Genomic DNA, 114,334 nt, shown 5'->3' with positions numbered 1-114,334 from the left:
TTCATTCGGTGCATTGGACCATAGGGAAGCAAATTCCTATTATGGACCCTCAGGGGGTCTACTATAGGGCGAATTCAGTCAGACTATAAAATGTTAATTTCAACGAATAACGTCGTGTATTTGAGTGTTTTATGTATGTATCGTGAAGAGGAGATGCAGAACTTGGTATTAGATGTCAAGCAGCATTAATATGTTGAAAATTTCTACTCCTTATGACAAAAAGAGCAAAATTTCGCTACTAGGGGGTCCACTATTGGGCATTTTACCCTACTGCCGCTACTCGGTTAAGGATAAAGCCCCAAGACTAACTGTCAAATTTTCCGTTTCCGTCGCCGTTCCGTTGTATTGCGTTTGGGGCTTAAGTGCCTGAAAAATGAGTGATATTTTTTCACCCATTTTTTCTATAAAAAAAAGTGGTATTTTGGCCATAACTTCCGAGCCCATAGAGCTTGCTGACGTTTGATCATCTTTCTCTTGTACGCGCACATACTGGATAGGATTTGTTTTCATCGGGACGAAGCGTTTCCCGATGAAAACAAATCCTACCCCCTCCGTACGCGTGCAAGAGAAAGATGATTAACGCCAGCAAGCCTTATAGTCCGATCTGACCAATTTTCAATAGGAAACAATATCCTGCGTCGAATGCAATTTGTTGCGAGTAAATCGGTTAAGGATAAGTACATAGTACGGCCAAGACTGCTGAGTACCAGGCAGGCCAACAGGAGCTAGGATCCGGGAATAGGGTGTCCACCCAAAAATCGGAAAGTAGTGCTACTCAGGAGGAGCTACAATTCGGGAGGTCCAACCTGATGGAGGTGCGGAAGCGAGTCAACGAGCTTTATGACTTCGTGAAGGACAAGCACAATGTTCACACGAAGATCAAGCTTCTAGTGACAAGCATTAATTCCGCCATAAAAGCAGCCGAACACGAACAGATCGCGCTGAAAAAGAAAGCCGAAGCAGCTGAAAAGGTGCTGAAAGATGCGGCGGAGCATACAGCAATTGAAACGCAGCAGGCACCTAAAAGTCCCCGAACCACTCGCACGGAAAAGCGAGGAAGGGATTCGCCTGGAGAGCAGGAAGGCACGAAAAAGCAACGGAACGTGCAAGACTTTGCCAGCGTGCTGAAGGAACGTGTCAAGGATGGTGAGTGGCAGACCGTGGAAAGCCAGCGGGAGAAGAGGAAGCAGCAGAAGGAGAATGTGGAAAAGAGGAAGGAACAGAAGAAACAAGAAAAACGTCGTTCTCCTCGGGAGAGAGTTAAAGGTGATGCCCTGATCGTAGAAGCGAGCGATAAAACGTCGTACGCAGCGATCCTGCAGAAGGTGAAAGAGGACCCGGAGCTAAAAGACTTGGGTGAGAAAGTGGTGAGAACTAGGCGTACCCAGAAGGGGGAGTTGCTGTTCGAGCTGAAGAAGGATCCCACGATCAAGAGCTCGGCCTTCCGGGAGCTCATTGCCAATTCATTGGGCAGTGACGGTAACGTAAGAGCTCTAACGCAGGAAGCAGTGGTCGAGTGCAGAGACCTGGACGAGATCACGACGGAAGACGAACTGAGGGATGCACTGGTCTCACAATGCAAGCTGGGGGAAGTGCAAATGACGATTCGACTGAGGAGAGCGTACGGTGGCACACAAGTAGCAGCGATACGACTACCAGCAGAGGCTGCCAACAAAATGGTGGAGGCGGGCAAGGTGAAAGTAGGATGGTCGGTGTGCCCGTTGAGATTCGCCCCACGAGTCACCAAGCAGATGGAGATTGCGACACCGCACAGCAACTGTTGTGGCAGTCGACAACAGAAGCAATGTGTGACGTGGCAATTATTGCTGAACCGTATCGGATCCCTTCTGACAACGGCAAGGTAGAAGTGGTAGACAGCTCAAGCGAAGGTTTCGTTATCTCCAAAATCAACGGGATCTTCGTGTTTTGCTGCTACGCACCCCTAAGATGGACTTTGGAGCAGTATAACCGGATGCTGAACTCACTCACGGAGAAGCTGATCGGCCGAAAACCGGTAATCATCGGAGGCGACTTCAACGCTTGGGCAGTGGAGTGGGGAAGCAGGCTGACTAACCCCAGAGGTTACAGTTTGCTGGAGTCGTTGGCAAAGCTGGACGTCAGGCTGTGCAACGAAGGTACCGTTAGTACATTTCGCAGAGATGGCAGGGAGTCCATCATCGACGTCACGTTCTGCAGTCCGTCGCTGGTGAGGAACATGAACTGGAGAGTAAATGAGGACTATACACATAGTGATCATCAGGCGATCCGGTATTGTGTTGGAACACGAATGCATACGGTACGGCGAGAGATTAGGAATAGCGGGCGAAAATGAAAGGCGAAGGACTTCGACAAAGATCTTTTTATCGAAGCACTCCGAGCAGACAGCGGCGCTACAAATCTCGATGCAGACGAGCTGACAGAAACTCTTGCGAGGGCATGCGATGCGACGATGCCAAGGAGACTGGAGCCAAGGAAAAGCCGGCGGCTAAACTATTGGTGGAACGATACTCTTGCTAGCCTTCGTGCTGCGTGTCTCAGAGCCAGAAGACGCTTTCAGAGAGCAAGGTCTGAAACAGTCAGAGAGGAGCGTAAGATAATCTTCCGTGAAGCTAGATCGGCCTTCAAACGGGAGATTAAAGTCAGCCAATCCAACTGCTTTAAGGAGTTGTGCCGATAAGCTGACGCTGATCCTTGGGGCAACGCTTATCGTGTCGTAACAGCGAGGATCAGGGGTCCAGTGACGCCAGCGGAAATGTGTCCGAACAAGCTGAAGATCATCGTTGATGGTCTCTTCCCGCAGCATGATTCTACGATGTGGCCGCCTACACCGTACGTAGATGAAGACGGAGTAACCATTGCAGGTATGCAAGTCATCAGTGGCGAAAGGTCTGAAGATGAAGAAAGCTCCGGGTCCGGATGAAATTCCAAACGTGGCTCAAAAAACTGCGATACTGGCGGGCTTTGAGGCATCTAGGAGTGATGATCGACGACCGGTTGAATTTCAACACCCATGTGGACTATACCTGCGAAAAGGCATCTAAAATGGTCAGTGCGTTTGCAAGGATCATGCCGAACGTAGGTGGTCCTAAAAGCAGCAGTAGACGTCTTCTGGCAGCAGTAGCATCCTCGATACTGGGGTACGGAGCTCCAGCCTGGGGAGCTGCGCTCAAGACGAAACGTAACCGCAGAAAGTTGAACAGCGTGTTTCGTCTAATGGCCGTTCGAGTCGCGAGTGCGTACCGAACCATTTCCTCGGAGGCAGTTTGCGTTATCGCAGGGATGATTCCAATCTGCATAACCCTAGCAGAGGATATCGAGTGCTACCAACGAAGAGATATCAGAAATGTGAGGAAGACGGTGAGACTGGACTCTATGGGGAAGTGGCAGCAGGAGTGGGACAATGCGGATAATGGAAGGTGGACCCACCGGCTCATCCCCAATGTGTTGACGTGGGTGTATAGGGAGCATGGAGAGGTGAACTTTTACCTCACACAGTTCCTTTCCGGACATGGATGTTTCCGCCACTATCTGCATCGGTGTGGCCATGCGTCATCGCCATTCTGTCCGGCGTGTATGAACTTCAGAACACGTGGTATTCGATTGCCCAAGGTTTGCGGAAGTACGAAGAGGAATGCCTGCCCTACGGGCGGACAACATCGCAGAGCGAATGTGTCGCGATGAAGGTACGAATGCAGTAAGCAGAGTCGTGACGCAAATACTGTCAGAGCTGCAGCGTCGATGGAGAAGGGACCAGCAAATAAGCGTCGGTTTGGAGCGAAATCCAGCACAGTGAGCAGTGTTTGGTCTCGGGTCGTCGGAGCGCCAGCGAACCGGAAATCTTCTGCCAACCGGAATCGTTGGACAGACCTCGGCACTCGAATTGCCAACCTGCTGAAGAAAGAAGAAAGAAGAAGGAAGTGCTTCGGGTATGTAGGGCACCGCTCGTGCGGACGTCATCCACCACCGGAACTGTCGGACCACCTCTGCAACCCGCAACGGCGCAATGCGCGAAAGCGTCCCCTGCGATAGCCGCCGGTAGTCGGGACACCATCAGTGCGGAAGTTTCCTTCACCGGAACTGGTAGACCACCCTGGACGCCGGGGGAAGTCAGGAGGATTCGAGTGAGGAAGCTTATTGCACAACCGCCTAGGGATCGAGACAACGTAGCAGTGGATCTCAGCAAGCCAGTCGGCGAACTAGCCTAAGCTAGGGGCCGGAATTTTAGAAGAAGTGCATGAGCACAACCGCCCCCCCCCCCTCCGAAGTAGTCGCAGCATCCCGTGGTCCCGAGAGGATCGAGGCAAGGAGGATAAGGGACCCGGTTTATCCGGGAGGCACATTTTTAGCAGGTCGGGAGGAGCCCATCCCTGTTCGCCTTCGAGCAAAGTATGGATGCTCGAGGTGTCTGTCGCGCAGATTTTTGATGGCCTTTAACCCTTGTAAAAAAAAAACACACACACACTCACACACATGTGGTCTGGACACTTCCCCGGACAACCTAGTCCGGAGGATGTGTAAAGATGAAGTTGGCTGGAACGCCGTTTTATCGGCTATCGTCCAAATCGTCTCGGAGCTACACAGAAGGTGGCGCGTGGACTCGAGGAATGGCTAGTTCAGGCGCAAATAAGAGGTGTTCCAAGGGTTCGGAGTCGGCTTCATGGGTCATACCGGTGCCCTGTGGTCGAACTCGATCCTTTTATCGAACAAGTGGTCGCGTGAAGAACAACATGGTACCGTCGCTTTCGCGGCGTCGGTCAACGGGGCGGGTTCCGAGCCCGAGGACGGAAACGGATCCTCGTCAAGGCTGGGGCAGGCGTAGGCACCGCGTCGGCAAGTCCCTCTGTGTGTTGGCGAATAGACCCTGCCGCAGAGAGGTCAATTTGGGGTGCACGCGGTACATCATTCTTGATACCAGTCGTGCAGAGGGAAGCAGGCGCGAAGTCGACCCTTCCCACCTTCCGAGGACATAGGGCGTGGTAAGGCCACCTGGAAAGCCGGCAATGCGCTGGCGCTGGTGTTCTTCTAAAAAAGCGAGTCACGATGTTCGGTGCTGCAAGGACACGCAGCTAACCTCGAGGGTGCGTTGTGCACTGTTTGAAGCATTACTTTCTGGTTGTACCGAAGGGACTATGGGCTTGGCGGCAATGGAAACGGTTTAGCGGGTCGGGGATGTAGTCCTTCCTCCCTCGTTTGCTGTTGGAGGTGGTCCCTAACCCCGCACTTCCTGGACAACCCAGGATGTCTATTGAGCAGATTCCCCCTCCATTGCTTAGGAAGAAAAAAAAACAAACACACACACACACATACACACAGACATCACCTCAATTCGTCGAGCTGAGTCGATCGGTATATAACACTATGGGTCTCCGTGCCTTCTATAAAAAGTTTGTTTTTGTAGCGATCATACACTGGCGGAAATAAAATATGGAATTTCATAAGTTATGCCTTATGAAACACCAGAAGTTCATTTCATAGACGCTTCATAAGGCTACTATGAAAATCAAAATCGTTAGTATTAATTACATAGATATGCCCTATGAATTTCAATGTTTATCCTTATGAATCAAAATCATAAGGTAGTCTTATGGAGCAGCATGTGATTTCAAGTGTTCATCCACGGGAAAATATTACTGTCAATTGTCATTAATTTTCATTCCCGACTGATCATAGTTTTTTCAAATAATTTAGCTAATCAGCAAAAATAAAGGCTGTCCCACGGTTTATGACGAATTTCGGGTATCGGATACAGGTAAGAAGCTATAGTCAAGTTTGCTGATTGTTTCTTCTTATCATTAACCATAATTGTGATTCTTCCAGCAAATCCGTTCGTATACAGCAACGACCAGAGGTTAGAACACCGACGAAGTTAGAAGCCACAGATAACAAGCTGCTGAATTGTTGTTTGCCTGTCACATAATAATCCCATCTCGGATCACTAGCTACAGAACGTCAGTGAACCCGATCCCAAGTGTTGATCTGCTGCTGGTGTTTTTTGTCAGATGACCAAAACTAGATTCTTCTGGCGGCTATTTCTGGAACGGTGAGTTTAATTCTGAATTTGCTGTTAATCTGAAAGTGACTTAAAATGTATGCTTCCACATTTATCTCCAGACATCGATCCTGAAATGCAAAAGACTCCCAGCAAAAGACCATCGCACTGCAGGCGGAGAAAATCATTCAAAGATTCACTCCAAACGAGTGTATTGTATTGCCTGCAGCAACTGGTCGGCCAAAATTTGATCAACGTCGAAAATTTAACATCAGCGTCATAGTAGACACGACATCAAGCAATTCGATCAAAGAATACATATGGATTAGGACTCGTAGACTTCTGCTTGGTGAAGGAATCACGGAAAAAACCCAGAAAGTATAAAACTTAACGAGTTCTTCTGTTATGTCTCATCTTTTGCTACCATCCACCCGGAAGAAGTAAAGCAAACATATCGGCAGGCAGCGGCAAAAGAATGGTCGCTGGAGAAGTGTTGCTGGAACCAGAGTGTAGTTTGCGTTCGCTGGAAGTGGCGAATGTCATAATCAACGTTGGCTGTCTTGCCCCACTTTCCCCTAGGAAACGCCTAACGAATTTTCTTCTTTCTTGGTGATAGTGGTAAAAAAGCGTACCATGAGATATTGCTATCCTGGAGAGTGGTGTCCGACTTGTAAAAATCGTATAGCTGCTTTGTTTTCGCTCGCAAGCTCATTCGGAAAATTAGTGGGGTAAGTTATTTAGGTTTTAACTACTTATACACAAGGATGTTATCAATCATTTAGAAATTAGCGTTCGATCATTTAGTAGTTTGTTAATAACTCATTACAAAAGCTGAATTTCAAAATGTGTTGTATGGTGGACTTCTAGTTCTTTTCTACAACTCTGCCTAATGGTTCGTTGTTTGAATTCAACTAGTAACAGAGTTATAGCTATAGTTTCAGTAACTTAGACTAAATGATAACAAAATTCCAATAATTTAGTTTAAGTTACTGCAACTAGCGCTATAACTCCGTTATTAGTTGAATTCTTTTAACGAACCATTAGGCAGAGTTGTAGAAAAACCTTCGCACCAGAAGTCTACCATACAACACATTTTGAAATTGTGGAATGAGTTATTGACAAACTACTAAATGATCGAACGCAAAATACTAAAATTTAGATCATTTAATGATCGATAACATCCTTGGATATACATTTGTATTTTCAGGATTTAACTAGATATACATTTTAAATGATTGACTGTGTAGTGTGTATACAATCCGTCTAGCATATTCTAGGATGGGAAACATTCTCGGCTCCCTGGGCACACTTGCCACGCAAGATACATGGTATTCATGCAGTTGGCGGCCATAAAAACGCATTCAATTATAATGTGGAAAAGCTTATAGAGCACCAAGTTGGAAAGCTGGCTAAGTTCCAGTTGGTATGTAGTGTCATTAAAGGTGAAGAAGACTTCAGTGTGTTCAGCTATAAAAAAAAAACAAAATCAAAACACGACTCATATTCCATTCAATTCCACCATTTGATTGTAAGTTTTCCGATTCATATTTCGACATGAACAGTATGGTAAATCTAAAATTTAAGGTCAAAATTAACTACCACAATGAAATATTCAATAAAATCTTTACACTATAGATGCATTAATTTATTTTATATTGCTTTTTTCACAGAAACAGAATGGATTGAACAACATACCTGGCTTGCCTAAATTCTTTTAGCAAACCTATCTCAATCAGGCTCTTCAATCAGGTCCCGGTTCATTAAATTTGAGAGCGGAGTGGGTGGAGGTATGTTTGTCCAGCATATCCTAATGCCTGGCCAGGCGGGATATTTAAATCATCAGATCCTCAATCAATCATTAGCACCGCAGATCCTTTTCTTGTCCAATCAGATGCAGAATAACATTGAGGTGAGTATTTAATATGACTACATTTGTTGTTCACTTAGTTATGCATTTCCGAATTTTAGCGGAATAATTTATAACGAGCTGATTGTTCTTCCACATATCAAATGTCGTTGATTCCGATAAGAAAGAAACAAATTACCCACAAAAAGTAATCTTGAACAAGCATTCTGGAAACATCAACCACCTGGCAGATAACTTTCATTGTGGACTTAATGATCTAACTGTCGCGACCGGGTATCCTCGTCCCGCGGTTCATTGTCGTGAATAACACCACCAGCGATGGCTCGACGCTCCAAGATTGGAATTGATTGACGGATTGCGGAAAGCACAACTTCAGCAGCCGGACATCGGAACGATGGAAGGATGAAGCGGTGTCAACATTTGGACCGAGGACTATAATCGGATGGGACAGTCAGAAGCCGGCATAATATCTACTCCGACGATGGGTAAAGCCGTAACACCGCCCTCTATTATTCGGAGTGTCCAGCCAACGCGGGTGGTGTTATTCACGACAATGAACCGCGGGACGATGATGCCCGGTCGCGACAGTTAGATTATTAAGTTCACGACGGAAGTTATTTGCCAGGTGGTTGATATTTCCAGAATGCTTGTTCAAGATTACTTTTTGTGGGTGATTTGATTCTGCAATCCACCAATTTGTTGCTTTATTAACGGAATCATCGACATTTGTTTATTCGAAGAGCAATCAGCTCGTTTTAAATTATTCTGCGTAACTTGTAGTTCCTAAACTTCGGAAACGCATAAATACTAAGTGAACAACAAATGTAGTCATACGTAGTCATACCAAATACTCACCTCAATGTTATTCAGCATCTGATTGAACCAGAAAAGGATCTGTGGTGCTTATGATTGATTTAGGATTTGATGATTTAAATATCCCACTTGGACAGGAATTATGATCTGCTGGACCAACATACACAGCCGCAGGGTTGATGACTGGGCAGATGGAGTTCTGGGCAGCTCCAACACCATAAAAAACGCCAGCTATACCCCACCCACTCCGTTCTCGAATTGAATGAACCGGGACCTGATTGAGATAGCTTTGTAATAATTTGCTAAGAGGATTTAGGTCAGTTCATGTTGTTGTTCAATCCATTCTGGTTCTGTGTGAAAAACAATTTAGAAATAATTAAAGCATCTATAGTGTAAAGATTTTATTGAATATTTTATTGTTGTAGTTTATTCTTGAAGTATTCTTCACCATCAATGACTACATACCAACTGGAACTTGGCCAGCTTTTCATCCTAGTGTTCTGTAAGCTTTTCCACAGCTATTAAATGAAAGCTTTTTTTAAAGCCGCCAACTGCTCGAATGCCACACTCAAATTAAATGGCTGATAAATTATAAGTGCAAAAAGCACATAGACGACGAGCGCAATTCAAAATTTACATTCTAAGTGCGCCTAATAAAAATCATGTATAAATATTAATTATTATAAGAGGTTCAAATATACTATATTATGTGTAAAATGAATTTGTAGTGCACAATATAAACAAAATATTAGTCTTGTCATTATTCATTTCGAAAACCCCAAAAACGAAAATGTTTCTACTGCAACTGCATTATACGGAAACTCGAGGAGAAGGAAAACTCTTCAAATACTGCTTGAAAGAACCTGCCGAATTTCTCAGCAATTACAAGGTAAATAGTTGAAGGTGCAATATACATATTCTCTCGATTACTTCATAATCATAATTTAGCCTATATTTCAGAACCTAACTAAACATCGAACATAGGTTCGGAACTGAGAATTCGGAATACTACAAGGGACGAGATGGTTCTACGGCTGGAGCTACGCTATACGGGAGTATAACAACTGCCTAGAGGAGTATACGTAAGTTTTCAGTTACTATAATTAAACGCATAGTCAATAAGTTAATATAGTAGGGTAAAATGCCCAATAGTGGACCCCCTAGTAGCGAAATTTTGCTCTTCCTGGCATAAGGAGTGGAAATTTTCAAAATGGTAATTTTGCGTGATATTTAATATCAAGCTCTGCACCTCCTCTTCACGATACATACATAAAACACTCAAATACACGACGTTATTCGTTGAAATTAACATTTTAAAGTCTGACTGAATTCGCCCTATAGTAGACCCCCTGGGGGTCCGTAATAGGAAATTGCTTCCCTATAGTCGACACTTCATTTGATTTTCATGTCCCGTTTCGGGACGTTCTTCTTTCCTATTATGGACCCCCCAAAATATTCCTATAATGGACACTCTCGTGTTTATTTTTTATGGATTTGTAAAAAATCATCTAATTTTACTTTCCATAGCATTTCCAATGCATGTAATCAAATCATAGGACTGTAGGGTGGGTTCTCCCGATGGAATTTCATAGCAAAATGTTTACATTGTGCTGTAATAATGCAAAAATGGCTGGAGGGTCCACTATTGGTTGGGGGTCCACTATTGGGCACTTTACCCTATTACAGATAGATAACTTCTACCATTTCCGCTCAGGCTGATTTTCAAGTACACGTATACGGAAATTTCGGTTTCGACGCTGGTTCATTTAGCTCAGGAAAGTTTTGGAGAATCTGTTCATTTTTCAGACCAAAGAAAGGTCGAATGATTACTGGTAACAACGAAACTCGCTTGATGCAGCAGGAAAAAGGTTTGTATAGCATAATTAATAATGCTGCTTGCTTTGCAAATTCACTGAACAATGCATTTATTTTGCAGGACTCAAGGAGAAATGACGAATAGTCTGACAAGTAAAAAGCAGGATGCAGTATCTTCGTGGGCTTCCAAACTATTGCATGTTATGTACTCTTCTGAAACATTTATTGAGATATCTGTTATGTTAGCTATCATATATCTTATAAGCACAACTATTATCAATAAACACAAATAAACCATGAAAATAAAAACAATTTTTAATGCCTGGCTTTGATTCAAATAAGATTGATAAATATGTGCAATGATATTGAAAACCGATCAGTAAACATCAACATATATTTTAAGTGTGGAACTATTGGAAATTTCAATACTTTTGCACATACAAATTATGATGATCAAATCAGAGATAATCCATTATCGTCGCACATATTTTGTAAAAGTGAAGGTAACTGGTCAAAATATATGTGCAAAACACATATATTCAATAAGCATATTATTCTGAGATGTATCTTTTGTGGCAAGTGTGTCCAGGGAGCCGGGAATGTTTCCCATCCGAAAATATTCTAGACGGATTATGCAGACTACAGTGAATCATAAAAAAGGAATATCTAGTTAAACCCTATTAAGGGTAAATGCACAAACTTACCCCACTAGTCTTCCGAATGAGCTTGACTTTCAAGTTGGTCACAATAGAGCAAAGCAGCTACGATTTTCAGCAGTCAGACAGCACTCTCCAGGACTGGCATTCCTTCATTCATGGCATGCTTTCTTACTACTATTCCAAGAAAGCAAAACATTTGATGGGCGTTTCCTAACTCTTCGAGTTGAAACATTCGATCGATAGGATGATTGGCACCAAACTTCTTCGCATGTCCGTGACAGCAATTAATAATGTGTGCTAATGGGTAAGTCGAAGTTGTGCATCATGACTGGTTATCAAATACGTTGGAACTTGATCTTTTATCCAACTTCTCCTTTTATATTTTCGGCAATCTCAAATCGACATCATCATCCTCAGTGATCAACAACGCGTTCTTTGCCGCTTCTAGCGAACGCATAATCGACTCTTGTTCCATTAGGGCGAAATTCCAGCACTTGTGCTTCTCCAGCGACCTTTCTTTTTCCGTTGCCTTTGTCAAGTTTCGAAACATCCTCATGCTTGCTTTACTTCTCTCGGGTGGATGGCAGCGGCAGCAAAAGATGAGACATATTAGAAGAACTCGTTAAGTTTTTATACTTTCTGTATTTCTTCCGTACCTAATTCCTTCTTCACCAAGTATAATTCTTCGAGTCGAAAGCGAAGGTGCTGGTACCGATTCTACTAGTCAGCAATCTCGGCTGAATCAGTGGAAGATTCTCACTATCGACACAAATGTGGGACACGATTTTATGATTTCTGTGCATCTGGAACGAAATCCGCACATCCCACTACTTTATCGAGGCAGTTCAAGTAGTTTACAAGGAAATAAGTGAGTATCCTCGAATATATATTCCCAATATATTAATAGTAAATCCCAATCATATTTATAGCACCTGTTCTTCTTATAGTTGAGGAATTGGAGATGGATAGCCAGGTTTCTCGGCCAATACTGCCAGTAAAGATTGGCCTGCTATTGAACGTTTTTCCACTGATTTAGTTCCTGAGTTTGAACCTGGCATACTGGCAGTGAAATGTATTTTTTGTATTGTATGTATTTTGCAAAATGAGAATAAAGTTGAGAATCTACAACTCCCAGAATGAAATTATATGATTATTCACTGAAATAACTTTATTTTTACTGAGATAAATCATGTTTCAAAATAATTAAAAATATATTGACATCGTAAGAATTTCATAAATCAAGCTTATAAAATTTCATAAGGTTGCTCAATGAAATTAGTAAGGCAGACATAAAATAAACATATATGTTTATTATGAACCTGGTTCATTCAAAGTTCATGCTGGTTCATAAGGCTACCTTATGAATTCCAAACCGATTCCTTGTGGCTAATTTTCATAAGGTAAACTAATAAACTTCGGAAGGTTTTTTACATGGGTGTATAGCCTTTACCACGTATACTTAGTATACGAGAAAGGCAAAAAAACAATGGTTTTTCGTAAGAAAGTGCACATTTTTAGGACCCCCTCCCCCTTTAAGAGTTACGTAATCTTTAAACATTCCCTAATATATGCTCATTAAACATCAATAAAATGTTATTAACTCTTATTTGTGTAAATATATACTTAAAGCACATGATTGGATAAATGCGTACTCTTACCCCACCCGATGCGCACTTTTACCCCACCGGTGGGGAAAGAGTGCGTTTTTCACTTGTCTTGCAATAAGGGTTCTACCAGGGTATTGCGATTCTTTTCTAAAATTAGCATACTGGCTCACCAGTTACGCGCCGGGTCCCATGCGCCGAGTTGTGCGCCATGCAAAAAGTAAATAAACCAATGTCAAATAGATGTGAGCTTTCGGTAAGCTTTTCCACATTCGCTTGTAAGGTATTTAGCATATTGTCGTCCCTTTACGAAAAGACATTTTTAAGTAAAATTGTTCGAGGTTTAGTAGTTTTTTGCTTTTCTTTCGCCTGTGTTGCGTTCGGGATATTGTTTAAGTGGATATTAGTAGTGCAATTATGTTTAATTTGTGATGTAATATTCTACACTTAAATTGAGAAAAGTACCATAATATGACACAATACCTTAGCGGCGCACAACTAAGCGAGGCAGAGGTGAATGAGCAAAATGCTATAATATCTCGAGAATCACAATAGTGCATCTTTGGAATCAGATATTGGCAAATTTCAGCCGCTGTTTGTTGCGACATCTAGTGGTAGAAGGAAAGCTTATTACACGGAAAATTTCCATCTGTGTTATACGAGATTTCAGATGAGATGCAAGGAGTTACATACAAAGGTGCGAAAAAAGCCAAGTGCAAGCGTATTAGTAAATGGTAAAAAGTGTGAAACATAATAATCATTGTTTACACTTTTTAATCATTTACCAATACGCTTGCATTATTATTATTATTATTATTAATGACGGCTTTTTGTGAGAACTCATTTGTATTTGTACATAGTAGTGTAAAATAGTGTAGCGAAGAACGCCATTCTTGTATTGTCGTGCTTATCTTTTTCTAGAATACCACGGTGGTCTTACGCTTGCAGGCTCAACTGTGAAAATAAACGTTAAGATAGCTTTGCGTTTTCTGGGTGACGATTTGTTTCTAATAATGATATTTTCATTTCTGAGCCTACTTTCCATTTTAATGGCCAGAAATAAGAGTATAAGATCAAGATAAGATAAAAGATTTATAAATTAATTCCCTTGAACCCCCTTAAATTTATTGATATTTATCGTTTATTTTTAATAAGATTCAAAAGGATTTTGTAAAAACTAAAAACTCTAGACTATTAAAAGTTTATGTTAGTAGTATTCTACCATTTCAACATGTGTGTTATAATCAGGGACTGCAGAAATCACTTTCAACAGATAACGAACAACGATAAAAGAGAGGCAAAAACCTCTTCGAATCATAACAAGCCATGAAAACAAAATTATCGCACTTGTATACAAGTTGAAAAAAAAACTGATTCGGATAGGCGACCCCCACCGATGGGGTTTGATAAAACGCGTTGTTCTCGCTCATTTCATGTTGGGGACCATATTTTTTCGCACAGCTGTGTAAACCAAGTTGAAATGCATCATCAGAACCGGTGCCCCCCGCAATTGAGGCTTAACGAAAGAAATTTATCATGGGTTGTAGCCCCCCAAATCAGTTCATTATCGTAACAGCTACTGAAAAACGTCTCTCACGGTATGCTACCTATCGAGAGTGTATACAGACATGATAAGAGAGAGATTCTCATTCTTCTTTGGATTCAAATCCTGATTACAATTCTTTTAAACTGCACTTATCAAATTATGGTCCGCATTTGAAAAGCGGTGTGATTTTAATTTTTCGTCCCGAGAATCTTTGAATCTTACGCATTGGAAAATACATGGAAACATCTATGCGTGAAAAAGAATCACGACGCCTGACTCTAATTCCTCGGTTAAGCAATCTGAAAGCTGTCCATATGATTCATTGTAACGTTCATATATGATATATACTATAGTGTTAGGAACATATAATCAACAAGCGAAATGTAATCAGTATAGCTGACTACCAATTTACTTGCGTTTACATTTATAACCAATTGTGCTAGTGATATAACCTCACAAACCCAAAAAGGTAAGCTTTGAGGTATGATTCGAACAAACTTTTGTAACATTGTTCGCAATTATACTAAAAATTCGGGCACTTTAGGTCTCAAAATACATCAGTCAGTAGAAGTTTGGTTTTAGAACTTTGCATCAATATGTTGATATAGTTTGTACGTTGTTTACCTATAAAAAATGTGAAAATTCACAGAAAATTAGTAATTTTTTGAACTTCCGTACAATTTGTATGAAGCAAAAAAAAAATATTGAAAAACTTTGCACCCATTTTTTTCAAAACTAACTTTTTGTCACTTAGAGCATCATTACTGGGCGCGAGTATTTTGATCACCCTCGCTGCGCTGTCATTTTAGTTTAGTCTTTTTTTTTCGTATAGGTGACTATTTTGACAGTTGACACTTGATAAAATAGCAGCGCTCTTACCGCGCTACCAAATTTGGTCACCTGCCAGTTGCGCTACTGTTATTGCAGCGCGTTTAGTAGCAACCGATAAAGAGTCAAGTGATGATACTGTGCTGCCAAACGCCTAAAACTCACCACTGGTAATCATGCTCTTACACCCCTTTGCATTTGCAATTGTTTATAAAAAATCAGTCAACAAGTGAAACAAATGTTAGAAATCAACAACACAATTATAGAGATGAGTGACGTTTAACGCTCGCACACTGATGTGCAATTCGGCATGTGTAAATACATGTTTGTTTTCCTTCTGCTCATAACCTCAAAATTGATCGAGTCATCACGATGGTTGCGAAGGTGTCAAAAATTATATGGAAATATACTCATTTTTACCCAAACTTTGCTGAGTAGCACCATCTAGGAGTGTTTGTTTTCCTTTTATCGCCACTCACACATTCGGACGTGAGAATCTCAATTGGAATAATTGTGACGTCATCTATAACAGAATGTGTTGTACCTGTTTAAGTTTCATATCTTTGCTGTGCTCATGTTTCTACTGGTATAATTTTATTTGAAATGACAGTTTTAGACTGACTTTTGAGAAGGACCAATTTTTATGTGGGATCAATGAAGGACCGACTGTTTACTTCGATGACATTTATTTCCAGGATGCAGCAGTCGTAAAAAGTGTAGACATCAATATTCCGTGCACCATGTTTACGGTACTCGTCACTGAGTGGCGATATCGGCATTTTTATCTGTGTTGTTAAACCTGCTACTCTATGTTTAGAGATTTTAACAATTTTCAAAATGAGCTCATGGAAGAATGGTAGTGTATGGGAAAATCAGGTATTTTGCAAATTTATGGAAAAATGTGGTGTTTTAGAAAAAAAGTAGTGATAAGGAATGAAGTATGAGGTGAAAAGATTATCTCCTGCATTTAGTTTGCACTGATTAGTAGTTTATAGTGCACGGTTCGTGGTTGCAAATAATCCCATTTGATTGTGCCATGATTGTGAACAAACCGTGTAAAAGTGTGAGTGAAATGTCCCTGTACACACACGCTTGCAGAAAGCCTAATGAAGCTATAAATGCTTGTAAATAAAACATTCCTAAAAGTTGACTAAAAGAGAAACTTTTACGACTCAAATAAAGTTTTATTCCGATGACATGTTAAGGTATTGCTGATCAAGTGTATCTTGACCTGACAATTGATAAATAAATGCATCTTTGGGAAGATCCATAAAGTACGTTACGCTAAAATTAGAGATTTTCAACCCCCCTCCCCTTTTCGTCACACCTTTTGTAATAAATCTCCAATTTTTTTGTATGAGTCGTCACGCTGCTCGAAACCCCCCTCCCCCTAGGAGCGTGACGTACTTTACATCATTAAAACTGATTAGCAATTAGAATTTAGTATGCTGATGTTTTATTGATTATGTCAAAATTCAATGCTTGATGGTAACTTGGGTGATCTTACACTTCATATAAATAGAGATTTCATTGAATTTACTAGCCCAGGTTCTAGGTAAAACGCATACTAGTGAAGTTAGGTTGAACGTATATGTTACTATAATCCATTCCAGTTGTCAACGCCACGGTTATACTTTTTGTTATTCATTGATAGAAAAACCCAATAAAGAATTCGTCTCTTTTCAAGTGTCATGCAAGAATTATGCAACGAAAATTATACCATCATGCACTACAAAATGGAAAGAATGAAATCTGAAACAAATGAAGTGGGATTCTGAACCCCATTTTTATCCACTTTTCGACCAATGGATTTGTACTGAGATGTACTTCCGTTCCATGGTTCTACTAAAACGAATCTCAATAATACAATATTTTTTCCACTGGGTAACATAAAGGAAGAGTATATGAATCATCGACACTGATTTGATATGCAGAAGCTTGCTTCATAAGGGCCACATGATCGATTGAAAACTAAGTGCGTACTCTTGCCCCACTCTACTCTACATGTGAAAGCATGAAAATATAAAAATATATAAGCATCATAATGTGTGTATAAGTATAAAAATAGGAAAAATATAAGAATATGGAAAATATGATAATATAAAAATATTATAACATGAAGGTGTAATAACATGAAATTATATAAACATGAAAATACAAAAATATCAAATATGAAAGTTGAATATATGAAAGTGGAATGTTAAATTTAAAGAAATATATGAAAATATGATAATATTATAATATAATAATATGAAAATTTTAGGATACAAAAATAATAAAACATAAAAGTGTAAAATTAGGAAAGTATTAAAAACATTAAAATGTAAAATATGAAATTATAAAAGTATAGAAATTTAAAAAAGGTAAAAACATGAAAAATTAATATAATGAAATATGAAAAATAAGTATAAATAAATATGGAAAATAAATATATTACGACTGGACTGGAAACTAGTAATACTCATGTTTCCTTTGAAATCTCTGTCCAGATTGCTATCAGAAATCAAGGTGGGTGTAGTCCTTAATTTCAATCTGTGACAAAAATGTCAAAAGCATTAGAATTACTATTCCTGGCCACGCTTATCTGTACCGTTACTAGGGAGAGAAAGAATATGTACCACGGAGTTGGATATTGGGGAGGTATTCGTTGGATCAGGATGTGCCTGTAGCTGGCAATGTGACCATGGTAGAACTTACCCCGTAACACACCACGAAGAGGTATCTACCCAGCATTACGGGTATTTTGGTACCCAGTTTCTGGGTTGTATACCCGAATTCAGCTGCTCATTTTGGGTGATTGGTTCGTACGCAGTTAGCGCAAATTATCGGCAATTAACTTTTCCTGGCGAAAACTTACAATTAGTTGAGGTATATCGAGCTTTTAGTGTTTGTATGGCTTTATGATGACGAAAAATAGTCCGTCGATACTTTCGAAGCTATGTTATTATGAATTAGACCGAGTTTAAACAAAAACATTGACCGTCATGTTGAATGAATGGTGGGTAGGCGTATTACCTTTCTCTTCAGTCCCCTGGATTCATGTGAGAACCTTTTCAAAAAGCACTTTAGACTTGACTGATGAACTTTATAAAATATTGAGTTGAAAATTCGTCTTAATAATGCTTCAATGATTGTGTGATCTAAAACAAACCAATTTTGTTTGATGCAAGTGAAATAAAAAAGTTTACTATATTATCACTTAAATTTAAATATTAACCACAGTTGCACTGTAAAGCACTCGTCTGCCTGTTTAAAATATAATCTGACACATTAGGGTAAACAATATATTTTGGACAGGTATGAGACAATCTATCAAAAAATAACTGAAAAATATTACATATTATTGGCAATGGCTCTCCTATGAATCATTGAATGCAGAGATAAAATCGTAACATGTACAATTTTAGAATCAAAATGTTTAGTTTGGATATCCAAAATGTAGGTATATATGTTGGCTAGTTAGTCACTTGAAAATTTCAATAAAAAGTCAATGAATCACACTATTAATACATAGATCACATTCAGTTAATTATATTTATTTGTGTAACTGACATACTTTCATAATCCTATCGATATCATTGAAAACGGCATTTTCATAAGGAACTCCTAGAGTTGAGTCAAATGTATGTAATGATCATGCTTCCTATAAAATGTTATAGACTTCAGGTTTGTCCAAAATATATTATTTACGTTACTAGACCATACTACAGTCAGATTCAAAGTAGCAAATAATAACAGGCTTTAGTTTGGTAATAGTAGTCTTCGTAATTCCTCCTAGACCGTTTCAAGCCGGCCTGAGCAGCACGAACAGTGCTGCACGCCGTTTCCATAGGGGATGTTCGCTTCCTTAATATCACTCAGCAGCGATAAAATCCGCCCGGCGGTTTCCGTCGGTTTGATGTGCACCTTGACCACAGCATCATCAGTTTCCCCATTTTCGCTCGGCACCGGCGAATAGTCCACCAACTTTGCACCAGGCGTCGACGGCAGATCCACGACTGGTGGCAGGTGTCGCAACGGATCCGCGGTTAGTGTTGGGCTAGGCGATGGCCGCATAATGGATCCACCCTTTTCTATCACAAGCTGGTGCACGAGATAGTTGAGCTCTTTGAGCTTCAGTTTCATCATTTCACGATCGTGAGCCAACTGTTCCAGCTGGAGATCTCGCTCCATATCTTTCTGCTTCAATATCCGCCGCTGCTGTTGGTAGAGCGTGATGTACTCGCCGATTGTTTCGGTTTCGCTCTGCAGTTGCATAACCAAATGTTCTAGCCGTTGTTTCTCGTCGGATAGCTCTGCAACCTCAAGCATTGTTCGTTTGAACCGTTCTTGAAGCTTCTCCATGGCTTCGTGTGTGGGAATACTCACTGTGGAAACACTGTCGCTTATGAGATCTTGCTTATCGACGTGATTTTCGCTAGTGCTGTCGTGAGCTGCGTTCTGTTTATATCTACTCTGTAGACTGTTAATGACGTTAACCAGTTCGTCTTTCTCCTGCTTCAACGTTTCAATTTCTCTTTGTAGATGGTGCTCATCATTATGATGACGTTGATCGTCGTGACTATTGCATTTGTGATGACTGTGGTGATGGTCGTTAGTTTCGTCATTCCTTGTTGTTTCTTCGTGATGGTTCTGCTGGATCTGTTGCAACTGCTGTTGAGCACGCTGCAGTTCGGTCTGCAGCGTAGTGGAATCGTTTGCTCGAGACTCATAATATCGCAATCGATCGATCTCCTGATTCTGCTGCAATATCTGCTTGTTCAACTCTGTTGTTTCGTGTGCAAGCCGAATCATTTCTTCATCCTTATAGTGAAGTTTCTCACGAACAGAATTCAGCTCTGCTTCTAACACACCGTAAGTAGATTTCATTTCTTTTCCCAAGTGAAGTTCAGTTTGTAGCTTGTCCGTGAGCTCCAATTTGTCATTGCTCTGAAAAAAACATTGATTCTAGTTAAAGATGAATTTATCTTTTAAACCCATACACATACAATTTGCACAAATGCCTTCTGCATCTCTTCCAGTTGTCCCTTCAGTTCCATATTCTGGGCTACTGCTCTCGATGCGCCAACTTTTCCACTTTCTATTTCTGCCATCAATTTTGCCACATCTGGTTTATCGAGCTGTAAACGTTCCAATGCCAACTGTAGCTCAGCTATTCTCTCCTCGCTGTGAATTAGTTTTTCCTCGTACGTTTGCTTGAGATGGTCAACTGCATTATTCTGCATCTGAAATAATTCAGTTTTATTGATATTACAATGATAGCTGAAGCGCAGTAGAAGATGGATTGGAACGACATATGGACGTTTGTGACCTTAGAGGGGTTGATGCAGGATGCACTTTGTTCAATATTGCACTCGACAGGGAGAAAACGAATCGTGATTCAGTAAAGCGTTTTACACGCCTGAGCCTACCAAGGTGGTTTTGGTGATGAAGTACTGCTTGATGGGGATGTGTTTGAAGTTGTTGAAGAATTAATTTACCTTGTAACGATTGCAACAGTGACTTTTCCCAAGAAGTAAAAAAAAGTATTGCTGCAACCAATAGGGCCTTTTCGGCTTGCGTAACCAGCTTAGGTATCGCAACATGTCTTCTTCTTCTTAATGGATCTACATTCCAACTGGAATTTGCCTGCTTTTAAACTTAGTAATCTATTAGCATTTTCTCACTTATTAATTGAAAGCTTTTCTATGCCCGCCATTGCATGAGTATGTATTTTGTGTGGCAAGTATAATGGATACACTGTGCCCAGGCTGTCGAGAAAGTTTCCAACCCGAAAAAATCCTAGACCGGACCGAGAATCGAACTCGCCATCTCCGGATTGGTAATCCTACGCCTTTGCTCGCAAGGCTACTGTAGACCCTACACACTTAATTTTTTTTACCGGGATCTCAGCTAAATGATGAACTTTTACCGAGTTTCGCAAAGCCGTGCCCCAGCAAACAAGTTTTTTGCCAAGATTTCTGTCAAAGTTGCTGAAAATCAGCAAATAATTTGCCGAAAATCAGCTAACAAATGTCATTTTTGCCGGGATATCAGTTTTTATTTTGCTGGGCAGACGGCTGTACGAATTAAAAACTGAGTGCGTAGCAACATGTAGATGGGAACAAAATTGACTTTGTATAAAACCTTAATTTTCTCGGTAGACATGACGTTTAAAGAGGCTAAAGTTTTCGGAATTTGGTAAATGTCGAAAAAATGAATGACGAAAATATTCAACCGAAAACTGGATAAAGACAGCCGAGTTTGTGGAAGCCACGACTGCATGCAGTGGAATCGGCTTGGAAACGTTTATACAATAAACTGGTGAAACATCGCCCATGATTGACGTTTATGAAGCTCTGCTAATGTTGCTGCTGAGATAAAGTATCGAAATAAAACCAAATAGACGACATACCGTGTTTTCCGCTCGTTCAATTTCTATCGTGGAAATTTTGTCCCTCAAAAGTTTAACTTCCGCTTCCAGGGCAGATCGCTCTTCTTCGGTCTCGCCGTTATCGTTTTGCTGCGCCGCATATGTCTTCTGTTTCGTTAACTGCAGCTGAATCTGTTTCTCCAGCTCACTAACATGCCGCACCAAGTTGTCCTCACGCGAAGAAAGCCGATTGTTCTCCTCGGTCAGCTCCTGGATTTTGTCGGCCAAATTGGCCACTTCACGATTCAGATGAAGCACATAGTTCTGATACTGCTGATTGCTTTGGTCCCGCTCGTTACCAATTTGATTGATAATGTTCTGCAGATCTTTGATCTGTTGTGATTTGATTAGATTCTGCTGACTAAGTGATTCAATTTTAGCGTTGAAATCCTGATCATCATCCGAGGAAAGTTGCTCAACTCGCAACTTTGACAAACTCAAATCCGATCTCGTTTGTTCGAGTTCTTTCTGCACCAATTGGAATTCTTCATTGCGTATTAGTAGCTTCTGCTTTAACTCACTTAGGTCCTCTTGAAGATCCCCGTATAACTTTTTGAATTTGTTTGCCTCCTGTTGGTACTCGTTCAGCTGTGCTCCTATAGTTCGTTCCAGTTCTTCGAACCTTGACCCAGACTGCTTTACCTCATTTAGCTCTTTCTCCAACTTCTGCACCGTTGCCCTGGATGCCTTCAATCGATTTTGAAGCTCATCATTTTCTGTTGACTTCTCCTTCATCAAACTTTGATACTTGCTCACGGTCGCCGTAAGTTCCGCCTTCTCGCCGACCAACACTCCAACCGCTTGAATCTGCATCTGCAACTGCTCCTGAATAGGCCCCAACTCGCTTGTTACTTTAGTGCTATTCTCCAGCTTTAACTTTTCGATTTCATTTTGCAATTCATCAACTAGAGATTGGTTATTTCTAAGTCTTAGCCGTAGCTCGTCGTTCTCCAACTTTTGAGCATTCATTACCCTTGACAGTTCCGCCTTCTCTGACTCTAACTCCAGTATCGTATTCTGTGGCCCCAGATCTGCACTAGCATTGGCAATCAATTGGCCTATTTCTTCCGATATCCGGTTTATGCTATGAACGCTCACTTCCATGGGTGCCGCCGGTTCCGGTTGGGCTACCTGTGGTTCCATCGAAAGGAAATCCGGTACGGTGTGACCGGCGTTGTTGCTGAAGTAATTCGATACACTGTAGGACGAAGGCTGCACCGAAGAAGTACCAGCGCTAGGCAACTGAAGCGATTTCATTGGCAAATGATTTTGATTCTGGATGTCACCGTCAGTGGCTGCGGCAGGGGATGGCGGCGAGTATGGTTCACCTGTGTTGTTGTTATTAGGCACCGGGATAGGAGTTTCTCTAGCAGATTCATTTTCACTTTTACCAGGACCGTCGTGTTTTTGCTTGGATTGATATTGCTTCAGCTGAAAACAAATAAAGTGAGAAAAACTTTGTTGTACGAGAAAGGCAAAAAACGGTGTTTTTCTTGTAGTAAGGAACAAGTGGGCTGACGTGTCAGATTTGCTGTCATTGGATTTTTTGTTTCGAAACAATCAGGTGAAGATAAACGATTATATAACATATTTTATATTTAACAAACAAGACTGTAAGAATTTCTTCTAAATAAGTTTTAAAACAATGGTTAAATTAAGAAAAAACCGCACAATACGAACCTTTTTACGAGCTGCAGCAATTTTTTCTTTCTTGTCTGCCATGATTGTTTTTTTTTCAGCGTTAAATTTGACAGATTGATTGCGCATTTATTTGTGATCATCGCATAAACAAACTGAAATGATGATAGCAAGGGGTGATTCGTCGAAAAAGCTCTGATTTATGCTGCATGGCACATATACTCTCATTTTTTTTGTTGGTAAAAGCTTGGGTACCCAATTGGGTTGTTTAGGGGTATACATGTTTTTACATATTCTGAATCTGCATAAAAAACTGAGCCTAACCCCAATTTTTCAGAATTTTTGGAGCCCCGGAACTATTTTTAATTTGCATTTTAAATTTATATGGGACTAAAAATTTGTTCTTATGCTGCATGGGCCAACTGTCATTCTATGAATGTTAGTGTCATTCTATCGATAAAAATGGCTTATTGTTTGCTATACAAAAATGAAAATAAAAGGTTTACAAACAAAATAAAAATATGTTGGAGATCAGAAAAGCATGCTCTTTATGTTAAACTATAAAAAACCTCATATTTTTCTCTGCTCAACAACCCAATTGGGTTGTTTAGGGGTATATATGTTTTTACATATTCTGAATCTGCATAAAAAACTGAGCCTAACCCCAATTTTTCAGAATTTTTGGAGCCCCGGAACTATTTTTAATTTCCATTTTAAATTTATATGGGACTAAAAATTTGTTCTTATGCTGCATGGGCCAAATGTCATTCTATGAATGTTAGTGTCATTCTATCGATTAAAATGGCTTATTGTTTGCTGTATAAAAATGTAAATAAAAGGTTTACAAACAAAATAAAAATATGTCGGAGATCAGAAAAGCATGCTCTTTATATTAAACTGCAAAAAACTCGATATTTTTCTGAGCTAAACAACCCAATTAGGGTCTCGCCGACATTTCTCACCAACACGAACGCAGGTTCGTGGTTGCAAACAATCCCATTTGATTTTGCCGTGACAGCTGCTCGTGGTTGCAAACAAACCGAGTAAAAGTGTGAGTGAAACGTGCGTGTACGTACACGATCGCTGAAAGCCTAATATAAAAGGCTCTAAGAGCATCATTATCGGTCGCGAGCATTTTAATCACCCGCTCAGCGCTTTCATTTTAGTTTCGTCACTCGTTTCCATATCGGTCACTATTTTCGGCTCTCAATTTGGTTACTGTATTCCGTACCGGTGACGTTTGACAGTTGAAAGTTCATCAAATAGCAGCGCTCTTATCGCGCTACCAAATTTGGTCATCTGTCAGTCGCGCTACTGTTATAGCAACGCGTTTAGTAGCGACCGGTAAAGTGTCAAGTAATGATACTGCGCTGCCAAACGGCTCAAACTCACCACCGGTAATCTTGCTCTAAGACGATCCCCACCAGTGCGTAAATAAAGCCATAATAGCAACCTCTATCATGACGCGAACTCGCACCGGTCGTTGGTAAACGGGTTTGGGAAATGTAAACGCAACCTTCGGTGAATAGCGAGTTGGCAAATTTGGCGACCCGTTCCAACCGTTGCCAAACCATCACACGGAAATATAAAGTAACCCATAAATAAAAAATCTGCCGTCTGCTGAAAAATTGTTCGGGTACTCATCATCAAAACCATTGTGATGGAGGTCAGTTTAGTTTGGATTTCAACTGATTGGCGGCGCTAGTGCATATGAAATAACCTGATAGGTTAGATATCTCGAAATCTGGATTTTTTAGAATATTGGCGTCTTCTACAAAGTTGTTCGGGTGGTCAAAACCATCATGACGAAAACAAATTTAATTTGAAATACAACCGCTTGGCGGCGCTAGTGAATTGGAAATAACCTGATAGGTCAGGTATCTCAAAATATGTAATTTTTAGAATATTGCCGCCTTCTACAAAGTTGTTCGGGTGGTCAAAACCATTACGATCAAGGCAGGTTTAGATTAAGATTTAAACGCTTGGTGGCGCTAGTGTATAAGAAATAACCTGCTAGGTTAGATATGGGGCCGTCCAGAAACCACGTGGTCATATAGGGGGGGAGGGGGGGGGGTTTGGAAAATGACCACGATAAGCCACATGGGGGGAGGGGGGGTGTTGCTCTCGAACCACGTGGTTTTTTTAACACGACAATTTTTGGTAAATAACAATAGCGGTGTAAAAAATACAAATCATCAAAATTTAATGATTTAATCATTAAACGCAAAGCGCATCTTAGGGCCGATGCCCACGTAGCGTCTTTTCAACTCAGTGTTAAAAAGAATTTAGCATTAAGCATCGAGAAAACCCGGTAACGCAGCGTCGGTCGCAACGCCGATGCATATCTGAGTTATTTGGCCAACTTAGCTTTAGATCCTTTTTCCATAAAAAAAAAATAAACGAAAAAGCAGGTTGCGTTTCAGTCTCAATTTTCACCAAAAAAATTGGGAAAGAAAAATGAAAAAATATTTTTTTAAAATTCCGCCGCAGATGGTTTTTGGCATCACGCCGCCGACACTTTTGCATCAGCGGACTACAGCTACAATTTTGAAAACTGTTCATGTTTTTACAATAATTCAAGAAAAACCTTCAAAAGAATGTCTTGTGGATATTCAGGAAAAATCCAGTAAAAAAATTTCCTGTAAAAACTTTGACCTTACTTCATACAATCCTGATAAAGTGCTAGCATTCAGAATGTTTTTTGAACAATTTTCTCTGGAAAATTTTGCTTGTAAATTTTGCTACAAATTGGTCATAAAAAAAAACAAAATATCGCCAGTGTAAATGCCGAGAAAAATTCTATGTGAATTCTGTCTGAAAATTCAAAACAGTCTCGTGGGAAATACATATAATTTTCGGTGGAAAAAAATGTTCATATTTTCATATTTTTTTTACATTCTAATGAATTTCTTCGACAAGTTCTTCCGAATCTTCACCAGAAATTCTATTTCATTTCCAAAATAAGTTTTTCGAACATTTTGGGGAGTGCACTTCAAAATGTTTAGTCTCCAGTTAGCCTTACGACCAAAGGCATAGGATTGCCAATCCGGAGATGACGAGTTCGATTCTCGTTCCTGTCTAGGATGTTTTCGGGTGTCAAACATTGTCGACATCCTAGGTATAATGTATCTTTCGTACTTGCTACACAAGATATATAATCGTACAATTGCTGGCATTTAAAACTTTCAATTTATAACTGAGGAAATGCTAAAAGAATAAACTAAGTTGAAAAGCAGACCAACTTCCAGTTGGAATATGGAGCCATAGAAGAAGAAGAAGACTTCTAAATTTTTCAAGAAAAAATCTTCTGAATTTTCATGAGAAATTAAATAGCCAATGCCACATGAAACACTTTGATATTACCGTTGATTTTTTGTTTTTGGATTTTTGTTTTCAAATTTGGAATTTTGAAATGATATTTTTTACGCTCTTTGTGAATTCTATCACATTTTTTAAATTTTCCAAATATTTTTTTTATTCGAGGCATTATTTAGAATTGGGTTGTTTAGGGGTATATATGTTTTTACATATTCTGAATCTGCATAAAAAACTGAGCCTAACCCCAATTTTTCAGAATTTTTGGAGCCCCGGAACTATTTTTAATTTCCATTTTAAATTTATATGGGACTAAAAATTTGTTCTTATGCTGCATGGGCCAAATGTCATTCTATGAATGTTAGTGTCATTCTATCGATTAAAATGGCTTATTGTTTGCTGTATAAAAATGTAAATAAAAGGTTTACAAACAAAATAAAAATATGTCGGAGATCAGAAAAGCATGCTCTTTATATTAAACTGCAAAAAACTCGATATTTTTCTGAGCTAAACAACCCAATTTCCACGGAAGAGTCTATGGATTATCTTTAACAAATACTTTGGATTTTCAAAGAATAAATCTTTAGAATTCACAAGGTTCGTGTTTTTTTTTAATTTGCACCATAAATTCTTCCAAAATTTCATGGGAAATTCATTCTTCTTCGGAAAGTCATTTTGATTTCTTTGTAGGTTCAGCTAAACATTGCTTTAAATCTTTACCATGCAAAGAAGCACAAGAAATGATTTAAAAATTTTAAGGAATTTTCACATCAGAAAATCTTTAAAATTTTGATTTAATTTTCTAAGGAATTTCTATTGGAATTGCTTCTAAAGTACAACCTTCACAAGTACTACAAAAGTGCAATTTTTTTCGTTATTTCCACTTGTAAAAACATCGAAATATCCTCGGGAAATTCATTATTGGTGTTTTAGATGAACTTTTCATCGATTTTCTACTGGAAAATCTTAGGAATTTCCATCCGAAATATTTTGGTATATTCCAAATAATTTCTTTTGGAAATTAAAAAAACTGCTGAAAATTTCTAAGATTAAATTAAATTTGCCCAGGATTTTGAAAAAAATCTTTAGAGATTCTGTAAAAAAAGTAAGCTGGATTTTTTTCTAATTTATACCGGAAGTTCTTCGGAATTTGATGTTTATTAGAATTTTCATCGTAAATATGCATTTAAGATCCTTCTACGGATTCTTCTAGTTCTTCAAAATTTCTACCGAACCTTTTTTAGGAACTTTTCCACAGAATTTCGAAAAAAAAATCGTTGAAATACTGAAGATTTTTCCGTGGAGACTCCGAAGAATTTCTTCTAAAGGGTCTATTCTGAAGGGTTTCCCTTGCAACTCCAGAATAATTATTCTTGAAAATTAGGAAGATCTTGGAATTTAAAATTCATCCAAGCAATACATATAGGCAATTATTTAGGATTAAGAAGCCTAGTTCTTATGGTATTGAATAATTAGGCTAATTGATCGAAAAATTTAATAATGCACCTAATTAGAACATTTAGGTGCATTTTTAAATTTTTCGATCAATAATGCACAAAATTCTAGTAGTGCGTATGAAAAAGGTTATGACATAGAGAAGTTTGCATTTAAAAAATCAACATGAAATTCTAAATAAAATGCTTTTTAAATTCATAAAAGGGTCTTAGAACTAAGAAGAGTCCGGCGATATGAAAAAAGTGGCAGTGTTCCAGAAAAAAACACTCCAATTCCTAAAACAATCTAGGTAATAAATAGTGTTATAATAACGATTGAAATTGAATTCCAAAACAAATCTCAACCCTTTCAGGACGGATGGGTCATATATGCCCAGCGTTTTAGATTGTCTATTAAATCACACAAGAGAGCTAGACCACCATTTTCTTCAGTAAAATTGTTCATCTAGATATTGGTTTTACAGAAAAAAATATGGGAGCTCAAATTTGACTGACCCTGAAAACTCAGTTATCCGAAACTTTGGGAAGATTTCGATTCTAAGAGCATGCAAATGAAGTTGAAATGTTTGAATCATTCTGAACACTCAGAAAAGATGGGTCATCCTGAACGTTAAGCCAGTGATTGCTCTCAAGTTCAGCCCACGACTTCTCGGGTGATCAATCATGACATTTGTAATGTCCTCATCATCGGTATGTACCCAATCCGATGAAATAAGCAAAGGATCCTAATTTCCATTAACATGAGATCTAAGAGACAAGGTACCCAAAATTATCTTGAGTCAACATCAAGCTGCACAATGACTATGCCTTTTTTGTAGGGCCTTAGAAGCACTGGGTTCACGGACTTGGATGATTAAGTAGTTCAAACAATACGACTTCCAGGACGTTTTTCAAAACCTAAAAGTTTTGTATAACCTAAGTCGAGTCAAGTACGAAACACTGAAGACGACCTTACTGTTGAGGTCGAAATACGTATCTGTCAAGGTACAATCAAGTGGTGGAATTAAATGGGAAGGTACAAACTCGTCTTATGACAAGTAAAGACATTCCATTAAAAAGCTCAACATAATTTTTTTAACTAAAAAGTCTGTACTGCCGTCATACGCATATTTGTCCCATGTTTGCTGGGATTTCCTATGTACATGGGACAATTATGCGTAGAACGGCAGTGTAGTAGCTTGTACAAATAACAATTGGGTTGTTTAGGGGTATATATGTTTTTACATATTCTGAATCTGCATAAAAAACTGAGCCTAACCCCAATTTTTCAGAATTTTTGGAGCCCCGGAACTATTTTTAATTTCCATTTTAAATTTATATGGGACTAAAAATTTGTTCTTATGCTGCATGGGCCAAATGTCATTCTATGAATGTTAGTGTCATTCTATCGATTAAAATGGCTTATTGTTTGCTGTATAAAGGTTGGTATCGTGTTCAAAAGAAATTTCTTTTTCTATCTCAATCACATGTTAAATTCCGTTCACTGAATCGGAAAAGTAAAGAATCGCAACAAAATTCTTACAACAGTATCCACATGAAAAGAACAAAAAACAAAATTGGCATTTGTAAGGTTCCCACGCAAAGTAATGGGAGCTGTCACTTTACTTTCGGAAAAATATTCTGCTCGATTATTCCGTAAGTAAAAGTGACAATTTGCTCCATGCAGATCAGTTGTCAAAATTCCTCTTGGTAATATTGAACAAAATTCCGTAACCTCTCTACTTTTTAAGTCGATACTGGCCTTAAAAATGTAAATAAAAGGTTTACAAACAAAATAAAAATATGTCGGAGATCAGAAAAGCATGCTCTTTATATTAAACTGCAAAAAACTCGATATTTTTCTGAGCTAAACAACCCAATTGTCATATCAACCCAATGTACCTTATGGGATATTATATCATACATCATTCATAATTTGGTTAATTGGATAAATCGAATGATCCGAACTCCAAAATGATAATTGATCTATAATAAATTCATTCTTTTATGAGTCGCTTATGAAAAGACCATTGACTGAAGCATATTCGAGATATGGAATAGAAGTTCCTTGGTAAATTATTCGAAAGACATCAGAGTTACCGAGAAAATATGTTTAGTATGGCATCATTGGATTCCACGAGTCAATATCAAAATAAAATTTCAATGAAGAATTAGAAATTTTGAGAGATGAGCCAGCTCTAGATTGTTTATCAGAGAAAAAATAGAAATTTTCCATAATAGAATTGGAAATTGCCAATAAAGAAATCAGGGTATGAGTATTAAATAAATATAGAATTACTGCAAATAATGCAAAATTTCCAAAAACAGTTGAAAATTTTCCACAAAACAATAATAAATTAGCACTTGTAAAAGCAAAAATTGCAATTATGTATTTAAAAAAATCACCAATAAAGAAATTAAAAAATATAGGGATATTTTGGAAAATTTCTAAACCATTACAAATTTTTCTCGAAATTTTTATAACATATTCGCAAGTCCGCATTTTTTGGTATCCTCCTGATGCATCGAAGGTATGCGAGTTCTAGATAACCTAATACCTGATACACATTACAACATGATAACATCATAAAAATCTTCGAAATAATGAAAATTTATAATTTCCATGCTGGGTTTTAGTTTGATTTTGAATCAGTTGAAATTGTCCATCTTCAAAATTGATCGGATTAACCATATGTTTTAGTTACATAGGTTTTTTTAATTTTGTGCTTGCAACAAAAACCACGTGGTTCAAAGGGGAGGGGGTCTGCCAAATGACCACGATAGACCACATGGGGGGAGGGGGGGTTGAAAATCTTCAAAAATATGACCACGTGGTTTCTGGATGGCCCCTTTGACAGATACTACAGTAAGACGGTAAGACCATCTTCAGTGTCTCGTACTTGATTCGATTCGACTCAACTCGAGCGCTAACGAGTATTGCGGTTTCAAACTAAACTTCTGGTTTTGACTACCCTTTTAAATCTTACATAATAACCAACCTAACAGATAATTCGGATAACTTTGTAGAAGATGGCCACTTTCTTACTCTAACGGATTTAGAAATATTTAACCTAACAGGTTATTTCTCATACACTAGCGCCGATATGCGTATGAATTCCAAACAAAACTAGTCTCCATCATAAATGTTATGGCTACCCGAACAACTTTGTAGAAGACAAAATCTTTCTAAGTCTTATAGATCTCGAGATATCCACCTCACTTAATTATTGCATATAAGCTAGCGCCACCTAGCAGATGTGTGTCTAGCTAATCTGATAATCACAAAATGTATTACGCACATATTTATATTACAAAAGTTGGGGCGCGTTCTGAAAGATTTGAAAATAAATAATATTTTTTTCCTGATTTTATTTATTTCCGTGTTTGCCTCAATAGCAACCGGATATTCACCACCGGTGCGAAGCATGATTGCACTTCAACAACCTTGATAGAAACAACCGGTGCGAGAACAAGTGCATAAATAAAATATGAACGCATTTCGTTCCTATATTAGACACCCATTTGGATACACATCGGTGGGGATCGTCTACACAGAAACAAAAAATATTGTTTCTTCAAATATGTTGTACTTTACAATTGAAAAGTGCGATATTTTGTTCAAATTAAAAGTGAAATTGTATACCGCGAAAGTTAGTTTATCATTCTAAAAGTATGTTTAATCAGTTCTGTTAATTTATTTAAAAGTTCACACTTTCACTGTTAAAACTGTAAAACTGTCAAATCGCACTATAAACAAATCAGTAAAAGGCATTAGATTTGGGCACCCCAAAAAAATAAAAACATTTTTATTTAAATTAATAGATTCTCAGTTTGAAAACATTTCGAATAACATGGTGAAAAACACTTCAAAGTATTACAAAATGGGATCTAATCTTTATTGAATTATCTAAACCAATAAGAAGGCTTTAGAAATTAGCATCACGCTTCTTAAAAGTGAAATGCAATTCTAGTATGCCAAAATATCAGAATCATTTCTTACAGTGTATTCATCCGCAGTTTTTCCCGCACCCGGTCTTCTCAGAATGATATTCATCCGTCGCGAGGGGCAATCGTCCGAATACCATTAAAAACGTCGCATCCCGAACAGCTTAAGTGCTTCAGAAGAACGGATACTATATTTATTTATATCATCAGGTTAGTTCAATCGACATTTGGCTTATTTTTCAGCTTCGTGATAAATAAAAACCATTTTTTTTATTTTCACTAGGCCACTGGCTGACAAAGAACCGTTGAGGACAAGGCGGTTCACCCAAAGAGGCTTTTACTAATCGGATAGGAGCAATGGACATTCATATGACGACACTGTGGAAGCCGAGAAACAGGTTTGTTTGATTAATAACATTGAGTTTACCGCTTCGTTATTATCGTTGTTTATTTTTTACAGATCCAAAATGCCGACTAAATCATTGAACCAGATGGTTTATTGACGAAGGAGCAAACTATGTGGCCAATTATCAATGTGCATACGAACACAAGTTGGAAATGAAATAAAAATAAACATATTTTCCATGACATAAAAACTATTGATACAAACTTTGGGGTGGAGGAAAAAATTCGTGGGCAGGGGGTGACTTGGGCAGGTGACAGAGTTAAACTTCATTTCAAATTTAAAATATTAAACTTTTTTTTCTATAGTGTGTCTATTTTGATTTCATAGTTCCTCAATATTATTTTAAAAAGTTTGTACTTTTATTTTCAGAGCTGCATGTCACTTTTGAAACCTGGATATAACAAAAGTGTTTGTACTTTTATTTTGAACATACCGAACTCTCTACGAAAAAGAACCAACGCAACTTTTTATTTTAACCAACGTTTTTTTTAATTTGATAAATGATTTTTCTTTCTGTGTAAGAGCATCTATCAGCCGCGAGCATTTTATACTAATGACACACTGGTGGTATAAGTACCATGGTACAAGAATCTTGAAATGAGTACCGTACCGATTATTGTCTTTATCAAAGATAGTCTTGGAATAATTTTCTTGTCCTCTTGTACCATGGTATAAGTACTACAGGTGTGTCCTTAGTATTAGGCTGTGAACCATTCCACCGATTCGTTTAACTTTTAGTTAAAATTTGACAGTTCGATGGTTATTTCGCAGTGGTTAAAAATAACCCTGCTCCGGAGCATGGTTAGATTTGACAGTTCATCAAATAGCAGCGCTCTTATCGTGCTACCAAATTGGGTTGTTTAGGGGTATACATGTTTTTACATATTCTGAATCTGCATAAAAAACTGAGCCTAACCCCAATTTTTCAGAATTTTTGGAGCCCCGGAACTATTTTTAATTTGCATTTTAAATTTATATGGGACTAAAAATTTGTTCTTATGCTGCATGGGCCAACTGTCATTCTATGAATGTTAGTGTCATTCTATCGATAAAAATGGCTTATTGTTTGCTATACAAAAATGAAAATAAAAGCCCGCATAACTAAATACCATCTGCAGATTGGTAGATATTATTCAAATGAAATAGCCCGTGTTGTTACAATTAATGTCATTGTCCATTTATGTTGCGACATTATATTACTTGAGAATTAATATTATACTCGATTGTAAATTACCGATACTACAGGCGGTTAACACATAGCATGACGTCCCTCTATAATTTCTTGTACTCCAAATAAGAACAAAATTAATAATTAAACCTCACTAGAACATAACAGAATTATTTATGGTATGGTAATGCGTGATAGCAGAACAGCGCAACAAAAAATCATCGCTCTGCCACAAATACATCAAAAAATTGTATCTTCGAAAGGTAAAACTACGATTTGAATTGAACTTCTGCATTAAGTGTGTGTCATATGTGCAATTTCACCACCTGCCTGAGCCAGCTGCCATGCCAGGATTTTGGAGTTATAGATTTAATTATGTTTAGTTTTTTCGTGTCAGTATACTATGAATATCTGTTCGAATGGAAATTTTAAACTCTATTGGATCAAAAGAAAAAAAAAGTAAGTAAATCGAAACAGTATGAAATAGCTGGTCTAAATGGCTAATACAATTCTTACTTTGATGAATGAAAATTTTCAGGTTCTCTCGGCCGGAGATTTCATCAGATTAACCTCGGAATAATCCATGCTTTTATTCTATCGTTGGCGACAAGGTATGTTTATCTTAAGCGTTTTATGAATATTTACAATTGTATTGACCTTATGCATCCATTGCAGAAAAAAATCAACATCGGGGAAATATCGCAGTCGGCTTCCGGATTCTCCAAGATTGCTGTCCTGCCTCGCATTAAGGGCGCTCCAAACAAATGCGACGCGGCGGTCCCGTTGGTATGGACGTGTTAAAGAAACCTCACATGCAGCGATCTAGTAATAGGGTCGCGGCAATTGTCGCCCAGCAACAGCAACAGCGAAGAATAGAATTACTTTTTTTTCATGCGATGACGATGGATTACCTAATAAATCGAATGTGCTAATAAAAATATGAGTTGCAATGATATTTACTCTTGTTTCAAAATTCATTTTATTTTTCCATGACTATTCCAAAAATATGAAATATTTCAAACATCAGAGGATATGGTACGGCGTTTTTCTCTATATGGTCATACTGTATCTTATTTATATTGCTAATTGTTAGAATCTGAGAGAACGGATTGTATCACTACCATAACATATGCTGTATGCCGAAAAATATGTACCGGGAAATAGCCATTTTTGAATGGTAATTATACTTAACCGCCCATTACCCAAATAGTAGATTTGACGAATACAATATATCATGATGTTCATACCGTTTATGTTGAGGTATGTTTATTGTTTTTACATATGATAATTCGAATGGTAATGTCAATGTTATTTATCATCACAAACAATCTGAGATATGATTCAAATATGGTTTAGAATTATGCGGGAGGTTTACAAACAAAATAAAAATATGTTGGAGATCAGAAAAGCATGCTCTTTATGTTAAACTTTAAAAAACCTCATATTTTTCTCTGCTCAACAACCCAATTTGGTCACCTGTCAGTCGCGCTACCACAGAGAACAGACGTTCATCTTATGTTGCAAAGTTGTGTAAAACTTTGTACTGGTCATTTTAAAGTATGTCGTTATGCCCCCGTTGTGCGGTGCTAGCATTGACGAATACATAGACGGAGTGGTGGCCATTTTTCGGAGCACCACTTAGTACCCCTGGGGAGTGACCGATTACAATTATTACAGTCATTCGACTATTGGGAAGCCCCCCAATTAAATTTACGAAAAATTTGACAGTTCATTTGTTTACATTATTTTGCGTGAGAGTTTTATTTCCAACGTAAACGGAGTTCCAAGTTTCGTTTGAGAATTTGTCAGGGATCGTGGCAAAATTATCGGCATCCAGTGACGGCGTGCAAAAATTTCTATTCGTTTCCGCGGATTTTGTGATTAAGTGTTGTTTTTCTACGTTGTTTCTTTCCATCTGAGTCGGTCCCATCCGAATATAAAGGAAATTTCTTCTGCCTGCTGCTGCCGTGAAAGTATCAATTACACCGGGATTTCCATATCAATCGGAAGCTTGGCCATAGCCGAAGTACATAACGGAAGTGAGTGCTTGTAAGAACATTTAAGAAAAAATATTGGAAATATTGAAAGTACTTATCTCACACCAACGCAACGATTATCAAACGATGATATAATTGAAAAACAGTAACTTCATGTCAGGCAGCACGACATTTGCTCTCATTATGATCGAAATTTTTCCAATCGTATTACATGCGGCTTGGTCCGGCTCATGCTACGTTCAGTCGGTTTGCTCAACGGCTGAAAACAGGAGGTTGTCAAGCTGGAACAGGTTGGAACAATCACCCCCGGTTGATAGTATCCTGAAGATTATACCGGTTTTAAACATGCTAATTCACAAATCACTGTTTGGCCGAAATTAATTCCCCTATTATTGCATGTCAGATCCAGCGCAGTCGGCTATATTGCCACCGGTTAAGATTATCAGACACATCAGGTATGCCCGGGTTACTATCGCAACTTGACCAAATACACTAACAAAACATTCTAATTTCTTGCAGGTTGTAGAGAACCATTATGAATAATGTCATATATCACCACAGGAAATCAGATAAATAAACCAGAATAATCAAAATCTGAGAGTGACTTCCAAACGTAAAAGGTATAGGCTTGAAATATTTTTTTCGGTTGGCGGCAACCAAATGCAACACGGTTGATTCGAACCTTTGCCATTCCACCGTATTCATGTGCAAGTTATGAATGTCATCTTGCTGAAAACAAAACAAAATTTTGAAATCAAACAAAATGTGCATGAAGTTGAATACTTTAATAAAAAATAGCTTACGTAATAATAAACAGTCATGAATAACTAGTGCCAAACGTTTTTTTACATCAAATTTCGTACTTTGAAGAACCCTAAATAGAAAGGCAGATCATGTTCCCGAGCCATTGAAGAGTTATAAAGGAGTAATATTATCATCATGTTGAACTTGCCCTGTTTTTCAAATACAACGTGTTTTCTAAGCATTTCCAGAATTATTATTAACAGCTTTTTTATGCCCAGGGAGCAGAGTATGTTTTCCACCCGAAAACATCCTAGGCCGAACGGGAAATCGAACTCATCTTTGGATAGCTAATGCTATACTTGTGCTCGCATGGAAAACTAGAGAGCCAAATAAGATGATACACTGAGATATTTATTAAAAAAAATAATTAGTACACTCTACTCTTAAATTTATTACTTAACAATACGAAAATTTTATGAAGTTTCATTGAAGTTGGTTTAGTTTTAGTAGTTTGCATTTGTGTTTGAATGTAGTCCATGTGTGTAGTCCGAAAGTGAAAAGTTCGTTTCATTTTAACTTTTTAACTTCAATTTAATTTAGATTGTCTCGACTTTCCTGGGCATAAAAGTATCATCGTGCTAGCCTCATGATATACGTATGCAAAAATGGTAACATGGCTTAGAAACCTCCCAGTTAATAACTGTGGAAGTGCTTAATAAACACTAAGCTGTGAGGCGGCTCTGTCCCAGTGTGGGTATGTAATGCCAATAAGAAGAAGAAGATTAATTTAGATTTATCTTAAAATCACTTTATTTTATTTCAAACTAATATATATTTCATACATAATACGGTGTCAACTCACTTCAAAATGCAATTTTGATAGAGGAGCCGGAGATCCATAGTGTAATATAAATATCAATCGACGAATCTATTGGTCTATGATTAATTGATTGGCCTATGATTGATTGATTGACCTATGGTTAATTGATTGGTCTATGATTGATTGATAGGTCTATAATATATTGGCCTATGATCGATTGACTGGTCTATCATTGATTGATTGATTGGCCTATGATTGATTGATTGATCGGTTTATGATTGATTGATTTGCCTATGATTGCCCTATGATTGATTGATTCATGACTGATTTATTGGCCTATGACTGATTGATTGACCTATGAATGATTGGTTGGCCCATTATTGCTTGGTCTATGATTGATTGTATGGTCCATGATTGATTGATTGGCCTATGATTGATTGATTGGTCTATGATTGATTGATTGGTTTATGATTTATTGATTGGCTTATGATTAATTGATTGGGCTATGATTGATTGATTGATCTCTAATTGATTGATTGGCCTATGATTATTTGATTGGCCTATGAATGATTGATTGGTCTATGATTCATTGATTGTCCTATGATTGATTGATTGATCTATGATTGATTGATTGGTTTATGAATGATTGATTGATCTATGATTAATTCATTGGCCTATGATTGATTGCAGTGATGAACTTTATTTCACATTAAAAAATCACTTAAATAAAGAACTAAAAAATGATTCATTGCTTAATCTTCTTCTTCTTCTTCATTGGCATTAATTCCCTCACTGGGGCATTGCCGTTTCGTAGCTTAGTGTTCATTCACTTCCACAGTTATTAACTGCGAGGTTTCTAAGCCAAGTTACCATTTCTGCATTTGTATATCATGAGGCTAACACGATGATACTTTTATGCCCAGGGAAGTCGAGACAATTTCCAAACCGAAAATTGCCTAGACCGGCGACGGGAATCGAACCCAGCCACCCTCAGCATGGTACTGCTTGGTAGCCGCGCATCTTACCACACGGCTAAGGAGGGCCCCCTGCTTGATCTATGATTGATATTGATTGGCCTATGATTGATTTATTGGTCTATGATTGATTGATTGGCCTATGATTAATTGATTGGTCTATGACTTATTGATTGGCCTATGATTAATTGATTGGTTTATGACTGATTGATTGATCTATGATTGATTGGCCTATGATTAATTGATTGGTATATGATTGATTGACTGGTTTATGATTAATTGATCGCCCTATGATTGATATTGGTTGGCCTATAGTTGATTGATCCATGATTGATTGATTTTTTTTAATACTTTATTAACGAGAATTTGTATCTTAAAAATAAGTTCATCACGGGATTGATTGATTGATTTATTAATAATTTATTGGTTTATGATTGATTGTTTCGTCTATGATTGATTGTCTATAATTGATTGATTGGTCTGATTGATTATTAGGCCTATGATTGAATGATTGGTCTATGATTGAAGTCAAAGTGCACTGGCGATATATTTGTAGTAAACCGATATAAAGTTCTTGATGAGCTCCAAGGACGATCCGTGATGCCTTTCCCCTTTAGAGTTTCGATGAATGTTCGTTTCTAACATCGTGATGTGAGACAGTGGTTTCGGCATCGTTTTAGATTTTTCCTTCTGTGCCTCCGGGGGTTAAGACTTCTGCATATAGTTGTGTTGTTTTCATAAATCACTATTATTGGTGCTTTAAGAACTAGGTGAGGAATAGTTAGTAGAGTTCTGAGTGATTCTGCCATCATTCTTCCCATTCGATTCAATCCTGTTGAAGGAAATAAATGTAGGTTAACTTAGAATAATTGAATGTAGTCCAAATGTTACCTGTAAATCAGGATATCGCAGATTACCTTCACATTGGTAATATTTTTCACGCACACGTACTCTCAAAGACAGGAACCAGTGGTCAATAGAATATCGAGCTTGCGGAGGAGCCTTCGTTTCTTCTGTTCTTTGTTATGCGCATATTTTTCTTGTTGCTCAAATCTAGTAGACTATTTTTCCTAATCATTCCCTACTGCATTCAATAATAGATTCCTTCAAGCCGGATGGATGGATATTGTTTGGTCTTGGATGGATATTGATGGATATTGTTTGGACACGTGTCGAAGCTCCAGCTAGCGCTATTATACACAAACGATTCTCTGAGCTTAGGCGATGGACCCTTTTCTGACTCGTAGGTTGGAGAATGCCGAATCCATTTAGCTGGTGGTGGTTGATGTATTGGTCGTGTACGATCGTATAGACCCTGCTAGAATAGAATCGCATTAAGAAAATCAGTTAGTTCACACTTACCATTTAATTTTAAAAAGTATCATATTTAAATAATTTGTTCGTTAACATTCTGAAAAAAGCGATACATTTTTCATAAGGTTACTTTTTCAAAGCATTGCATTTTGGAGCGGATTCGTTGCCGCAAGCGAGCGGCAAGTGTGAAATGAATAGAAACTGAAGATTAGCAGCCGAAAAAAGCCAATAAATTAAGTTGTCAAGTTGCTAAGTTAGGTCAGTGCTCTTGAACAGTGTGAAGTGTTCAGAACGTTTTGAACACGAACACATGTTCTCGTATTCAGATGCATCTCTGCCTTTAGGATTGCCACTCGGAATTTCTTCGGGAATTCATTCACAAAATAACTTCATGAAATTCCTTCGACAATCTCCAGGTACCTGAGGGATTCGTTGTCAGGAGGAGAGAGTTGGACGACGGTTCAACACTTCGATTGGAAGATCTTCTTCTTCTTCTCCATGGCTCTACAGTCCATCTGGAACTTGACCTAGCTTTTAAACTTAGTATTCTATTAGCATTTACTCAGTTATTAATTGTAAGCTTTTCTATGCCCACCATTGCAAGAGTATGTATCTTGTGTGGCAAGTACAATGGATACACTATGCCCAGAAGGCAAGAAAGTTTCCAACCCGAAAACACAAGACCGGACCGAGAATCAAACTCGCCATCCCCGGATTGGCAATCCTACGCCTTTGCTCGCAAGGCTACTGGAGACCCCTCGACTGGAAGATGCTACGGTGAAACTAGAGCCTGGATACTATCTAGGCCTCTAAGTGAAACGGTTCTTTATTGAAAAATTGGAGACACGTGCTCCAGATATTCCGGAGGTGGCAGTATTGAAGTTTAATGGACCGCTATCAAGAATTAATGCTTGAACAATCCCAGTCAATCATTCAGTTAATTCTTTGTGCAATTTCACTGATTCTGGTCAATCACGGAGTAGCAACCATAGATATGTGTAGTCAGTCAAAGCTAAACTAAGCTAATGGACCGCTATCAAGAATGGCTTTACCTGGCAGATATGGGCGAACTGCGCACCCAGAGAAAACAATGGATAACCGATGAGATCTGGAGGAATATAGAGGAGCGAAGAGAAGCCAAAGCCGCGATAGAGCGAACAAAAACCAAAGAAGCCAAAGTATTAGCTCGTCAACGATACTCGGGCTTGGAGAAGAAACTGAAACGGTCATGTCGACGGGACAAGCGAGCGGGGGTGGACTCTCTGGTTGACGAAGGAGAGATAGCCGCAACAACCGGGGACATTTGTCTCCTCTACGATATCTCACGACGCTTATGCCGTAGATGAATGCAACGATGCCTGTGAAAGACGCAAATGGTCAGTTATTGACCGAGCCATCCAAAGAATGAAATAGAACCAAGCTCCAAGGGCCGATCACATATCAGTCGAGGTGCTCAATGCTGACCCCATGCCATCCGCTTAACTACTGCACCGTTTATTTCGTAATATCTGGGACACCGCAACCGGTCGACTGGAGGCAAGGTATCTTAGTGAAGGTGCCCAAAAAGGGTGGCCTGACTGTATGCACTGGCGAGGCACTATGTTGCTGTGTACCGTTCTCAAAGTTCGATGCAAAGTTATCCTAGCCCGGATTCAGGAGTAGATTGATGCGAATCTCCGGTCCATTCCGTATCGGAGGATCCTGTGTGGACCGTATTGTCACGCTTCGTATCATTCTGGAGCAGGTTAATGAATTCCAAGAGTCCTTTTACTTGATATTCATTGACTACGAAAAAGCTTTCGACCGTCTCAATCAAGATAATATGTGGGGCGCCCTGAGACGCAAGGGGGTTCCTGACAAAATCATCGGCCTTATCGAGGCTCAGTACGAGGGCTTGTCGTGCAGAGTGCTGCACAATGGGGTCTTGTCCGACCCAATCCGGGTCGTAGCTGATGTGAGGCAAGATTGTATTCTATCACCGTTACTGTTCCTCATCGTAATTGACGAGATTCTGGTAGGTGCATCTGGCCGTGATCCAAACAGCGGTCTGCTATATGGCAGCCTATAACAATGGCGCACCTAAACGACATCGGATTGGCTGATGACGTTGCACTCCTCGCTCAACGGCGCTCTGATATGCTCTGAGCGCTCTTCCTCGGCAGGTTTAGTCATCAAAACCAAATCGTTCGATGTAAACACGGCGACACCTTACAGTTTTATAGTAGCAAGGCAATCAGAGAAGAATGTTGAAAGCTTTCAATATCTTGGTAGCAAAATAGCGTAGATTATAATAAGAATAGCGTAGTTATGCGTAGAACAACAGTGCAGGTATTCATCAACACATAATTCGGGCCTGGTGGCCTCACAACTGGATCTCAAACAAAGAGCTTCATCGTCGTTGTCACCAGAGGCCGATAGCAACAGAAATTTGGGATCGGAAGTGAGACTGGGTAAGACACACTTTGCGTAGGGGCGGGAAACGAATTCTATAAACAAGCATTAAACTGGAACCCCCTGGGACATCGCAGCAGATGCAGACCCAGAGGCTCAAGTCGACCGAAATCTAGCCTGGCAACCGTTTCGGTCTGACCTACAAATCAAAATTGAAATAACTCGTGTAGGCTCATTTTTCGTCCGATTGCCATGCAATTTTCGGGAAAGAAGCGTCAACATGTCTGTTTTTTGGTACGTGACTTGATTTGACCATGGTGCCAATCCGGCCGGATTTATTGAGGGGGGGTCCTGGGTCAGGTGCAGTCAAAAACGGGTCATTTTTTTTAAAAACCATTGATAAATGAACGAAAGTTCCCAGAATGTTGATGCAAATGTGGTCAATCATCATTGACCAGCATCAGAAGTAAGTTTTGATACAATTGGATCACCAGGACATGGTTCCGGATGTTCCGGGAACCTGGTTCCCTGGGGTAGTGGACACTTTTCAAGTGGTACCCAAGTGGCACCAAACCCATCTTGCGACATATCAAACTTCATAATTTTGGAAGACAATCTCAATATATTAGTTTTTGAAAGGTTTTGGATACATTGGCCACGTCCGGAAGTGTTCCCGGCGGCATGGTTCCCCAGAAGCGGACAAATCTCGACTAGCACCGTAACCCATCTTGATCCATGATTTTGAAAGACAAGTTCAATACATGCATTTTTTAAAGATTTTTGACACATTGGCCACGTCCGGAAGTGTTCCCGGGAACCTGGCTCCCTCAGGGAAGCGATCAAATTTCGATTAGCCCTGAAACCTATCAGGCGACATATCAAACTCCATGATTTTGAAAGACAAGCTCAAAAGATGAGTTTTTGAGAGGTTTTGGACATATTGACCACATTTGTATTTGCTACGAAACTTATCTTGCGACATATAAAACTCCATGATTTTCACTATCATAAGATGAGTTTAGTACAATTCCATTTAATTCCACCACGTCGTAGTGGAATTAAATGGAACTGTACTACAGGCAAGCCTCCATGAGTCGATGTTCTATGACTCGATATCGACTCAATTGCTTCCTTGATTCATTATTATTCAATAATAAAAAAATATTGTCGGGGTTACTTTGGTCCCTTCAAACAGCTACTTGAAGGATTTTCTATTCCACATCTCGATATTTCCATGAGTCGACGGTCCCTTCAATATCGAATCAAGGAGGTTATACTGTATACTCGTCTTATGACAGTAAAAACATTCCACTAAAAAAAGTTAAATAATTTTCTTGGTTCATGATTTTGAAAAACAATTTTTTAATAATTTTTGGACACGTTGGCCACGTCCGGAAGTGTTCAGTAAAGACATTCCACTAAAAAAAGTTAAATAATTTTCTTGGTTCATGATTTTGAAAAACAATTTTTTAATAATTTTTGGACACGTTGGCCACGTCCGGAAGTGTTCAGTAAAGACATTCCACTAAAAAAAGTTAAATAATTTTCTTGGTTCATGATTTTGAAAAACAATTTTTTAATAATTTTTGGACACGTTGGCCACGTCCGGAAGTGTTCATGGGAAAGTGCACATATTTTTATTAGCTCAGAAATCTATCTTGCTACGAATCAAACTTTGATTTTGAAAGTCCAAACAAGATGAAGTTTTGAGAGCATTCAGACATATTGACCGGACTCTTTGCTGAGCTTGTCTTTCGTAATTATGTAAATTATTTTTTCGTAAAATGGGATTCGAGGCAAATATAAATTTGTCCACTATACTGATGGATCCGGGTCTCCAGTTAGCCTTGCGAGAAAAGACGTAGGATTGTCAATTCGGAGATGGCGAGTTCGATTCTTGGTCCGGCCAAGGATGTTTACGGATGGGAAGCATTATCGACTTCTTGGGCATAGTTTATCAATTGTACTTGCCACACAACATACATAATCATGCAATTGCGGGCATAGAAAAGCTTTAAACTAATAACTGTGGAAATGCTAATAGAACACTAAGTTCAAAAGCCATGCCAAGTTCCAGTTGGAATGTAGAGCCATAGAAGAAGAATAAGATAGTGAGGAACGTTTTCGAACGTGGAAATGCGTCTAAAAACTTTCAATAGCTCATCTGCTGGGTTTGTCTTTCTAAATAATGAATTCTAATGTATTGCAAAGTAGGTTTCGTGGTTAACTGATAACCTCCAATTCCTTGAGAGAACCAGGCTGCAGGGAACACTCCATATGGCCGATATGGTCAAAGTTTCAAATTAATCTAATGAGCTTGTCTTTCAAAGTCATGGTGTTCGATACGTCGAAAATTGGGTTTCGGCGCTAATTGTTATTTGCCTACCTCACTTAGCGAATCAGGTCTCCTTGACTTCCGGATTTGGATTCAGGTTCTCAGGAACGTTTTCGAACGTGGTCAATGTGTCCGAACCCCTCAAAACCTCATCTATTGAGCTTGTGATTCAAAATCATGGAGTTTGACATGTCGCGAAATGGGTTTCCGTGCTAATCGAAATTTGTACGGTCCACTGAGGGAACCAGGTTCCTGGAAACACTTACGGACGTGGCCAATGTGTCCAAAAATTCATGTATTGAGCTTATCTTTCAAAATCATGGAGTTTGACATGTCGCAATATGGGTTTCTGTGCTAATCGCAATTTGTCCGGTCTCCTGAGGGAACCAGGTTCCCGGGAGCACTTCCGGACGTGGCCAATGTGTTAAAAATCTCCCAAACCGTGCGGTAAGATGCGCGGCTTAAAAGCAAGACCATGCTGAGGGTGACTAGGTTCGATTCCCGGTGCCGGTCTAGATAATTTTCGGCTTGGAAATTGTCTCGACTTCCCTGGGCTTAAAAGTATCATCTTGCTAGCATCATAATATACGAATGCAGAAATGGTAACTTGGCTTAGAAACCTCGCGGTTAATAACTGTGGAAGTGCTTAATGAACACTAAGCTGCGAGGCAGCAATGTCCCAGTGGGGGATGTAATGCCAACGAAGAAGAAGAAGAAGCTTGTCGTTCATAACCATGGAGTTTGATATGTCGCAAGATGGGTTACGGTGCTAATCAAAATTTGTCCGCTTCTGAGGGAACCAGGCCGCCGGGAACACTTCCGGACGTGGCCAATGTATTCAAAGCCTTTAAAAAACTAATATATTGAGATTGTCTTCCAAAATTATGAAGTTTGATGTGCCGCAAGATGGGTTTCGGCGCTAATCGAAATTTGTCCACTTCCTTGAGGGAACCAGGTTCCCGGGAACACTTCCGGATGTGGACAATGTGTCCAAAACCTCTCAAAAACTCATCTATTGAACTTGTCTTTCAAAATCATGGAGTTTGATATGTCGCAAGATGGGTTTCGGTGCTAGTCGAAATTTGTCCGCTTCCCTGAGGGAACCAGGTTTCCGGGAACACTTCCGGCCGTGACCAATGTATCCAAAACCTTTCAAAAACTCATCTATTGAGATTGTCTTCCAAAATCATGAAGTTTGATATGTCGCAAGACTGGTTTTTGGGCAGCAGGGACTATGTCCAAGGGCTTGACGATCCCTCCCCAGGCCATCTGCGAGTTGTGGCGCCTGCCTAGGATGTGGTGGGGTTTGACAGTGGGCCCTGTTAAACCTCTATAAAAAGCTGCATGAATCCGCAAGTAGGCTCCGCCAAAGCGACCGTGTGCCGCTCAAAGCGCACAAGCCCAAGTCCTGGTGTTATGTGGGACGCTAAACAGCCCTGACACAACGGCCCTCCAACGAGACAGGAGGTTTGCGCAGGCCCAATAAGCCGCCTTTAAAAACAACTATTACGAACGACATAGAAGATAATACGACTCGATACAATCGGCAACGACCTAGGCGACGAATAAAGGATCACGATTGGAAGCTTGGAACATGGAACTGTAAGTCGCTAGGCTTCGCAGGTTGCGACAGGAGTTTCTACGATGAATTACATCCCCGCAACTTCGATGTCGTAGCGCTGCAGGAAATCTGCTGGACAGGACAGAAAGTGTGGAAAAGCGGGCATCGAGCGGCTACTTTCTACCAAAGCTGTGGCACCACCAACGAGCTGGGAACCGGCTTCATAGTGCTGGGAAAGATGCGCCAACGCGTGATTGGGTGGCAGCCAATCAACGCAAGGATGTGCAAGCTGAGGATAAAAGGCCGTTTCTTCAACTATAGCATCATCAACGTGCACTGCCCACACGAAGGGAGATCCGACGACGAGAAAGAAGCGTTCTATGCGCAGCTGGAGCAGACATACGATGGATGCCCACAGCGGGACGTCAAAATCGTCATCGGTGACATGAACGCTCAGGTAGGAAGGGAGGAAATGTATAGACCGGTCATCGGACCGGATAGTCTGCATACCGTATCGAACGACAACGGCCAACGATGCATAAACTTTGCAGCCTCCCGCGGAATGGTAGTCCGAAGCACTTTCTTCCCCCGCAAGAATATCCACAAGGGGCCGTCCACAAAGTACGTCACGCCTCTAGGGGGGAGGGGGGGTTCAGAGCAGCGTGACGATCCATACAAAAATTGACGTACTTTATGGATCTTCCACAAGGCCACATGGAAATCACCTAATCAAGTAACAGAAAACCAAATCGACCACGTTCTAATCGACCGCAAATTCTTCTCCGACATCACCAACGTACGCACTTATCGCAGTGCGAATATTGAATCCAACCACTACCTCGTTGCAGTATGTCTGCGCTCAAAACTCTCGACGGTGATCAACACGCGTCGGAGTCGTCCGCCGCGGCTAAACATTGGGCGGCTAAAAGACGGTAGACTAGCCCAAGACTACGCGCAGCAGCTGGAAGTGGCACTCCCAACGGAAGAGCAGCTAGGCGCAGTATCTCTTGAAGATGGCTGAAGAGATATTCGATCCGCCATTGGAAGCACCGCAACCGCTGCACTAGGCACGGTGGCTCCGGATCAGAGGAACGACTGGTATGACGGCGAATGTGAGCAGTTAGTTGAGGAGAAGAATGCAGCATGGGCGAGATTGCTGCAACACCGCACGAGGGCGAACGAGGCACGATACAAACGGGCGCGGAACAGACAAAACTCGATTTCCGGAGGAAAAAGCGCCAGCAGGAAGATCGAGACCGTGAAGAGACGGAGGAACTGTACCGCGCTAATAACGCACGAAAGTTCTATGAGAAGTTGAACCGTTCACGTAAGGGCCACGTGCCACAGCCCGATATGTGTAAGGACATAAACGGGAACCTTCTTACGAACGAGCGTAAGGTGATCCAAAGGTGGCGACAGCACTACGAAGAGCACCTGAATGGCGATATGGCAGACAACGGTGGCGGTATGGTAATGAACCTAGGAGCACGCGCGCAGGACATGCGACTTCCGGCTCCGAATCTCCAGGAAATCCAGGAGGAGATCGGCCGGCTGAAAAACAACAAAGCCCCTGGAGTTGACCAACTACCAGGAGAGCTGTTTAAACACGGTGGTGAGGCACAAAAGAGTTCGTGGGGCAGTACCAGGCGGGATTGATGGGTGAACGCTCTACCACAGACCAGGTGTTCGCCATACGTCAGGTATGGCAGAAATTCCGCGAATACAACGTGCCCACACATCATCTATTTATCGACTTCAAAGCTGCATATGATACAATCGATCGGGACCAGCTATGGCAGCTTATGCACGAAAACGGATTTCCGGATAAACTGATACGGTTGATCAAGGCGACGATGGATCGGGTGATGTGCGTAGTTCGAGTTTCAGGGGCATTCTCGAGTCCCTTCGAAACGCGTAGAGGGTTACGGCAAGGTGATGGTCTTTCGTGTCTGCTATTCAACATCGCTTTGGAAGGGGTAATACGAAGAGCAGGGATTGACACAAGTGGTACGATTTTCACGAAGTCCGTCCAGTTATTTGTTTTCGCCGACGACATTGATATCATGGCACGTAACTTTGAGAGGATAGAGGAAGCCTACATCAGACTGAAAAATAACTGAAAAGCGAAGCTAAACGGATTGGACTAGTCATCAACACGTCGAAGACGAAGTACATGATAGGAAGAGGCTCAAGAGAGGTCAATGTAAGCCACCCACCACGAGTTTCTATCGGTGGTGACGAAATCGAGGTGGTTGAAGAATTCGTGTACTTGGGCTCACTGGTGACCGCCGATAACGATACCAGCAGAGAAATTCGGAGGCGCATAGTGGCTGGAAATCGTACGTACTTTGGACTCCGTAAGACGCTCCGATCGAATAGAGTTCGTCGCCGTACCAAACTGACTATCTACAAAACGCTTATAAGACCGGTAGTTCTCTACGGACACGAGATCTGGACGATGCTCGTGGAGGACCAACGCGCACTGGGAGTTTTTGAAAGGAAAGTGTTGCGTACCATCTATGGTGGGGTGCAGATGGCGGACGGTACGTGGAGGAGGCGAATGAACCACGAGTTGCATCAGCTGTTGGGAAAACCATCCATCGTTCACACCGCAAAAATCGGAAGACTGCGGTGGGCCGGGCACGTAGCCAGAATGTCGGACAGTAATCCGGTGAAAATGGTTCTCGACAACGATCCGACGGGAACAAGAAGGCGAGGTGCACAGCGGGCAAGGTGGATCGATCAGGTGGAGGACGATTTGCGGACCCTCCGCAGACTGCGTGGTTGGCGAAGTGCAGCCATGGACCGAGCTGAATGGAGAAGACTTTTATGTGCAGCACAGGCCACTCCGGTCTTAGTCTGATAATAAATAAATAAAAAGACTGGTTTTTACACCACTTGAAAAGTGTCCACTACCCCAGGGAACCAGGTTCCCGGAACATCCGAAACCATGTCCTGGTGATCCAATTGTATCAAAACTTACTTCTGGTGCTGGTCAATGATGATTGACCACGTTTGCATCAACAATCTGGGCTCTTTTGTTCATTTATCAATGGTTTTAAAAAAACATGACCCGTTTTTGACTGCACCAGACCCAGGACCCCCCCCCAGACATGATGACGCTTCTTCCCTGAAAATTTCATGGCAATCGGACGAAAAATGAGCCCACACGGGTTATTTAAATTTTGATTTGTAGGTCAGACCGAAACGGGTTAAATCGCTCAAGATGGAAATTCAAGTCGGCCCTTTGCAACACTGGAGGTGTACAGGACCCATAAGTAAAGTAATAACTTTATAAATCCTATAGGCAAAAATGCCGCAAATACAACGTGCCCACACATAATCTATTTATCGACTTCAACGCCGCATATGATACAATCGATCGGGACCAGCTATGGCAGCTAATGCACGAAACGAATTTCCGGATAAACTGATACGGTTGGTCAAGACGACGATGGATCGGGTGATGTGCGTTTCAGGGGCATTCTCGAGTCCATTTGAAACGTGCAAAGGATTACGGCAAGGTGATGGTCTTTCGTGTCTGCTATTCGCTTTAGAGGGGGTAATACGAAGGTCAAGGATCGACACGAGTGGTACGATTTTCACGAAGTCTGTCCAGCTATTTGGTTTCGCCGACGACACGTAACTTTGAGAAGATGGAGGAAGCCTACATCAGATTGAAAAGGGAAGCTAAACGGATTGTATCGGTGGTGACGAAATCGAGGTGGTTGAAGAATTCGTGTACATGCGCTCACAGGTGACCTCCGATAACGATACCAGCAAAGAAATTCGGAGACGCATCATAGCAGGAAATCGTAACCGATCAAATAGAGTTCGCCGCCGTACCAAACTGACTATCTATAAAACGCTTATTATACCGCTAGTTCTCCAAGGACACGAGACCTGGACGATGCTCGTGGAGGACCAACGCGCACTAGGAGTTTTCGAAAGGAAAGTGCTGCGTACCATCTATGGTGGGGTGCAGATGGCGGACGGTACGTGGAGGAGGCGAATGAACCACGAGTTGCATCAGCTGTTGGGAGAACCATCCATCGTTCACACCGCGAAAATCGGAAGACTGCAGTGGGCCGGGCACGTAGCCAGAATGTCGGACAGCAATCGGGTAGAAATGGTTCTCGACAACGATCCGACGGGAACAAGAAGGCGAGGTGCACACCGAGCAAGGTGGATCGATCAAGTGGAGGACGACTTGCGGACCGAGCTGAATGGAGAAGACTTTTATGCACTGCACAGGCCACTCCGGCCTTAGTCTGAAAATAAATAAAAGGCACAAAACAGATAGGCATCATAGAACAAACTGCTATTTTCAAAGTAAGCTCTTTGTGTACATATCAACAATTGACGGGCGGCACTCCCATATATCCAAGGCAAAAGAAAGAGACAACAAAGCATGCGATGCTGCTCTGTCTTATAAATACGCGTTGTTCAGTGAAGCTTGCCTTCCACCGCGAGGATCGCTAGCGTTTGGAAATCATGGAAGGACCACATTCTACGGCAAAGCTGCCTATGTGTTATATAATAGGTCTTAAAATATCCACCACATTAAATTATCGCGCATATGCTAGCGCTGCCAAACGGATTAATTCCCAACTTTTAAGTGTGTATACTGCATTTTAGGTTAAAGGTCTGGATGTTCTGAACAAGTTTATTGAAGATTGTAAGCGTCTATTTCCTTAGCTTTGAGAGATGATAACCATAATAAATGCAAAAAGTGTAGTGAATACAACGCACGCGTGCTCGTGTTACAAAAATGGGCGGGCGTTCTGAAAAGGTTAAGTATGCCAAAAGGAATTCCCTTTTGATTCTAAAACGATGCTCTTGGGGATCCCAAAATGTTTCCCTTTGAAATACCTAGAAGACATTAAGCTGTGTTTTTGTCTTTCTCGTACAACAAAGTTGTACCGAAAGGCTATCATTTCACTCCGAGAACGAACTTTTGTTTAGAAGGCTCGTAGACCCATAGTGTTATATACCAATCGACTCAGCTCGACGAACTGAACATGTCTGTCCGTCCGATCGTGTTTCTTTTCCTCCCACTTCGGTTTCGACTTCCCATAAGAATATTCAGTCACAATGCTAGTGTTAGTCATAATGCGAAAACATAAAAGGTAACTTGATTTAAAATCCCGCAGTTATAACTGCAGGAGTCGTAATGAGCACTAAGCCGCAAGGTGGGAATTTTCAAATTGCGGGTAACCAGGGTAAGATGGTTCATGTGAATTGACCGAAAGTCTGTAATTACTTGAATTGAAAATAATTTACCAATTCACTCTTTGAACTAAACTGAATCGAGATCAATAAAAACAATCAAGTTTAAACAAAATTAAACCACGTCAAACTCGAATAACTAAACCCAACGTATTTATGAAAAATAAACGCTTTACAAATCATATTACAAGTTCAGAATAATCAGTTTGTAATAAAACCGTAAATATATCAGGAACCGGAAGACATAATAAATACGATTGAAAATCGAAGTGAGCTGAACCAACGAATCGAGTTTTCTTCCATTTCCCAGTAGTTCGAATTTATGCCATAGCCGTGCGTTTATATACGTACTATTCGGGAGGCAATTGCGACATCCGTAAATGAGAGAAATTTTAATTGTCGCGTGAGCTCATAACGATTTTCAACTGGAACCGCAATAAACTATTTCGGAAAACTACTCACCTGATGGCTTACTCTTGCGATCCAGATGTCACTGTTCCCATTTATTTTTCGCATGCTCGCCCGGTTCTCAACAGAGTTTGCGCTACCGGTCATGTACTAGTTTCTGAAGTATAAATTTCATATAAATAATATTAATCAACAGCATTACCGTACCTGCGTACCTACTATGCCGAGAGATGTCTTTGCCAAACGGTTTTGAAATAATGTTTCCGATAAATTTCGCTAGAATACGCATCGTCAACGTAGATTCCGGGCATACCATAGCCTACTAAATCAAGATATGTCAGTCGCTTTTTTCGGTTTATTTCCGGGAGTTTAGCACTGCAGCACATAACTGCAGTCTCATTCCCATAAGGCGAGGCAGGCTAACTGCTCTTGTTTTTTTTACATCGAAGAATCGGTCCAGACTGCGCCGTTGGTTTAAAAGTGAGCAATTCATTCGCGGCTCAACAGTTTATGTGAGCTTTCACCTGGATGAATAACGGGGTGCTGCTGCAACGCCAAACTGTCCGATGCAAAGCCAAAGATTCTATTTACTACAGCAGCTACTGTAACATGCTGGACATCCACTGTACACACTTAGCTCATTTTACAGTATTCGGTAAATTTTACCGAAATCTCAACCGCTGAACTGTTCGGTAAATTAATTTACAGATTTTTTGTAATTTTTTCCATTGCTCAACTGTCAAAATCACCGAAAATCAGTAAAATAATTTACCGAACAGTTCAGCGGTTGAGATTTCGGTAAAATTTTACCGAAGTCGGCGATTTATTTTAAGTGTGTAGGTTGTATGCTCCACCCGCAGCAGCCGCAGATGGTAGATGTATCGAGCCGGTCGTGGCCTTGACGAAAACTCGCTTGGAAATCCCATTTAGAAGCGATTTTAGGTTACCTATCCTTCGCACGACCCGTATCGCCTTTCAATCGGACGCGCCTCATAAATCGTGATATAACTTATTCACTATTTAACTAAATAAATATTTTACAAACTTTAATTAGTCGCAAGACGTAAGACCACAATTCAATTACTAAAGTAAACAAAGAGTTTGACACCTCGCATTGCCGATTTTTGACAGCAACAAAATGTCAGACCATCGAGAGGGGTAAGTCAACTGTCGCGAAATTAAATGTAATTCGTCACTCCCGAGGGGTATTTTTCGTAAAATAAAGAAGAAGACATGGTGCCCGAAATTACAATCAGTTTGTACCGGACATTGAGGTCTATGTATTCGTCAATGGTGCTAGTGTGCTAATAATGTTGGTGAAAATATTGCCGTATTTTACTTTTTAGCGCTAGTGGTGGCTAGTGTTCAGTCTGAATCAGTGGCGTAGCCAGAAAATTGGTCTGGGGGGGGGTTTTCTGAACATTTTTTCTCCGCAAAAAAAAAATTTCTTCCAAAAATGTTGTCTTTGGGGGGGGTTTTATACCCAAAACCACCCCCGTGGCTACGCCACTGGTCTGAATTGTCACTAGATGGCAGTATCACCTTGTTTACGCAGTGTAAACCAACGCCATCGCTAGGTGAGAATGAGCTTGTATGTCGGGCAGTCTGCGTTGGAGGCGCTGGGGAGCTTTACACACGTCTTCAACAAAATTTTATATGAGCCTCCATGTCTGTTCTCTGTGGCGCTACTGTTATAGCATAGCGCGTTTAGTAGCGACCGGTAAAGTGTCAAGTGTTGACCAGAGAAGGAAACCCTCTCACAAAGAATAACAACTAGAATTCCCTCTCTACACCACGGCAGGCTACTGACTGATACTTCTGCCAGCAGCTGCAGTTCTCTTTATTCAACAATAGGTATATACAATAATCCATAACAAATTTCCTTCCTTGTGTGCCCCTGTAACTACCATAAAAGCAGGCGAATGTACTATTCAAATTAATTCATGAAAAAAATGTTACTTAGGACCTTTTGAAAAGTTAAGCGAGAATTCATTGCTGCATGATTTCATTGAGAAACTCTGGAGGGTTCCTTTGGCGAAACACTGAAAGATTATACAGTAGACGTTCGATAACTGCAAGTCATTTAACTGCAATGCTTTTTAACTGCAATTGGGTTGTTTAGCTCAGAAAAATATCGAGTTTTTTGCAGTTTAATATAAAGAGCATGCTTTTCTGATCTCCGACATATTTTTATTTTGTTTGTAAACCTTTTATTTACATTTTTATACAGCAAACAATAAGCCATTTTAATCGATAGAATGACACTAACATTCATAGAATGACATTTGGCCCATGCAGCATAAGAACAAATTTTTAGTCCCATATAAATTTAAAATGGAAATTAAAAATAGTTCCGGGGCTCCAAAAATTCTGAAAAATTGGGGTTAGGCTCAGTTTTTTATGCAGATTCAGAATATGTAAAAACATATATACCCCTAAACAACCCAATTCGATAGTTGCAACAGTTTTGCAGTTATCGGACCGCTAAACTTCATACTGATGTCAGACTCAATGACAGATGCATTGGGATGCACATTTAGATGCACTTTTATTGCATCTGACGTCGATTGACAACCGTTTGACGTCTAGAATGCGTTGCAGTTATCGAACGGCATTCGTTAACTGCAAGAGTAAACATTTTGCAGTTATCGAACGGCTACTGTATTGGGGAAAGCTGAAGGATTCCATTGACAATCGCTGGAAAATTACATTGGGAATTCCTGGTCTCCTGGATACTGGACGACTTTATCAGCTTTACCTGAAAGATTACATTGGGATTTGTTGGAATCAATTGGAAAACGATGGGGGATTTCACTGGGAATCCATAAAGTATTCCATAGCTATGGGTTTATATAGGAAATTGCTGGATTTCATTGGGATACACCAGAGGATCACTTAAAGATTTTTTTGAGGATCTTATTTGAATTGGGTTGTTTAGCTCAGAAAAATATCGAGTTTTTTGCAGTTTAATATAAAGAGCATGCTTTTCTGATCTCCGACATATTTTTATTTTGTTTGTAAACCTTTTATTTACATTTTTATACAGCAAACAATAAGCGATTTTAATCGATAGAATGACACTAACATTCATAGAATGACATTTGGCCCATGCAGCATAAGAACAAATTTTTAGTCCCATATAAATTTAAAATGGAAATTAAAAATAGTTCCGGGGCTCCAAAAATTCTGAAAAATTGGGGTTAGGCTCAGTTTTTTATGCAGATTCAGAATATGTAAAAACATATATACCCCTAAACAACCTATTGTAATTCGCTGAAGGATTCCGTTGGGAAAGAGTATATTATATACGGAATCCCTTAGGGGCTTCCTTCGTTTATTGCTACACAAAGATACTAAACTACAAAGAGAGAGCATGCCGAAGGCTGCTAGGTCCGAAAGTATCATCGACTCATAAAGACACATACACATTCATGTTTCGTGATGGGACGCAAGACACTGTAGCAGACCCCGTGTTAATCTGGTTCGACCGGTGTTTCGTGACTCTGACCAGGTTATCCAACGGATAGCTGATGACCATGCCATTTGATCACTATTGACCGCTACTTGCTGACTAGCAAGGCAAGGAAATCCATTCGTGGCATCCTTTGCTTAGGGCGGTATCCACTTTCAGGATGGTCATAAATCGCGAAAGAGCGTTGAAATCGATTGTAGAAAAAAAAAATCGATATGAAACATTGATTAAAATTTAATCTATTTCCACCAACACTTACCATGAGCACTTTTGGTTTTGCCAGCCGCGCTGATAAGCTCCCTCATGCAAGAGCTCTAGATGTCTATAGGCACCATACGTATCACCGGATCTGCGAAAATATCACCGAATCTGCCAGAACACCGACGGATTTGAGAACGCCTCCAGAAGAGTCGAGACTTCCGGGGCTGCGCCGAGAGCAGCAGCTTGGTTTTGTTTATTTTGTTTTTTATAACAAAATCTCGCCGCACTGAAAAAAAAACATCAAGGCGAGACAAAAATTGATAAAAAAGTTTCATCCCGCCGAATCATTCTGAATCTTTTTGATTTTTTTAAAATCTTTTCAGTGATTCGAGAAATGATTAAAGTGTCTTCCCCCCTGTTCCTTAATCTATACCAAAGAGCAACTACAACTAACCGGCGCCCGCTTCTTATCCATCTTCGATCTACAGCGAAGCGTCGCACACTACCTGATATTCCAACACTCCTCCTTAGTGTGCACGCCTCGCAACTCTCCTGGCTCCTTCTAACACTGAGCCTCCCGTCCAGAGCTCCTTCTCGCCGAACAATTCCTCCTGGCCCAATCCGTTGCCCGTACAAATGGCCTCTATCCGACGTTTGCACAGCACCCTCTGTTGACCAGCTCCTGAATGTTACGACGCTCCTCCTGGACGCTGACCAGCCAGCATCCTACCGAACGTTCCAACTTCCTGATGAATGCCGTCCGCCACTACCCAAGACTTACGTGGCTGATCCATGATCCCACTGCGCCACGCGACTTATGCGGCCGATCCATGATCCCACTGCGATAACGTCGACGGCCATAACATCCCACTAAGATGGAGAACGGGAATCGTTCCTGGGCCCATAACCTGTTAACCGAAGAAGGGAACCCCCTCACAAAGAATAACAATTAGAGTTCCCTCTCTACACCACGGCAGGCTACTGACTGATACTTCTGCCAGCAGCTGCAGTTCCATAACAAATTTCCTTAACAAATTTCCTTAATCTATACCAAAGAGCAACTACAACTAACCGGCGCCCGCTTCTTATCCATCTTCGATCTACAGCGAAGCGTCGCACACTACCTGATATTCCAACATCAAGTAATGATACTGCGGTGCCAAACGGCTTAAACTCACCACCGGTAATCTTGCTCTTATGGACTAAACCACGATGACGTCACGCGTTGATTTTCAGTAAGAAGAAAACCTCATCTGAGGGCAAAGTTTACGAAAAATGAACATCAACGTGAACATCCGGTGAACTAAAAGCTCTGAATTCACTCAAATGTTCATCGGCCCGCAGCGGATGTCATTTTTTCGAGCGAAAAGAAGAAGAATCGTGGAAAAAGAAGACGGGACTTCCGAACCGAACTTTTTTCCGACGTTTTATCAGTCAAACTAATTGATGCGTTGTTTAGCGCATCTTTAGGAGAATCCAGTGCACTACTTCCGAAGTTGGGTAAGTTGCCTGTGGTCAAAGCCAAGAGCTGAAAGCCTCTTTAATAAAGAAGAAAAAAAAATAGAAGGGTTGTGTAGAAGATACGACCGCACGACGTAAACTACGTATAAAAAACCGGTGCAAAAAAATTCGAAGTGAAATACCACTAACAGGGAGTCCACTGTTGGGTATTTTACCCTATATAATGTCGTCACATTTCCATGTTTCTACTTTTTCTTGAGTTTTATCGAGGGTCAATGATGAAGGAAGCACTCCTATTCATACATCATGCATAATTCAATAATAGATAATAGCCAAAAAGTAGGCAATTATCTATGATTAAAACGCGCCATGTACCGCGGATTGATTGGTTCTGAAATTTTTACTGGGTATAGAAAAATTGAATTTTCCAATAGTTTACCGTTGATAATCAATAATTCTAATGGATTTGACAAATTGCTGGAGAGTTTTCGAACCGATTGATAAGAAATCCATCGAAAGATAAAAATGCTATTAACGTTTGAAATCTATCCTAATTTCGTGACGGTCTTGATTTTGGAAATTTTCGTTTTACACCCTGTATCCGAGTCTTCCCCTTAGACGTAGTTTACGTCAAAAAAGTTGCCTGTATCTGGAGAAAATCCAACTTCGGTATAAAAATCGTTCTAACTCTATTCCGGATAGACAATATTAGGCAAATTACCCTAATTTGCTTAAACTCTGAAACTTGCTCTGAAAGCTCTAGGATCTCTCAAAATTGAGATCCTCTCCAAAGGCACTCATTTCAAATTGGTTGTTTTGCATTTGACTTTGCAAAGCATGCCGGTTGTCCAGTTTGTTAATCTTCTTCGCTAGATTGGGGTTCGATTTTGTTGGTGAAAATTTTGTACGCTTGTAATTGTAAATTTGAATGTTTCTAAACCAGTACAGCGGAAATGGAAAATACGTCCGATAGAAGCATCGACGTGCGTCGTGAATCTAATGATGAAAAATCGCTTATTTCGGCCAATGCATCGGAAGACGATTATATCAACCCAAAACAGGATAAGTACTATCAAGACGCGAAGAACTACTGGTCTACTATTGCACCGACCGTCGACGGAATGCTGGGAGGTTTCGGAAGCATCTCTTTCACGGACATCCGTGGGTCAGATCAGTTTCTGAAGAACGTGTTCAAACTGAAGCCAGCGCCCGGTCGAGTGCAAGCTTTGGATTGTGGGGCCGGAATTGGACGGATCAGCAAAAACCTGCTGATGAGCTGGTTCGAACGGGTGGACCTTGTGGAACAGGACCCACAGTTCTGCGAAACGGCCCAAAGTGAGCTGAGTAGTACCGGAAAGCTGGGCACCGTATACAATATCGGACTGCAGGATTTCCGCCCGGAGGAGAAAAAGTACGACGTTATTTGGTCCCAGTGGGTGTTGGGCCATTTGACCGATACCGATATCGTGGAGTTTTTCTTTCGCTGCACCAAAGCGTTGAAGAAAAATGGCATGATGGTGATTAAGGAAAATTTCACCAATGCAGACAAAGTGGAGTTGGACAGGCAGGATTCGTCGGTAACGAGACCGCTGCCGATGATGAAACAACTGTTGACGAAAGGAAATTTACGAGTGGTCAAAGAACAGAGACAGAAGGACTTCCCGAAAGGTTTGTATCCGGTGTATATAATTGCTGTAAGGCCGATAATAAATAGCTGAAAGCAATCCTTTTAGCGGTAGGCAGGGCATAATGAATACGTCATTTTTTCCTCAATACAGTCAACTCTCTACATCTCGATATCTTTCCTATCTCGATGATTTTCTCGGTCCTTTCAATCTACATACATTTGGACTTTCTGCATCTCGATAACCTCCCTATCTCGATGTGTTCTGGTCATATTTATTTTAGGATTCTCCTTTCCTATAATATGTCAATAATGTGTAGGCTACTAGACCATCTTTGGACTATAACAACATTTCTTTTGTTATTTTTTCATAGCAACGCGCCTTATTCAATCAAAGTACCCATTTCTTGATCTCTCCTTATCTCGAAAGGTCCATTCAATATCGACATGTAGAGAGACAACTGTATAAGTTTTCTTCTAAGCGTAAATCACAAGTTTTTACACTGTTATACAAACTCAGTATCTCGTACTTGAAACATGATGTTTCTTTTATCAATACTTTATTTAAATTTTGATTTCTTTGCATTTAAAACATTTAAAAAAAATACTTGTAGATATGTATTAAAATCGATGTAAAATTGTCATTTTCATTGTGCCCTGCCCGTTTCCGTCTTGAAAGTTATTCACTTGAGAAAAGGAGTCCTATTTCGGATATTAACAAAAAGTAAAGTATATTCCATATAGAATCAGTTTATTCCACATTGTGCTTTATACATTTGGATGAATATATCGCGCCAAAATTTCAATGTGTCTCTGAGTACCGCCATGAGGAGGTGTTCAATATTCAGTAGGAAGCAATAGAGGAGCGATTTTCACCACAGTGAAATTGAGAGTCGTTTGCAGCAAAATGTCTACTGACTTCTAGCAATAAGCTGACATGAAGGACGAAGTTTTTGAGTGGCACTGATGCGTCCCATTGAATATTTTTCTGTTTAAAATCTTTTGATTAACGATCGTTACATTTCTTTGCTGCTTCTTCGGTACACATAAAACTGTTTTGGTTGCGGATATCACTTAGGTAATAGTAACGAATTTGACCCCTGCCATGTTGATCTGTATTATAATATGTAATTGCATCTGTTGGGCGACTATCTCCTGTATAGTTAGTTATTAGCAGTTTTCAACTTTATTTAATGGATTTGTTGCGCAGTACAACTATAGTGGAATACATAGCTCAGCAAATTCATAGTTCAGTATGTTTATTTTAGAGCGTACCAATCGTTCGATACCAACAATTTTCGCCAATCTATGGATTCCACTATCTGTATTGTGTGCAGCATCATTTACATTTTTGTTCGATAAATTGCACTTAAATTATATTATTTTTCCGCTGACCTATTTACAAAGTTGATACAGTCGAACAGGGACTTCCATTGACAAATTAACGGCAAATCTCTAGAAAAATGAAGCAAAACACACATCGTGAAAGTTTTATTGAACCAATGGTGAAGATTTATAATCGATCATAGACCCGAGAAGTAGAGGAAAGAAACAAAAAATCTACCATTTTAAATGAACTTCTTACAGGAGCGTACCGAAGTTGATAAAAGGAAGCAAACACAACCAGCGTGTGTGGCAGGTTTTGAAATTATGTATTCCTGGAAAATGTGCATCAGAACTACCGGATGACAAGCTAAAACAGCGTCTTGCGGAGTACGGGGAAGTAAATCGCGTGGTCCGGGAAAAATCCCCCACAAACTTAAGTTTGGACCATATGTTCACCGGAGTGAGAGGTGTGTATATGTGAAGAAAGAAATTCCTGAGGAAAAACCCTGGAAGTGTCGAATTGGAAGGGGAATGTATTCTACCAGGATTTGAAAAACAAATGCTTTTGGTGCCGAGCAGAAGGTCATCGGAAGGTTGCGTGTCCACAAAAGAAGAAAGGAAATCAGGGACCGTGGAAATCATACTCCGGGGTCGTTATCGGCTTCGAACCAGCATCCGGTCAAACATCAACGGAAGGAACGAAGAATGATGTCATCGGAGTGCCAGATGTAGATGATTTGGACACTGGCACAACGGAACGAACGGAAACAATCGAAATACCCGATTCGATGGTGGAACGTGAGAAGCTAGTGGAAACAATGATGTTCAAACAATGACAAGCTGTTGTTGTTGTTTGATGTCATACACTTTTGCCATGGGGGTGGTGTGTTGATTGCTGTTAATAAACGTCTGAATCCCTCTATTGATTCTGCTCCAATTAATACCCCGGCATTGAAGAAATATTCTCAAAACTGAAATCAAACTACCAAACGACTGTTTTCACAGGCCAGCAATGATTATCGTTTATACAATCGCCAATCGCCTACTTTATCGCCGCCATGTACGTCGTAGACGTCGTACTCAGCAAAACCTTCGCTCAAATCCAAAGCAATTTTGGTCGTTTGTGAACACTAAGAGAAACGAGGAAGGACTACCGGTTGAAATTGTTCTAGGAGATTGTCAAGCTAGCACGTGTTTGGATAAATGCAATCTCTTAGCTGACAAATTCAGAAGCGTTTTCTGGGACACATCTGCCTCTGAAAATCAGGTCAAAACAGCCTTGCAGAATGTTCCCAATGATGTATTCAACTTCGACGCGCTTTACAATAACTCCGGAACAAGTTAGACTAGCCATTGAGAAACTAAAATTTTCCTACGCCTCAGGACCAGATGGGATCTCTCCAAGTATATTAAAAAATGTGCTCAATCAATTCAATCTATCCCTGAAGCAAGGCATTTTCCCCGAAGAATGGAAATTTTCATACCGATTCCGGAAATTTTGTTCCCGATTCATAAAAAAGGCGACAAACGAAATGCAGAAAACTACCGTGGGATCACTTCTCTTTGCCCGTGTTCAAAAGTATTTGAGATGCTTGTCAACATCGCGCTATTTCCAGCATGTATAGCATACATATCTCTCTAACATGGCTTTCATCCGAAGAGATCTATCTTTACGAACCTTGTACCGTTCATTTCGCCATGTTTACGAAGCATGGAACATGGAGCTCAAGTCGACGTCGTAAATACCGATTTATATTCGTATCACTTCACTAACACTTCCGGTGTCCCACAAGGCAGCAACTTAAGACCTTTGCTGTTTACTTTGTTCTTGAACGACGTTGCACTTGTCCTCCCGCCACAGTTTTGTACGTTCTATGCTGATGGTGTAAAAATGTACGCCGTAGTACGCTCTGTTACTGACTGTATGCATCTCCAGAATCTAGTCAGTACCTTTGAGAACTGGTGCTCCACTAATTCTCTAACGATAAGTGCGCAAAAATGTAGCGTCATCACATACCATCGCAACAAGAATCCAAAAAACAGTGTCCAGAATCTGGGGATTACCCTCGATGCTGGTCTTACATTCAAGCAGCATTATTCGGACATCATCGCTAGAGCTAATAGACAGTTGGGATTTATGTTTAAAATTGCCGGAGAATTCCGTGATCTATTGTGTCTGAAAGCATTATATTGCGCGCTCGTTAGATCCATACTAGAATTTGGCATGATTGTGTGGTGTCCTTTTCACTCTGTTTGGATCGTAAGACTGGAATCTGTGCAACGAAAATTCGTGCGCTACGCCCTACGGTTTCTCCCATGGAATAACCCGGAAACTCTTCCTCCATATGCCGACCGGTGTCGACTGTTAGGCCTCGATACCCTCGAAAACAGGCGCGTTATGGCGCAGGCGACTTTCTCCGCCAATGTTTTGAATGGAGACATCGACAGTCCTGCAATACTGGGTCAACTCGGAATCTACGCTCCAGCACGGACTCTCCGCTCTAGGAATTTCCTTCATCTTGAGTTTCATTCCGTCAACTATGGGATATATGATCCGATCCGATCTATCTACATTCAAGAACGGAATTCAACATGAAATACTGGTTCGAGATCAAGCATATTGAATATCACTGGCCTCCTCTTTGATGTTGTTATCTAAGTAGTTTTGTATCCAGTTGTAGATTTTACCTAATTTTATAAGCTAATTTGTAACGTTTTTATGGCATGTTATTTTTGTAAAAAGCTATGGGGTTTTTGCGCCTTTACGAACTCGGCAAAATGTGGCTGGTTCTAGCAGACTTTTCCCCATCACACATTACTTCATTAAGACTACAAAAGTCAGATGAAAAAGATAAATAAATACAAATATACAAATACAAAACCCTGATTAATCCACCTAGCGGTGAAGTGTTTAGGAGATGGTAATTTCCCGGATATGTGGCAGATCCAGAAACTGGTGCTGCTGCCGAAACCAGGAAAACCGCCGGGGAATCCAGCATCGTATAGGCCCATATTTCTGCTGGAGAAGCAGATCCTGGAAAGGGTTGTCCTTAATAGGTTTACACAGTTCACGGAGGGTGAGACTGGCTTCGACTTACTTCGGATTCCGTAAAGGCAGATCGACTGTGGATGCAATCAGGACAGTCATTGAAGATGCAGAGAGGGCGTCCAAGAAGAAGAGAAGCGGCAATCGGTTCTGCGCGGTAGTGACGATTGACGTCAAAAACGCGTTCAATAGTGCCAGCTGGGAGGCCATCGCCGCGGATGCAGATAACCATCGGAGGGCACGACATCCCGTCGGTGCGGAGACATCTAGGTGTGATGATTGATGACCGGTTGAACTTCAACACCCACGTGGACTATTCCTGTGAAAAGGCGGCTAAAATGATCAGTGCGTTAGCAAGGATCATGCCGAACGTCGGCGGTCCGAAAGGCAGCAGTAGGCGTCTTCTTGCGACAGTGTCATCCTCGATACTAAGGTACGGAGTTCCAGCCTGGGGAGCTGCGCTCAAGACGAAACGTAACCGGAGGAAGCTGAATAGCGTGTTTCGTCTAATGGCCATTTAAGTCGCGAGTGTGTACCGAACTATTTCGTCGGAGGCAGTTTGCGTTATCGCAGGGATGATTCCAATCTGCATAACCCTAGCAGAGGATATCGAGTGCTACCAACGGAGGGATACCAGAAATGTGAGGAAGGCGGTGAGACTGGACTCTATGGTGAAGTGGCAGCAGGAGCAATCAGCTCATCCCCAATGTGTCGTCGTGGGTGAACAGGGAGCATGGTGAGGTGAACTTTTACCTTACACAGTTCCTGTCCGGACACGGTTGTTTCCGCCAATATTTGCACCGGTGTGACCATGCGTCATCGCCATTCTGCCCGGCGTGTATTAACGTAGAAGAGACTCCAGAGCACGAGATATTCGACTTCCCGAGATTTGCGGAGGCATGTAGAAGAATGCCTGCCGTAAGGGCGGACAACATCGCAGAGCGAATGTGTCGCGATGAAGGTACGTGGAATGCGGTAACCAGAGTCGTGACGCAAATACTGTCAGATATGCAGCGTCGATGGAGAAGGGACCAGCAAGTAAGCGTTGGTTTGGAGGGAAATCCAGCACAGTGAGCAGTGTTTGGTCTCGAGTCGTCGGGGCGCCAGCGAACCGGAAGTCTTCTGCCAACCGGAATCGTCGGACCGACCTCGACCGACTCGAACCTCAAGCCTGCTGAAGAAAAAAGAAATAAGAAGGAAGTGCTTCGGGTATGTAGGGCACCGCCCGTGCGGACGTCATCCACCATCGGAACTGTCGGACCACCTCTGCAACCCGAAGACGAAGTCGGCGCAATGCGCGAAAGCGTCCCCTGCGATAGCCGCCGGCAGTGTGGAAGTTCCTTCACCGGAACTAGTGGACCACCCTCGACGCCGGGGGAAATCAGGAGGATTCGAGTGAGGATGTTTGTGGCACGACCGCCGAGGGATCGAGACAAAGTAGCAGTGGATCTCAGCAAGCCAGTCGGAGAACTAGTCTAAGCTAGGGGCCCGAATTTTAGAAGAAGTGCATGGGCACAGCCCCCCTACAAAACGCTCATTAGACCGGTAGTCTTCTACGGACACGAACACAACGATCCGACGGGTACAAGAAGGCGCAGTCCATACGCAGCAAGCAAGGTAAACCAATCAGGTGGAAGCCGACCGTGGAACCTTGGACCGAGCTGAATGGAGAATACTTTTATGTCCTTTTATGTCCAGTGACCCGGTGAAAATGGTTCTCGACAACGATCCGACGGGCACAAGAAGGCGAGGTGCGCAGCTGGCAAGGTGGAAGATGACTTGCGGACCCTCCGTAGATTGCGTGTTTGGCGACGTGTAGCCATGGACCGAGCCGAATGGAGAAGACTCTTATATACCGCACAGGCCACTTCGGCCTTAGTCTGAATAAATGAAATGAATGAATTTTATGTCCTGCAAAGGCAACTTAGGCCTTAGTCTGATTTCAAAGTGGACTGTTTGTTGTACTATTTTAACAAAATACAGAATAATAAAACAATTTCACGCTTGACTTACATCTTATGCTTAGCTGCCTAGGAACCTTTACTGATCCATTATTTAGTTTTCTCTTAATACCACTTGAAATTGCTACAGACCTTACTGGTCGGTTTAAATTTAAACGTCCACGAACCAAGTATTCAAACAATATTTGATCATTCTATGCAAATATGTCAGCGAAAAAATATCAATCGTGGATTCGAAGCCATTCTCATTTGCACAATTTGCTATAATTTGCTGTGCTTACAACTAATTGAAGGGATCAATGAGTATGTAGAGGATAATGAGAGTGATAAACATGCCTGAACGGAACACCAACTGATAATCCTAAATAGATCTTAATGCGCTGTTTGTAATTGCTGCAATAATTATTTTCAGTCAATAAAAAACGTATGATTTCAATTACATTTTTTTTTTCAAAATATACTGGTAAGGAACACAATTGAACAAATATGTTATTATAAATAGAATGTTAAAGCATTTCAATGGTCTAGAAACTATAGTCAGAGATAACTTTCCCTAATAACAAAAAATGAACTCACTCACTAAAACTATAAAAAAAAAAACATAAAAATATAACAACCGAAACATTGCACCATATTTACAACACTATTCGAGAGATAGCTGAAATCTATCGAAAACTAGAAACGAAAATCGCGAGAACGATATAGACACCGTAACACAGATTTTACAGCACTTTCCTACTAAGCCTAACGATAATAATTATTTATTCCTTTGTTCACCCGATCGTGGAAATAGCAGAATCCTACTTATCATGATAAACTGTGAATATAATGAGCCGTAATCTTTCCAGCCGACTAGCAGTTATATCTTTTGTTTCTTTGCTATACAATTCGTGAGTGTCGTTGCCTATCAAGCCAATTTTTTCAATGCGCACGCGTGTGAAACTTTTCCTGCATTCAAGCACCTTAAAACCAATTCAGTACCTTCCGTACTGCTGCCGAAAAAAGCAATCGAAACCTAATGGAACCAAAAATCGTAACATTTCCGTCGTCTATTATTCTGCCGAGCATATTTTTGTTGTGTGCAGTTGTGCTGTGGTAATGGCCGATGATGATGACAAGAGAGAAGAGTTAACTAGGAAGAGGGGTAGTAATATCAAATGAGTACTTCAGTTTCACCTTGGCGCTGGATCTACTTTGGTATTAAGCCTCGCGCTTTCGGGAAGGTCGCAGCACTGGCGGGTGGTGCTTTCTTAGTCGTGGTTGACCCGGAATGTGCGCCAAACGTGGGTGCTGCCGACATACCGCGGTTGTAGACCGATGATCGCGCGCGACTGGCACCAATCCCAATTGCACCACCACCAGCACCACCGCCGCCAACACTACTGCTACTGCTGCTAGGGGGAATCCCGTTGGAAACGGCACCAATCGCGTTGTTCACGCTCCCGGAAGATCCTTCCGCTGCCACGTTACGACGGGTTATTCTATCCAGTCGTTGCTTCATCATGCTAGCGTAATTGGACTGATCGGTGATGTCAATGTCGTCCTCGGTTTGCATGGCTTCGGCCAAAACCGCTTGCAGTGACGCCGATACCTTTGGATTGGAATACTCGTAGGTTGTACGAAGAGGCATGTCCAGTTCGTAGCTCAAAATGTTTTCACCCTAAAAAGAGAATATATTTCTGCATTCTAAGACAGATAGATGACTACTCTGAAACCTACCTTATACCGTACAGCATCCGAATCATTGGATTTAATCATATGCAGTGCATATTCGGACATCGGACGTCTCCGGTTCACGTCGGCTACCGGTCGTGGTACCATCTGATGGTTACTCAAGATCATATTGCTGTTCAGATACCACTCTTCTGCTTCGTCATCATACTTGGCCTGCGTGTACAGCCGAGATTTGACTTCAGCCGGAACAAAGTTGTCGATTATCAACAGCAAACGCTTCAGTTCCTTGATCAGTTCGTTTTGAGTCATTTCCAGCTCACGACGATCTCGATTGTGCTCGTCTCTCGTGTCTTGCAATTCCTGCTTCAGCGCCATACATTTTGCATAGCATTTCTTCAACTTGCGTGTCTTCAGCTCCACTTCCTGCTGGAGAGAAGTGAAGGTTTCACGAATTTCCATAGTGGATTCTTCATGCAGTTCCAGCTGCTGTTGCATCTCGATTTCACGCTTCTTACGTTCAGCAATCTCTGCCATCTTTTTCTCCAACTCCATCTGTCGTTCTGTATAAGTGTCCAAAATGTTTTTTCCACCTTTAACCAACTGATTTTCTAACTCCTGTAGTTTACCAGCTAAAGAGGCGGTTAATTCTTGTTCCTTTACCAAGGCTTCCTGGGCTTTGGCATCCAGCTCGCTGAAGTCTTGTTCGTTTTCTTTTTCATCTTCTTCTTCCTCGGCTTCTGAATCAGATTTCTCATCCGACTCTTCCAAACTTTCGTCCCGCTTAATAGTCTTTTGCTTTATCTTTTTAACCTTTGGAACGGGTTTCTCACGGTGTTGACGTTCGGTTATAAGCTTTCGTAAACGCGCAATCTCCTCCTGATACTCGCGCAATTTCGTATCCTGAGGATCTTCGTTCATAACCGGTTTGTTCTCAATGGTCTTCGCTCGATGCGCATATCTCAGTGTGGTCAACGTTTCATTGTAGTTAAACTCCGAAGGACCAATATTTGCGATCATGATGGTTTTAGAATTTCCTCCCAGAGAATCTTGCAACAAGCGAGTCAGCTTTGAATCGCGATATGGAATGTGGGGTGACTTCTCCGCCAAAGCGGAAATCACATTTCCCAGAGACGACAGGGCACGATTGATCTTACTTGCCTCTTTCAATCGTTCCGCCGTCGCGCCGGTCTTCGATTGACGCTCGCTACCCGCCAAATCGATCAGGTTCAGTTTTCCAACTTTGACGAGCGTTGAACCGACTTCGCACATTTCGATCTTGATCAGGAAAATTGCATGCGATCTGGAGCTGTGCTCGTTCATGTTGGTAAAACCTACCGTGCGATTTTTGTTTCCCATGTACATCACATGGATCATGTCGTCAACGCTCTTGCAAAGCACGGAGTGCAGATTTGGGACTACGATTCCTCCTTCACGTTCGCGCAGTTCCAGGGGCGTTGTGGAGTTAGGTTTAAGCAAATCTCGCAATTCCTCCATGTAGATTTCGAGATAGGAAACCGCCACCAAGAAGTTCATGTTCTGAGATCGATTGATGTGCGCCCATATTTGCTCGAACGCACGGGGAATGATACCACGTTGTTCGGGGTCGTTCTTGATACCTTCCATTGTGTGTGTCTTGCCGGTGCCGGTTTGGCCATAGGCAAAAACGCACCCATTGAAACCTTCCAGTACGGAGTAGACAAGGGGACGGACAACCTCATCATACACCTGCTGCTGTGTAGAGCTGGAATGAAAGAAGGATGAGTATGTTGATACAACAGAGGTTCAGGAATCGGCGGAATCGCATTTTTTTTCAAAACAATTCATTACTTATTGAATTTAATAACATTTTCGGTGAATATTTGCTTTAACCTTCTGGAACTCGCTTCATCCTGAATCGCTCACGCAGTCCCGCTGCTGTAGAGACCAATGAGCAGGTTTTGCCTTTCTCGTATTTATACAAAGTATACGTAAAGGCTATATGTTCGCTCCAAAAACGAAAATTTTATAGGAGTCCCGGAGACCCATAGTGTTATATACCGATCGACTCAGCTCGACAAATTGAGGTGATGTCTGTGTGTGCGTGTGTGTGTGTATGTGTGTGCGCAAAATAATCTCACTCATTTTTCAGGCACTTATCCTTGACCGATTTGCTCGCAACAAAATGCCTTCGACGCGGAATCTTGTCCCATTGTTTCGTATTGAAAATTGGCCCAATCGGACTATGGGCTTCGGAATTATGGCCAAAATATATTTGTTTATAAGAAAAATTCTCACTCACTTTTTGGGTATTTGGTATTTGGTATTCTGAGCATTTTTTTAATTTGAGAGGGTTCGAAAAAAATCCTCTAATTTTTTTCTTCGGGTGGAGTGGGGTTGGGTGGGGGGGTTGTTTATGTCCACCCCCCCCCCCCCTCGCGTGACTACGCCACTGAGCTTGACAATGATATTTCAAATGTCAAAATGAAAACTAAAAATTTAAATATTTGATGATTTTTTATTTTAGGTTTAGAAGAATGAGGTTGACGTTATCATAATGTTTTGAAAATAAACTCCGTAGAATTTCTTTTTTTAGTACAAACATGGTTCACATTTTTTTTAGCATGGCAAATGTTGGGTAAAGCGTACCATTGGTACTTCGCGTACCTGAAGGAATAAAATAGACCCCATCTTGCGGTCCTTAGCCTCTTACCCAGCAACCCCTATCCCTACCTCCCCGTGGTGCTGGCCGGGATACGAGCAACCTTAGGGAAGATCGGGTAACCAACCCCGATGGGAACTATGGTCGGATGCTGACAGGAGGGGGAGGGGTTTGCTCCTCTCCGGAGGTGCAAATCTTACTGAGCGTCTGTTCTCCATGTCAGGATCGGCTCACAACAGCCTCTGTTCTCCATGTCAAGGGCGACTGATCATCGTCCGAGTGCCAGCGAGGGACTCTAAGTGAAACTGTGCACCATGGTCCACCGGGATTTAGGAAGAATGGTCCTCCGGAAATTTAGGGGGTTTGGTGTCAGGCCCTGCAAGCCAGCCTTTAGAATGACATAAGCAACGAACAATTAACAAGAGAGTACGGACCGGAACCATCGGCGAAGACCACTGCAGCCAGAAAGGAACCAGCGATTGGAAACTCGGTTCGTGGAACTGCAAATCTCTCAACTTCATCGGCAGCACACGCATACTCGCCGATGTGCTCAAGAAACGTGGATTCGGCATCGTAGCGCTGCAGGAGGTTTGTTGGAAGGGATCAATGGTGCTAACGTTTTGAGGTAATCATACCATCTACCAGAGCTGCGGCAGCACGAGCTGGGAACAGCTTTCATAGTGATAGGCAATATGCAAAGGCGCGTGATCGGGCCGCGATAGCTGCCCAAGCCGCGACGTCAAAATCATCACAGGAAATTTGAACACTCAGGTTGGTAAAGAGGAGGAGTTTAGACCGAGTGACGAACGAAAACTGCCTACGACTAATTGATTTCGCCGCCTCCAAGAATATGGCCATTCGCAGCACCTACTTCCAACACAGCCTCCCGTATCGGTACACCTGGAGATCACCACTTCAGACAGAATCACAAATCAACTACGTTCTGATTGATGGACGGCACTTCTCCGACATTATTGACGTCAGGACATATCGTGGCGCTAACATCGACTCTGACCACTATCTGGTGATGGTTAAACTGCGTCCAAAACTATCCGTCATCAACAATGTTCGGTACCGACGACCGCCGCGGTACGACCTAGAGCGACTGAAGCAACCTGATGTCGCCACTGCATACGCGCCGCATCTCGAGGCAGCGTTGTCGGAAGAGGGTGAGCTCGATGGGGCCCCTCTTGAGGACTGCTGGAATACAGTCAAAGCAGCCATTAACGACGCAGCGGAGCACAATGTCGGATATGTGGGACGAAGTTGATGGAACGATTTGTTCGACGCAGAGTGCAGACAGATTCTGGAGGAGAAGGACGTATCGCGGCGGTCGCGCTGCAGCAAGATACCCGGCAGAACATGGAACGTTATAGACGGAAGCGGAGACAGCAGAGAAAAGGCTTCGTGCCGCGAGCCGAAATGTGCACGGATAAGGATGGGAGCATCTTGACGGACGAACGTGTGGTGATCGAAAAGTGGAAGCAGCACTACGAGAAACATTTGAATGGCGCTGAGAGTAAGGCAGTGAAAGGGAGGTTGGCATGTTAAAGGACAATTTCACAGAACATTGTACGATGATTAAATGAACTTTTATATAGTTTTCGGCTGATTTATTAGGCGGGTGCCCCGTGGAATTTGACAACATTTATTTTTCCCCATACTAAGCTGGGCCAGTCTAATGCCCCATCTACAAGAAAAGCGACAAGCTGGAGTGTAAGAACTTTCGAGCGATTACCATCCTTAATGCCGCCTACAAAGTGATATCCCAGATCATCTTCCGACGTCTGTCACCATTAGTGAATGAGTTCGAGAAGTTATCAAGCTGGCTTCGTTGACGGCCGCTCGACAATGGACCAGATCTTTACTGTACGGCAAATCCTTCAAAAATGCCGTGAATACCAGGTCCCAACGCACCATCTGTTCGTTGATTTCAAGGCGGCATACGACAGTATAGACCGCGTAGAGCTATGAAAAATTGAGGACGAGAACAAATTCCCTGGGAAGCCTACCAGGCTGATCAAAGCAACGGTGGATGATGTTCAAAACTGTGGGAAGATTTCGGGCGAACACTCCAGTTTGTTCGAATCGCGCCGGGGACTAAGACAAGGTGATGGATTTTCATGCCTGTTGTTCAACATTGCGCTGGAAGGTGTCATGCGGAGAGCTGGGTGGAACAGCCGGGGTACGATTTTCAGCAGATCCAGTCAATTTATTTGTTTCGCGGATGACATGGACATTGTCGGCCGAACATTTGCAAAGGTGGTGAATGCGACAAAGACCAACAGACCAAAGACAAAGTACATGCTTGTGGGTGGGACCGAGCGCGGAGCACAGCGAGCGAGGTGGTCAGACCAGGTGCAAAACGACTTGGCGACCGTGGGGCGCATTCAAGGATGGAGAGATGCGGCCTCGAATCGTGTATTGTGGCGTCAAATTGTTGATTCAGTGTTATCTGTTTAGATGTAAACTAAATACATGAAAAATGAAATCGACAGCAGAGCAGTAGTGGAGGCTTTTGTCCCACTGAAGAAGGAGACGGCGAGGATAGGCTTAACCATTAACTCTACCAAGGCAAAGTACATGGTGGCAGCTAGAGATAGAGGAAGACCTAGTTTTGTTGGTGCTAAGGTAGTGCTTGATGGGGATGTGTTTGAAGTTGTTGAGGAATTTGTTTACCTTGGAACGCTTGTGACATGTGACAATTGCTGCTGCGAATAGGGCCTTTTGCGGATTACGTAACCAGCTTAGGCAACATGCAGACGGAAACGGAATTTGCTCTATACAAAACTCTGATTCTACCAGTGGTCCTTTACGGACATGAAGCATGGACGTTAAAAGAAACGGACCGGAAAGCTTTCAGGGAAAAGTGCTGCGTACAATACTCGGAGGAAAACTAGAAAATTGTGTGTGGTGCAGACGCATGAATCATGAGCTGTATCAAGTATACAAAGAAGAAAATATTGTGAATCGTATAAAATACGGCAGACTTCAGTGGGCTGGTCACTTGTTGCGAATGTTGGAAGAATAGCGAAAACAATATTCAACAGAGAACCAGATAGGGACCGGCGAACTTCGTGGAAGGCCACGAACAAGCTGACTGCACGCGGTGGAATCGGACCTGGGGACCCTGAACGTTCGGGGAAACTGGAGGAACATCGCCCAAGACCGACAATTATGGAGCTCTACAATACGCCAGGCATAGGTGTATCGACGCTGTATCCAACCAGGTATCCAGGTAGGTACCTCATTCCCTCCTCTGGCAAAACCTCATCCAAAAAATCTTGATTATTACCCAGTGCAGCAGTAGCCAGTGTGCCTCACAAGTGTGTTTTAAACCCTTTTCAAGCAGCGATCAACTCCAGGAGCTTTGTTGTTTTTTATTCGGCCGGTGGTATTCTATGCTATGTATTCCACTTTCGATTGCATTTACTTATATGTAATAGCTTATAAGGAAGACGACGGCTATGTTTTATTATTGTCAGAGGGGTTTTTGTTGACCAAATTTTATGAAATCTGACCACAATATTCTTTGATATGCAAAGAATGTTTAGGCTTATAACGTCGTTCTAGTACCTAGTCATTGAAACATTTTCAATCAAATGTCAAAATGTCTTAAATTATTAAAACATATATTCCCTTTGGTATAGGCTTTCAAATTCAAATGATGTGGTGTATCTATATATATTTTATAACATTATTAAATCAGACCATATTGAATGTTGCAGGTGAGATGCACACAAGGGAAACTGAAAAAAATACTGAAAAATACGCCATATCTTGTGCGGGTTTTGTAGTTTTTTTTTGTGGAATGTGCCGTCTCTTTGGGAATTTTCTGGCTTGAAAAAGCCTATCTCATTTCCCTCGGATGCACCGTCCGCTATGAGTGGGTTGATCTCGTTGTAGGAGTAGGTACTCTACCGAACAGGAGTAGATACCGTAGCCGAATTGGACAAGAGTACTTCACCGACAGAGCTTAAATCTGGGGATATGTCACGTGATCGCCGTGAGTTAAACTAGTCAACAACATCACAAATGTCCTATTTGAGTAGGTAATAAATAACGAAATTCTGAATTCGAAAGATAATATAGAAAGTTAAGCGAGAACCAAAATTTGTTTCTTTGTGACCATAATAACAGCTCGCTATCCCCTGACGATTGTTACAACTTGAGAACTTATGCATGAGATGATAATCTTTTGAGTGTATGCAATACATACAAGAATTGTAATAGATTTGATTCCAATTTAGATTCCCTATAATCGACAAACAAGCTGAAATCACATAAATGGTCAAAACCAGTGAAAGCAAGGTTTGACTAGGTTCGGGCAAGGCCCCATTTATTTTTGTTCCAGCAGCTTTTTCCCAGTAAAAGACTCTTCAGCCAGACAAAGCAACAGAGGACGATCCGGAATGATTAGCACTCGAGTTCATCCCAACCGATATTGTTTATGAAGCTTTCACTCACGGACATCGGATTCGCAACGAATCGGCGTATTTTCGTAAACGAAAATTTGGGTCTAGCTGCACGTGAGCTCCGTATGAAGGCTTTAGAGATGAAGAGGAAAGGAGAGTTATTCGCTGTCTACACAAGGATGGGGATCGTATACGTCAAAAAACCCGTCAACGCTCAAGAGAAACCGATCATCACGGAGAGCGATCTGGTTGTACTTCAACCTAATCCTAAAAAGTTCTTGTTTATTCCCACTCTCCCATCCTTGTTATCCTATGAATCCCCCCCTGAAAGTCAAAACGATGTTGCTGCTGCTGCTGTTGGGGATGTCATTGATAGGTGATGCTGTATGCTGTTGAACCGTCGAGCCATATTTAGTACTAGATTTGCGTTGCACCTTCAGAAAAAAATTGAAATTATGGAAATATTATTTTTAGTATATAAATTTACATTAGTGCTCTTCACATTTTTCCTTTCGATTGCTATGACTTTCAATCATCCTTATGGCTAGTGATGTAGTCAGAAGTGCCTCTACGAATTAGTGTTTGCCTGGGACCGTAATGAGAAGTGCGTTGATTAAAAACAAACTGTCGGTATGTTGTGTAAACATTCAGAGTATTTGTGCCCGTAATTTTTGCAAGTTAGACGAATTACGACAAATATCCCAATCAAGTGCTGTTGATCTCATATGTGTCACTGAAACCTGGCTGAACGAAAAAATCGATGACGCAGTACTGGAAATTGATGGATATTATGCAATTAGGCATGACAGAATGGGGAGATTAGGAGGTGGTATCTTAATCTTCATTAAAAAAGGCATACAGTGTAGTCTCTTAGAGAAATCGACTGCGACCCCAGGTGGTTCATATACAGAATACATCTTTGTTGAATTAGTTATAGGGAACGTAAAGCTATTATATGTCTACAATCCACCCGAAGTGAACTACGTCGAATCAATAGACTGTTTGATGACAAATTATGGAACACACTACAACGATATTTTTCTTGTTGGTGATTTCAACACGAATTTACTGAACCACAGCTTACCTAAGCGTGCACAACTCATTTCAACGCTCAGTATTCATAATATGTATAGTCTTGGTTCCGAGCCAACTTTTTTCCACAGAAATGGTTCGTCACAACTAGACTTATGCTTTCTAACTCCAGAGAACGTGTTCTAAAATTCAATCAAATTGATGTTCCATGCTTTTCAAATCATGACCTGATTTTCGCTTCGCTCGATATTGACATGGTTCATGTACCCAATAAATAGAATTTCGTGATTACCGTTCCATGGATGTACACGGTCTTACTCATGACTTCAATTCCTTAAACTGGTCAAACTACTATCGTTCCAATGATCCTAATGCATTGCTTAACTTTTTCAATTGCTGCCTTGTTGATTTACATGATAAATATGTTCCTGTACGATCGGTAGTATATACCAGACAATAACCATAATCTCTGGTTTAACAATACGATAGGGAAACTGATTGCAGATCGCGATTTAGCCTTATGAGAATTGTTTTGCATTTGAATTTGCACTACTTTAGAATCCAATCAATATTAATAGCTGACCTTTTCAAATTCAAAGACCATCACTTCCATTTGACGTGCACCATATTGTGATTGTAAAACTAATAAAATAAAAAAAAAATCTCCGCGGCCCAGATTTGAATAACGATCCATCGCTTGAAAGTCCTGCATCTTACCATGACTCCATCTCACACTTCGAAAATCCTTGTGCAGAAAGCAGAACAGTTGATACAAACTGTCATCTATTTTTAGAACTATCAATATTGATCATCTTTCATCTCTGAATTCAACAACGTATCACTTCCAAATTCAATGAAGACATTATTGGTGCTGATCAAAGTGCCAACCATTTCAACTCCCATAGAAAAGAACTTTGATCAATAGTGTTGATATTTTGGAATTGTCTATATTTAAGACACTTTCGAAATGTGTGACATCACTCCAAACTCAAAGGAATATCACTATCAATCATAGTGATTGTAAAGTTGGACACTCAATAGAAAGAACATTTAAATTGAGCGTGTTGATTATTTACCGCGAAGCAGTGGAAGTATTCTAAAAGCGATACTGATTTTAGATTATTCAACGTTAGGAACCTCTGCCGGTAAATCACGCCACGTTGCGCGCCAAGCTTCATACAGGTGTGTAGGAAAGCTTGGTAAGCAATTTTAAATTATAAAAGAGCCAGCGCCACGCGGCTCGGTCTCTCTTTCTTCTGTTAGTGTAGTGTCAGGTAGTTTAAATTGTTGTTCCGGTTAAGAATAGATGTAAATGTGTAAAAGTGATAATTAAGTTTTTTAAAAATTATTCCCGGATGACAACATTCCTTACTGGCGCAGCCGGTAGGATAGTGTAAAAGCTAGTTGTGTTAGGAAACAAAACAGTTTTCAGAGTGATTTGCCGTGACCAGAGATTAGATTCAGGTCATGCTTAGTAGGTAACAGTTGAAGAAAATCAACGCAGCAGCGACACCGATGAAGGGAACGACGACGAGCGATCCGCCACTCATCGCACACCTACCACATCGATGCTACCACGCATCTTAACGTAAGTTGAATTTCTTTTTAATATCTCTTACAAGTGAAAAACAATGCCAGACTCCCGTGCAATGGAAATTGAGCAGCTCAAGCAGCAGATCGCTGAGCTTACTAATTTGGTTAGAGGTAACTCGAATACATATCAAGTACCCGACCCCATAAAACAGTTATCGGAGTTCTCCGGTAACAAAAATGAATTAACTATGTGGCTCGACGAAGTCGACCAGTTGTACAACACATTTAAAGTCAAGGGACAAAACGGTGCCCTGACTCAATGAACGCCTACTATATACAGGCAATTAAGAACAAAATCAAAGGCGATGCGCGCCAAATTTTATGCGTGAATGGAAATCCCGCCACCATTCCAGACATCAAGAAAGTGCTTTTACAGCACTACGGCGATCAGCGAGATATCGCCACCAACATCAACATGTTATTCAACACTAGAAAGGGTGATAAAACTCACCAGAGGTTTTACAATGAAATAAAAGATCTTGAAAGTAGAATTAAATCCAATTTGCAACTCAACCCCCTTTCTTCAACCGAACTACTAGAAAAAATCGTTATAACAAAATACCTTGACAATATCCAAGAACCCTTAGCAAGCATCATTAGGAGTACCAATCCAAGTAATCTTGAAGAGGCTTTTCATTCGGTAACCATTAATCAAAACGCTGAAACGCGTAGACCATTTCATAAAATCAAACCCCCCACTTTCAACAGTAACGGTAATCATAGTTCAAGTAATACCAAACCAAACTCTGCTCCACTCCAGAAATTTAAACCCATCAGCAAGTTTACACAAAAACCCGCATCGTCCCACACAAACCGTAAGATTGAAATGAATTCCAATTTAGTGCAATCGGATGACGAGTCCGATGACGATGAACACGACGACGGCAACGCTGTCGGCGAAGAACATGATCCCGAACAACAGATAGACGAACTAAATTTTCAGATGGTCAGGCTAAAGAGAAAACAAACTTAGATTTCATTCCCTATTTGCGTATACCTACTACGAAAGGTTTTCTAAACATTCTTGTAGATACCGGAGCAAATAAGTCATACATCGACCCTCAACATGTAAAGTCAGCAAAAAAAGTAGAACGTCCGGCTTTAGTGACTAATAAGAACGGCAAGTTTTTGATTAAACATGTGGTAAACGCCAATCTTTTGTCAGAATCGTTTGGTGATAGTCTCCCGTATTACGTTTTTAAATTTCACACTTTCTTCGATGGCTTGATAGGCTATGAAAATTTGTCTAAAATGAACGCGATTATCGATACAAAAAAGCATCAACTTAAAGTAGGAACAAAAATTTATCAATTTTCTAAATATTTTCCCACATCCTTGAATTCTCACTAAACCAAAGAAAACTTAGTTAAAGTTTGTACCACGGCGAATGGAACCTTTTTGATCAAGAATGAGTTAAACCTCACTTGCGGCGTAGTTCTACAACCAGGACTCTACGAGGCACAGAACAATGAAGCCTTAGTCCACGTAGCATTCAATAAACCCAATATGGAATATAGCTTAATTCCTTTTCAAAATGATTATTTTATCATGGAGAACAACAATCACGTAGCCCAATCAAAATTGAAATTGAACTTTCCCTCTGAGCATCTTAATGATGAGGAGATAAAGCTTTTGGCAAAAACTCTCAAACCGTATAAGAGTGTATTCTTCCACGAAAGTGAAAAGTTAAGTTTCACTCATGATGTGAAACATAACATTCATACGACTGATGAAAAACCGATTCATCAGAAAACCTACAAGTATCCTTATCACCTTAGGGAAGAAGTATCGGCCCAAATTGATAAACTACTTGATGCAGGTATTATTAGGGAATCTTCATCCCAATGGACGTCTCCCATATGGGTAGTGCCAAAAAAGTCTGACAATTCTGGAGAAAAGAAATACCGAATCGTCGTAGACTATAGAAAATTGAATGAGAAGACACCCGCTGACAGGTATCCAATACCTGAAATAAGCGAAATTTTGGACAGACTGGGAAAAGCACAGTATTTTTCCGTTCCTGACTTGGCCAGTGGATTCCACCAAATCGAAGTGGATCCCAAAGATGTACCTAAAACCGCTTTTAATGTCGACCACGGTGAATCCGAATTCGTGCGTATGCCGTTTGGGCCCCCGCGACTTTCCAAAGATTAATGGATTCGGTTCTTAGGAAATACATTGGAGTAAGATGCTTTGTATATATGGATGATATAATCATCTTCTCCACATCTTTGCAATCGCATTTACAAGACATTGCAAAAGTGTTGCAAACTCTGAAAGAAGCAAACCTTAAAATTCAATGCGACAAGTCAGAGTTCTTAAGGAAGGAAGTTGAATTCCTTGGTCATCTTGTAACAAGAGAAGGAGTTCGACCTAATCCCCGAAAGGTAGAAGCTGTGAAGAATTGGCCTCTTCCCAGAACGCCTAAAGAATTGAAATCGTTTTAGGAACAGTTGGTTATTATAGACGGTTCATTCAACATTTTGCACATATTGCAAAACCACTTACTTCAAAATTGCGAGGCAATGCCAAATCTTTCGAAATCACACCTGATTTCGAACAAGCGTTCAACAAATTGAAAGATATTATGACCACCGACCTTCTATTATCTCACCCAGATTTCACCAAGCCATTCATCCTAACTACAGATGCCTCTAATGTGGCAATTGGAGCAGTCTTAGCTCAATCTGTTGACGGAAAGGAACGGCCTATTGCATTTCTTTCAAGAACACTGTCGAAAGCCGAAGAAAACTATTCAGCTACGGCAAAAGAACTTTTGGGTATATATTTTGCTACGAAAACTTTTCGATCATATCTATATGGAAAAGAATTCACAATATATACTGATCACGAACCTCTTACCAAAGAACTTAAACTTACAGATGCGACCGGAAGAGTCACTAGACAACGGTTGTATCTCGAACAGTTTGACTTCAAGATGGTCTATAAGAAGGGAAAACAGAACGTTGTTGCAGATGGACTCTCCAGAATTCAAAACCCGGAACTAAATCTGCAAGAACTGAAAAATGAATGCTTCGAAAATAATATAAGCTATGGACCGCACATTATCAATAAATATAAAAATCAATTGATAATCAAAATTTCCGACGATAACAGAAAAAGTCCTCATTTGAGATGTACCATATTCCCTGGTCAAACTAGACATGTTTTTTATAGAAAGGAATACACAGATGCAGATCTTCTACAAGTACTAAAAGCCTACCTAGATCCCGGAGCGGTTAATGGAATATTTGCCCCAATAGAAGTGGTAAACAGCTGCAAAAAACTGATTGAACAAAATTTAAAAAAGGTTAAAGTAGAATTCTCTAATATTAAACTGCCCGATTTAGTCTCGTTTCAGGACCAACAGGAGTTCATTAAAAAATGTCACAATTTCAACCACCGAGGATACAAGCTGACCTACGGCGAAATACAAAAATCAGTTTATTTCCCAGGCATGCTTGGAAAAGTTAAAGCCTTCATAAGCAATTGTGAAGATTGTAAATTTTCCAAGTACGAGAAAACCATTTAAAATTCCCATATCCAGAAGAATTTACGAGAAACCATTCGAAAATGTGTATATAGACGTTTATGTCAAGGACACCGAAAAATTTATCACACTCGTAGATTCTTTTTCAAAATTCGCTCAGATCTATAAAATAATTCACGAAACCGCTGATGAGCTGATAGAAACTTTGGCAGAATATTTTAAAACATTTGGACTTCCTAAAATGATCACTTGCGATCAGGCAAAAAGCTTTCATAACGCAAAATTCAAGAACTTTAGAAAAATCACAATATTTCACTTCATTTTGCCAGCTGCAGTAATAGCAATGGAATCGTGGAACGTTTCCATAACACATTGTTAGAAATGTACTTGGCAAATAGAAGAAAAGTAGAACACTTAACTTTGTATGAGGGACTTGCCCTCATCACAGCAATTTACAACGAGTCAAAACACTCGACGACGAATTTGACTCCACGACAAATAATATTTGGAAATTCGACATCTCTAAATTTAGACGAAATAAACCTAGCAAAACAGCAGACTATACAAACCGCTAGAGATCACATTAAAATTTCAGCAGACAATCATAATGCAAAGTTGCCCACTATGGATTACGATAATTTCAAAAAATTGACTAGACCAACGATATTAGTTAAAGGCAAAGCTAAACCTTCACCTGGAAGCCATCGCTATAGACTAATTGAGATAAAAACACAGACGGACAAGACCGTAACCGACGAAAAAGACATAAAAACTCACAAGAAACATACAAAGACTTAAGTCCAATTATTCAAAATTATTTACAGACTTTGTCTATGGACAACAACAGTACGGACGGACCTCCTGATACACGACCTAAACAAGAATCCTTTGGCAATCATATCTCTTGGACCAGCTCGTATCAGTAATGACTACATCAGATTAGTTCACCGGATCAACCTTAACTTAATAAGCAGAACCGTTCAGGATTTAAATGACCAAGCTCAGGATAGAATGGGTAATCAAAGTCTAATGAGTTCTTTAGTTAAAACCAAAATTGTAAAATTGAACTTAACTTTCAAGAAATTACAACCCTCTAGAGTTAGAAGATGGGAATCGTTAGGGAAATTTTGGAAATACATCTCTGGGAGTCCTGATGCAGAGGACTTGAGAATTATAAACAAAACTTCGAACTCACTTATAGATCAGAATGATAAACAGATCAATATTAATCATATTTTTGAAAATAGAATCAATAATATTTCAAATTACATATTAACTATGATGCATAGTATGGATTCATTAACTTCAAGGACTTTAACTGGTTTCGATATAGTAAATTTCTTGTTTAATATTGACGAACTCATTAAACAGCTAGAATACATAGAAGAAGCTATAGATTTGGCCAGGCGCAATATACCGAGCAGCCGAATCATCAGTTTGGCGGAGCTGGAAGCAGTACAGTACAAGCAGTTCCTAGTGCACCAGGGTCTGGAAACAACTCTTGTAGAAAACGTTCTGGATATCGCTAGCGCTTATATTATCTACAACAAAGACACTATCGTATACATCCTTAAAGTACCCCGAGTCAAGAATGCGGAATATACCTTGAACTACGTTGAATCAGTAATTTCAAACAATACCAGGATTTTCCTGACCTCCCACTATTATTTGAACGGTCCAACATTATACAGTACCAAATCCCCATGTCCTAAATACAGGGACATTCATATATGCCCCACGTCACAATTGGAGCCCGCGACTGAGTGCATCCAACAAATCATGAAAGGTGAAACAGCACAATGCCCTATGGAGAAAGTCTACAAAGGCAACATCATCAGAAAAGTGGATGACGGTAGCATTATCATCAATAACGCGGATATTCAATTAGCATCCAACTGCTCAAATCAACAACGGGAATTGAAAGGATCATTCCTTATACAGTTTTCGAGTTGTATGCTAAAACTAAACGGGGAAGAGTATAGCAACAGCAACATAGAAATTCCAGTAAAACCGTTTATACCAACAATAGGAGTAAAGGTAAATTCAACCGTCATCATAAACCGCATTCCTTTAGAGTACTTGCAGGAACTTCATCTGGAACAGCGCAAACACATCAAACATCTCAACCTGACAACGGAAAACCTCCACTGGAACATACATTTACTCGGATGGCTATCCTTCGGCGGAATATCGACAGTTTCTGTACTTCTAATAGCCATTTTTGCAGTTTATATAATCAAATCACTCATCCCACAAAGGACAACGTTGGTTATCTCTGAAGACGCGAATCCAAAAGACGAGATGAAAAGGAGCAAGTTTCCGGACATACCATTCATACCACAGGAATGAATCAAAACCATGGATCAATACGCTGAGGACAGCTTTTCTTCAAAGGGAGGAGCCGTTAGGAACCTCTGCCGGTAAATCACGCCACGTTGCGCGCCAAGCTTCATACAGGTGTGTAGGAAAGCTTGGTAAGCAATTTTAAATTATAAAAGAGCCAGCGCCACGCGGCTCGGTCTCTCTTTCTTCTGTTAGTGTAGTGTCAGGTAGTTTAAATTGTTGTTCCGGTTAAGAATAGATGTAAATGTGTAAAAGTGATAATTAAGTTTTTTAAAAATTATTCCCGGATGACAACATTCCTTACTCAAAGTCCTTCGTAATCGCGTAACTACTCAAATTCGTGAAGCAAAAACCTCGTTTTATGAATCAAAAATTAATACTCGATTACCTTCTAAAGAACTATGGAGAAGATTAAAAAAACTTTGGTGTAGGCAAGACCGCCAAAACATCAATTATACAGTTTGAAAAATGAAATTAATTAAATAACTTTACAAAAGATACCATTGAATCACGTATTATAAATATTTCCAACCGCCAGTCAGTAACAGAACCGTTTTATTTCAATCAGATTGATGATTTAGATGTCATTAGCGCATTATACCACATGAAATCTAATGCCATTGGACTGGATAAAGTACCATTAAAATTTTTGATACTCATTAGTCCACTTATTTTGAAACCTACTACACATTCATTTAACTGCATTGTTACCACCAGTGTCTTTCCAAATGAATGGAAAAAGTCTAAAGTTTTACCTCTTAAGAAGAAAAGTCATCTCAACACTCTCTAAAATTTGCGACCAAAAAGTATTCTTTTTGCTCTATCAAAAGTCTTTGAGCGCATAATAAAAAATCAAATCAGTAAGTTTAACAATCGGGAGAACTTATTGATTCTCCATCAATCTGGATATCGGCTCAAACACAGCACTAGTCTTAATTTATCAACAAGAAATATAGCGTGATTGCACCAGCCGAAATGTTTGCTGTTTTTTTCAGTTTGGAATAAACATATTTTTGTGCACCTATGCTTGTATTTTTTATGCCTTACCTCCAGTCGTACACCGCATCGTAGGTGAACATTTTCTTATTTTCCCGTGATGTTTCATTGCAGTTCAATATCTCGATAACGCCTCGGCTGGGAAAAACATCGACCACACGCTGGAAATTGCCCGCCTGTTCCTTGTTGTTGAGCGGACGACAGCGTACCACCACCTGTACGCACTCGTTTTTCGCGCCCTGTAAAAAAAAGAATAAATCAGCATTTTGCAGGCAGCGAAATAAATTCTGAACCAAATAAACATTATATCGACTGACCAAGTGAGGATTTCAAACAAAAGGTTAACTTTTCATAACTTATTTGAATCCTTCAATACGGACATAAATATAGTCGATGACACATTATTTTCAAGTGGAAAATAGATTAATATGTGATAAGTAAGAGCATTCCTGTAAACAAGCGTCCTGGGGGATTGAATATGCGGCACCAGGTATATCAAGTCTAATAAGAATTAATAGCCTCGTAGTTCGTTTAAACTAAGCTCTACACCGTAGATGTTTAGAGGAATTTTATAACGAAAAGGATCTACTAATCCATTTAAATTAGTTGAAAGGGTATAGTAAATTAATGATGTACAAATATGAGAGAAAGAAAGTATTTAAAAAATAGTTTTCAAACTAACTTGAAAAACAAAAATAATACCTAGGACAACAAAAAGGATTATGTAGCTATTATAATATAATATCATTCTGTTACTCGAGCTACACTGCGCAGCACTGCTTCGTATTACTATACTGTACAAATTGGAAAAGGGACGTACATGTTACATTACGACATACAAGTTTTTCATTTCTGTTTTAAAGATTTGGATGAAAACTATTCGGTAACAGTAATAGTTTTGGAGTATACATCACTTTGCAGGGGTTGCATTATACAACACTCATTAAATATTTACCTGAGTGGCTTTAGGTTTTGCACAGAACGAGTATAAGATTCTGTTAATTTTAGTAGTTGACGTCATTTTTTGATTTTAAACATAAAATCCATAAAATCAGATCACAGCAGTTTGTTGCCCCCCTACGATGTGCTCTACATTCCGCTAGAAGCAGCATCAAATAATTGGCAATGCCATCCGGTACGATAGCCATCGCACCTGCCATATAAACGATTCACTTTCATTATTCAGCTCCCCATACCAGATTGATGTATGGCTCGCGGTTCCAGTCGATTGAACCCCGTTTCTACACCTGATGGAAGTGAAATAAGTTTCGAAATTCGAGATAATGCACGTAGGCGCGCGGTAAAGCCTTCAAAGAAATATTGTTGTGCAATTTTCTTTCGCCGTATCAGCTAGCTATCATCTTTTTTTTCCCGTGCCCGTCATCACGATGAAAATACCTGCTTCTCTCATTTTTCCACTTGACTCTTTTGGTTCGGCTGCTGTATGCCCAGACATTGAGGAGTCTCAAGGCTGCCGAAAATCAAACTTACCGCGGCGCTCTTCTGCTTGGTGCTCCGATTCATGCTCCAATCTGGCCAGATTTACACCACTTTACACCAAAACACTGGTTTGGATGAAAATTTTCCGGAATTTTCGACAATTTTCACGGAAAACAGCACATCCTGATGACTAGACTCGCACTTTTGTTTGGATTATCGATTCAGCTGGTTTCCAACGCAAAACAACACAGCAGAATAATGACGGACAAGTGAGTGATCGTGATAGAGCCGAGCGGCAGACAGCGAGCGCACCCACCCACCCACTCACTGCTTGTTGATGGGATTTGGGTGGGATAGTGACTTTTCAGTCTCACTCCTCACTCTCCAATCGGTGAGTGCACGATGTGCTCAGGATGCTTGATCACGCTAATAATTTCTGTGTAAGTATTTATGACAATCAATGTGTCTCGAGAAATATTTTTTTCAAATGTTTGTTCAATAATGAATTGCACCCATTCAATGATAAATGTACAAACCTCTGTAATAATTATGACATAATATAATATTTTTTCAAAAAGTTTAAGATTTTTATACTGATGTACTGATGTTTAATGGATTGGCAGATAAAAGTGAGGTTAAGAAGGATCATCACTGTTTCTTGTATTTAAAATAGAAGAAAATGTTTGATAATAAAAAACCCTGCTTTGATTCTTACAATACAAGTGATAAGAGAGCGTAAATTTTGATTCCAGTTTTGAAATTTTTCGAAACCTAACCTCACTTTTAATTGCTAACAAACATTTTCTCGCTTATAATTGTGGTGTTCAAGTAGGAGGTAAAATGATAGGGGTCGTTTAAAGGTTTAAGCAGAGGTTATGTAATTAAGAGTGGCGTAGCACCAACTTGGAATTCGGAAGACAGGACTTCCGAAAGTTGTATATGTCAAACTAATTGATGCGTTGTTTAGCGCATCTTTAGGCGAATCCAGCACACTACTTCCGAAGTTGGGTAACTCAACAAACAATTAGAGCTGAATAAGCTAGTTTTTCAGTTGAACATTTTAATTGAAATAAGCATTTTCTCAGATGGCAATGTTTGTTGGGAAGTTGCCTGTACCTAGAAAAATCCAACTTCGGTATAAAAAGCGTACTAACTTTATTCCGGATAGACAATAGTATAGGAGAGACTGGGGAGACTTGATCCCTTTTCTAATTTCCGATGTATCACAGCCAAAAATAAATAAACATACGCGATTTCCACACAGCCTCTCTAAGAAATATAGCATTTAACTTCACTGATGTATGACAGTCCTTAAATTATTGTTGTTATTGATACACTTCGGGGGAAATTGATCCCTCTTCAAGAACTTGCTTTGATAAAATTAGAAAGGTGCCCTCAGATTTTTAAAATATTTTTCCTTCAAAATACGCGGAATTTTCGAATTGCTGTGCGTATGCCTGAACGATTTTTGTTATTGAATTCGACAGCACAAGCAATTTTAAAATTTGGGGAGACAGATCCTGCCAACCTTTCATCAAATCTGTCAAATCTACAAAAAATTAGAAGCCTGAGAGCAGATTTATATTTTTTTTGAATATTTTCGCCAAATTTTTGTATGGGTGACTAATGGGGGATCAAGTGTTGGACAAAGATTTCAAAGGAAACATGAGTATCACTAGTTTCCAGACCACGAAATATACCGTAGCAATTATTTTACATATTTCATTATACTTATTTTTCATATTTCATTATATTTATTTTTCATATTTTTGCATTTTATTTTTTAAATTTCCATATTTTTATAATTTCATATTTTTACATTTTAATATTTTTTTATTTATGTATTTTATACTGTCCTAATTTTACACTTTCATATTTAATATTTAATGTTTTAATATTTTTAAACTATTATATTTCATATTTTTGTATTTTCATATTTATATATTTTCATGTTATTACATGTTCATATTATAATATTATTATATTGTCATACTTTCCATATTTTTTATTTTTCCTATTTTTATACATATATCACATTATACAGTCGCGATTCGCTGGTTGGGCCACGACCTCGGCCCAACTAACGAATTCGGTTTTTTAGTTGGGTCAACTGACAGCCATTTGAACACGTGTATTTCGACTTGAACATCACAAATGATGTCCAGTGACGCCCAATCCCGTTTTCCGTGTTTACATTGAATTTTGACGTACGGTTGCTTTTTAGTTGGGCCATGGCCCAACCAGCGGAGGCCCAACGAAAAAGCGACCCAAGTATTAAAATCCCAACCAGCGAATCCCGACTGTATGATGCTTTTATATTTTCATGCTTTCACATTTTTTATATCTGTATATGTTCATATTTTGTGTTTTTAAATTTCGAATTCCATATTTAAATCCTTTGGATTTTCATATATGTGTATTTTCTTTTTTCATGCTATCATATTTCCATATTGTTATAATTTCTAATATTTAATTTTCAATTTTTTTGCCTTTCATGTGCCATATACTTTCATGTTGTTATAATTTAATTAGCATATTTATATATTTCTATATTTTCAGGTTTCCGTTTTCATATTTTTGTATTTTTATATTTTTAAGATTTAATCTTTTATACTTTCATATTTCCATGTTATATATTTTTGTGTTTTAATATTTTTATGTTATATTATTTTCAGATCTTCATATTGTCATATTTTCAAAAATTTATACTTTAACATCAATTACAAGATACAAAAATATAAGTGCATAGAAGCATAGAGGCGTGCGATTGTGGAAATATTGAAAATTTTAAAATATAAAATTCTCAATATTTTCATATTCTCATGCTTTTATGTTTTTGTGTGCTCATATTTTTGTATCTTTATTTTTTAATTTCACGTTTTCATATTTTTTATTTTTATATAGCAATTTTTATTCTTTTCTTACATTATATTGTTATGTTTCTTATTTTCATATTAAATTTTTTTCATAATTTCATGCTTTTTATTTTTATATTATAGTATTATGTACCTTCATATTTTCATGATTTAACATTTTCATAGCCCACTACAAAACATCCCAGAAATGAAAGCTTCACAACCTGCCATGTAACATTTATGCAGACGACGTCCTGGCACATAAACTGCTATCTGATAATCATAACTAAAAAATTCTATATATTTTCCAGCTTCTTCTACAAGAGATGTACATCCCGAGTTAACTTCGGCTCCTAGTTGATGTCGTATTCTACAAATATATATATAAAATTTGATATAATTTCTTATCATAATGTTATTCTTTTCACTACATATTTATATACAACTACCAAAATAAGAACTTAAAAAGAACGCGGTGCGTATGGTACGGTATGTCCACGCATCCTTCAACCCCTGTAGATTCGTGATATGTATCATATTGAAGTGAATACTTTAACACGATACATCTCTAAGAATCATCTCTGCGGCAAACACAACGCAGTGGGCCTGGCCGCTTTGAAGTTTATGTCATACCACTGGTATGCTGTGAGCCTCAATATTGACAAGAAAAATTATTGGGCGTCATCTAACTCAATGATTTTCCAGGATGCTTTCTTTGTACTGGCTGCGTTTGTGTTCGATTAGATTAGATTAGATTAGGGTGACTAATGGGGGATCAAGTGTCCCCATATTGAGGCAATAATTTCAAATCCAAATACGATAAAACTTTGATGGAATGTTGACATTTTCATCAGTACAGATCATTAAGCATATTTATGGCTTTGTGCTGTGAAAAAAAAAAACGAAAGCATTTGGGCATTGTTATGAAAAGTTGTTCAAATTGTGCGTGGCCAATAAAAAAATCTTTAGGAAGGTCAAAACATACAAACTGCCCTGCAGAATAAATAAGGTTGTCAATCCAAAAAATAACTCACCACATAAAGGTCCTTTGGCTAGAGGATCTATACTAAAAAATACGAACAAAAATACTTTAGTTCTCGATAAAACAGGGGGTGATCAAGTCTACCCGGGGATCAAGTCTCCCTACCTTCCCCTAAACATAAATCTGGCGAAATGATAAATAATAAATTTCTCAATGCGGTCTTTTATTTCTCAAGAATTGTGAATTATATTCTACACGGGCTCACTTGAGCTTGAGCTTGAGCTTGATTGACTGCTCGTAGTTGCTACTCCATTATGACCAGATCAGCTGTTCTTGCACAGGGAACCAACAGATGTTTGCTTGGGACTAGCACACATCTTCAATGTACAAGTACTGGTGATCTCATTTGTTAGGTCATACTGGCGCCTGCCACGTCAGAATGCAAGTCAATGTTGGGAAGGGGGAGGAAATGATGATGCAATCACTCGCCCACTGCAAGCCGAATATACCTCTGCACTTGCCACGAGTTCATGCGGAATTTGTTGGAGTTTCTGGGTTAGGTTGGAGAGGCAGAGGTCCGTCTTGGTTAACGAGCTGCCAATGTGATAGATAGGAGAAGGTAACTGATGGAATTTCTAGTTGGATGTAGGAAACGAGCTTTATAGATCATTTCCAATTCTAGCAGATTACTGCTAGAATACTCAAGTTGAAGGTATAGGAATAGTAATGGAAACGGTATGGAAGTCCATTTCCAGTTCTAGCGATTGCTAGAACAGGAGAAATAAAGAGAAAGATACAAAGTAGGAGAATGGAACGGACCTGGGATTGAACCCACGACCTCCTGCGTATGAGGCAGAAGCAGTAGCCATATGACTACCAAGCCCGCTTATATTCTACACGGGTTCACTCCAGAGAAGACAAACTTATTTACGTTAAAGAATCTTAGCATGCTGGCGGAATGATCGGAATGATACAACCAGCGATGGAAAACGGAAAACATCTGAAAAGCCCTCTGATGTGAGTGGTCCGGGTGGTCAAGCTTTGACATTTTATGCTGAGTACCCATCATAAAAGAGTGAGCATTCGGTAGTGAAATGTTTTTCTCGCATCATCGGGTGCGTTTAGTAATGTTTTATTAGTATTTAACTATACAGGAAGTGCAGCTTTTTACTTAGAAAATTTTCATTCAATTGAAATTTCAGAAGCTGTACTACTTTTTCTTGTAGTCTTGTAACATCTATTAGTTATCCAATCAGCATATCAATCACGGCTCGTTCATAGTCCAACTTCCTCAAGCAAAGCTATCTGGAGCTGAGAATCAAGGAAGTAAAATATCCTTTGCGTTTAACATTCGTATCGCAAGCTATTACAATTCGAGTTTCAGGGTACATTTTTTTGTAAGCAAACATTATTAAATTGATTCCGTAGAATACAAACGTTTTTTTTAATCTTTCGTTTATTTTTTTGATCTTTCGGCTATTTTACCGTAAATCGTTATGGAGCCGAAATCATGTTTTTCAATAATTTTTCATAATTTTTATTGAATTGTAAACGTTTATCTACAAAACTAATTCTTTTGTGTGATAACGTTTTTATTTAAAAAAGTACTTTTCGGATGGCGATAAAAAGCTAAGACAGATAATTGGCCGGTGTTCTGCCAAATCGCACCAAGCGCCAACAAAAAATACCCATTTTCTGCCCTAGCTTTCGCTTAGCAGATTTAATTGATTAAAAATCGTATTGGACTTCCCACTACCTCATATAACTAAGGATATCTTACAACAAATATTTTTTCTTTTAGCAAAATATTCCAAATATCGGTCCCGAATTATTCGAAATTCGAAAACTTAGTAAAATAGATTCAACTTGTTGTAGTCTTTCGAAAAGAGAGATATGAAAAGAATTCATTATCTTCAGTTACGCCCATAATCAAAGAGCTGAATATGTGCAATACTTATGCAAAAAAAAGCAAAAATTCTAGGAAGGGCTAGTTTTATCCTAGGTGGGGCTTTGTCCACCCCCAAGCCCCCCTGTAGTTACGCCAATGGCTTTAGTCGTCGCCAATAGGTCGTTGCGGATTGTATTGAGTCGTATTATCTTTTATGTCCTTCGTAATGACTGATTTTACATGCGGCTTATTGGGTCAGCGAAAACTTTCTGTCTCGCTGTTTTCTGACTGCCATCGTGTTTGATCTGTTTAGAGCGTTTAGAGCAGTGACGGGAAATGTCATTTCGATGTTATGGGACTAATTTGCTAATAACTTTTTTCACAAATCATTTGCAATTATGTTTTCCATATAAACATGTAGCCTTTAAAGGACCCGAAAACTTTTTCTAACTGGTAATTTCTCTAAATATGATATTGGCGGCGTGAGAGCCGAATTAATGTCAAATTACATTAATGTCATGACATTCCGTAACATTTTTTTTAATTTAGGCCTGTCCAATGCCACACATCTCCCCTCTACTCCAAAAAAAAAATGCTGTCACCCTTTTCTTCTGCATGAAAAAAATAACACCTACGACATATTATGTATCATTCGGTTACTCTCTCATCATGATACAAAAGCATCTTGCAGCAAACAATCATTCCAGGCACACCATTGTATTGCGAGCATCTCATTTCATAATCGAAGAGCCCACTTAAATGGTGCCACACACGCATATGGGAAACCACTCTCAAGGAACTCCCGTGCAGTGGGCTTCTCAACTCGCAATTGTACTAGCAACTCGTGAAGTAACATTTCACTTGTACTTCAAATCACTACCACTACTTCTACTTTTTTCGAATACACGTCCAATTCACTGTGCATTCACAGTTGTGAAACAACCAGCAAAAAAAAAACAGATGCCGTAACTAAAAAAAAGCCCGATAAACAGCTCCAAATCATGGCCTAATATCTAATCTCAGTTAAATCAAATCTCTTGTGTACCTGTGATCTTTCGGATCTACAACACCAAACTATAACACCGTTCTTCTTGCGGGCGTCCCACCAACGCAGAGGAAGAACCACTTGAATGCGGGCGTCTCACCACGCAAAATTGTGATCATTCCGATCCACAATAACACCGTTCTTCTTGCGGGCGTCCCACCAACGCAGAGGAAGAAACACTTGAATGCGGGCGTCCCACCACGCTAAATTATGATCATTCCGATCCACAATAACACTATTCTTCTTGCGGGCGTCCCACCAACGCAGAGGAAGGAACACTTGAATACGGGCGTCCCACCACGCATAATTGTGATCATTCCGATCCACAATAACACCGTTCTTCTTGCGGGCGTCCCACCAATGCAGAGGAAGAAACACTTGAATGCGGGCGTCGCACCACGCAAAATTGTGATCATTCCGATCCACAATAACACCGTTCTTCTTGCGGGCGTCCCACCAACGCAGAGGAAGAAACACTTGAATGCGGGCGTCCCACCACGCTAAATTGTGATCATTCCGATCCACAATAACACTATTCTTCTTGCGGGCGTCCCACCAACGCAGAGGAAGGAACACTTGAATACGGGCGTCCCACCACGCATAATTGTGATCATTCACTTGAATGTGAACATTCACCACGCAGAACTGTAATTCATCTACAGCTACACCAATCAAGCTCTCCTTATTGACCTCTGTCGCTCCCCGAGCCAACGCATGCGAAAACGATTCGTTTTTTTCATAGTTTTGTCTTTTATTCTTCTTCTTATCACAGTTGACCGACTTTTCATAGCACTATAAGTGTTTCCAATTCGTGAAAGTGTAATTTATGTTTCACGATGGTTTTCATATCGGAATAAAACACATTCATAAGTTTATAATATTAGGCATCACGGATATGTTCTAATACTCTTCAAAGGAGAGAAGTCTTTGATAATCAAATGTAATTCAAAATATTTTATTCAAGATGCTAGCTGCATATGATAGTTCGTAGTAGCGTTTGGCTGAATGCAGATGACGTTACACTTTCTCTTCCAAAGTCCCATCCCAAATTGAACCTTAGATTTTCCAAAGAATAGTTGAAAAACATTCAAAGAGTACCGCGATCTTTCGAAACTTAGCCAACCTCGTAGCCAACACTAGCCATCCTCAAAGTAGAAAATTTCTCTAACACATTACAATCCATTACACTTAGATTCAAAGAACAGTACGAATACGTATTCTGGATAATTCAAACTATTGTAATAAAAACATTTGAACATTTTAATTTTAAATTAATTTAATTTTCAAAATGAACTTTGAGGTTTTGAGCGCAAAATCGTTTTAAAACTGTAGTTTGCTTATTGTGTTCATGATTGTATCATGTTGCATTATTCAGTAGTGGGGGCGTTTTGCATCATTTTCTCCTGTAACAAACGTAAACATTCAAAATTCGCACACACTTTCGCAAAAGAAATCAGTATTGAGGTAATTTGACACTGATGGATAAATTTATCTCCCAAATTAGAGCAAGCAAACAAAACTGTCCAAACCATTGCGAAAAAAAAATCGGATTTGGGTCCGTGGACAACAACCAAAAAGCAGAATCCCATTGACAAAGATACATTAATCGTCACTCTTCTTACCGATACAAAAAGCTCCGCTGCTTTTACTTTTTCGGCTACGTCCGAAATTGTTTTCTTTCACACACTTATATTAACATGATGGGTGACTTCATGCGATATATTTTTAAGAACTCCTGGCAGGATCGCCAAATGTGTAATACAACATCGCGCATATTTGTCACCCATCATGTTTGTACTGCTGGACTCGCGAGGAAGGTGGGATCGACTGACTGCGAATGTGTATACTCACTCACGATGACTGACACGATCTGTCATTTGACACATGCATGCTAGACCTGTTCATGATAATAGGCCTGTCCAATGCCACTCACACAACTGTCAAAACGCACTGATTTTTCCATCTCTGATGGAAAGCGCCCTATCCTCACCATCAAAAGATGTTTCGGCAGTGACAACAGCGATAATCTTCCTCTAAAGTTTATTACCTCTGGCTTTGGTGAGGTTTGATTCCACGAAACCAGTACGCTAGACAGGTGCTTTCGCTATTAAGCTACGAAGGACCTCCGTCGTCCTCCGCAGCTTAGAGGGTACAGATGAAATCCAATTTCCAGCACCAGGCACGTGCCAACCAAGTAGGGTATTAAGTATTCTAGTAAGTAGTAAGTAGTTAGGCATTGTACAAAAATACATATGGGAGAGTTAGTTCTGTAAATGGATTGCGAGAGTTCGGCTACGTGCCTGGTGCTGGGAATTTGGTTTCATTAGTACCCTCTAAGCTGCGGAGGACGACTGAGTTCCTTCATAGCTTAAAAGGGAAAGCGACTGTCTAGCGCAGCGGTTTTCAACCTTCTTCTTGAGAGGTACCCCTTCGAACTTCTACATTAAATTAGGTATCCCCTATATTTTTTTTGCTGTAAACCGAAGTAAGCGTAATTCATAAGATATATGAAAAATTTACCTGATCAATTGCTCTCCATAAAGTTTTCATAAGTCCGTGAAACTTTTCAATTCAAATTAGGTTTATTCATCGAGCATCTTCTGAGCCTCTTGATGTAAAGCTTAGGGGCCTTTTGAAAGGCGGTTTTCGAGCCAGTCGTATCTTTATTAAAGAGACTTTCAGCCCTAGGCTTGTCTCCGATAATTTTCGAGCTACTTAAAAAGAGGCTTCCGAGTTTCTTGAAAGTAGGCTGCTAATCTTCTTGAAAAACTAGTTCAAAGATTCTTGAAGAGAGGCTTCCGAGCTTCTTGAAAGGAGGCTTCCGAGCCTATTGAAAGAAGGTTTCCAAGCCACTTGAAAGGAAGGCTTTCGAGCCTCTTGAAAGAAGGCTTCCATGCCTCTTGAAAGGAGGATTACGATCCTCTTGGATGACGGCTTTCGAGCCACTTAAAACGAAGCTTCTGAGCCTCTTAAAAGAAAAAATCCGAGCCTTTTAAAAAAATTCTTCCAAGCCACTTCAAAGGGAAGCTTCCAAACCACTAGAAAAGAGGTCTACAAGCCTCTTGAAAAGAGGCTTACGAACCTTTTTTTGAAATGAGGCCTCCGAGCCTCTTTAAAGAAGCCCTCCGAGCCTTTTTAAAAGAGCCCTCCAAGCCTTTTCAAAGAAAGAAAAAAGAAAAAGGAAGAAAATTTGAAGAAAAAAAGCTTGAAAGAAGTCTTGCGGGCCTCTTGAAAGAAGACATCTGGGCCTATCGGTCCTTACGGAAAAACTTCTTGAAGGGAGACTTCCGAACCTCTTAAAAGGATGTTTCTGGGCCTCTTGAAAGTAGGCTTCCGACCATCTTGAAAGGAGTCCTCCGAGCCTCTTTAAAAGAGTTCACCGAGCTGCTTAAAGAGGCAATTAGACTAATTTGTTAAATACTATTTTCACTAGATTTTTTTTCTATATAAACATGTAACCCTTAAAGGATCCTAAAACTTGCTTTAAATTTGAAATTTGCGACGCGAGAGTCCAATTAGTGTTAAATGACATTAATGTCATTACATTCCACAATATCGTTCTTATGCCTCACACTTTGTATTTAGAACACTGATCTGTTTTACATAGTTCTAGGATCCTTCATGTTAATAAAAAAAATCGAATAATAAATAATTGCAGAAAAAGTTACTAGCAAATTAGTAATAGCAATCCCATGACGTTTTTTGACATTTCTCATAACTGATTTTTGTCTTTTTGATTTTGAAAAAATGTGGGACAAAACCACAGCATTTCATCCACTGTGCACGTTGTGGAGGGCAGGATTCAATAGACCTCGCCTAACAAGCATTGGAGCAAAAATAGCCTTTTTCGACTTAAAAACTAGCTTGAGGTTCCCTCTAACACACGCGACGCAACAATTGCGAAGCGATTCTGTCGCCGGTATGGAAACGTAAATGGAATCGTAAACGCTGGTATGGAAACGTAAATGGAATATTGCCTGAAGCGACCCAACGATAGAATCGCGGCGATAAAATCGTTTAGATTTGAGGGAACCTTTATTCAACCAACATTGTTTATAAGGCGATTTACTGATCGCCTTGAATATTATGTACAAGGCTATGTCTTTAAATGGAAAAAAATACACAATTATCAAAACTTTATCACTATTTTTTGATAAAAATTGAAATTCATCCGCCATTACACATTTTTGTCTGAGGTACCCCCTGAGTCCAGTGAAGGGATCCCCAGGGGTACATGTACCCCAGGTTGAGAACCGCTGGTCTAGCGTACTGGTTTCGTGGGATCAAACTCCACCGAAGGAAGTGGTTACCCTCCAATACCTTTTTCGAACTAAATCTATCACATGTTGTGCATATGCTATGCATAAATCGAGTTTCAGAAATAGTAATTAATAACCACTCCGGGTGGCTTAATACCCGGAATATAGGCAATTAACTTTGAATGATAGACCTTTAATACTTGTTCATTTTTGTCTGTTATGGGTAACATTTTTGATGATAAAATTATATAATAAACTATTTTTATTTGACAGTATTGTTATGTTCTATGTAGAACATTAAGGTAGAGTTCACTAAAATATCAATTTATCATTTTTTATGTGAAATTTTGGTAAGACGTTATGCGTGAGTGTAAAGAAAATGGTACAAACAAGTCACAGAGGGGTGGGTGGGGCTTCAAACCTATGTTTTTTGCGTTATGATATTTGTGAATGAGTTGATTGGCAGTTGATTGGCTTTGAATTGAAATTTGGGCCGTTCTAGGAAATATTCGAATCAGGAATATTATACCCCAACAAAAGCATAAATGTCTGATATTTGTGAAATAAACAACTAAACAAACAATAAATCAATAAGAAAAATTAACGGATTGATTAATGGCCAACGAAAAAACTATCTAAGCTTCATGAATAAAATATTAATTGAAGATTCAGAGTTTTATACCATTCTCCCTCAAATCAATTGAGTATTGAATCTGTTTATGCCACAACTAAATAGTGTAATAAACTACTTACGATTGTTCTGCTGGAGCATTTGCGTAGGTTACACAAACATGTTGTTTTGTAAAACTGGACACGTGTTTTGTTCGAAATTCTGAGAAATTCCACTTATTATAATGCGCGACGAAAACTGTGTCTGCCGTTTTTTCATGGCTGCTAACGTCATTTTGGTTATCGCAAGAACTTTCTAACGCTTTCGAAAACAGCTGGCATAGGTCATATGGAAGTGTAGTATGCGGAATGTTTCGTCGGTTACTCGCTGGTCTTATCTCTGCAGCCAAAGTCTTCTTGTACGCACAGGAAGATGCAATCGAACTGTTTACGTTTGGCGATAAGTATGAGTAAGCGACGTGCATGTGGGTTTCAAAGTGTGCACAACAGAAAAGAAACACGTTTGAGTCAGGCTTATTGCCTAGGTCAAGTAGATAGAGTTCGAAGAGGGGCTCGTCTATGAGTACGATGATAAGAATTTCAGCTGTTCTATCTGCAGAATAGATAGTAACTTGCATTCGTCACGCTTTAGTATGCGATAGTGGTCAGTGGTCACTGTATAAACTATAAGCATTCTGTAACGGAATTATGGATTCATTTGGATCGACTGATTGCATGATCTGTACATGTAGGTGTTCGTCGCACGCTGTATGTTTATGACTGTCTGATTGAAGTCTTATGTTGACTGTGTGCAGTCGTGCAGCAATGTTATACTATCAATGTTGAGCTTTAAAGGATTTGTAAATCTGAACTTCCAATTGATAGGTTCCATACATGCGGCTAATTAATCATTTCTTTTCACGACGGAAAGCCCGATTGGAATCCCGATGTTGAACGAAGTTGAGCTGAGAATGATCCGCAGCGCGGTTCTACGAAAACGATGGGAAACTACTAGCGGCTGAGGATTGATGCAAAACGGTTGATCGTGATAGACGCTGTTAATAAATAGCCACAAGTCAACACTGCGAATCGATAGTCTGCGGTGCACAGTGCGATAGTAAAGATCTGGTGAAATTGGTCAACGCAAATATAGTGACTTGAAAAGGGATAAGTCGAAATATTCATAGGCAAGCGCAGCACATAATCTACGTTTGATAAGCCGACTACCTACAACGATGGTGAACGACAAAGTAAGTTTAAATAACGATCTTAAGTTTATGTAAACAACACAAAGAGTGATAGCAGTTAAACGGACAAATAACATTGCAATGTGCTCCATAAGTTGCATCATATTTGGAGCGAGATTTGGAGCATACTTGGGACAATTTACCAACAAATGACAAATAATTGCCTGCCAGTGTGAACCAGTTTTAATTGCAGTTGTGAAAACCTCATCCAATGAACTTATAGTAAGAGAATTGACACTCCATCATTTTTCGCTAAAAACAAGTGAAGAAGAAACTAATGAGCTTATTTGTGGGCATGTGTTGTTGTTTTAGTGAAGAATCACCACACTACATGAACAGTCGATGGCAATAGTTTGAGATAAGAGTTTGTTGATTTATTATGGCTGTGGAAAGGGGAATCGTATAAAACGAAACAGCATACATAGCTGATTTATTGAATCATCAGCCAATCTATGTTGGCCATGCTATTTTGAAGTTATAATCAGGGATTTATTATTTTACTTCTCAGAATTTAGTATTAGGGGAACTGTACCGGTTTTGGCCATGTTCCTAATTTGGCCAATTTTGCGAATAACTCCAAAAATAAAGCAATTCGCGAGGGTTTTATTAGTTCCATCAAAAGATATATCCCTCACGATTCAACGCTGCTTTCAACTGATCGATTATTTTGGAAAAATTTGTGTTTCCAGGGTTGGCCAAATTAGGCACTAAGTTGGCCATAACCGGTGCACTTCTCCTATTCCATTATACATATTTTAACAGAAAAAGGGGTAATTGAGTAAAACTTTCGGTCAATAGCTTGAGTTTTTGAAGGACAACTATGTTTTGTAAGAAAATTACTTTTGGTGGAATGTCTTCACCTGTCATAAGGCGAGTTAAGTATTATTCCACATAATACCTCCACGTTGTAATAATTGCACATACATATTTCGACCTCAACGGTAAGGCCGTCTTCAGTGTCTCGTACTTGACTCAACTCGTAGTGAATGTTGTATAATAAGAATTCATATTTTCGTGTCGCTTCAGTCAGGGACACGTTCACGGTTTTTGCAATCGTTTTTGGTACATTCAAAGTTAATTGCCTATGTTCCGGGTATTGAGCCACCCGGAGTTTAATTACTATGTCTGAAACTCGATTATGAATATGAACAACATGTGATAGATTTAGTTCGGAAAAGGTATTGGAGGGTAATCACTCCCTTCGGTGGGGTTTTGATTCCACGAAACCAGTACGCTAGACAGGTGCTTTTCCTACTAAGCTACGAAGGACCTCCGCCGTCGTCCTCCGCAGCTTAGCGGGTACCCTCACTTTTAACAGTTTATTAGAGGGACTTTAACTAGACTTTAACACGGTTCAACAGTTTTTGGCCACAGAAAAAAGATGCTGTTACGAAAAACACGTCTATCAACGGGCAATGACTGCTACGATCAATCGGGTGCTTTAATACCCGGAATACAGGCAATTAACTTTGATTGAATTGATATTTTTTAAATAAGTTTAAAAGTTTCAAATATTAAAGAACAACATCCTTATACGTTCTACAGGTAGCAGTACTCGTTTTAAAAATATGAATAAAAAATTCATTATTTCATTTACGGAGGAAAACAATAAGAAAATTCATCAATGTTCCCCCGGATTATGGCACCTATTTGAATAGCACTCCGACTATATCCAAAAGAAATTACTAAACAGACAAATCGAGTATTCAGTAACAGCACATAATGTTCAAATAAAGAAAAGAAAAAGAAAACCCACGACTCCTATAGTCACAAATCGAGTTTTCAAACATGGAAAGGATTGACTACACTTTATGACTGTACATGTACTCAAAATTATAGCTCGTTAGGCATAATAGACGATAGATATAGAATGCATTCAAGAACGATTGTATGTACAACAATTCTCCGAAAACTGGGGATGCTTAATTTTCGAAAAAATGTTATTTTCGGAGTAGAGGAAATTCGGGAGAGTCTCTCGAGAAAATAAAGAATTTTCCGTGGAGAATAGCTCAACGGCACAGAGAATTAGCTCTTAGAGGAGTTAAAAAAAGAAATAAATCTCAAAAAAATTCAAAAGGAGAACAAGAATTGGTGGAAGGTGTTTTCAGTCGATTTTCAGAAGAATTTCCCGGCAGAGCTCAGGAAAATTTCTTGGTAAGGAATTTCCATGGAAAGCAAGAACAATTCCATGGGTAAACTTACTCCGGGTAGGAAATTTCTAAAAAAACACGATATTGAGAAATCATTTCGCCGTCACCGGCTAAAATGGCTTCCGGCGTGACGCCAATTTCGAATATTTTCGGAGCAGTGCACACGTCAATTCTTATGTTAGTATAACTTTTATTCGAAAATAATTAATTTTGAATGATTTTTAATAAAAATTAATAAAATTCATAAATAAATTTGGAGCAAAAGTGTTGGAGAGGTGAAAAATATGTTTCATATGGCGCCTGAATTTATTAATTATTACTTTGCCATTTCGAGGAATTTAATATATAGTTCGCTGAAGTCTTTTGTGTTTTTTAAGCATGTTCCGACAAAATTACGCCTATTGCGTTCTAAATGCTAACCATTAAGTAAATCCTTCAAAACCTTCTTACTTATACAGACTAACGGAAAACCACGCACCTACTGCGTGATTGGTGCAGGAACCGCCGGATTGTGCACCGCCCGTCATGCTCTTCAATCGGGTGGTGAAGTGACCGTATTCGAGATGGCGTCGCAATTGGGAGGCACGTGGGTGTTCAACGAGGAGGTGGACAAGAATGAGTACGGCATAGATGTACATTCCAGCATGTACAAGGGCTTGAAGACCAACCTACCCAAGGAGATCATGGGCTATCCGGATTTCCCGATTCCGGAACAGGACAGCAGCTACATTCCAGCGGAGGATATGCTGAGATTTTTCCAATATTTTTCGGATTACTTCGGAATTACGGAATGTATAAAGTTCAGCCACTACGTCATACGAATCAAGCCCACCAAGGACGAGAAACAATGGGAAGTAATTGTTCGAGATTGTCCGAATGATCAATTGAAGACATTCTACTTTGATTACGTGTTGGTATGCAACGGTCACTATCACACGCCCAGGTTACCAAACTACCCTGGGATAAATTTATATAAAGGAAAGCAGATGCACAGCCATGATTATCGATGTAACGACCCATTTGTCGGTTAGTTGTTTTACATACACTTGATTTACTGAACAATTTGACTACAATAACTCTTTTTTTGCAATTTTAGGTGAAACAGTGTTGGTGATCGGAGCTGGTCCCTCCGGTATGGATATGGCGTATGAAATTTCCAAAAAGGCCGAACGGGTTACTTTGAGTCACCACTTGAAGGATACACCGAAAACAGTTTTCCCGGACAACGTAATTCTAAAGCATGACGTGGCTCGGTTGACCGAGACTGGTGTGGTTTTTGCGGACGGAACATCGCAAGATTTCAGTGTAATTTGCTACAGTACAGGGTACAAATACACATTCCCATTCTTGAGCTGTGATTGCGGAATTATTGTAGAGGACAATTATGTCCAGAAGCTGTACAAACACTGTATCAACATCCGTTATCCGACGATGGCGTTCATAGGATTGCCGTACTATGTTTGCGCGGCCCAGATGATGGACTTGCAGGCTCGATTCTGCATTAAGTTCTTTAGTGGAGAGAAGCAGCTGCCTTCGCAAGAAGAGATGGAAGCCGATACCAATGCTGAGATGGAGGAACGCTGGAGTAGAGGTATGAAGAAGCGCCAGGCGCACATGATGGGACCGCAAGAGGATCGGTACTACGAAGATTTGGCACACACAGCCGAGGTGGAGCCTATCAAGCCGGTAATCAAGAAGCTGCATAAACTTTGTGCCTTTCGGTTCAGTGAAGATTTGGTCAATTTTCGGAAAGACAAATTTAGAATTATTGACAATGAAACTTATGTAAAAATCAATTAGATTCGAATTTGTGTATTTGGTGACTTACTTTGGCTGTTACCGAAAACTTTTGTTTATTTATTAAATACTTAGAATTAGTATAAGTTTAAAATTTATATAACTTAATACTTAAAAAATAGTGTGCAATGGAAGTTTGCTGAAAAAAAGCAATGTGATTACAATTTCAAAACTCTTTTTATGTTATACCTCATAACTACTCATGAAACTACTTACAAATAAAAACAATAAACAAATTTTGAATTCCTACATTATGTCTAGTGCTACTACAGGTTTTCTTGTCACGATTTACCTCGCCAAAGGAATATCCTATTTACAAGAGTTTTTGGAGCTTGGAATAAGTGTCTCATTGATTGGCGTACTTATCGTGCTGGTGACCCATTGAGAAGACATGAATTTGCACCACAATTGAAGCGATCGGTGGACGATAATATGGTCGATAAAGATACAACGTTGACCAATGGCTTCCGAAAGTGCTGTCTAGAGAATCCTGAGATCTAACATTTTATTTATTAAATTTTCACCTTAAACTAAATCTGCGCTAAATCCGCGCCAAATCTGCGAAAATTGCAAAATTCGCGTAGTCGTAACAACCCTGAACTGTAGAAAGCCATCGTGTAGGCGGCCTTCTACAAAGCCTACGGCGTCTTCCGGCTACTCTATTGAATATTATCTTCGCTTGACGCTATTCCGCAGTTCGAAACAACATGTCCAGCCAACCGTAGTCTGTCGTGTTGAATAAGCTTAGTAATATCCATAAGTTCATACACCCGATATTCATGTGTCAATTTATTTTTCTTTTTTTTTTCTCCTTTTGATGGCACAGACCTGTTGGTCCATATTTGCCAAGTGTCAAATTAGATTGAATTAAATTAACATTTTATTTAAAATGACGGTTACGCGAATGTTAGACTTTTTGACTATCCTCAAAGCATATGAAGGAAACCAAACTACAACGGAGCATGTTCGGACAGAAATCAATGGTAATATTCACAAGTGAAAGTTAAAACATTCAAACATTAATCTTTTCCTGGTTGATAAACTCTGATATTTGGAGGTATTCATCAATATTTTTTTTCTTCAAAATGATATTTAGGTCTATTTTATTGTGGAGCACGGGGAATTTGTTTCTAATCGTCGATAGTTTAGCACAGTCATATAGAATATGGTGAAGAGTTTCTGGTGTGTTACAGGTTGAACAAAGGTCTGAGTTAATTAAATTCCATTTTACTAGTCTGTCTTTTGTCGCTATCTGATATGTTCTGATTGTATTGAGAATAATTGTCTCTGTTGTTGATAGCCTAATATTATAATACCATGGTTTAAGTTCTATTTTATTCATTATTTCATAGTGTTTCATTCCTTTCTTGTTCTCGTTTGAAATTCAATAAACAGTCACCCATAGTAAGTGCGTAATTTTCCTGTTGTAATCTTTGTATGCCTAATTTTGCCGCTGTGTCGGATTTGTCATTACCTGTTAAATTGATATGTCCTGGAATCCACTGTATGATTATTTCATCAAAATGATTGTAACTAACCAATGTAATGAGTTTATTGATTAAATAATTGTCTTTGTAAGTGTTTAATAATGCTCTGCAACTACTTTGAGAACCGTTGAAAATTACTATTTTTGTATGATTTGTACAAATTGCATATTCTATGGCTTCGATTATTGCGACTAATTCTGCGTTCATTATTGAGAAGTGATGACTAAGTTTGAAACTAAAAGACTTTTTGTTCTCTTCATCATAGAAACCACACCCTACACCCTGGCTGGTCTTTGATCCATCTATAAAAATCTTAACATGTGTAAAATAATTTTCTTCAATAATCTTTTGAATTAGAAATTTCTGCATTGCAATAGGAGTATTGTGTTTGTTCAGATTTTTTATGGTAGAATGTATGATGAGTTTGTCAATATCATTAATTTTGCACCGTATTATTATTTGGAATTTTTAATTGAAGAATGTGAAAATTATTAAGCGAGGCTATTTTTTCTAAATAAGATGTAAATTTGGGTAGCTCATTAGAGTTAATGAGTTCAGAAAGTTTATCTAAAATTGGACTATTACTGTAATACAATGTTTTGAGAATTTCTTTAAAAGTTAAATATTGTGCTCTGTATTTTAAAGGTAATTCACCTGCTTCTGCATATATCAAATGTATCGGTGTTGATTGTAAATATCTAAGGCTTGTTCTGATGGACAAATTTTGAACTTTTTCTATTCTATTGAAATCTGTTTTTGAAGCCGAGGAATAAACTGAAATACCAAAATCTAACCAAATTCCAAGGTATTGATGGACTGGTTTCAATTCTATTTGATTATTGTTAATATGTACATTTAAATTATCAGGGATGTTATTCGTAAAACAGATTGTTCCTGATTTATTAGGGTTTATTTGCATTTCTAAAGTTTCTAGCTCGGAGTTTATTATGTTTAAAGATGAGTTCATTTTATTTTCAGGGGCAGCAGGGACTATGTCCAAGGGCTTGACGACCCATCCCCATGGCAACTGCGAGTTAGGGGACCTGCCTAGGATGTGGTGGGGTTTGACAGTGGGCTCTGTTGAAAACCCAGTCAACACATGAAAGTATCAGCCCCCTGAAACGGCTGTCATCTGCATACAATGTGATTGAAGCCGAAAACTTGGTGCTAAACTTGGTGCTAGCTGTCAAGCGATAGCTTTAAGCACGGGACACAGTGACGCATGCGACAATATTGCTCGAGGGCAGATTTAATTCGAATAAAAAACAAAATTAACAGTTTATTTTTATTTTAAGCTCGATTTTGAGCTGTTGTTAAAAGAAAAAGCGCACCATCTAAAATATGTTGCAAAACTTTATTGCTATTATCTCTATAGCTGATTCGTTCATTTCAGATACACATGTTTCGCTATAGCGCAAAAGTTATCAGCACTGTCTTTGTCACAATAACAAATATCAAATTAATTATAATAACAAATTTGTCAAGTCTGCCTGATACCCATATCGATATCTAAACAGTTTGATAGATATCTGAAATAATTTGACAAATATTTGGCATTGTGATAAAGAGTGGGCCTTTAATTCCTAATGCATCTTTCTGTTTGAAAATTAAATTTTTGCAAGTAGAAAAAATAAGACTGCAAACCAATTAACTGATTGATCAGCAGTGATTCATTTTTCCTTCTAATTTCAGAACACTATTCTCGTTGGAATCTGAAGCAAAATAATGTTTTAATTTTGTTTAAATAAATGAAAATTATCTTGCTGCTCAGAAACGCCGGGCAAAGTGCATTGATCCGAATTCCGTAGTTAAAGTAACGCGTTCAATCGTCAAAACATAAATGAAATGTTTGAATCTCGTGATTCAATCTGTAGAAAATAGAACAAAGCTATGCAACAGTTTTGAGCTTTTGAATCTGAACTTAAACAAATCTAAGGCAGCTGCTGGGAGATGCATGTCTTATATTCATATTAAAATTAAATGCACCAATTTGAATCACTTGAGATTAACTCATAATCGGCACATTTATTACATGGGCAGTATAGTTAGGTTTCTTGCCATCCAAAAGAACTTTTTCCGGTGCATGTTTACGCTAAGTCCATTCCAAAAACTATTATTCTAACAACACACAAATGGTCCAGAATAAAGCAAAATTTTATCCACTTCCAGTTGAATCAGATCAAAAGTAAAGGAAAAAGGTTCCAATAGTGTTTCATAAAACACCTGTCGATGACACGTACATTGACTAAGTAGATTAATTTATCTTAGTTTCGATACCCATATTATAGTGAGCTCAAGTTTGTAACCAACTAGTTTATGCGTCAAGATCAAAAAGATGAATTGATTTCGTCAACTGGAAAGTAGGTGTGCTGTCTAATATCTCATAGTGGCAGTTCAATAATTATCGAATAAGCTTGCAGAGCAAGATTACTTTTGATAGATTTATGTTTTAATGGTTTTGGAGGGTGCTCCAGCCTTTTTTAAGACTGGGTATTTTTTAAATTTCTGAACTGTCACTTTCAATTTTAATTCGGTAACTGAAACGGACCTTAATGTGTGTTTTCATTCGGATTCTGATAAACTTATTTGACAGAGAACAGACGTGGATGCTCGAACAAAATTTCGTGGAAATCGTGTGTAAAGAATAGCGCCTCAGCACCGCGAACACAGGCTGCCCGATATGAAAGCTCAATCTCACTAAGCGATGGTGTTGGATTGGAATACACAACATAAGATTGAAGATGAACGTCTGTTCTCTGTATTTATTTCTCGGAGGACCTTAGCCGGCCCGGGGTCTCCAGTAGCCTTGCGAGCAAAGGCGTAGGATTGCCAATCCGAAGATGGCGAGTTCGATTCTCGGTCCGGTCTAGGATGTTTTCGGGTTGGAAACTTTCTCGACACCCTGGACATAGTGTATCCATTGTACTTGCCACACAATACACATTGGCATTGGCGGGTATATAAAAGCTTTCAATTAATAACTGAGGAAAGTTGAAGCAGGCCAAGTTCCAGTTGGAATGTAAAGCCATTGAAGAAGAAGAAGAAGAAGATCTTAGCCGGCCCTGTAACATACTGTGAAAAAATATGTAATCTCCGGTTCAGGCATCCCTAAATTGTCAAAATCGGATGATAATTAACAGAGTTACAATATATTAATTTAATTTCTCTCAAAATTTGCTTATCCCAGTTAATTTGGTCATGTACAGCATTTTACGAGCGCTAATGACCGCCTCAATTGAACTCAGTTTTAGGTAGAGTAGAGACAGTTTGAAGTTTGACTTGTGTGGTTTGACACAATAACGACAAGTTTCCATCATCATGAACTAAATCACGATGACGTCATGCGTCGATTTTCAGTAAGAAGAAAGCATCCACTGCGGGTAATGTTTACAAAAAATGAACCTCGACATGAACATCCGGTGAACTAAAATGCTCCGAGTTCACTGAAATATTCATCGGCGCGCAGCGGATGTCACTTTCCAACCGATAAGAAGAAAAATCGTGGAAAAATAAGACGCTTGTGGTTAGGCGATTAAAAGTTGCAAGAAGAAGAAGAAGCCGAAGGATGATATTTGAAAAAAAAATTCACCCGGAGGCAAACGGGAAATTTTTTAAAACTCTTCTTAAAAATTATAGAAGTATACGAAAATTATCGGAAGCTCTGTTGGTGGAATGTCTAAAAGTAATTTGATTAAAAACGGAAAGTAGTACACGGGGTTGGACTTTTCTTATACTGTGTATCAAGTATGATATCACAAAATTAAATTTGAAATCGAAAAATTGCGTTTATTATGCAGTAGAAGGAAAGTACAGCCCCGTACTGCCAACCGTTTCTAATTAAATTGCTCCTAAAATTTTTGAAGAGTTTAGAGAAGAGTGAAGAGTTTTAATAAACTACCCGTATGCTTCCCCGTGCATTTTTTTTTAAATATAATCCTTCAACTACTTCTTTTTCTTCATGCAACCTTTATTCGTCAATAATTATAAATTCATAAGGAATATGATGATCGCTGCGATGTCAAATAACATAAGACAATCGTCAAATAGATTGCACCTTACCAGAACATGTTAAATTGTGGCGGCCTGGGAGTGGCGGCTACGAAATTAATTTATTGGCTTTTTTCGGTGATAATTTCGGCTGATTTCGATGATAATTATTCCGTGTATAGTAGAAAATCGAAAATTTGTTTTCAATAAAATGAAATATCTGCAGTTATCAGACGTCGCAACTCATTTCTGATTAGTGCGCATGATAGTACATCCATGCGTGCATGATGCGCACTACTAATGAAATATTTCAAATTGTCGCGACTCGCCGCGCAGCGCGAGTGCTCAATCGCGCGGTCCGGTTTGGTGGCGGCCCGACAATATATTGTGGCGGCTATTACCGCACGTAAAATGCTGGATAAATAACGAAAACAGAACAATATAACTTGAGTTATTGAAATTTAAATTTTCACGATCGAAAATCATTTTGCGATCATTAAATACCCGCGCGAAATGTAATCAGTGCAATATGAACGGAGCTTCAAACTTCAAGAACAGCACTAGCGCCACACCAACAAATGGTGGCTTCAAGAACTAGTGCTTGTTTCACGGGGTTGGAAAGTATATGGTGTCGTGTAGGCTGTTGAAGTGGAGGCGATATAGGTGCTTCTCCATACAACATGTATGTATATCGTGTATCTATATCGTCTCCAATTTAGCATCTTGTATTGCACCATGTACGACTTTATATTGACTGAAAAGCAACCGTGTGCCGCTCAAAGCGCACAAGCCCAACACGAGTGCCAACCGGCACATCAGGTTTGATCAGTGAGATCCTGATTACGGTATACTATAGATAGTGGAATATATAGATGAGCGAAGATAAATCCTCTGTCTCCAAACGAACTGTCAAACGTGTCTCCAAACGAGCATGACGTCACGATTTCAATGGAAACGTTAAGGGCTGTGACGTCATATGCGCGTGTGCACGGGCAAAAAAATCGACTCAGCCATGCTTTCGCTCATCTATAGATTCCACTATCTATACGGTATACTGGTCACGGCAAGCGACAAACACACGCGCGAAAGTTATGCAAAATAAACGACATGTAAAATAAACGTAAATTAACAAAATATGTCTGGCTGAACATTCTTATTTAACGTCAAACAGAGATAACATAATTAGCTTTCCGATTACTATCAATTTGGTTGAACAGCCGTGATTATTACTTTATTTTCAATTTAAATCCCGTTTCTTTTTTACTTTCCTTGCGTTGAAGAAATGATGCAGCGGACGCCTCATCCGAAATTCAAATGAACAATCGCTCATTTTGAGCGATGGATTGTTTATTCTCGCGAAGGATAAACAATTGAATAAATCAAGGTAAATCCCAATCACTATTCACTTGGATCGTAGTGCAATTTACACCAGTTCTGATCACTCACGGAGTAACAACCATTGATATGTACAGTCAGTCTAAGCTAAGCTAAGCTAAGCTTTAAAGATGAGTTCATTTTATATTCAGCTTCCGTTATATCGTTTCCTTCTGATACTAAGGCAAAGTCATCAGCAAATTGAATTAAGATGCTTTCTATGTCAGTTAAGTGGAGTTTGGAGGTGTAAATATTGAATAGAATGGAAGATAAAGGACATCCTTGCGGAAGTCCTTTATTTGTCTGCCTACGAATACTGGTTCCATCATTAAGTGTTGATATAATAGTTCTTTGCTTTAAATACAGATACAGCCAGTTGATTAATTCAGACGAATAAATGAAATCTATGAAAATTTCTAAAAATTTAGTAATAATTACATTATCAAAGTCTTTTGTTAAATCTAGAAAGGTAACTAAAATAACCTTTCTATTGTTTTTGGCAGTATTAATCAATGAAGTTAAAGTATTTACACAATTTACAGCTGAAGTTTTTTTTCTCGAAATCCAAAAGAATACTTAGGAATAATGTTATTATCAATGGTAAATTTAGTTAAAACTATTTTAACTTTAATACTTATAGTTTTAAGAACAGTAGATATCAAACAAATTGGTCTGTAAGATTCAATAAGATTTTCTGGCATGCCGGGTTTTAAAACTGGAACACATTTAATATTCAACCAGTCATCGGGTATATTTGTAGTGGAAATAACTATGTTACAGATCGATTCTATTTTTTCAATAATTCGGGACTAAGTTGTTTTAATATACAGTAAGACACATTATCTAAACAAGGGGACGAACTTTTTTTCTTAGACTTGATAACATTAGTTATATCATTATAACTATTTGATAATTTACTTACAGTAGGTAAAATAGAAAATTGAACATCGTTGGTTATGTCAGGAAAATTATTATTCATAAATTGAGTCGATAAATTTACATCTATATAATAAAAATGAAATGGTCTGTGTTCGTATCCGCATAACTCGAAAACGGCTGGATGAATTTTCTTCATTCCTCCAGCAGATACGTTCGTTATAGATTCCGATGGGTTTATATGATATTTCCTCATGTGTAAATCACAAGCAGCGTTGAGTCGTGAAAAACTAAAATAAAGATTTGTATGGAAATTTCGCATGGGCAGTTCACAACGCGCATTTTCGCCTACTATGCAGGATAACGTCTGCCGGGTCGACTAGTCATTCAATAATATTACATTTTGCTTTTTATTAAAACCACCGCTGATCAGTTTAACTGTTGACCATAGTTGTTTAATATTCAATTCAGGAGTCAAAGTATCAGTTAATTGATGAAAGCATTTCCTTTTTTCTTTTCTTGACTTTTTGAAATCTAAACTATTACAGTATGTTGCTAATTTCCTATTTTTTTCGTCGTATAGTTCTTGAATTTTAAGAGTCCACCATATTTTTGGTTGAAATTTTTGGTTAGGTTTATGTTTCGCCTTTGTCATTTTGTCGTTAAATATGTTAATTAGTTCTTCTGGAGTATTTATTGTACAATGGTCAATTTTATTTAAATTTTCTATTGCTTTTTTGTTGTTAACTAATTCTTTGTTACAGAGATGTTGCTTTACTGCGTTTATTATTTGGAAATTTATGATTTTATGATCATAACAAATTTCCTTATCTAACACCGCCCAAATAGTTTTAGAAGCTATGCCAGATGAAACAAATGTTAGATCTATCGCGGATGGGGTCGTATTAGGAGGTTTTATCATGGTCGGGGAGCCATCATTAATGGAAATAAGATCTCCATTCTCAATCATATCAACTATTAGTTCTCCTCTTGGACAGATTTTGGATGCATTATTCCATAATGGATGATGTGCATTGAAATCTCCTGCTAAAACTGTACCTAAATTAACTTTATCAATGAAATCTAACAGAAGTTTGAGGGGATTTTGATTGTTGGGGGAATGTATATTGAAATAAACAAATAAGGTTCAGATGTATTAATTGTTTGAATAGCTATTGCTTCTATTGGATGGATATTTGGCATTTTAGGAGTTTGAAGTCTATTTCATTCTTAATCAGGAAAACAACTCAACCATAACCTTTGCCACGGTTTTTTTTTCGGAAACTTATATCCTGGAAAGTTAAAATCTTCTTTTGGTTTGAGCTAAATCTTTGATAAAAAAGCTATGTAGATTTTGTGTAATTTTAAGAAATGTGTAAGCAAAGACCGGTTTGAATTTGGACGAATACTGTTTATATTATTTTGTAGAATGTTCAAATTCCTGAATTTAGACATCTTGTGTCTTATTATCAGGTGGTTCGGGTAATCGCAAAATTTTTGGGTTAACCAGCTGTTTATTAATATTGATGAGTAGTTGTCGATTATCTGATTTACTATTTTCTTCATTAGTCGTTGAAATATTGTTCATAATTGTTTCTTGAATTTCCTTGATTTTGGTAATCAGTTTTGTGACATTCAATTGTTTTACTATTTCTACTTTGGATTGGTTAACAATCTATTCTAGTTCAGTTTTGGTAATATATTCAGATGTTGCAATATTACTGTATGTTTTAGATTGACTATTTTGAATCGGATTATTGGTTGGTTGCTGTTGGGTGATTGGTTTATTGGGATTATGTCTTAGTTTTTCATTGATTATGGGAGTTTCTGTTTGGATTTCTGGTTGAGTGAGAATCGGGAATTGAGAGTTATCCTGGAGCCTGTATTGAATTTGAGAGGGTAATGGATATGATCTGGCGGCTTCTGCAAATGTTAATTTATTGTATGCCATAGATTTTCTTATGTTATCCTGTCTACCATTTTCTCTGCACTCTGGGTCAAAAGCTTTATGTCCTGCTTTGCAATGCCAACAGCAAATGCTAAGTGACGTACAATCCTTTCCTTCATGACCTTCACAAGAACAATCAATGCATCTTACTTTTGGGGACTTGCATGCTTTTGTGGAGTGCTCGTATCTGACACATCTTACACAGCACTTCATGGGAAATACGTAACAATCCACCTCATATGGCAGATCAAAGATTCTTACCTGACGGGGAAGCTTTTCCCCTTCGGCATAAATCTTGATTGCACATTAGGGTGGCTCAAATTAGTAAGGGAAAAACTTTTTTCTATTTTTTTAATGGGCCGCCCTCTTATTCGGTTCTATTTGATGCCCTGATGCTCTGGACAAAATTTCAGCCAAATCGGTCAACGTTTGGGCGGTGCTAAACTCGTTGGAAGTTTATATGGAAAAATGTATGCAGTAACATCCAAAAACAGTGAATTGCAGTTAGACGGCACAACTTACGATTAAGAACTGTGATACTCATTCAGATCTTGAAGAATTTAATACAGAATGTTATGCAGAAAACCGCGAGAAGATTAGAGTTTGCCCGGCTAAGTTATTAGCACTTATCTGAAGTGGGGTTTGAGCGAATTTCGTTTCTTTTACCTTTGAAAAGAAATAAATTCACCCCTACAACACTTCAGTAAAATGCTAATATATTTGCCTAATAAACTATAATCTTCTCGCGGTTTTCAGCATAACATTCTGTATTTAATTCTACAAGAACTGAATCAGTATCATTGTTCTTGATCATAAATTGTGCCGTACAACTGCAAATCACTGTTTTTGGATGTTTCTGCATACATTTTTCCATATAAACTTTCAACGAGTTCAGCACCACCCAAATGTTGACCGATTTGAGAACCGAATAAGAGGGCGGCCAATCAAAATATTTGAAAAAATGTTTTTTGAGCCACCCTATTGCACATGTCGGACCCAAGTCTTTTTTGTTTAGTTTCTTGATTCTCTCAATTTTCGTTATTTTAATTCTGTCAGATTCCAGATTATTCAAAATTTCCGATTCAGATATAGACGACGGTACATTCCTGATGACACCAATGGTCTCTTTGTACATAGTTGGAACACAAATTTTATATTTGAAGTCTTCGGTAAGCACCCTTGAACTAATTAATGGTTCTGCGTCTCAGGTTCTGCGTGTCTGGGATTTTCAAAAATGATTTTGAATCTGTTTCTACCGGCTTTTACGAGATCTTTGTATGTTATTTTGATATTGCGTAGAAGTCTTGCTATTTCCATAATGTGAATTGGTTCGGAGTTCGGTTCAAGAATGAACGTTTTGAAAATTTTGTTTTTATGCCAACCGTCCCTGAGACCATCGTTGCCATCTGTTTTGTTCTTGCTCTTGTCCTTATTTTTGTCCTTGACCTTTTTTTCATTTTTGTTCGTTCGGGGTCCATTTTCTGTTTTTTGCATACTACGTTACCGTTAGTATCCATTTTCCTGCGTAAGTTACCTTCCGTTTTTCCTTCTGCAGCTGAATCGTAGTCTGTTATTGTCTCGTCATATTCAATGGGACTAACAAATCCCCCGCTCTCATCTTCACTGTCGTTCATCAAACGACACGGTATGCAGAGAAATCACCACAACAACGCCGACAACAGTCAAAAGTTGTGGTTTATTAACAATCGTATTAAAAACGCCGCGAAATTCGACACTTGAGAATATTTTCCAACGTCCGTCTTGCACCAAATTTGGAGGGAGAGTGGTCAATTTATTTGTTTCGCTGGTGGACATTGTATTGACATTATCGGTCGAACATTTGAAAAGGTGGAAGAACTATACACCAGACTGAAACGTGAGGCAACAAAAGTGAATGCGTCGAAGACGAAGTACATGCTAGTGGGCGAAACCGAGCGTGACGGGCCCGCCTAGGAAGCAGTATGATAGACGTGGATACCTTCCAGAAGGTCGAAGAATTCATCTACCTTGGATCCTTGCTAACTGACAATAATGTTAGTCGTGAAATACGAAGACGCATCATCATCATTCTGGGCTACAGAAGAAACTGCGGTCAAAACACCTGCACCGAATGTACCATGTACAGAATATGAGACTTGGACCATGCTCGAGGAGGACGTGCAAGCACTCGGAGTATTTGAGAGACGAGTGCTTAGGAGTGAAAATGTGTATGCAAGGGTTTTTGAGGCCGGGTAAGGTTCTTAAGATGGTTTGAGACCGAGGCCGCAAGTTTTAGTTTATCACTTTTTCTCACTCGTTCAAAATTCACGAGCACTGAAAAAGGACAAATTTAGGACTAGCCAATGCGTTTGTTTTGAAGGAAAATTGTTAGTATTGTACATATTACTATCAGAACAACCCATGGGAAATGTTTCTAGGGAGTTGAATATTGAGTTTCCTTTCAAAGTGTCTATATAGTGACAGATTTGTGTTCACCCTTTCTGAAAGAGGAAATGAGTAACATCATTTCTAATAATGACTACCTTTTTTTGTTGTTGTGAGGTAACGAATTTATTGCAAAGTTTGTTCGACCTTCTAAAAAAGTCATCATATTTGAAAGTGCGAATAAATCCATGTCCTGTATTTTTTCATCGCTTTTTTAAACGTCATCTGGGTTATCGCAATGAATATTCAATGCCAGGTTTTTTTCAGGTTACTGTTTCTATGTACTCATTTAATCGAACTCGGAACGAAGAATTGAATCGCAAATTGTTTTGATTCGGTTTTTTTTCTGCTTGCGAGTACGACTAATATAGAAGAGTGTTATTGTCTATCCGGAATAAAGTTAGACCGCTTTTTATACCGAAGTTGGATTTTTCTCCAGATACAGGCAACTTTCCCAACTTCGGAAGTAGTGCGCTAGATTCGCCTAAAGATGCGCTGAACAACGCATAAATTAGTTTGACAGATAAAACTTCGGAAGAAAGTTCGGTTCGGAAGTCCCGACTTCCGAATTCTAAGTTGGTGCTACGCCGACAATATTATTAGCGGAGGAGATAGTCTATGAAAGTGTAATATAATGAACAACTCATGCTCACCGTTGGCCTTATCTCTGCAACCAATGTTTTTCCATACAAGTTTGATTACCGAATTGCGGGAATTAAACCGATTTTTATTTATTTTTGAATGAAACTTAGTGTGTACGTACATACAAACAGATGCAAAAAACGAACGACTGTTTACGTGGGGTGAAACGTATGAGTAACTGACGAGCATGTGCGCTTCAAAGTATGCATAGCAGAAACACGTTTGACTTAGGTCAAGAAGATAGGACTGGAAAAGGGGCTTGTCTATGCGTACAATGATAACAATCCTATCTGTTCCTACCTACGAGAAAGATTGTCACTTGAATGCGTCACACTTTAGTGTGCGATAGTGTTTACTAAATTAGATCTACGTATTTATGTAGCTACAACAACCATGTTGCAACGGAATTCCGAATTCACTTTGATGAACTGCCTGCGTAGGTCTTTGTAACACGCTGTATGCGGCTGACCGTCTGGCCGGAGTCTTGTGTTGACTGCGTGTAGTCTGTTTTGCTTTTCTCGTTCAACAAAGTGGTACTTTTTCTTTATTGGCATCGACTCCCCAACTAGGACATTGCTGCCTCACAACTTTACAACTAATCAGTTCCACAGTTATCAGCTCTGCAAGTAAATCTACGATTTATGCAAATGTATATCATGTGGCTTGCAGGTAATTAAAAAAAAATAAAAAAAATCTGCCCTACACTCACACTACAAGCAACCTTTTCAACATGTCCTTCTATGGATGGAGAGCTACTGCAAAGCTACATAGAAGCCATTTTTTTTAATTCAACATTATATGATACGGTTCTTTCTACGCCTGTACAGAGTCCACGTAGTAC

General features: G+C 39.6%; 4 protein-coding genes and 6 long non-coding RNA genes across 12 annotated transcripts; 7 read left to right on the top strand and 3 right to left on the bottom strand.

Moving 5' to 3' along the window:
- Positions 1 to 5,456: 5,456 nt before the first annotated feature.
- LOC134223761 (uncharacterized) lies at positions 5,457 to 6,709 on the top strand. Its single transcript, XR_009982712.1, has 3 exons — positions 5,457 to 5,749; positions 5,818 to 6,040; positions 6,112 to 6,709. It is a non-coding gene; the product is annotated as an uncharacterized LOC134223761 (long non-coding RNA).
- Positions 6,710 to 6,728: 19 nt separating this feature from the next.
- LOC134223760 (uncharacterized) lies at positions 6,729 to 10,867 on the top strand. Of its 2 annotated transcripts, none has more exons than XR_009982711.1 (4): positions 6,729 to 9,558; positions 9,618 to 9,751; positions 10,356 to 10,537; positions 10,606 to 10,867. It is a non-coding gene; the product is annotated as an uncharacterized LOC134223760 (long non-coding RNA). The 2 variants fall into 2 exon arrangements; XR_009982710.1 differs by having other exon boundaries at positions 6,733 to 9,558; positions 10,384 to 10,537; positions 10,606 to 10,861.
- A 7,408-nt stretch (positions 10,868 to 18,275) lies between these two features.
- LOC134226634 (golgin subfamily A member 2) lies at positions 18,276 to 23,343 on the bottom strand. Its single transcript, XM_062707517.1, has 4 exons — positions 23,214 to 23,343; positions 21,516 to 22,964; positions 20,110 to 20,346; positions 18,276 to 20,050 (listed from the first exon to the last, which is right to left on the bottom strand). Exons 1-4 carry the CDS (start codon positions 23,298 to 23,300, stop codon positions 18,896 to 18,898), a joined length of 2,928 nt encoding a protein of 975 aa, XP_062563501.1. The 5' UTR covers positions 23,301 to 23,343; the 3' UTR covers positions 18,276 to 18,895.
- Positions 23,344 to 31,572: 8,229 nt separating this feature from the next.
- On the top strand, positions 31,573 to 32,460 carry LOC134223758 (uncharacterized). Its single transcript, XR_009982709.1, has 4 exons — positions 31,573 to 31,589; positions 31,937 to 32,074; positions 32,148 to 32,262; positions 32,325 to 32,460. It is a non-coding gene; the product is annotated as an uncharacterized LOC134223758 (long non-coding RNA).
- A 1,306-nt stretch (positions 32,461 to 33,766) lies between these two features.
- LOC134223757 (uncharacterized) lies at positions 33,767 to 34,393 on the top strand. Its single transcript, XR_009982708.1, has 3 exons — positions 33,767 to 33,897; positions 33,977 to 34,049; positions 34,114 to 34,393. It is a non-coding gene; the product is annotated as an uncharacterized LOC134223757 (long non-coding RNA).
- A 635-nt stretch (positions 34,394 to 35,028) lies between these two features.
- On the top strand, positions 35,029 to 36,266 carry LOC134226631 (uncharacterized). Its single transcript, XR_009983525.1, has 2 exons — positions 35,029 to 35,890; positions 35,955 to 36,266. It is a non-coding gene; the product is annotated as an uncharacterized LOC134226631 (long non-coding RNA).
- A 133-nt stretch (positions 36,267 to 36,399) lies between these two features.
- LOC134226632 (uncharacterized) lies at positions 36,400 to 52,494 on the bottom strand. Of its 2 annotated transcripts, none has more exons than XR_009983526.1 (5): positions 52,022 to 52,494; positions 51,427 to 51,823; positions 51,266 to 51,368; positions 38,865 to 39,291; positions 36,400 to 38,805 (listed from the first exon to the last, which is right to left on the bottom strand). It is a non-coding gene; the product is annotated as an uncharacterized LOC134226632 (long non-coding RNA). The 2 variants fall into 2 exon arrangements; XR_009983527.1 differs by having other exon boundaries at positions 51,431 to 51,823.
- Positions 52,495 to 57,155: 4,661 nt separating this feature from the next.
- Positions 57,156 to 80,162, top strand: LOC134226630 (N-terminal Xaa-Pro-Lys N-methyltransferase 1-A). The gene is made up of 2 exons (XM_062707516.1): positions 57,156 to 58,013; positions 79,969 to 80,162. Exons 1-2 carry the CDS (start codon positions 57,299 to 57,301, stop codon positions 80,007 to 80,009), a joined length of 756 nt encoding a protein of 251 aa, XP_062563500.1. The 5' UTR covers positions 57,156 to 57,298; the 3' UTR covers positions 80,010 to 80,162.
- Positions 58,704 to 84,194, bottom strand: LOC134226629 (kinesin-like protein Klp68D). The gene is made up of 4 exons (XM_062707515.1): positions 83,975 to 84,194; positions 82,535 to 82,722; positions 66,022 to 67,717; positions 58,704 to 65,962 (listed from the first exon to the last, which is right to left on the bottom strand). The coding sequence occupies exons 1-4, from the start codon at positions 84,005 to 84,007 to the stop codon at positions 65,492 to 65,494; spliced, it is 2,388 nt and encodes a 795-aa protein (XP_062563499.1). The 5' UTR covers positions 84,008 to 84,194; the 3' UTR covers positions 58,704 to 65,491.
- A 12,365-nt stretch (positions 84,195 to 96,559) lies between these two features.
- Positions 96,560 to 101,977, top strand: LOC134226628 (senecionine N-oxygenase-like). The gene is made up of 3 exons (XM_062707514.1): positions 96,560 to 96,811; positions 99,417 to 99,984; positions 100,055 to 101,977. The coding sequence occupies exons 1-3, from the start codon at positions 96,797 to 96,799 to the stop codon at positions 100,756 to 100,758; spliced, it is 1,287 nt and encodes a 428-aa protein (XP_062563498.1). The 5' UTR covers positions 96,560 to 96,796; the 3' UTR covers positions 100,759 to 101,977.
- The last annotated feature ends 12,357 nt before the right edge of the window (positions 101,978 to 114,334 follow it).

The sequence above is a fragment of the Armigeres subalbatus genome, chromosome 3 (assembly GCF_024139115.2).
Source record: "Armigeres subalbatus isolate Guangzhou_Male chromosome 3, GZ_Asu_2, whole genome shotgun sequence".
Lineage (NCBI taxonomy): Eukaryota > Metazoa > Arthropoda > Insecta > Diptera > Culicidae > Armigeres > Armigeres subalbatus.
This window is presented reverse-complemented; position numbering and strand designations above follow the sequence as displayed.

What these genes read in the sequence shown, in the direction of transcription:
- LOC134226630 (XM_062707516.1), top strand. Translation starts at nt 57,299, where the DNA reads ATGGAAAATACGTCCGATAGAAGCATCGACGTGCGTCGTGAATCTAAT. An exon ending in ACAGAAGGACTTCCCGAAAG is followed by an intron (nt 58,014 to 79,968) that starts GTTTGTATCCGG and finishes AATTATTTACAG; the next exon opens with ACTTTGTCTATGGACAACAA.
- LOC134226629 (XM_062707515.1), bottom strand. Translation starts at nt 84,007, where the DNA reads ATGAATCGGAGCACCAAGCAGAAGAGCGCCGCG. An exon ending in CCAAGCAGAAGAGCGCCGCG is followed by an intron (nt 82,723 to 83,974) that starts GTAAGTTTGATT and finishes TTTTTTTTACAG; the next exon opens with GGCGCGAAAAACGAGTGCGT. An exon ending in GATGCGGTGTACGACTGGAG is followed by an intron (nt 67,718 to 82,534) that starts GTAAGGCATAAA and finishes CTTTCATTCCAG; the next exon opens with CTCTACACAGCAGCAGGTGT.
- LOC134226628 (XM_062707514.1), top strand. An exon ending in ATGTAACGACCCATTTGTCG is followed by an intron (nt 99,985 to 100,054) that starts GTTAGTTGTTTT and finishes TTGCAATTTTAG; the next exon opens with GTGAAACAGTGTTGGTGATC.
- LOC134226634 (XM_062707517.1), bottom strand. Translation starts at nt 23,300, where the DNA reads ATGCGCAATCAATCTGTCAAATTTAACGCTGAAAAAAAAACAATCATG. An exon ending in TTGAACGAGCGGAAAACACG is followed by an intron (nt 20,347 to 21,515) that starts GTATGTCGTCTA and finishes GAATTATTTCAG; the next exon opens with ATGCAGAATAATGCAGTTGA. An exon ending in AGAAGGCATTTGTGCAAATT is followed by an intron (nt 20,051 to 20,109) that starts GTATGTGTATGG and finishes TGTTTTTTTCAG; the next exon opens with AGCAATGACAAATTGGAGCT.